The sequence below is a fragment of the Salvelinus fontinalis genome, chromosome 30, assembly GCF_029448725.1.
Source record: "Salvelinus fontinalis isolate EN_2023a chromosome 30, ASM2944872v1, whole genome shotgun sequence".
NCBI classification, from domain to species: domain Eukaryota; kingdom Metazoa; phylum Chordata; class Actinopteri; order Salmoniformes; family Salmonidae; genus Salvelinus; species Salvelinus fontinalis.
Window position 1 is genome coordinate 28,119,982 of NC_074694.1, and position 135,137 is coordinate 28,255,118.

Here is a 135,137-nt window from a genome sequence, read left to right on the forward strand (position 1 = left end):
TCTTAGTCACTTTAATTGTGTGTAAATATTGCATTACCCATCTCATGTATATACTGTACTCTATACTAAGCCACTGTATCTTAGTCCAATGCCGCTCTGACATATATGTATTCATTCTTAATCCATTCCTTACTTGGATTTACGTGTACTTTGGGTATATGTTGTGAAACTGTTCGATATTACTTGTTAGATATTACTGCACTGTCGGAGCTAGAAACACAAGCATTTCCCTACACCTGCAATAACATCTACTAAACACGTGTATGTGACGAATACATTTGATTTGAGATTTTTGGATTAGACAGGAATAGTAACCCAGATATAAAGGAAGACAGTTAGACAGAACAGAACACCAATGGACACCCAACCCGCAGGCTCTGTAGGAAGGAGAAAAGAGCCCACCTGGATAGGGTTTTGCCAGGAGGGGTTCTGTGGTGTTATTCTTGGCTTCACTGGTTAGGGTATCTAGTATCAGGAGGTATCCATGGCTCATCAGAAGTGAGGGGTTGCAATGAGTTTTAAAGGATAAGGAAAAATATAACATGCTCTCACAACTACATGAACCATATATGGCTGGCTCTCTATGGTAGAACGGTGTATCTATTTCATACTCACGCATAAAGAAGACGCACGCGCGCCTGCTATAGCGCGGGCACACCGGTTGGCGGTGACGTTTGACAACTCTCGGTTTCTCTCCAGCACAGCACAGTCAACCTCGCGTGTCCGTTCCCGGTACCCGGGAGCGAAACTGTAAAGTCGGACTGAAATTCCCCGCAGAATTAGCCGAGCCGACCCGGGGACAGCCAGCGGTGGGAGAGTGTCTCTGTTAAGGCAACGAAGAGGACATGGTTTGTGAGAGTGACAGAATCGCCCCCTTTCGGATGCAGTTTTAAAATAGGTTATATTGTATATGTCATCTGGCAGTTGCATGATTGAGTCATGAAGTGACTTGATTTACACGGTATATTGTTCATCGGAGTGCGACCAACAAGGTGGAGCAAGCTGTTGAGGACCGGAGCATTTTCAGTAAGGTAGGTGCTCTGGCAATTATGAGACTATAATGCTTTGGTAGGCTACTCTAAAAAAATTAAAATAAAAGTGCAAAGAATTACAAACTTAACATTTAGAGTTTTCTACTGGAGATGCCAAATCTATGTTATGATGCACATTGTGTAGGCTATTCGAGGGAAAATAGGATTTGAATAATGAGAGAGGATTGCATTTGGCCTCAATCCAACACACTTAAATTTTTCAAAACATGATTTCGACTGTACAGCCTACTGTGACAAGCCGATAGTATTGCATCCGTGATGCTGTAGCATACACGCTTAGAAGTAAAGGAGCCAGGGCTGGAAGACCCCTTTGGGGTTCCCAAAATGGCCATACAGGGGGATCCTTTATATTTCAAAAACCCTCTGAAACGGGTCTTTGAGGAACTCTTGTGTAAAGATTTATTTAATTTCACTTGTCAGTGCAGTTTTTCAAAATACATTATAAGTAAAAATGTCAAATCAATTTGGTTAAAATTCAAAACAATAAACAATTCAAACAATAAGTAATCAAACCAACTTAAGCTAAACAGATCAAAATAAAAAACAAGAAAAAATAATAATATATATATTCAGTGAATAATCAGGTATCAATAATCAGTCCATCAATTAGTTAGTCAGTCAGTCATGGTTGGTCTGGTGGAGTGGTTGCCGGTGTGTTAGTGTCTTTGTGTTGGGGGGGAGAAGCTGTGGGGTCTGGGCTGGCAGTTGTTGGATGGAGCTGGTAGTTGTGGTTGGTCGGTGCTGTGTCCAGGGTTGGTGCTGCTGTTGGGGCTGGGACCAGGAAAACCTGGGTTGGTGTTGGGGCCGGGTTAGAAATCGTGCTGGTACCAGGGCTGGAAACCAGGGGTTGGTGCTGGTTTTGGTACTGGTACTGGGGACCTGGGAGGAAACAGGAAAAACAGGAATTGTGAACCAAGAACCGGGAACGGGGGCTGAGTTGGCATCTATAGAGGGCAGGAAGGACAACCTGAGGAGCAAGCAGACACACAAAGGAGCCCTAGACCTGCAGGTCAATGGTGGAAATTCCCTGTGGGCTGCTCGCTTCGAGTGAAGGTCGGGTGTTTGGTCCCTTCTCCATGCTTCTTCTGGTGGTCTGGTGCTGTTAGTACTCCCCTGTCGCCTGCTTTCGGCGTAGGTTTAGAGTTTTGGTCCTTCCTCCGCGCCTCTTCTTGTGTGGTGATGAATGGTTCCTGGTTCTGGTCTGGTTCTGTGAGAGGGAACCAGACCAGGGGAGTAACAGCCAAAACCGTTCGGAAGAGTTTGTGCATATATTACAACAACATTTTGTTAGTTTTGGACTTCGGTAACGTTTGTTTTCGGTTGTTCGTGCATCCATTTTTTTCTTTAGGCCACACCCCTTCATCTGTGATAGGTCAACAGTAGGTATTTTTCAGTAAAGTCTTTGTTGTCTTTCAACAAGAGACGACTCGTTTTCATGCACATTTCTTCATTGCGAAACACTGCACCAAACATATTAGTTAGCTTTAAAATTGAGTGACTAAGATCTCCTCTGCAAAAACATCAAAGTTAATGACACATTTCTTGAGTTATCGTAGATTAATTTGGACTATTTTGAGGAAGTGTAAACTGGCTACGGCGTCTCAAAATGGACAAACAGTACAGGTCTTCTGGTCTGGTCTGTTGTTGGTCTGTTGTTTGTCTGGTCTTTTCCGTTTTGACATTTTTGACCAGTTTGGGTCATCGTCTAAGAACCGGAGTTGTGATTTGAGGGGGTAAAAAGAAGGAATGCTTCACAAATGTGCATGTCATACACCTCTATAAGCCTCATTGAAGCTACAAAACTGTTAGTGTTCAACCTTAACATGTGATGACAATACAACAAAACAGATGAACAGGAATGACATTTACTCCCACAGGTGGCCTAAAAAGATCTATCTGAAAGCCATGACCCTACTAAGCCACACCTCCAGTCCAGGGTTCCTCCAGAAACCCTTTGCTAAATTGAAACATTAAAGGTTCCTCCAAGAACCCCTCAACTAGTCAAAGGTGCAAATATGAACCATTGACTAGCAATGGTTCCTTGAGGAACTCCAGGTGTTCCTTGAGGTTCTCCAGGGTCCCTCGAGTCACCACTAATTCGAAGAGTGTACAATGTATAGGCCTATTTGCTTTCTGTTTTAAAGTACATGCATGCCATTTCCTCAGGCACACACACACACACACACACACACACACACACACACACACACACACACACACACACACACACACACACACACACACACACACACACACACACACACACACACACACACACACACACACACACACACACACACACACACACACACACACACACAGGTCATTGGGGTGGGATCCCCAGACTTGCCTGAGGGAAGTCAACTATGATCTCATGTTTTTATTTTGAGTCTTGTGAGGCAGGAAAGGGCAACATGATTTCCATATCCTCTATCTTTACTTTTACTGTCATTCTCTATTCCTTCTCACTGAATGTCTGATAGGGAGTTTTGGATGTAGGGACCATTGGATTATGATTTGGGAAAGAGCACCAATACTATTACCGATAATCCTCTTTTCTGCAATCTACCATTTCGTAATCTCAATTTTATTACATCATCAATTGAGATTAGATCACACTGTGGCTGATTGAGTTATGAGATAAACAACACAAGACCAAACTAAGTCTGCTCATTACACTTCAGACTGTATCATGCCAACTCTACATTCTTAGAAAAAAGGGTTCCAAAAGTGTTCTTCGGCTGGCCCCATAGGATATCTCTTTTTGGTTCCAGGTAGAACCCCTTTGGGTTCCAGGTAGAACCCTTTTTTGTTCCTTGTAGAACCCTTTACACAGAGGGTTTAACATGGAACCCAAAATGGTTCTACCTGGTACCAAAAAAAGTTATCCGATGGGGACAGCCGAATAACCCTTTTAGGTTCTAGATAGCAGCCACTGTGGGAGCCAGTCGCCAGAGAAGTTCTGTTCATACTGTAGCCAGGGGCCAGAGCTGAGTGTTGAAATGAAAGAAACAGGTGAAATACATTCTCTCTCTCTCTCTCTCTCTCTCTCTCTCTCTCTCTCTCTCTCTCTCTCTCTCTCTCTCTCTCTCTCTCTCTCTCTCTCTCTCTCTCTCTCTCTCTCTCTCTCTCTCTCGGTCTTTGTTACAAACACAAACCCACACACACACACACACACACACACACACACACACACACACACACACACACACACACACACACACACACACACACACACACACACACACACACACACACACACACACAGGTCATTGGGGTGGGATCCCCAGACTTGCCTGAGGGAAGTCAACTATGATCTCATGTATTTATTTTGGTTCCAGGTAGAACCCTTTTGAGTTCCATGTAGAACCCTTTACACAGAGGGAAATCAAAAGAGTTCTACCTGGTACCAAAAAGGGTTCTTCAAAGGGTTCTCCGATGGGGACAGCCGAAGAACCCTTTTAGGTTCTAGATAGCAGCCACTATGGGAGCCAGTCGCCAGAGAAGTTCTGTTCATACTGTAGCCAGGGGCCAGAGCCAAGTGTTGAAATGAAAGAAACAGGTGGAATGCCATCTCTCTCTCTCTCTCTCTCTCTCTCTCTCTCTCTCTCTCTCTCTCTCTCTCTCTCTCTCTCTCTCTCTCTCTCTCTCTCTCTCTCTCTCTCTCGCTCTCGCTCTCTCTCTCTTTCTCTCTCTCTATCCTCCCCCTCCAATCCATTTTTGTGCTATCGATGTTTCCCTGGCTACAGCCGAGACATGTGACCAGCACAGGAGCATTACAGTTTTTTCCAACTGCTTACACACGTTTTCAAAACTGTCTCCTTTTTTCAAAACTCTACACACAATTACCAAAACTGCACACACAAAATGCAAAATGCCTCACATCTCCTTCAAAATGTAACACTGCATTCAAAATGCCATAAACACATGTCCGAATGAAGCATTTGCATCAAATGGCAAACACTGCTTTCATAATAGTACATTTTTGGATATACCATGTAAACACTGTTGTTCTAAATCTAAAGCTCTTTGGTCTTTCATAGGCTTATATCTACATTTCAATACAATGTTCTACAGTGAAAGTAATCTGCCGAGAGGGGTAACAAGTACACTGTAAACACCAATGCAATGTAGAAACAGAAAATATTTATTAGGCCAAACAGTACTGTTGTATACAGTAGCATACAACAAAACCATAAACATATGTAAACCAAAAGTATATTCTTTAGAATACAGTAAAGAACACAATTGTGTGTGTGGGGTCCCGGGGGGGGGGGGGGGGGGGGGGGGCAGTCCAGGAATTGGTAGGGGGGGCAGTCACCAGTGCTAAGCTACGCTTCATCTCTTCTCCGGCCTGGGTCTGGCCACAATACTTCGTCCACATCACAAGATACGTTTTCTCTTGCCAAACATCAAGGGAAGTATCCCTAGCATGGCGTATCCAACCTTGGACAGAGGCAACCTCTATGTCCCCACATGCGTCCTCCATTGCCTGGAGAAGCGGCATGCGGGCATAGGGTTGGCGATCATACACTTTCCAGCGCCAGGCTGAGAAGAATTCCTCTATGGGATTTAGAAAAGGTGAATATGGGGGTAGGTACAAAACTACAAATTGTTGATGGGTGGCAAACCAGTTGTGGACCAGAACAGCCCGGTGAAAACTAACATTGTCCCATAAAACCACAAATCTAGCAGGCTCCTGATCTGGATCAGGGACAAGCATTGTGGAAATTGCATCCAGAAAAGTGAGCATATGGCCGGTGTTGTACGGACCCAGTGTGGCATTGTGATGGAGGACCCCGTTTTGAGTGATGGCAGCACACATAGTTATATTACCCCGACGCTGTCCAGGGACATTGGTAATTGCCCTCTGTCCTATTACATTTCTTCCGCGGCGCCTGGTTTTGGTGAGGTTGAAGCCAACCTCATCCACATAAATAAATTCATGGCGAATTACATGGGCATCCAGCTCCAATACTCTCTGTAACAGACAAAAGGATATACAGATGAGTAAATATGGTATGTCTGAAGTACTGGAAGTAGTGTTGCATACATACCTCTACAAAGTAATGTCGCATATTCTTGACTCTGTCAGAGTTTCTCTCAAATGGCACCTTGTAAAGTTGTTTCATCGTCACTCGGTGCCATTGGAGGATGCGTTGTATGGTCGACAGGCTTACAGCATTGATGTTGTTACATATGGTGTCATTATTCAAGATATGCTCTCTTATCTCTCGAATCCTAATTGCATTGTTGGCCAAAACCCTATTTATAGTTGCAGTCTCTTGTACATCTGTAAACAAGCGTCCTCGTCCTCCATGATGTCTTTGCCTTTCCACTCTGTACAGAATTCAAACACAGTATGTGTTCAGCATAGGAACTGTAAACAATGTACAAAAAATGTAGTACAGCATGATAACCAACTTCATTCATTCAATGCAGTGCAGTAAATCGATGGCTTAGAGTTACAAATGTTTTGCAATACTATGCAGTCATACGTATAGTTGCATACCTGTTCTCATTTCTGAAGGTTCGAATTATGGACGCCACTGTAAATCGACTCAAGTTGGGCTGGACTCTCAGTCCAGCCTCTCTCATGGTCAAACCGTGGTTGATCACATGATCAACAAGTGTTGCCCTAATCTCATCAGAGATGGCTCTCCTTCCTTCTCTTCTTTGCCCTCGTCCTCTTCTTCCTCTTCCTCTCCCTCCTACTCCTCTTGCTCTCTGTCCATTGTTCAAAACAGGTAATCTGACCTTTGACCTATTTATAGGCATATACTACAGTCAAGCAGTGATTGGTTAGTGATCAGTTAAGCTATTAGTGTTTGCACATGTGAGGAGTGTGTGTGTGACCTGGCGAATAAGTGTAGCATTTTGATTGGTTGTGTTTGGAAAAGGAAAGCAAGTCACTTCCTGTTAGATTTTTGTGTTTTAGGTAGAGAATTGTGTGTAGTGTTTTGAAAAAAGTGTTTTATGCAATTGACAACTGAGTCAAAGGCTGAGAAATAGCTTATGGTTTTGGATATTTGGTGTGTAGTTTTGCACTTTGAGTGAGAGGTTTCAAAAATCGTGTGACATGAAAAGATTTTGTGTGTAAGCAGTTGGAAAAAACTGTAATAACTTGGAACATTCTCATTTTCCCACCTGTATATGTGAGTATATGGCTGGTGATATATTTGAGGCAGGCATTAGGCAATCCCTTAGAATATTTGCAGATTTTTTATTTATTTAACCTTTATTTATGCAGAGAATCCCAAATGAGACCAGGGTCTCTTTTTCAGCTGTGCCCTGTGTTATAACAAACAACAATCCCCAAATTCTATACAGAATTTACCCCATTCTCCCAACATGTGTGAGAGAGTAAGCGTTTAAAGACAGGGTCAATTTCCTCTTATTCATCTTGCAGAAGGATGATAGGATCCCATGGAGAGAAAAACTGACCCATAACCTCAAGTGTTTGTTTTGGTTTCCTGTCTGATAGGAAGTGACTTCTGATGACTCAAGGCTTCTATGTAAAAGTAGTTATTAGTGGACGTCGTTATGGTCCTTCCATAGACTGACTCATCGAACCATCTGAATAATTTGGTCACACTCATTAAGCGTGCATACATGGTGTATTACATATGGTGTTACATGGTGTATTACATATGGTGTTACATGTTGTATTACATATGGTGTTACATGGTGTATTACATATGGTGTTACATGTTGTATTACATATGGTGTTACATGGTGCGTTACATATGGTGTTACATGGTGTATTACATATGGTGTTACATGGTGTATTACATATGGTGTTACATGGTGCGTTACATATGGTGTTACATGGTGTATTACATATGGTGTTACATGGTGCGTTACATATGGTGTTACATGGTGTATTACATATGGTGTTACATGGTGTATTACATATGGTGTTACATGGTGCGTTACATATGGTGTTACATGGTGTATTACATATAGTGTTACATGGTGCGTTACATATGGTGTTACATGGTGTATTACATATGGTGTTACATGGTGTATTACATATAGTGTTACATGGTGCGTTACATATGGTGTTACATGGTGTATTACATATGGTGTTACATGGTGTATTACATATAGTGTTACATGGTGCGTTACATATGGTGTTACATGTTGTATTACATATGGTGTTACATGGTGCGTTACATATGGTGTTACATGGTGTGTTACATATGGTATTACATGGTGCATTACATATGGTGTTACATGGTGTATTACATATGGTGTTACATGGTGTATTACATATGGTGTTACATGTTGTATTACATATGGTGTTACATGGTGTATTACGTATGGTGTTACATGGTGCATTACGTATGGTGTTACATTGCTTATTACATATGGTGTTACATGGTGTATTATGTATGGTGTTACATGGTGTATTACATATTGTGTTACATGGTGTATTACGTATGGTTACATTGCTTATTACATATGGTGTTACATGGTGTATTACGTATGGTTACATTGCTTATTACATATGGTGTTACATTGTGTATTATGTATGGTGTTACATGGTGTATTACATATTGTGTTACATGGTGTATTACGTTTGGTTACATTGCTTATTACATATGGTGTTACATGGTGTATTATGTATGGTGTTACATGGTGTATTACATATTGTGTTACATGGTGTATTACGTTTGGTTACATTGCTTATTACATATGGTGTTACATGGTGTATTATGTATGGTGTTACATGGTGTATTACATATTGTGTTACATGGTGTATTACGTTTGGTTACATTGCTTATTACATATGGTGTTCCATGGTGTATTATGTATGGTGTTACATGGTGTATTACATATTGTGTTACATGGTGTATTACGTATGGTTACATTGCTTATTACAACGATGTTCCTCTATAAAAGCTGGTCGATAGAATGCTGAGGGTTTGAGACATCCCACACCCATGCTGTTTCTGTTGTCAACATGATTAGTTGACAACAGATGGGATATGCCTTTTTTCCCAACACGATACTTAGCTAGAAACATAACACACTGGTCTTACTCTGGACTAGGGCCTATCCTGCATGCACCAACAGATTGAAGGGCATGAAATCCAATGGTTCCCTCGAGGGAAATTCCAGTGAATGACACAACAGCTTCCGAATTCCTCTTTACAGCAGCAAGGTGCTGGTCCGGTGTTTAGCAACAGTCCGTGGATGATGTGGTGTTACTCTGAGGTAAGTACTGTATGTGGGAGTACTTTGGAATCAGTTATGCAAAGTGGTAACGCATTATGAAGGGTGTGGCTTGGTAGTGAAACATGCTCACATGTTGTTTATTATCCTACAGAGAGAGAGAGAGAGACAGCATGATGGAGAAAGAAAGAGATGGGGGGGAGAGAGAGAGTAGATATCCATCTAACCTTTTCCTCGTTCTGCTTGTTTCCTGTTTGTTACATATTGGTGTGTCCCCTTTTCTAATTCCAGCGTCAACTTCAATCCCCCTACACACACACAGCAGCCATGGGAAGCGTGTCTGGGCATGTTTTCTGCTAGGCACAGTAGGCAGTAAATCAAATCAGTGATGGTATTTATCATGTTTATATCAAGGCTGATGCTGTTGTGCTATCCTGACCTGTCACCAGCGAAGCTGCTGCTGTAGTAGCACCATTAGTAGGAGCCAGTAGTAATTTGGGCGGTGCTTATATTTGTCCATAGAAATTAGTTTTTTTGCATATTCCAACTTCCCCTAAGACACGGACAGGGAGCAATAAGGGTTAAGTGCTTTGCTCAAGGGCACAGCAATAGATTTTTCACCTTGTCTGCCCTGGGATTCGAACCAGTGACCTTTCAGTAGTAGTAGTAGTAAGTCAATATCAGTCTACTGTTTCCTCACCTGTATTATCATCTCACCTGGCTCCATGTGACAATACTGGTTAGGGTCAGTCCCATTTTAATCCTGTCAATTCAGGAGATTGAAAAGGTACACGTTTTAAAAATCATTTTTCCTATTCAGATTTTGGGGGGGGGATTGATTTGAAATGGAGTCGACCCCATCCCTGCTGGTAAGACTTTATGTTGACATTATCATAACTCCATTATGTAGTAGACTTTATATTAGAAGGTTCAAGGAAAGTGTTGCTAGGATATTTCAGTGAATTGGTAACCCGGCCGGAACTTTGCAACTCTCCGCAACTGTCAGTCCAACACCTTAGTCATTACACCCAGAGGTACGAACTTCTTACACTCTTCCCTCTGTGAAGGGAGATTGTCTTTTCCATCAGATGATAGGGATATGACAGCACTGGCATTTACTGGGCTTGTTGCTGTAAAACCATTTGTGGTGGTTGCTGTTTGTTTGGGCTTCCCACAGAATGACATGAACAAGATGTGATCTGCCATGTGATCTGAGATGATCCTCCGTGATGATGATCTGGGATGTGATCTGAGATGATCTGGGATCTACTGCTATGCAGGCTGGGGGCAACAGCCTACATAGCGGGATGGGCAGAGTAGATAGATAGATAGATAGATAGATAGATAGATAGATAGATAGATAGATAGATAGATGAGTTTCATTTAGGGAGATTGCTGTAGGTTGGGGATAGGGTTATATTTTGGCTAAGATTTAGATTTTGCAGAGAGAAAATACATGTAAATGTAGGTGTGTAATGGAGGCTAGAATCCCCCATAAAAGTCTCACCAAACTTGAGCGGTTGAATGGAAAATGCTTCACCAAAGTCTAGTCACATCTTTCATTGATGTCAATTAACATGGATGATGTCAGTGCTGTCACAAAGGCCAAAGTTATTCATGGTGACTCCAGACTGAGTGCTTCGTTTCAAAGCAGCCACAATTATGACATTCTTCATTCTCCTCTCTAAATATTCTTTTCAGTGTCATTTTTCTCCCTCTCCACCCTTTTCTCCAATGCAGCATCTGTGCGCAATTACCATTAGATGTTTTTATCCAGTGCGAGCCAACAGAGGAAGCTGTTATGTCTAAGTCACAGCATGTGGATGGTCCATAAGGAGCTCTATTCATCAGAGCAGACTAAAGGCCACACATTGACTGTGACAATGGTCTTCACTTCCACCAGCTAGCTGAGACAAAGGAGTCTTCCATAAAGAGATTGACACTCTCTCTCTCTCTCTCTCTCTCTCTCTCTCTTCTCTCTCTCTCCTCTCTCTCATCTCCTCTCTCTCTCTCTCTCTCTCTCTCTCTCTCTCTCTCTCTCTCTCTCTCTCTCTCTCTCTCTCTCTCTCTCTCTCTCTCTCTCTCTCTCTCTCTCTCTCTCTCTCTCTCTCTCTCTCTCTCGGTCTTTGTTATTAATTATGGGACTGTGTCATCTAAAGATCTGTCATCTATCACATTCCCAGCAGACATCAGAAAGCCGTTGGTGCCTTTGACACAATGACAGTGTACAGGCTAAATATCCATAGCACATGGGGCACATTTTTCAGCGAAAAATAAAGTGACATTGGAATGGCCTGGTGAATGTCTGTGTTGGGCTTTTATGAGTTTATTAATAGATGTATTAGTTAGTGATAGATTCATTGAACTCATAAAACTGCAACTGCATGTAATCTGAAATGTGTGTTGGGCCGCCAAGCCTCCTCCAGTCTCACTGCATATTAGTCAAGCACTAGCCGCTGGGTATCAGTATCAAAAACAACATTGTGAACTGGAGGATGGGAGCAGATTTACCGCCGTTATAACTGTCATTTACAGTGTAACGTGAGTGTAGAAGGTAGACCAGGCAGCAGCCGGAGTCCATTTGAACCATGTCATATTACAAATATTACACCATGTCATAAAGTGGTAAAAGGTCTGTGGAGTTGTGTCTCCTTCAGGTGAGTTACAGGTGGATCCTTCCTACTGCATTATAGCGAACCAACGTAATGTAGGATTAGAATTGATTCACACCGTCATTAGTCAGTGGGCTCCATGAAGCTTATAGCAGCTCAGAGACAGTGCTCTCAGTGGATGTGTACCCCTATGAAACTGTAGCTAATGCTTCATAATTCCTTTTTGCTAATGGACACTATGGGCCGTTACCTCTGGTGTGTTTCTGATACGCAAACGGCTCTCAGAGTTCCATTCCGGAATGGAATGAAACAGAATTGGAATACCGACTCCCATTCCATTCTGAGCTTGTTCCACACAGTCTTTATGGAATTGGATGACATTTTGTTGTCAGGTGATAGGACTGTTGGCTTGAGACCGTGATATGTGAAGCCACATCACAGTAGTGCACTATATGGAAAAGTGTGCCATGCATTTGAGCCCTTAGTCTGCCGACTGACTGGAGTGGGTAGTGGGTAGTGGGTAGTGGGTAGTGTGGGTAGTGGGTAGTGGGTAGTGTGGGTAGTGGGTAGTGTGGGTAGTGTGGGTAGTGGGTAGTGGGTAGTGGTGACAGCGTAATAGTGTTTCTTTTCCCAGGCAGTTTGTTCAGTGCCAGTTGGAGAAGAGACCAACCCTCAGACTCCTAACTGTGTCTGTATTCTCTCCTCTCCCCTGAGGGACCGCTTTGTGGTAGGTCTGGCCATTTCCGCCCTGCCTCTCACTCTTTCCCTCTCATTCTGGGTCTCTGTCGTCAACTCACTGTTTAAAAATGACAAACTGACAGATGGGAACCAGGCTATGCCTTCTGCTGTGCCTTCTGCCCAGGCTTTTGAAGTAACTTGGTATGATATTGGGAAGAATTGTAACTTTTTATTTCAAGGTTTCCTGGCAGTCAAATATGCTGTGATAATATATTGGAAATGTTGGAACTGCAGTGAGTTTTCACTATAGGATTTTTCCATTCCATTTGGAATGTAATATTTTGTTTACATAATTTCCGAGATATCTTCATTAACTTAGAACAGTCATTTATATTTCAAAGGTATGCAAATTGAGTGAATGTTATGTCAATAAGTTTTATTTAGAAGCAGACCTGACATAATTATGTTAGTGCAGGAATAAAGCAGTGCCTGTGTGGGCTTTTCTTTCTTTAGTGTCATTAGCATCATTATTAACACCAGACCTTTAACTCACTGAGTTAAGGGGATACTGCGATATTCTGGCAATGACTGGAAGTCTACAGCTACGATAGCGTATGCAATGGAAATGATGTATACAGATAGATAGACCCACTCAGGTCTGTGAGTTATCCAGGGGAAGAGACCCATGGCCAGGGAGTCCGAGGGGTCTGGAGGGAGGGATGATGGGTCCCAGTAGAATTACCACAGCACTTCTCTCTTTCCTCTCTCTTTTCTTCTTCTTCAATGTGTCATGTGTTTTTCTCCAACCCACCCCCTTTGTATGTCTTCTCCTCCTGTTCATGTTCTCTCCTCTCCTCCTTCCTCTCCTTCTTTTTCACGGCTTGGTAATCTCCTGAGGGACTGAGAGCTTGGCTGATAACCAGCCTCTTACACATGCTTTCAGAGTGACATTCAGAGCTCCAGCTGGGCTGGAATCCTCCTGCAATCCTGAATACAAATAGAGTGTTTAATACTGTATATAAATGCCTGGTGTGCACTTTTTTAGGATCGAAGGAAAACCCGCATTCACTGTAAATGGTCTTGAAAGATCTAGTGAACTAGTGAGACCGTTTCGGTTTGTAGAATTCGGGGGTTCAGCATAGCAAGCTTTTACACTTCTGTGATTTTTACATACAGTATTAAACCAGCCCAGGACAATGAATGACTGAAACTGTTGATGTTTGAGGGCTTAATTTATGTGTGTGAATATTCTCTATTGGACTACTGAGAACTCTTACTGTGAAAACAGCTGGTCTTTTGCTACGTCTGCATTTTCATGGCTATGGCTCAATAACAGAGGCCTAGGGGGTGAGTTTCCCGAAAGCCTCGTAGCTGAATCAGGCTGGCAGAGTGGTTTTGGTTCTGTAGCTGTACAGCCATTCCACACCATCACGGTTCACGCCACCAGAAAGAGAACTGAGTGGGGTGAAATGGGGTGGAACGGCCTGGTCTCTCAGGAGGAATGTGAGGTATTTCCGAGCATGTGCACCACAGAGTGTCGAGCCAACCAGGCGGTGCGCCATGACTATCAAGGGCACCACTACCACAGGACTTCTGGTATGGTTAACTTACCCTGGTCAAATAAAGGTTGAGAATGGTCTGTGCTAGCTTGGTGGTGGTTTGTGCAATAGAGAACTTTGATGCTACCTCTACTTCCCTAGCGATACATAATGCATTATAGACCGGATCTTATCTTGAGGAACGCACACAACAGCCGTTCTCATAAATCTTGTGTTGATGTGCATGGGATTTGTTTTAAATTCAAGTTATGCATATACATTTACGTCAGGATTGGGCTTTATGAAAAAAGAGAGGAAGTCTTTAGTAAAAAGCTTATACTTCCCACTGTTTCCTGGTTGACCACTGGGTCTGAGGATTGAGGTAAATAGAATGGACCCGTAATACCAGATTAAACTTGGTGACATATGTCAATAGTAGAATGAGTTGGAAAACAAAAAAGATGACTGTATTTTCTCTTTATCAGATCATATTCTGGCTTGGTTTTGCTGCTGGGGATGATGACGGTGTGGGTGGATTATGGAACAGTTAGTCCAAAATGTGGGTAAACCTTAGTGGAGTCAAACTAAAATGTGACCTCTTGTTTGAACTTCTTAAAAAATCCATACATTCTCTTTCCAATATGATAAGGAGATGAACTACAAATACAATCGACTTTCTGTGCCAATGAGTGCACCGTCTTCTTTACTGCAGGTCAGCAATGGGCAACTGGCCGCATGCGGCCCGCGGCAACCCTTTTGTAGGCCCGCGGACCAATTAAGTCAGGCTCTCAACTTACTGTTGAGAGTTAGAATACACAAGGTGCAATTTCGAAATGTGATTGTGTATCAGCAGCCACTCAATTAGCGCATGTCAGCTATTTTATTTATTTATTGGTAAGTTAGTCTAGCGGCCAGCTATCTAAACTTGTAGTTAGAATGGTCGAATGACCAAACTGTGCGGTGTCCATTGATCATCAGTTATCATATTAAAAACAACGAACATTTGCCTCCACCCTATGACAAAATGTATAGAATTGCAGGAAATTTGTTAGAAAATTGCAAACTCTTCTCTTCGCACCATGGCAAAATGTGTAGAATTGCAGCAAACTTGCTTTAAAATGGCAACATTTTCTCTACGCCGCATGGCAAAATGTGCAGAATTGCAGGAGATGAACTTTAAAATGATTTTCGCTGTCACGTGGGGGGCCGCTAAAATGTTTTACTCGCAAGGTAGTGGTGTTTTTTTTGGAGGGGGGGGGTATGGTTGTGGGTACGCAGACCCGTTTCTTTGTGGCCCCCACCCCCATCAAAGCAGCCCATCCCTGCTGTAGGTCATACTTTTATTGTGCATTCTGTGGCTGTTTTCTCTGTTATACTCACTGTTGTTAGGTAGATGTGTTTTTTGCAGCTGGTCTGAGCGTGTGTTGTAGTCAAACAAAGCGAGGGTAAGGCACCGGAAGAGGGACACAACACAACAAACACAACACACACACACAACACAGCACCACTCGCAGAAAGGAAGCAACAAAATGAGGTCATCCATCGCTGGAGAACACACACACAAAGAGATATGACTGTAACATCTGGCACAGATCAAAACCCACTACACAGACCTCTGATGATGTCACGGGGGGAGGGGGGACACATAACTAGGACTTATCTAAGAGCAGATGGCGGGTTCGCTGGGGTTCGATTTTTCCAACACATCAAATATTGATTTCAGCCAAAGATTCATAACACACGAGTCCATTTACATGACACAAGAGAATAAATATCATCACTGTTTGAACTGAGATGATATCAGGCCCATTGCTTTGTCCATGGTGCATAAAGCATAAAATGCAGAGCTCCTCTACAATACTCTGTCAAGCTGAAATGAGAAGAGGTGGTATTGGGCTCTGTAAGGTTACACTGACCTTATCCTGAGTTCTAAATCGAGTGATTGTTTCGCTTTTAAAAATAAAAAAAGCTATTTTGAGACACAGGGAAACACAGTCGGTGAAGGAAGTGTCAATTATAATGTCAAAAAATACAGCCTGGCATTTCTGTACTCGAGCAAGGAAGGTTGAAATGAGAGAGGTAGAAAAAGAGAAGAAGAGAAAAGGAAGGAAAGATGAGGAGAGAGAGAGAGAGAGAGAGAGAGAGAGAGAGAGAGAGAGAGAGAGAGAGAGAGAGAGAGAGAGAGAGAGGAGAGAGAGAGAGAGAGAGAGGAGAGAGAGAGAGAGAGAGAGAGAGAGAGAGAGAGAGAGAGAGAGAGAGAGAGAGAGAGAGAGAGAGAGAGAGAGAGAGAGAGTAGGAGAGAGTAGGAGAAAGATTGGTTTGGAAAGTGCAAGGCTATTGAAACAGACACAATGAAGAGTAACTTGAGCTCAGTTCAACCCCAGTACTGTCCGGCGCAAAGCTCTTTCCATGAGCACAGCAAACAGGGTAGGAGAGGACAATGTTTGGACAACTCTTTTATGCAATGTGACATTCTGTTTAATTTCAGCAAGATGTGTCTGGAAGAAATGTCCCTGAATGCAAAACAGGCCTAAGTACTTGAAGCGTAACTGTAAGAGAAGATCCAGCTGTTTCTCCCAATCCATCCATATACTGTAGTTTACAGTATTTTGTAGGCCGTCATTGTAAATGAGAATTTGTTCTTAACTGACTTGCCTAGTTAAATAAAGGTTAAATATGATTATTTTTTAAGTAGTGAAATCAACACCAATTGCATAACACAAGAGCAAGTCCATTCAAACACATTCATTCAGTTTCATTCAGTGAAAACGCATTTCCATTCCGTTCCTTTTGACTCCTGGTGCAGGTTGACTTCCTGGAGATTCTTTATGTTTATGACATCACCCGTCCAATCCATGTCCTGATCTCCTTCTAGGCTGACAGACAGGAGGAGGCGTATTATCATGTGGTCTACTGCAGGATTAAAGCCTGTCCGTTGGACCTTAATCTGCTTGTCAAACACACACACACACACACACACACACACACACACACACACACACACACACACACACACACACACACACACACACACACACACACACACACACACACACACAGATGGAAAGAACTGACCGGGTGAAAGAGGGATAGAGGGATCATGGAATAGTAAACTACGTGTGTTGAATGCTGTTTTGTGTCAAAAGGGGATGAGAGAAAAGGGGAGTGCTCTTCTTATTATTTTACCTCTCATACTACTAACTTCTGACTTAGGCCTTAACCACAGTTTGTGTAAGTACGTGCAACTGTGTGTGCGTGCGTGTGCATGTGTGTGTGCGTGTGCGTGTGTATGTGTGGCCATAGGATATGGTCATATTGTTCTGGTGAGATGCTATTTGTAGGAGTGTGTTTACTCTCTCTGGCTCTGAAAGACTCTGAAGGAGTACACAGGGTTCTAGAACCAACCACAGAATGACCTTCAGAACACAGCCAGCCAGAACCAGCCACAGAATGACCTTCAGAACACAGCCAGCTGAGGGATAACTGCTGCTTTTTTTCTGAATTCTTACCGTAAACTCCATTCCCTTGGGTTTGGAAACACACCCACTCTGACTGCCTGGCTGGCTAGTGTGTCGCTGCTGGTATTGAATAGCACACAGCTTGTTGGACTTGGCTTCAGTGAGTCTCAAGCCTCAAGAATCAATGATGATATAATAGACGATTGTTCTGTTAATGATTTCATGGCAAGACCAACGACTGTAATTTCCCTTCTGAGAAATATTTCAAAAGGAACCTCAAAACCATCCACATCTGATATCTCCTTAAATGGTGGTTGTCTGTTCAGTCTTACAGATGCTGCATTCAGATGTCCTTTTCATGATCATCTCATGTTTAACTCTTATTTAACATTGGCTGGCTCTAGGACTTCTTTTCCAGATCATAGTTAGATCCCACATTGTCACCACACAGACATAGGACAGCCTCAATGCCTTACGGCCTCCTGTTGATCAGCCAAGACCACCCTGCTGAATGGATGAAGGATTATGTGGATACAAGTTTGCTTACATCAAAGATCATATCTTCGCTCTTGACACATGGCAAACAATCTATTAGTCAACTGCTTCAGTGAGGAAGCCCTGCTTGTCTGGAGACAGTGTGGGTTTAGGTTTGACTCAGTGGGTGTGCTACTGTATGTGTACAGTATACCAATCACGACTCTCTGTGGTTCTTCTATCCACAGGATTACTTAGTAGTGTATGTTTGTATGTGTGGAGTGGAGCCCCTAAGTATACTTGGATTGAGTCAGGCTATTCCGTTGATGCAGTGGTTCCGGTGCTGACGGTGGTGTGTGTGTGTGTGTGTGTGTGTGTGTGTGTGTGTGTGTGTGTGTGTGTGTGTGTGTGTGTGTGTGTGTGTGTGTGTGTGTGTGTGTGTGTGTGTGTGTGTGTGTGTGCGTGCGTGTGTATGTGAACATCCTCAGGGGTGGCTGAGTTCAAAGACATAGTGTAAATCCTCGGGGCTCCTGAGTGGCACAGCGGTCTAAGTCACTGCATCTCGGTGCTAGAGGTGTCACTACAGACCCTGGTTTGATTCCAGGCTGTATCACAACCGGCCATGATTGGGAGTCCTATAGGGTGGCGTACAGCGTTGTCCGGGTTAGGGTTGGGTCGGGGTAGGCCGTCATGGTAAATAATAATTTGTTCTTAACTGACTTGCCTTATTTTAAAAATAAAAATAAATACAGTACAACATTGAGTGGGGTTGGATGAGGAGAAGTTTTTGAGGCAATCATCGCCCCCTTGTGGGAGAATATACTAGTACAAAGTCTTAAAAGACACACAGTCCATGGAAATTATAGGTCTGCTTTGATATAAGCATTTCGCTACACCCGCAATAACATCAGCTAAATATGTGTATGCGACCAATAAAATTTGATTTGATTTTGATGCAGTGGTACAGCGACAGCATACCCGACACAAAGATATATGACTACGAAGAATGGAAGAGAGACAGTGAATATACATAGAGAGAGCCCCGATAGAGCAGACTAAATCTGAGGCTGTGTCCAGATGGGCAGACAGACAGTGGACACAGGGCAGGCTGTGTCCAGATGGGCAGACAGACAGTGGACACAGGGCAGGCTGTGTCCAGATGGGCAGACAGACAGTGGACACAGGGCAGGCTGTGTCCAGATGGGCAGACAGACAGTGGACACAGGGCAGGCTGTGTCCAGATGGGCAGACAGACAGTGGACACAGGGCAGGCTGTGTCCAGTTTGGAGGGCACGTTGTCTGTTTGTGTTAGACTGGCTGGCAGCATCACCAGCATTAGGATCAGCCAACTTCCCAATAATGAAAGGTACTCAATAAAGCTGCTTCATGCGCTCTGCTCTGAGTCAGATCATTGGGTTTATCTGTAATACGGCTGCAATGTGTGTGTGTGTTCTGAACTCCTGTCTCACATCTCTCCTCTCCCTGTGTCTCCAGCTGGCAGGTGTAGCGCGGTAGGGGGCAGTAGAGAGCATGGCTGAGCCAGGCCAGCCCCAGGAGAGCAGCAGTCTGCAGAGGAAGAAACCTCCATGGCTCAGAGTGGACATCCCCCCACAGACGTCCCTGGATGAGCCCTCAACATTCATACAGGTATGATGACACATATCTCTCTCTCTCTCTCTCTCTCTCTCTCTCTCGCTCTCTCGCTCTCTCACTCACACACACACACACGTTTGTTTTACTATACTTGTGGGGACCAAACAATTGATTCCCATTCAAAATCCTATTTTTCCTAACCCCTATTTTACCCTAAACCTAACCCTTAACCAAACCCTAACCGTAACCCCAAAACCCTAAAACTAAACCTAACCCTAACTCCTAACCCTAACCCCTAACTCCTAACCCTAACCCCTAACCCTAACTCCTAACCCTAACCCCTAACTCCTAACCCTAACCCCTAACCCTAACTCCTAACCCTAACCCCTAACTTTAACCCCAAACTCTAACCCCTAACCCTAACCCTAACCCTTGACCCTAATTGTAAGCCTAAACCTAAGCCTAAAAAAAACTTTTTCCTTGTGGGGACCAGCAAAATGCTTTCCTTGTTTCACTATCCTCAGGTCCACACAAGGAAAGTATAACCAAACCACGCACGCACACGCACACACACACACACACACACACACACACACACACACACACACACACACACACACACACACACACACACACACACACACACACACACACACACACACACACACACACACACACACACACACCCCTTACATTCCAGATACAATGCAACTGGATAGACACAACACACACACTTATACAGGTAGAGCACACACCCCACACACATTCATACATACATGTACAGTTGCTGTAATCTGGTCTACACACAGGTTCAATACAGATTCAATACAAGCGTACAATAGAGACCAGCTACAGTTAATCCACTCAGCTATTGAGGTGCAATGTCTTCTTGTTGTCTGGTGTGTGTCGCAGCCGGTGAAGAGGCAGGGGTTCCTGCGCAGTGTGAGCATGCCTGGCGAGAACATACAATCAGGCATCGCAAACTTTGACACCAGCAACCATCTCCAACCCCCCTTGCAGCGCCAGCCCTCCATCACACAGACCATCAAGAGGTGAGACCACACACACGTACACGTGTATCACACACCACACCTTCCACTCTCCTTGCTTCTGCATTACCTGAATATCTTTTCTAAATAACACTAACTTTTACGAACTGACTCTTACTCTTTTCCAGCTGATCTAAACTAAACTCTTTTCATTTCCCTTTTTACTCCTCTCCTTTATTTCCCACTCTCTCTCCTTTCTCTTGGTGTCTCTTCCTTCTCCTTCCCCATCTGCCTACCTGCCTCCCCGGCTTTCCTCGGTCTGGTGTGTGTGTGTAGTGAGAAGAGGGTGCATTTCAAGCGGGTCAACACGGTCCCTCCTAAGGGCCAGAGGGGCCCCCGACGGGTGTCTGTGCTCCGCAGGCGCTCCTGTGTCCCCAAACTGGTCACCCGCCGCCGCTCGTCCATCCCCAAACAAATCATCAAGTAAGAGTGAGAGAGGGGGGGAGGGGATGAGGAGGAATATGAAGAGAGAGAAGGATGAAAGAAGGAACAAGGGAAGAGAGAGAAGGAAAATAGTAAGATAATGTGTCAATACAACAATGTAAGAATCCTCAATACGACAATGTAAGAATCCTCAATACGACAATGTAAGAATCCTCAATATGACAATGTAAGAATCCTCAATACGACAATGTAAGAATCCTCAATACGACAATGTAAGAATCCTCAATACGACAATGTAAGAATCCTCAATACGACAATGTAAGAATCCTCAATACGACAATGTAAGAATCCTCAATACGACAATGTAAGAATCCTCAATACGACAATGTAAGAATCCTCAATACGACAATGTAAGAATCCTCAATACGACAATGTAAGAATCCTCAATACGACAATGTAAGAATCCTCAATACGACAATGTAAGAATCCTCAATACGACAATGTAAGAATCCTCAATACGATAATGTAAGAATCCCCTGAAGAAATAATGCAAACTTCCAGCAATTCGCTCACCAAATCATGTGTCAGAACAACACACAGGGACCACATCTGCTGTGCGTTATGTTTTCATGTTTTTGACTATGTTCCATGACGCATAGAGGATACATTCACACGTTCCACCCACCACCCCTTATACACACACACTCACACACACACACACACACAATGACTCATAAAGAGTAGCTACCTGGCCTCCCACATCAAGGCCGCTGTGAATCCATCGGAGCTCCATGTAGCTGGTTTGTGTTTTCAGCTCATTGTGTGACAGTGGACCAACACCAAAGACAGCTACCTCTTCAAAGGCCTGCCTGAACCTTCGCATGCGAAAGGTGGAACCACGGTGTGTGTGTGTGGTCCAGTTGGCTCCAGTAGGACTCTATCAATAGCATGACAGTAGCACAGTGAGGGGGCACTTGTACTGGCAGGCTAAGGCCTGTGAGAGGGACAGGAATGTCAGCAATGCTAACTTTCTATTGACAGCTATTGTCACACCTATGGAGTTATTGTCACACCTATGGAGTTATATTCATAGACATGATGATACAGTATGTGACTGACTGAGTTTGAACCCCCCCGTGTTAGCAGTGTGTTATAAGACTGTGTTAGCCTGCTGAGCGAAAGGCATTAGTTAACCTTTTTCACGCCTCACCCTAAGGTAGTTTCCTCATGATCATGCAAGGGGTTCATGACTTTGCAGTGTCAATTTTGTGTTCTCTCTCTCTCTCTCTCTCTCTCTCTCTCTCTCTCTCTCTCTCTCTCTCTGTCTCTGTCTCTGTCTCTGTCTCTCTCTCTCTCTCTCTCTCTCTCTCTCTCTCTCTCTCTCTCTCTCTCTCTCTCTCTCTCTCTCTCTCTCTCTCTCTCTCTCTCTCTCTCTCTCTCTCTCTCTCTCTCTCTCTCTCTCTTGTTGAGACAGGTCCCACACACTCCCTCCACCGCCTGATATGTACAACCTACCTTGTTTTTTCTCTTCTTGTAATCTCTCTCTTCCTGGGAAGTGCTGGTATGTTAGTGGGAGCGTTGCCCAATTTACACAAACTCCCCAAACAGGGGGGGGGGGGGCAGAGAAAAAGGGAGAGAGGAGGGGTTAATAGAAAGAGAGGGCTGAGAGAGAGAGAGAGAGAGGCATGTAGAACTAAGTGTGTTAGGGAGGTGGGAACAGAGATTCACAGAGAGCAGATATGTAGATCCGTTGTCCATTCCCACTGAGGATCAGGCAGCTAGAGAGAGAGGATTCATGGAGATACAGGCGGAAAGATTTCACAGCCTCAAGTTCAGAGAGACAATCTTCTGTTGAATTAAAAGGAATCCTGGAGAGAGAAGACAGATACTGGAGAGAGAAGACAGATACTGGAGAGAGAAGACAGATACTGGAGAGAGAAGACAGATACTGGAGAGAGAAGACCGTTTTGAGGAAAACTGGATACTCAACACTTCCAAGCACAGTAGACGGATCACAGATCATAGCCTGGAGGTTATGGAGCTGAAGACAGCAAATCCCTGTAATAGATACAGACTAGAATATCACACTGCGTCAAGTTTGTCTCAAGTTCAGAGAGCAAATCTTCTGTTGAATTAAAAGTCTGTTGGATTCTATTTCCAAGCACGATAGACGGATCACAGTGCTGCAGGAGAAAGACAATTATTTCGGAGTCACACTGGAGGTCAGCCAGCTTCTAGACGACACGTTCTCCTAGTGTGATCATCTGGTCTGAGGATCATCAACTTTGCCATGCCGTTTGATTGACCCCCTCTCTGGGAAGAACATACTACTGAATGGAAGTACATTTCACATCAGCACCCAGTGGATGTATAGCAGCTCTCAGCCTCAACTGACCTTCAATTATTCTCACCAGCTGTGAACCAGAGGGTGACGTGGGGTCAGATGTTGGACAGGGGTTAGGGGGGAGACCAGGACATTATGTGGTTGTGGCTCCAGGCTGCTGTAGCTCTGTGTGAGCCAGAGGCATGACCCTACCTGCTTCCTGGGACTGGGATGGACTGGACAGGTAAGAGGACTTTGGGGGGGGGGGGGGCAACATGGAAATGCCTGGACAGGAGGACTAGAGGGAAGAATGGGGAGGGGTGCGTTAGTGTGTTGGAAAGGAATACAGAGGGGAGACAGGAGGGGGGCAGGGGGAGACAGGGATGTGCTGGACAGGTAAGACAGTGTGGGACTGGGTAGAGGAACATGTGGAAAACAGGAGGGAGGGAAGGAGTCGGGGAACAGGAAAGAAGAGAGGGAGCGAGAGGGGAGATTAGAGGAGAGAATTTCCAGCTGTGCAGGGATCCCTGACAGTATTTTACAAAGGAACCGTTGATCTTTAAATTTTTCATAGTTGATGGATGCTTGTTTCTACAATGTTAGTTGCTCCAATGTGACCCAAATGTAATAGAACAAGGGAAATAGAACATGCACGGATCAGTGTGACATAAATAAGGATGTTCAACCCTCACTAAATGTCTCCCCAAGCTACACATGACCTTTGTCTGTATGTCCCTGGTAGTGGAATAATACCAGGAGCTTCTGGCTCTACTGGCAATAGCTGTTGATTGTTATGATCTCTGCCGGTCTCAGAATGATTGGAGAAAGTGGTAGCATTGGCTATCCTTATAGGGCACTACTTTCTCTTTGCATCTTTGTCTTTCTTTGAGTGGCAGATTTATTGCTTTGTGTGTGACTAGTCAGCTAAGCTTCCCAATCAGAGGTAGATAATGATTGTGAATGAAATAGTACACTGTGTGCACCAACCAACCCTACCTTTAGGATATCAAAAAGCCTATTGATGTAGGGTGATGTAGTTTCAATCATTGTCGCTTGGCAGACTGGTGTACTCATGAACCAGTTGTTGTTGTGTTATTTAGTTTGGGTGTGACTGTGACACGCACACACATCCACACACAATCACGCACATTCAAATGCAGACACGCAAGCGTGCACACCGGGGTTTCCGTTAGCCGGTAATAGCCAGCTTTTGGCCTATAAAAAATAGAAAAGCCGTTAAGTAAAATTGCCGCCGGCCAATTGTCAGGAGGAAGAAGAAAAAATCCCATTGCGAAATAATTCCTTTTAGCCTATTCATTTATGGAATTACCAGTTGATGTAAATACATTTGACTGGTCTATTGGTAGATTTGCATAATTTAGTGGAATTAAATTTGCGCATGTGTAGGCTACAGTATATTCGTTATGTATCTTATTTTCACTACATGACAAAAAGTATGTGGACACCTGAACATCTCATTCCAAAACCACGGGCATTAATATGGAGTTGGTCCCCACTATACTGCTATAACAGCCTCCTCTCTTCTAGGAAGGCTTTCTACTAGATGTTGGTACATTGCTGCGGGACTTGCTTCCATTGAGCCATAAGCATTAGTGAGGTTGGGTACTGGTGTTTGGTGATAAGGCCTGGCTCACAGTTGGCGTTCCGATTCATCCCAAAGGTGTTTGATGGGGTTGAGGTCAGGGCTCTGTACAGGCCAGTCAAGTTTTTCCATGCCGATCTCGACAAACCATTTCCTTATGGACCTCGCTTTGTGCACGGGGGCATTGTCATGCTGAAACAAAAGGGCCTTCCCCAAGCTGTTGCCACAAAGTTGGAAGCACAGAATTGTTTAGAATGTATGCTGTATCATTAAGATTTCCCTTCACTGGAACTAAGGGGTCTAGCCCGAACCATGAAAAACAGTCCCAGACCATTATTCGTCGTACACCAAACTTTACAGTTGACTATGCATTCGGGCAGGTAGCGTTCTCCTGGCATCCGCCAAACCCAGATTCCTCCGTCGGATTGCCAGATGGTGAAGCGTGATTCATCACTCCAGAAAATGCGTTTCCACTGCTCCAGAGACCATTGGCAGCAAGCTTTACACCACTCCAGACGACGCTTGGCATTGCCGCATCAGTGGAGACTGCTGAGGGGAGGACGGCTCATAATAATGTCCGTAACGGAGCAAATGGAGTGGCATCACACATGGAAACATGGAAACCATGTGTTTGATGTATTTGACACCATTCCACCTATTCCGCTCCAGCCATTACCACGAGCCTGTCCTCCCCAATTAAGGTGCCACCAACCTCCTGTGTTGTGCATGGTGATCTCAGGCTTGTGTGCGGCTGCTCGGCCATGGATGCCCATTTTATGAAGCTCCCGACGAACAGTTCTTGTGCTGACGTTGCTTCCAGAGGCCGTTTGGAACTTGGTAGTGAGTGCTCGAGGACAGGCGATTTTTACGTTCTACGTGCTTCAGAACTCGGCGGTCCCGTTCTGTGAGCTTGTGTGGCCTACCACTTCGTGGTTGAGGCGTTGTTGCTCCTAGATGTATCCACTACACAATAACAGCACTTACAGTTGACCATGGAAGCTCTAGCTTTGACGGTGCCATGCTGGCGAACCGGGGACACCATTTGTAAGGCTGGTGCCATGTACGTCGGTCCCGAGGAGACGCACTGGAGGCCAGATGCGTTGGGCGGCTTCATGACACCCGGCTCGATGCCCAACCTAGTCCGGCCAGTGCGGCAAGGTGGAATAGCCCGCACTGGACTAAGCACGCGTACTGGGGACACCGTGCGCTTTACCGCATAACACGGTGTCTGACCAGTACGACGCCCTCTCACTCCACGGTAAGCACAGGCAGTTGGCTCAGGTATCCTACCCGGCTTTGCCACATTCCGCGTGTCCCCCCCCCCCCCCCCCAAGAAATTTTTGGGTCTGACTCTCGTGCTTCCGTGCTAGCCGCGTACCTTCATACCGCCGGTTCCTCTCTCCGGTTGCCTCTGCTCTCCGAGCTGCCTCCAGCTGTTCCCATGGGAGGCGATCCTTTCCAGCCAGGATCTCCTCCCATGTGTAGCAACCCTTGCAGTCCAAAACGTCCCCCCATGGCCAATTCTCCTTTTTGCGCTGCTGCTGCTGCTGCTGCTGTCGCTGCCCTTTTACACTCCGCTTGGTCCTTTGGTGGTGGGTGATTCTGTTACGTCTGATTTCCTCCTCTTCGTCTAAAGAGGAGGTGTAGGGATCGGACCAAATAAACTGAACACTACAAGAAACAAAAAAACAAAACGAGAATCTAACCGACAAACAGTCCCGTGTGGCACAACTACATACACGGAAGACAATCACCCACAAAACCCAACACCAAACAGGTTACCTTAACTTCTTATGGCTGCAGCCCGACGCCGGTACACTTATGACAACAGCCAGCTCAAAGTGCAGGGCGCGAAATTCAAAAGATATTTTTTTTAAATATTTAACTTTCACACATTAACAAGTCCAATACAGCAAATGAAAGGTACACATCTTGTGAATCAAGCCAACATGTCCGATTTTTAAAATGTTTTACAGGGAAGACACAATATGTAAATTTATTAGCTAACCACGTTAGCAAAAGACACCACTTTTTTTACTCCATCAGTTTTTTACTCCATCCGTAGCTATCACAAATTCAACCAAATAAAGATATAAATAGCCACTAACCAAGAAACAACTTCATCAGATGACAGTCTGATAACATATTTATTGTATAGCATATGTTTTGTTAGAAAAATTTGCATATTTCAGGTATAAATCATAGTTTACATTGCAGCTACAGTCAGAAATTGCACCGAAAGCAGACAGAAAAATTACAGACACCAACGCCAAATAACTAAATACTCATCATAAAACATTTCTGAAAAATACATAGTGTACAGCAATTGAAAGACAGGCATCTTGTGATTCCAGACAATATTTCCGATTTATCAAGTGTTTTACAGCGAAAACACAATATAGCGTTATATTAGCTTAGCACAATAGCAAACATAACAACAGCATTGATTCAAGGCAAAAATAGCGATAACGTATAAACCACCAAAATATATTAATTGTTTCACTAACCTTCTCAGAATTCTTCAGATGACAGTCCTGTAACATCATATTACACAATGCATATAGAGTTTGTTCGAAAATTTGCATATTTAGCTCCACAAATCGTGCTTATACAATGAGAATAGTGTCCATAACGTCAAGCAATCTGTCTGGCGCCATCTTGTAAAGGCACCTAATCTTATCGAAAACTATTCATAAACTTGACAAAAGAAAATACAGGTTGGACAGCAATCGAAACTATTCATAAACTTGACTAAAAAAATACAGGTTGGACAGCAAATTAGTTCTTAATGCAATCACTGAATTACATTTTTAAAATTAACGTTACTGCGCAATACAGGCTGCGATAAAGCAAGGCTACACTGCAAGTAATGGCGGCTTATGCATTTTACTTTTTCCAACACAACAATGATTTATCAGCATAAATAGTTCTTACTTTTTGATGAACTCCCATCAGAATCTTGGGAAAGGTGTCCTTTGTCCAAAAGAATCGTTGCTAGGTTGGAGAATGTCGTCTTCAACGTTGCAATTAGCAGTAAACAATAGCCATGTGGGCCAGAGATACCCAACTTCCTACAACGTCACGAAAATAAATACCCGAAAATCGCAATATACTGACATAAACTGATATAATTTGGTTTAAAATAACAACATTACGATGTCTTCAACACCTATATCAAATAAAAACAGAGCCGGATATATCTAGGAGCTAAAACGGGAGCTTCTAAAATGATATGCCAAGACCCTCCCTGCGTCAGAGCGAAGAGTGGAAAGATGGGACACTTCGGTTCCAAGCAATTTATAACCTTTGGGAACTACGTAGAAACTCCATTTCAAGTCTCCCTATTTGCTGACACCCAGGGGAAGGCGTATGCAGTGCATCTCAACCAATAGAGGACAGGCAAATTAATACACAGGTCTCAGAACAGCCAGCAAAATTCTGCATTCTGACATACACATAGGAAAATTGCTCTAAGTCCAGTTCTGTTTCACCCACAGATATAATTCAAACGGTTTTAGAAACTAGAGAGTGTTTTATATCCAATAGTAATAATAATATGCATATTGTACGAGCAAGAATTGAGTACGAGGCCTTTTTGAAATGGGCACCTTTTATCTGGCTACTCAATACTGCCCCTTGAGCCCAAACAGGTTAATATGGTTCTCAATCAGGGACAACGATTGACAGCTGCCTCTGATTGAGAACCATATCAGGTCAAACACAGAAATAGACAAACCAGACACAAAACTATGAATGCCCACCCAACTCACGTCCTGACCCACTAAAACAAACAATTAACACAATAACTAGGGTCAGAACGTGACAGTAGCCTACTGCCTTGAGCACATTGCTATGAAGTAATAATAGGTTATCAACATTTTAAGCTAAACATTCTGATCTGTTGCATCAGACTCATTGCCTCATTTTTTTTTATGTAGCCTAGGCCTACTGGTTGTATGAATTTGGGATCTTTCGTCCCACAACTCCCAGAGTGTTTGGAACAGGCTATTCCTTGACAAGTTGACCAATAGAATAGGTTAAAAAATATATATATTGAGGATAGTAGATTGACATAGGCTTGTGATGTTGCTGTTCGTAACACATCTTGTTGACTGAGGAAAAGTAAATGTGGCGAGTTATTCTTACATCTTCAAAGTGCACATCAGAATTCGGTAAGAAGCACCTCACATTGTTGCATCCTGGACTTGCATGTTCTGTTAATATGAATGACCATCATCTAAATGTGATTTCTGTCATTCTGAGCATCTTCGGTGGACGCCCTAATCAGGTTACACACCCAATGCATTTGGGTCTGGCAGATTTCTCAAATGTCCGGTAAATTCAAATTAAATTCAAATTAAATTCAAATGACCGGCGCCCCATTTTCCTAACGGAAACCCTGGTGCATACACACGTGTACACACTAGGTTTGTAGCCTAGTGAATCAAGGTGTTTATTTTCCTAGAAACAACCTTCTACAGAGTAAATGAGTCTTCCCAGAACCTCATCTCACAGAGTGTGTTTAACTGTAAAGATGGACTGCATGTGTCACTCTATGTTTTCTTCTTCTGTGGTGTTTACGTATCCTGATACCCTGAGAGCCTCTCTCTGTCAATCACCACCACTCAGTCTACCCCCCCCCCCCACCCCCCCCCCCCCCCAACCCTGCTAAGCCCTCTCAACCACCATTCCCTGTAAACTGCGCGTGTGCACGGGACTGCCGTGCAGCTTAGAGGGACTGCCACGCAGAAGAAATATCAGCATGTGCAGAGAAGTAACAGATTGAACTTCACTCAACTTTGTAGAGTTTTCCCCGTTAGTTAACACGATCAACGTTTCCCTTTACTGTGGGAATTGTGATCGAATCAACGCAATATTGGCCACTTTCAATGCAACATACTGAAACAAAACTAACTATGCAAGACTTAGTATACAATACTAACTATGCAAGAGATTTTTTTTAGGCAGAACGCATCGGAGTAGGATTCTATTGCACTGACAGGCACGTCTCAGGCCTGTACTCTACGCAGACTGGTGCGTCATAACCAATCAAAGCTGCAGTAGGCCTATATGCAAATTGACCATTACCATATTTGGATCTGTGCCTTTCACTTTGAACTGGACTGTTTTTACAGCATGAGCAGTCATGAGTAGATTGTTTGAGATCAAAGCGAGAGCTGCATGTAGCCACGTGTGCGTGCACATTTGTTAATATTCTTAGCTAGTTACTGAGTTATTAGCCCAGTTATAGATCATTTGAAGTCAGCAATGAGGGTGGTTGCTTCCTACAAGAGCACAAAATGTGTGCATTTCTAGCCATCTTTGAATAGTAAAGAGCTTTTTTTGTCTTAAAGGGGCAGTGTTGTATTTTGAGGCACTAATGAATAAGCTAAGTAGCCAATAGCTAGCCAATAATGATGCATTTTATTTTGTAAAGGGGTTTCTTGCATCAAACAACACAACAACATTTTCAGTCACCTCCTTGTCTGAAGACCAAGTGGGATAAACAGGTTAATGTCATGCTCTGCATGCAGGCCCACATTGAACACCACACATTGGCTGCTACTGTAGGCTGAATGATAGAACAGCTATTTCCATGTTAAAATGTTATGGGATGTGTTTTCTCCATTGTGTTTTTGATGGTAGGCCACTCTGGCAGGCCTACATTATGATCAAACAGCCACAGTAACCTACTTGAACACGGTTCAATTGTAATTTAAAGCGGGGAAAGCCTCAGCGTTCACAGTAAACGCGTGCCGAAAGTTGCACAGAATTTTCACAATGTTCAAGTTTGCGCTCAGCAGACGTGAAATTTTCTCAGTGCCTATAAGAATTTGAGGGAACATTGTTCCCAACCTAAACCTGTGACCCCTCTTAAACATTACTCCCTCCTGGGAGAATTCTCCCTCCCTCTCTCCCCTGACGGTGCGCAGCCTTAAAAGGCTTCCCCAGCTGGCTGGTTTCTCTCTAATGATTGAGACTGTGTTATTACTGAATGTTCTCTACTGTAAACACTCCTCTACCCTCTGACCCACATCCTTCACAGAACACTTCTCCTCCTGATTTACACACTCTGAGACACTCCTACATATACAGAGGGTCACTAGGGGAAGACATACATATGCAGTGTAATGCACACACGCACTAATACTAATGCATACACTCACACACACACACTAATACTAATGCATATAATCACACACACACACACACACACACTAATACTAATGCATACACACACACACACACACACACACACACACACACACACACACACACACACACACACACACACACACACTAATACTAATGCATACATTCACACACACACACACACACACACACACACACACACACACACACACACACACACACACACACACACACACACACACACACACACACACACACACACACACACACACACTAATACTAATACTAATGCATATACTCACACACACACACACACACACACACACTAATACTAATGCATACACTCACACACACACACTAATACTAATGCATACACTCACACACGCACACAAACACTCACACACACACACACACACGCACTAATACTAATACACAAACACACACACACACACACTAATACTAATACACACGCTCACACACGCACACACACACACACACACACACACACACACACACACACACACACACACACACACACACACACACACACACACACACACACACTAATACTAATGCATACACGCACGCACACACTCACACACACACTAATACTAATACAGACACTCACACACGCACACACACACGCACACACACACTCACACTAATACACTACTAATACAGACACTCAGACTAATACAGACACTCACGCTAATACAGACACTCACTCTAATACAGACACTCACACTAATACAGGCACTACTAATACAGACACTACTTAGCTTTATGTGTATTGTATCCAAGCAATTGGAAAAAGTGTTAAGAGTTTTGAAAAATTAGCATTTTGATCATTGGTTGTGAGTTTTGTGTCTAGAGTTTTGAAAAATGACATCAAGGTTCTGAAATTAGTGCCAAAGTGATGGTAAAAAAACGGTAATACAGACACTCCTAATACAGACACAACTAATACAAACACTACTACAGTTTTTAACAATCACTTTGGCACTAATTTCAGAACCTTGTGGTCATTTTTCAAAACTCTGGACACAAAACTCAAAAGGGTCATCACTTGTAACACAGTCTGTACAATGTTCAAAACATTGCATTGTGCATTCATATCTTTAAAGAAACCTTGCACTTGCAGAATCATTGGTTTAAATAACTAATTTATCATGAAATACCATAGGAACATTCATTTAGATCACCCACACGCAAGATACCGATAGTTTCACTGTGTAGTTGTTCGTACAATCATTAAATATTGTAGTACAAAATATGTGATACATGTTTCATTATGCTACTACACGTAAATACATCACTGTAAAATGACTAGTAGAGAGAATACTACAGACACAGTGGAGTCATTGAACAAAATATGAAATTTATTGATGAAATACAATAAAATCACAACATAGGTTTCTTTGAATCAAAGCAAAAATAATTAGCCACAAAAAAATAAAAAACAGTTAAAGGTCAACTGCAGTGTTCCTCACCTGGCTTACTGTAAAACATCAACTGCAGTGTTCCTCACCTGGCTTACTGTAAAACATCAACTGCAGTGTTCCTCACCTGGCTTACTGTAAAACATCAACTGCAGTGTTCCTCACCTGGCTTACTGTAAAACATCAACTGCAGTGTTCCTCACCTGGCTTACTGTAAAACATCAACTGCAGTGTTCCTCACCTGGCTTACTGTAAAACATCAACTGCAGTGTTCCTCACCTGGCTTACTGTAGAACATCAACTGCAGTGTTCCTCACCTGGCTTACTGTAGAACATCAACTGCAGTGTTCCTCACCTGGCTTACTGTAAAACATCAACTGCAGTGTTCCTCACCTGGCTTACTGTAAAACATAAACTGCAGTGTTCCTCACCTGGCTTACTGTAAAACATCAACTGCAGTGTTCCTCACCTGGCTTACTGTAAAACATCAACTGCAGTGTTCCTCACCTGGCTTACTGTAAAAAGCAACACAAAGATTGATTACTGTACGTCGATATTTCCATCAACCCTTTCTTGTGGATTTGGCCACAGGTTCTCATCCACATCACAATGGATGTTTTCATTAGCCAAACATCTTGGGAAGAATCTTTGGGCATGGCGAATCCAGGCCTGACACTGGTCTGCCGTGATTTCATTGCATGCGTCATTCATGGCCTGGAGAAGGGTGGCTTGTTCGTGAGGGCGCCTATCATATACCTTCCACCTCCATGTGGAGAAAAATTCCTCAATCGGGTTAGGGAAAGGAGAGTATGGGGGGTAAGTACAGGGTGGCAAATTGTGGTTGGGCCTGAAACCATGCTTGCACCATTTGAGCATGGTGGAACCTGACATTATCCCACACAATGACGTAGGTCATGCCATCCCCTCTACAGACCTGACTTAGCTCAAGCAAGGATGAGCTAATCTAAGCAACTTTGACCGTGGTATGATTGTTGATGCCACACATGGTGATTCCAGCATCTCAGAAACAGCTGCCCTCCTGGGATTTTCACGCACTACAGTCTCTAGAGTTTACAGAGAATGTTGCGACAAACAAAACACATTCAGTGAGCGGCAGTTCTGTGGGCAAAAACACCTTGTTAATGAGAGAGGTCAGAGGAGAATGTCCAGACTCATTCAAGCTAACAGAAATGCCACAAATGCTCAAATAACAGCTGTTTAAAACAGTGGTGTGCAGAATGGCATCTCTTAACGTACAACACCATGAATAATTCAGGCTGTTGTGGAAGCAAAAGGGGGTCCTACCCAGTACTAGATAGGTGTACCTAATACAGTGGCCGGTGAGTGTACAGTAATGTCAAATCTGAAAACATGGTCTGGAAAAGTGGTACATGGGAACATAGAAACAGTGTCTGATAAAGAATGATGATGAAATATTACAGCCATAGATAATGTAGTACAATTGGTTCATGTTCCACGGTAATTGGTGTCAATGGATCTCGTTATCCTGAAACTTTCATGACCTAAACATGGAATTTTGTTTGTCAGTTTCCATGAAACTATGCATTAAGAGTAATGCAACAGTTACTTATCATTTTGAGCAGTTGTATCAATTGATAGTTAGATCATTGTAATGAAATTAATAGACAGTCATTTCAGATGTAATGTGTGAATTGCATTTTGAAATGGTAATACTTTGATGTTAAGTTGTGTCATTTTGAACAGGTAATTTTAGTTCAATGAACAAATGATCTTAGCTTTATGTGTATTGTATCCAAGCAATTGGAAAAGGTGTTAAAAATTTGCATTTTGATCATTGGTTGTGAGTTTTGTGTCTAGAGTTTTGAAAAATGACATCAAGGTTCTGAAATTAGTGTCAAAGTGATGGTAAAAAAACGGTAATACAGACACTCCTAATACAGACACAAATACAGACACTACTAATACAGACACAAATACAGACACTCCTAATACAGCCACTACTAATACAGCCACTACTAATACAGATACTAATACAGACACTCCTAATACAGCCACTACTAATACAGACACTACTAATACAGACACTAATACAGACACTCCTAATACAGCCACTACTAATACAAACACTACTAATACAGATACTACTAATACAGACACTACTAATACAGCCACTACTAATACAGACACTAATACAAACACTACTAATACAGACACTCCTATATACAGACACTCCTAATACAGACACTACTAATACAGACACAAATACAGACACTCCTAATACAGCCACTACTAATACAGACACTCCTAATACAGCCACTACTAATACAGACACTACTAATACAGACACTACTAATACAGACACTCCTAATACAGACACTCCTAATACAGACACTCCTAATACAGACACTACGAATACGGACACTCCTAATACAGACACCACTAATACAGACACCACTAATACAGACACTCCTAATACAGACACTACTAATACAGACACTCCTAATACAGATACTACTAATACAGACACTACTAATACAGCCACTCCTAATACAGACACTAATACAGACACTCCTAATACAGCCACTACTAATACAGACACTCCTAATACAGCCACTACTAATACAGACACTACTAATACAGACACTACTAATACAGACACTCCTAATACAGACACTCCTAATACAGACACTCCTAATACAGACACTACGAATACGGACACTCCTAATACAGACACCACTAATACAGACACTCCTAATACAGACACTACTAATACAGACACCCCTAATACAGACACTCCTAATACAGACACTCCTAATACAGACACTCCTAATACAGACACTACTAATACAGACACTCCTAATACAGACACTACTAATACAGACACTCCTAATACAGACACTACTAATACAGACACCCCTAATACAGACACTCCTAATACAGACACTCCTAATACAGACACTCCTAATACAGACACTACTAATACAGACACTCCTAATACAGACACTCCTAATACAGACACCCCTAATACAGACACTACTAATACAGACACTCCTAATACAGACACTACTAATACAGACACTCCTAATACAGACACTACTAATACAGACACCCCTAATACAGACACTACTAATACAGACACTCCTAATACAGACACTCCTAATACAGACACTACTAATACAGACACTCCTAATACAGACACTCCTAATACAGACACCCCTAATACAGACACTACTAATACAGACACTACTAATACAGACACCACTAATACAGACACCACTAATACAGACACTACTAATACAGACACTACTAATACAGACACCCCTAATACAGACACTACTAATACAGACACTACTAATACAGACACCACTAATACAGACACTCCTAATACAGACACTACTAATACAGACACTACTAATACAGACACTCCTAATACAGACACTCCTAATACAGACACTCCTAATACAGACACTACGAATACGGACACTCCTAATACAGACACCACTAATACAGACACCACTAATACAGACACTCCTAATACAGACACTACTAATACAGACACTCCTAATACAGATACTACTAATACAGACACTACTAATACAGCCACTCCTAATACAGACACTAATACAGACACTCCTAATACAGCCACTACTAATACAGACACTCCTAATACAGCCACTACTAATACAGACACTACTAATACAGACACTACTAATACAGACACTCCTAATACAGACACTCCTAATACAGACACTCCTAATACAGACACTACGAATACGGACACTCCTAATACAGACACCACTAATACAGACACTCCTAATACAGACACTACTAATACAGACACCCCTAATACAGACACTCCTAATACAGACACTCCTAATACAGACACTCCTAATACAGACACTACTAATACAGACACTCCTAATACAGACACTACTAATACAGACACTCCTAATACAGACACTACTAATACAGACACCCCTAATACAGACACTCCTAATACAGACACTCCTAATACAGACACTCCTAATACAGACACTACTAATACAGACACTCCTAATACAGACACTCCTAATACAGACACCCCTAATACAGACACTACTAATACAGACACTCCTAATACAGACACTACTAATACAGACACTCCTAATACAGACACTACTAATACAGACACCCCTAATACAGACACTCCTAATACAGACACTCCTAATACAGACACTCCTAATACAGACACTACTAATACAGACACTCCTAATACAGACACTCCTAATACAGACACCCCTAATACAGACACTACTAATACAGACACTACTAATACAGACACCACTAATACAGACACCACTAATACAGACACTACTAATACAGACACTACTAATACAGACACCCCTAATACAGACACTACTAATACAGACACTACTAATACAGACACCACTAATACAGACACTCCTAATACAGACACTACTAATACAGACACTCCTAATACAGACACTCCTAATACAGACACTACTAATACAGACACTCCTAATACAGACACTACTAATACAGACACTCCTAATACAGACACTCCTAATACAGACACCCCTAATACAGACACTACTAATACAGACACTACTAATACAGACACCACTAATACAGACACCACTAATACAGACACTACTAATACAGACACTACTAATACAGACACCCCTAATACAGACACTACTAATACAGACACTACTAATACAGACACCACTAATACAGACACTCCTAATACAGACACTACTAATACAGACACTCCTAATACAGACACTCCTAATACAGACACCCCTAATACAGACACTCCTAATACAGACACTCCTAATACAGACACTACTAATACAGACACTCCTAATACAGACACTACTAATACAGACACTCCTAATACAGACACTCCTAATACAGACACCCCTAATACAGACACTACTAATACAGACACTACTAATACAGACACTACTAATACAGACACCCCTAATACAGACACTACTAATACAGACACTACTAATACAGACACCACTAATACAGACACTCCTAATACAGACACTACTAATACAGGCACTCCTAATACAGACACTACTAATACAGACACTCCTAATACAGACACTACTAATACAGACACTACTAATACAGACACCCCTAATACAGACACTACTAATACAGACACTACTAATACAGACACCACTAATACAGACACTCCTAATACAGACACTACTAATACAGACACTCCTAATACAGACACTACTAATACAGACACTCCTAATACAGACACTACTAATACAGACACCCCTAATACAGACACTACTAATACAGACACTCCTAATACAGACACTACTAATACAGACACTCCTAATACAGACACTACTAATACAGACACTCCTAATACAGACACTACTAATACATATATCCACTAAAAGAGGAAAGAGGGCTTATCTGTAGACTTTATTCTCCCAGGTCTTTTTCGTCACTGGGTTTGATGTGTACATGCATGTGCGTTCATGCATTGGGGCTGTATTTAGTGTGTCTGAGCATGTTTTTGTGTGAGTGGCATGTCATTGGCACTGTAAGGCACATATTTTGCAGCTGGAGTTGACTTCCACTCTGTGTGAGTGGAAGTGATGTAATCCTGCTGTGCTCTGTCATTGTTTGACTGAGTGGTGACGCACAACACTAATGCCCTAGCCCGGTCAGTCGCTCCAAATATCTCAGGCTTTACACTGGGGTAGGGTTTGAAATGGTGGAGCTGAGGAGAGGGGAGTAGGGGAACACACTCACATGGTGACATCAAATGGCCACAGTCCATATACAAATAAACTACAAACCCACTGCATTGCCTGGGCTGTTTAATCTATGTTATTGTGATCTGTTTCTGTCTTTTCCGTGCACTCTCTGCAAAGAAAAGAGCCCACACTCAACCTGAATAATGCCTCGTAGACGGAGTGTTTGTTTCGTGCCATTTCTCTTTGAATTAAATTGGAACTTTTTCTACCAACTATTACTACCAAGTACATTAGTGAACTGAGATTCACCCTGACCTAATCTCCGTCTCTGTCCCCTCAGGGGCACGGCAGACTGGTTCGGGGTCAGTAAGGAAAACGACAGCACCCAGCGATGGAGGAGGAAGAGCCTGCAGCACTGCAACCAGCGTTACGGCCGCCTCAAGGCCCAGGTGATGAGGGAGATGGAGCTGTCCAGCCAAGACAACCTGTCTCTGACCAGCACTGAGACCCCACCACCCCTCTACCTCCCCCCACACCACCATCACCACCACCCCCACCACCCCTATGCCATGCAGCGGGTAGGGCAGAGCCGCCCACAGACATACTATACATTCATAGACTCTCTTAATATCTCTCTCTTTTCTCTTTCTGTCTCTTGCCATACATATGTGCATATGTCATGTGTTGTGTTTCTTTACCCAATATCAATCCTATGTCTCTCCCTTGGGAACAATGACGTTATTCAATACAATTCAAAATAGATATGAGAATTGATATTTGGCTTGTTTGGGGTGTTTGTTTCTGTGATGTAAGCTGATGAGTGTATTAATACATGGAGTAATGCAACTATTAAAGGTCCATCACTATGGTAACCTGTGTATTGATATGACCGTGACCTTGACCTGTCATGTAGCCTCTTAGCAGAGCCCCATTGTTGTAACTATTCAAGTGAGTTCACCACCAAATAACCTGAAAGGATATGCTTGGCTCTGTGGTGTTTACAATCCAATGGGACATTACAGTGTCTGCCTCTGTGTGTGTAGATTGTGGACCCCCTGGCGCGGGGCCGTGCGTTCCGCATGGTGGAGGAGGTAGATGGTTACAGCGTACCCCAGACCCCCATCACCCCTGGTGCCGCCTCTCTCTGCTCATTTTCCAGCTCGCGCTCCGCCCTCAACAGGTTACCGCGGCGACGCAAGCGAGAGTCGGTTGCCGTCATGAGCTTCAAGGCCGCCGCAGCGCTGGTTAAGGTGTGTGTCGCACAGACATTGTCAGATGTGAGGATCAGTGTGTGTGTGTGTGTGTGTGTGTGTGTGTGTGTGTGTGTGTGTGTGTGTGTGTGTGTGTGTGTGTGTGTGTGTGTGTGTGTGTGTGTGTGTGTGTGTGTGTGTGTGTGTGTGTGCGTGTGTGCGTGTGTGCGTGTGTGCGCGTGCGCGCGTGCGCGTGTGCGCGTGTGCGCGCGTGCGCGCGTGTGCGCGTGTGCGCGTGTGCGCGTGTGCGTGTGTGCGTGTGTGCGTGTGTGCGTGTGTGCGCGTGTGTGCGTGTGTGCGTGTGTGTGTGTGTGTGTGCAGGGAGCAGATGTGTTTCCCGCATGTTTACCACTGTACTGTTGATGAATCATCCCTGATACTCCAGCAGCTGAGATAAAACAGTTCTAGTAACAGACACTGCTTTGATCTAACTAAATGCATCATTGGGAGTCACCTTGACTCATATTTACTATCTCAAGCCAAGTAGGCAAACACCTTAGTCTCTGTAGTCTCAGTATCGCTTAGATGCTGTCTGTCTGATATAACTCTGGTCACTGAACAGTTTCTGCTCTGTGGTCTTTGTTAATGGTGGCACAATAAAACACAGCTAAACACAGCAGAACCCTACTGGATTGCATTGTTTGGTCTAAGCATTGATCTCTTTCCCCAAAATGGTTATTGAGATGGAAAAATGGCATGGATCGAGACTTAATCACACAACCCCAGTTTACTGTAGCCTGCTAATGGACACACGTGCGCACACATACACGGGTACACACACAAACGCACGCACGCGCACACACACACAAGCACAAACACACAGAGTATGTGTATGTTTATATCCTATAGGACGATTACCAATGTCAGTGTTATGTAAAAGTTGAGCTCCAGCTTGTCTTGTAGGATTAGGCTTTGGTGTAACAGTACAGTACAGAGGCTGTTCCTCTCTCCTGTCCTGTGGTGTCAGGCAGGGTGGTGGGGGGCACATAGGTAGATGACTAGGCTGGGGAGGGAGACAATGTTTGCATCCCAAATGGCACCCTATTCCCTATTTAGTGCACTACTTTTGACAAATAGGGAATAGGGTGCCATTTGGGACACGTAATTAACAGATGGCATTAGGATAACTCTGCTGTCAGTCCCGTCCTCCAGTCAGAATGCTCAGCTGTGTGTCTGTTCTGTTAGCCAGTAGAATACTGTGTATCTGGAACTGAAACATTGAACGCTGCAGGGCTAATCCCGCCTCAAGAGGTCAAAGCATCATAATCATCATGGCCACTGGCCACAGATGGTTGTCAGGAGTCAGAGAGGACACTGGTCTGGGGCTTTGGGGATGCTGTTTACCGGATGTGTTTTTGATCCCGGGTTGGGGTTTAATTCCATTTCTATTTGAAATTTAATTCACTTCCTGAACTGACGGAATTTAAATGGAATTGACCCGTCATGGTCTCATTGTCACACAGTAATGTAATATCATGCAATAAATGTGTATCAGAGAGTATTTATTAGCGGTTACAACGACGGTGGTGATAATGACGACAATGTGATGATGATGACAGTGATGATGATGACAGTGATGATTATGATGATGATGGTGTGTGTCAGGGCCGTACGGTGAGGGAGAGGGAGGGCGCAGCCCGGCGGTGTCGCAGGCGGAGCTTCATGCCAGTGAGTTTCCTTGAGGATGACACAGTGGACTTCCCTGACGAGCTGGACACCTCCTTCTTTGCTAGAGTGAGTAACACACACACACAGACACACACACATTCCATCACACATTCACGCACAGATAGCACACTCGCACAGTTCCTCCTGTCCCTCTTCATCTCTTTTCCTTCTCCTTCTCCTTCTCCTCCTCCTCTTCCTCCTCCTCTTCCTCCTCCTCCTTCTCCTGCTCCTCCTCCTCCTCTTTCTCCTCCTCCATGCAGGATGGTCTGAGGAGAGGAGATGAGGAGTTGTCTACCTATGCAGACGATGTGTTTGATTCTCCGTCTGAGGCCGCCATTAAAGAGGAGGAGTCTAACACAGCAGCGGATGAGAGTGACCTCACAGGTGGCGCCTTGGACAAGAACGAACTGGAGAGGAGTCACCTGATGCTGTGAGTGGAACACAGACATCACACACGCAAGTTGTTGCTGCTACTGTAGTCAGTTTCACTTAACACACACCCTCTTCTGACCCTCTCTCCCACTATCTCCCCTTCCTCCGCTACTCTCTCTCTCTCTCTCTCTCTCTCTCTCTCTCTCTCTCTCTCTCTCTCTCTCTCTCTCTCTCTCTCTCTCTCTCTCTCTCTTTCTCTCTCTCTCTCTCTCTCTTTCTCTCTCTACTCCACAGGCCCCTGGAGCGGGGCTGGCGTAAGGGTAAAGAACCTGGACTGTCTCAGGTCCAGCCCAAGATGCGTCTGCGCCAGGAGGTGGTGAGTGTGAGCGGGCAGCGGCGAGGCCAGCGGATCACAGTGCCCGTCAAGAAGCTCTTCGCCAGGGAGAAGAGGCCCTACGGCCTAGGGATGGTGGGCAGGCTCACTAACAGAACCTATCGCAAACGCATCGACAGCTTCGTCCAGCAACAGATAGAGGACATGGACGACCACAGGTACACTTTATTGTCAATGAGGATTTTCCGATTCTTTAATTTCAATGTGGAATTCGGAATTTGCTACATTGCTATGCATTTGACTTCAACTCTGGCATGGTCACATAGTCGCACTGTAACATAAAACATGTCTAAGATTTTATCACACTACAGGAGCAAAGCCCAGTCACATCTGTAGTGGAGGTCGGAGCTGTGTCTGAGTTTGCCCCAGATAAGATACAGTATGAGTCATCACGGATAATAGAAAGCACCTAATTTCTGTGACTGACCTGGCCTCTAGATTAATAAACAAACCAGGACTGTGTGACTCAGTAACAGATGGTCGAGTCCCAGCCCACCATGTGGGAAACAATGGTTTACACAGTTGTTGTCATACATTACTAACTCCTATCCTAGTGGATGCAGCTGTTGTCAGTGTGAAGTCCACACAGACATACTGAGATAGTTTTTCTAACAGAAGAGGCAAGCTGCTGTACTATGTGATATACCGTATTGATATTGTGTGTGTGTCTGTGTCTCTCTCTGTGTGTGTTTGTGTGTGTGTGTGTGTGTGTGTGTGTGTGTGTGTGTGTGTGTGTGTGTGTGTGTGTGTGTGTGTGTGTGTGTGTGTGTGTGTGTGTGTGTGTGTGTGTGTGTGTGTGTGTGTGTGTGTGTGTGTGTGTGTGTGTGTGTGTGTGTGCGTGCGTGCGTGCGTGTGTGTGTGTGTGTGTGTGCAGGCCTTTCTTTACCTACTGGATCACATTTGTCCACCTGTTAATCACCATCCTGACTGTTTGTCTCTACGGCATCGCCCCTGTGGGCTTCTCCCAGCACGAGACCGTCGACTCGGTCAGTACAGTGACTGTTATATAATGTAGTTTGCGTTATGAATGTTACAGTGATGTTTGTATAGTGCTTTGCTATAATGTGATGAGTGATCCATTGCGTCAATGTGTTATGTCTTTGCATTTGACTTTGTAAACCCTTTGGCTTTTCCCCTGTCCCTCTTTAGGTATTGAGAAATAAAGGTGTTTATGAAAACGTCAAGTTTGTGCAACAAGAAAACTTCTGGGTGGGACCAAATTCTGTAAGTGTAACTTTTTTTAGGCTAACGTACTTCATTTGATCATTTAAACCTACGTATATGTCAGCTATGAGACGCTGTGTTGTATTTGAACAAACCTTACACGATGGTAAGTCATAGCGCCGGTAGCATAACTCTCTGTTATGCTGCTCCCAAACTTTATATTATAATGAAACTTTGGTGATTAAGATGTTTATTAATACGAGGGTTACCGGCACAAAAAGCACATCTCCGTTCTTGTTCCGTGAGCATAAGGGAACTGTGTGTCACAGCTGGATAGGTTGCGCTTTCGCTCACAAAATCCATGCCATTACGCGTTACCACTAATACCTGCTTTTCGTTGGTCTTAAATCTCTCGATATGCGCTGCAGGGGTTGGAACCAAAATGCTTTTCAGAGGGTTTGTTCCACTGTTCCGACCAGATTTACTTCACCAATCAGTGCGGATAGGGCAGCTTGCTATGGAGCAGGCAGTCTATAGTTACATGTGTGATGGAAAGAACAGTGTAGGGCACGAGATGCGACTAAAATTTTACAGGTGGGGAGAGAGCAAGAGAGGGTGGAGAAGGACGCTTGGCTTGAAGCGCTGGGGATCTTGTTTTGACATGCATTATCTGAATTAGGCCCACAGAATTATACCTACGGAGGTGCAGCTTCTATGGAGGAACTTTGAATGTCTTTGATCTTCAGAGAAATGGCTTAATGTTGGACCTAACAAGCTTGTGTGTGCAGACCGGCACCAGAATTCTGAATCATGCTTGTAATGTCAGTAGGCTACACTAGCCTATGCTTCAGAGGGGAGGGGCAGGTAGCCTAAACACGCCCGCACTCTGACAAAGATTTTCTGCTGGCAGGCAGACACTGGAAGAAGTTTCTGAGAGACAGAGGGAGGGCTTTGCATAGCTGCTTTGCTGTGCTTTTTGTGGGACAAAAAAAAAATGCCTGCAATGTTAAATAATGTTATTAACCGGTTCCCATGCTTTTAAAATAATGGTTCTGTTTCCCGGAAAAGTATAGATCACTTTTGTTCCCAGTTCTGATTCTGTTCCTTGAAAAATGTTGTTATTTTCCGGTTTCCAGTTTTGTTCCCTGAACTGATTCCAACCCCTGCTTTTGCACTTGTTTTCAAGGACACACCACAAATATTCCTACCTCAGCGCATCTAGCTGATATTAGACAGGTAAATTGATATTAGAATGGTAAATTGATATTAGATAGGTAAATTGATATTAGACAGGTAAATTGATATTAGACAGGTAAATTGATATTAGACAGGTAAATTGATATTAGACAGATAAATTGATATTAGACAGATAAATTGATATTAGAGAGATAAATTGATATTAGACAGATAAATTGATATTAGACAGGTAAATTGATATTAGACAGATAAATTGATATTAGACAGATAAATTGATATTAGACAGGTAAATTGATATTAGACAGATAAATTGATATTAGACAGATAAATTGATATTAGACAGATAAATTGATATTAGACAGGTAAAACTGAACCTGGCGCATGTGGTGCAAAACGCCAGAGTACCTGTTTTTACATGCTGTAATGTCAAAACGAACGTGCGTTTGGCACTTGCGCTGCCGTAGCGCCAGCCGAAAATAGAGCCCCTTGTCTGTGTTCTGATTGCACACCCTCCCCCTGACCTGCAGGAGGCGCTAATCCACCTGGGGGCTAAGTTCTCCCCCTGCATGCGTCAGGACCAGCAGGTTCATGACCTGATCCAGGAGAAGAGAGGAAGAGAGCGGGAGTCAGCCTGCTGTGTGAGGAACGACCGCTCCGGCTGTCTTCAGACCTCACAGGAGGAGTGCTCTGTGAGTTACCCTGGTGTTCCACTACTGTTACAGTCATACTATGTTTAATATCCTAAAATCTGTAGCAATTAACCCCTGTCTCTCTCTTCCCCCTGTTCTCCCTCTGCAGTCTACTCTAGCAGTATGGGTGAAGTGGCCTCATCACCCCAGTGCTCCTCTCCTGGAGGGGAAGGTCCGTCAGCACGGCTCAGTCTGCCACCAGGACCCCAGGTAATAAACTGCTTCTCTCTCTCCTCTTCATCCATCTCCCTCTCTTCTTCTTTATCTCCTCTTCCCTTAATACGTTATATGTTCTTTCCTCTGTTCCTCTCGTTTCAGAATATGCCTGGAGCCAGCCTCTGTGTCGCCTCATGAGTGGCCTGATGACATCACCAAGTGGCCAGTGTGTACCAGGTACAACCCAGGCAACCACACTAACCTCCCCCACGTAGACTGTGCCATCACTGGACGGCCATGCTGCATTGGGACCAAAGGGAGGTGAGGACAGACAGTACCCTCCACAAACTGCACGGTAGTGGTGAATACTATATGAGGTTCCTCAACTGGCCCCTCAATTTTTCTGATTAAAAAAATACATTTTTTTTATAGTTATTGTTGGACATAAAATACTGGAAAAAGATTGGAAAATCAGCTCCAAGTGACAAAAACTTTGGAAATATATTCCAAAGTATTTTCACGCATAATATAAAGATAGAGCTCTGGAAAAAATTAAGAGACCACTGCAAAATTATCAGTTTCTCTGGTTTTACTATTTATACGTATGTTTTTGGGTAAAATTAAAAAAAAATGTTTTATTCTATAAACTACTGACAATATTTATCCAAAATTCCAAATAAAAACATTGTCCTTTAGAGCATTTATTTGCAGAAAATGACAACTGGTCAAAATAACAAAAAAAGATGCAGTGTTGTCAGACCTCGAACAATGCAAAGAAAATAAGTTCATATTCATTTTTAAACAACACAATTCTAATGTTTTAACTTGGGAAGAGTTCAGAAATCAATATTTGGTGGAATAACCCTGATTTTCAATCACATCTTTCATGCGTCTTGGCATGCACTACACCAGTCTTTCACATTGATGTTGGGTGACTTTATGTCACTCCTGGCCCAAAAACTCAAGCAGATCGGCTTTGTTTGATGGCTTGTGACGATCCATCTTCCTCTTGATCACATTCCAGAGGTTTTCAATGGGGATCAGGTCTGGAGATTGGGCTGGCCATGACAGGGTCTTGATCTGGTGGTCCTCCATCCACACCTTGATTGACCTGGCTGTGTGGCATGAAGCATTGTCCTGCTGGAAAAAACAATCCTCAGAGTGGGGGAACATTGTCAGAGCAGAAGGAAGCAGGTTTTCTTCCAGGACAGCCTTGTACGTGGCTTGATTCATGTGTCCTTCACAAAGACAAATCTGTCCGATTCCAGCCTTGCTGAAGCACCCCCAGATCATCACCGATCCTCCACCAAATTTCACAGTGGGTGTGAGACACTCTCCAGGTCCCGCACCTACTGTGATGATAATTTTTCCCAGAGCTGTATATGTGATTGTATAGTGATTATGTTTTAGTCGTCTATAAATGATTTGTAATTGTGTTCTGGCCTCCTGAGCATCCGCTCAAGAAGAAATCTAGTTCATGATCCCTGCTATAAGACTTATCGAAACAATTAACCATGTTTTGAAAGTGTGTTGCTGAGGAACCTGTACTTTATGCTTTTCAGTTCCCTCAGTCTTCACAGATATAGGTAGTTGATGTTGTAATGGCTTGTCTTGGCTTGTCACTATTCAGGTGCGAGATCACGTCCAGAGAGTACTGTGACTTTATGAAGGGCTACTTCCACGAGGACGCTACTCTCTGCTCCCAGGTGGCCTGTATGGATGATGTGTGTGGCTTGCTTCCTTTCCTCAACCCTGAGATCCCAGACCAGTTCTACAGACTCTGGCTCTCTCTATTCCTCCATGCTGGGTGAGTAGTGTTTCTCTGTAAAGAATATTCATTAGAATCTTTTTAGGTGTCTATTTTGAAAGGATTAAGCTAAGAACATGAACAACTTCATAGTTAAGAACACTAGAACAATATGGAAGAAAAATAAACGTATTCTACAAGAACAAATATCACTCCCTAAAAACACAACCCTAAATGACTTGGTAACAGGAAATACATTTATTTCCATGACAGAATTAAAAAGTCATTTTGGACTGACCAGTGTAGATAGTTTCAAATACATCCAACTTAAAAGTTACATTTCAGTTTTAAATCTTTAAGATATCAGAGCAACCTTGTGGGAATCTTATTTGAGTCAGAAAGGTATGTTCATTTGATAGGGAAGATATACAAAACCTTGCGTAGAGCATATCCAAATGACAATCTCTTTGAAAAAAAACTTCAAAAGAACTGATGTTGGCACAAGATGGAGGGAAAGTTGGAGCATAATTAAAGAAATGACAGAAAACGTACGTTTAATCCAGTATAAACTAATGTATAGCATTTATTATACAAGAGATACAATTCACAAATGTCAGAGTCGATGTCTCAAGTGTAAAACTAATAATGACTCAATAATCAATGCTTTCTGGGAATGCTATCAGGTCTGGAAGTTGTGGGCGGAGCTAGAAAGTTGGCTGTATTACAGGAAGTACTACAATGTAAACTTACTTTTGATCCGTCTGTCTGCATATTTCAAGACATGGAATATGGGAGTGTAGTGAGATACCTGATGAGCTGGACGATTCTCTTCTCATCACTCCTCTTGATAAAACGTATACTAAATACTTGGAAGTCAATCAATCCGCCATCATTGACACAGTGGAAAAATCGAATTATTTATTATTGAAATAGCATGAGCGACAATGAAAAAATCATTGGTAAAATTTAAGGCCAAGTGGCAAACAATAATGCAGGCACTAGGGATTGGGGTGTGAGCACGCGGGTCTGGGCAGATGAGATGTAGTCATTGTTTGTGTGTGTCTGTAAATTGTTGTTCAAATGTATGAGTTTGTTTTTAAAGTTTAAAAAAGTGGGGGAAAACTAAGATATATATAATACCAGTAAAAAGTTTGGACACAACTACTCATTCCAGGATTTTTCTTTTCTACATTGTAAAATAAAAGTGAAGACATCAAAACTATGAAATGACACATATGGAATCATGTAGTGACCAAAAAATGATTAAACATATAAAAATAGATGTTATATTTGAGATTCTTCAAAGAAGCCATCCTTTGCCTTAATGACAGATTTGCACACTCTTGGCATTCTCTCAACCAGCTTCATGAGGTAGTCACCTGGAATGCATTTCAATTAACAGGTGTGCTTGTTAAAAGTTAATTTGTGGAATTTCTTTCATTCTTAATGCGTCTGAGCCAATCAGTTGTGTTGTGACAAGGTAGGGGTTGTATACAGAAGATAGCCCTATTTGGTAAAAGAACAAGTCCATATTATGGCAAGAACAGCTCAAATAAACAAAGAAAAATGACAGTCCATCATTACTTTAAGACATGAAGGTCAGTCAATACGGAACATTTCAAGAACTTTGAAAGTTTCTTCAAGTGCATCATCAAGTGCTATGATGAAACTGGCTCTCATGAGGACCACCACAGGAAAGGAAGACCCAGAGTTACCTCTGCTGCAGAGGATAAGTTCAATAGTTACCAGCCTCAGAAATTGCAGCCCAAATAAATGATTCACAGACACATCTCAACATCAACTGTTCAGAGGAGACTGTGTGAATCAGGCCTTCATGGTCGAATTGCTGCAGAGAAACCACTACTAAAGGACACCAACAATAAGAAGAGACTTGCTTGGGGCAAGAAAAATTAGCAATGGACATTAGACCGGTGGAACTCTGTCCTTTGGTCTGATGAATCCAAATTGGAGATTTTTGGTTCCAACCGCTGTGTCTTTGTGAGACGCAGAGTAGGTGAACGGATGATCTCCGTATGTGTGGTTCCCACCGGGAAGCATGGAGGAGGGGGTGTGATGGTGTGGGGGTGCTTTGCTGGTGACAATGTTAGTGATTTATTTAAAATTCAAGGCACACTTAACTAGCATGGCTACCACAGCATTCTGCAGCGATATGCCATCCCATCTGGGTTGTGCTTAGTGGGACTTGTTTTTCAACAGAACAATAACCCAACACACATCCAGGCTGTGTAAGGGCTATTTGACCAAGAAGGATAGTGATGGAGTGCTGCATCAGATGGCCTGGCCTCAACAATACCCTGACCTCAACCCAATTGAGATGGTTTGGGATGAGTTGGACCGCTGAGTGAAGGAAAAGCAGCCAACAAGTGCTCAGCATATGTGGGAACTCCTTCAAGACTGTTGGAAAAGCATGTGAAACTGGTTGAGAGAATTGCAAGTGTGTGCAAAGCTGTCATCAAGGCAAAGGGTGGCTACTTTGAAGAATATAAAATATAAAACATATTTTGATTTGTTTAACACTTGTTTGGTTACTTCATGATTCCGTATGTGTTATTTCATAGTTTTGATATCTTCAATATTATTCTACAATGTAGAAAATAGTACAAATAAAGAAAAACCCTTGAATGAGTAGGTGTGTCCAAACTTTTGAGTGGCACTGTATATATGTAAAATATTAATTGGTATTAGACAAGTTGTGTTCAATATGTTTAAACTTTGTCCTGCACAATGTCCTGCATGATGTGTCAAACATCATGAATGAATTAGGAAGCTACTGTATTTGGGCATCGTATTTTTGCGTCTCAAATGTTATGTGAATGTGCAACCTGTAGACGTTTGTTTGTCTTGTGTATCGCAAGTCAGCTTTGTTCCAGGGCGTTAGTGTGCTTTACACATACCAGTCGACGCACTAGCTCTGTTAATCACTCTTGCTTGTGCAGCTAGTTAGTACAGACTAGCTAGGCTAGGTAGCTAGTACACGCTAGCTAGGTTAGGTAGCTTCTAATTATACATGTAATTTCACCACCCGTGCTGTTGGTGGCGGTAACGCACCATCCTCTCTGGCACCAACATCCTGTCTCATGTTGTATGTCTCATAGTGTCTGTGGCGGGAAAATGTATCTGCTGGAGCCAGACCCTATTGGACAATAATGTAGTTTGTAACCTGCTGAGACTCTCCATATCTTTCTTTATTTGCTAATATGTATCCCTGTAGGATCCTGCACTGCCTGGTGTCGGTGCTCTTCCAGATGACCATCCTGAGGGACTTAGAGAAGCTGGCCGGCTGGCTGAGGATCTCTATCATCTACATCGTCTCTGGCATCACTGGCAACCTGGCCAGCGCCATCTTCCTGCCCTACAGAGCAGAGGTACAGTACTGTAGATACACTGATCATATAGGTCTAGTGATATCACTGGTATAATCTCAAATATAATAAGAATCTCAAATGTAATTGATTTTGTGTTGTTGTCATCACACTGGCTGTCCCTTAGGTGGCAGGAGGACAAGTATTTAACTGCCAATATGACACAATGTGTGTGTCTCTCTTTCTGTCCTCCTGCTCCCTCTCCCCCTTCCTCCCCAGGTTGGTCCAGCTGGCTCTCAGTTTGGTATCCTGGCCTGTCTGTTTGTTGAGCTGTTCCAGAGCTGGCAGATCCTGGAGCGTCCGTGGAGGGCTTTCACCAAGCTGTTGTGTGTCGTCATCTTTCTCTTCTCCTTTGGCCTGCTGCCCTGGATAGACAACTTCGCCCACATCTCCGGATTCATCTCTGGACTCTTCCTCTCCTTCGCCTTTCTGCCATACATCAGGTGAGAGCTGGTTTGATTTAGTAATATTTTGGGGATTCTTTGTGTATGTAATGTAAAGCGCTTTGAACTACTTAAAAAATAATGTGGCTCAGATCTAAATGGCTCAGTTGGTTCTGGGTTTGAGGCCTCATATACCTGAATATATTATGTTTAACTGTAACTTTAAGTTACTTTGTGTAATATTTTTATATATTTTATTATTACATAGAAATTAAATATGGCCTCAAGGTTATGCTATACCCTTTAATACGTCAAACACTCATTTTGATTTTATGATCTTATTCTCCTTATTATTTCCAGTTTTGGCCGTTCGGACATGTACCGTAAGCGTGTCCAGATCTGTGTGTTCCTGTTGGTGTTCCTGGGTCTCTTCTCAGGGCTGGCTGTACTCTTCTACATCCACCCGGTCAAGTGTGAGTGGTGTGAGTACCTCACCTGTATTCCCCTCACTGACAAGTTCTGTGACAAGTACGACCTCAACGCCCACCTCCACTGACCCGGCCTTTGACTGTACAATTGCAATGACTAGAATGGACAATCTCAAAGAACTATAGCCTCACGCGCCAGGATAGCAGGACAAAAGGGTCGGCTGGTGAACAAGACTCTAAGCAACGTCATGGCATGGACCAGACCGGCGGCCATATTTGGTGTAGCATTCAGGACATTGGACGTGAAGATTGCCAATCTTGGAAAAATAACTGTTGATCTTAAAAACTGTTGATCTGTCTCCATTCGATTTTGTTTATATGGACATTGCTAGCGAGTGACCTGTCACTTTCAAAGCATAAAGACTTAAAGAGAGAAAGGGGGGGGAGAAGGGGGTAAAATGTGACTATTGCCTTGCCGCTGCTCTTATTAAAAACAGACACAACAGCACCACTTTGTGGCCGTCAGACCACATACAGCTGTGTAGGGATTTTGTTTTGTATTTTTCTACCCACGTCATAAAGCTGACTAAAAGTTTTATTGGTTTATTGGATGACCTCAGACAGGGAACTATCTCACAGGAAAGAAAAGGGATTACTGTAGTACTGTAGGATGACTGCCTCTGGTGCCTTGGTTATTACTGCCATATCTAGGTCCAAGTCTCAAATGGCACACTATTCTCTATACCAGAGGTTCCCAAACTTTTTCACTCAGGCCCCCTTCCAGCGTTGGAGAACATCTCACAATGGCACAAGCATTGTTCATGACACAAACTGTTCACACCCCTCTTGATGACAGAGAGAAAATGTTGCAGGTTTAAACCTTATTTCCTGCAATTCTAGACATTTTGCCAAGCCTAATGTGTTTTCATGTGATATTTGAGTGACTCAAAAATTACAACAAAATCTATGGGCTAAAAAACATTAGCTGACATGGGTTAGTTGATCTGGACATTTCTGACAAGTTATAAATAGCTCTCTAAGGTCTACAATGACTGACATGACAAGAGGAACTGATGATGCACTATCCAATATCGAAAATGCACCTTTTGCATTCTACTATTACAACTATACAAGTGTTTTTTTGTGTGGGGGGTGCTGCCGACCCCTCACCCCCCCTTGGGGAACCACTGCTCTATACAGTGAACTATATAGGGAATAGTGTGTCATGTCTGCCCTATATTACACTAGACAAAACACTTGTAGGTTAACATGTATACTGCTGTCTAAGTGGTGGTGAGTGTTTGGAGGGTAGCGTTTTAGCTACCTGCTTATCTGTACCTGCCAATACAGCAACACAAACTGACGCTTTCTGTCTGTGTGTCCAATTTATTTCTGTTGTGTGAATGTGTGTGTGTGTTGCTTGGGGGTGTGTGTGTGTGTGTGTGTGTGTGTGTGTGTGTGTGTTGCTTGGGTGTGTGTGTGTGTGTGTGTGTGTGTTGCTTGGGGGTGTGTGTGTGTGTTGCTTGGGGGTGTGTGTGTGTGTGTGTGTGTTGCTTGGGTGTGTGTGTGTGTGTGTGAGGGATCTGAAACTGTTGTGCCTTGTTGCACATGCATGTTTCGCCCAGTAGATGGTAGAGTTGCTTTGAGTAAATGGCTGTCATCAGGAACATGTAACTTACACAAGATGCATGTCTGATGTCATCATATACCCTTAAACAAACTTAGTCTGAATGGCTCTTAAAGTAAGATATATAATGCACACATTGTGTGCATAGAAACATTTCTAGTACTCTGTGTTATCCACATTGTCTCTGCTAGGGGATTTGTAGGCTAATGTCGACTACAGACCTATGTTGTTCCATGGCTCTGGCCTCATGATTTAAATGTGATATGTTTATACCACACACCTCTTAATGGTGCACTTCAAGACATTTCTTTTGTCGTTGACTAATTCTCTCTGCCTCTCCTTGAGTCGCCAGCCTCTTCCCACGCATAAACACACACACACACACACACACACACACACACACACACACACACACACACACACACACACACACACACACACACACACACACACACACAGTCTGTAATTTATGGTGCACTTCAAGTCCTCTCTCTTTTGTCGTTTACTAATTCTCTCTTCCACCCCCCTCTCCTTGAGTCACCAGCCCTTACACACACACACACACACACACACACGCTGAGTCTGTAATTCAAAGTTAATCAGTGCGTCGACTCCACTCAAGCCTACTGTCGATGAAAAGCTGAATATGACAAACCCTTATTTGCAGCCAAGGTATAATAGCTATGTAGTATGTTTAGGAACTATTCCATGAATCTCACCTTACAGATCCTTCTCTGCCTGTAGATTGAATGCCATATTACTTTCACCCATCCAGCCCTTTTAGATGGGACTAGTTTTTGCTCACTTTCTCCTCTCAACTGTATGTAATTTCTATCGTATACATCTCCCCCTCAAAACGTCTCTCTCGCTCTCTTTGTTTTTCTCCCATTCTCTCTCTAAGACAGCTGAACAGCTGAGGTGGGCACACAGTGCTGTTAAACTCACCCAGCCTCTCTCTTCCCATCCTATCCTCCCCTCCCTCTCCTCCATCCATGGCCCTATGGAGATGCTAATTTGATTTTAAGTGGGCAATACCACTTCCTTTCCCTCTCCACATCAGCCGACTAGATGACCTCTGACTGATTAGCAAACTGCACTGGGTCATATGGATCAAAGAGAAGGACATGCTGGCCTTTTTACCTCTTTCTCTCACTCTATCCAAGTAAATGTTTTATACATTTTCTCTGTCTGTGTCTTATTTGGACATTAGTCATTGGTCACCCTTTACAATACATACCCACTTTAATTTTTTATTTAACTAGGCGAGTCATTTAAGAACAAATTATTATTTTCAATGATGGCCTAGGAACAGTGCGTTAACTGCCTTGTTCAGAATGACAGATGTGTACCTTGTCAGCTCGGGGATTTGATCTTGCAACTTTTCGGTTACTAGTCTTTAGTTTCGGTTACAGAAATGTTTTTCCCTTGTTTGTCACACCGGCTAGTCTCTCCACCCACTGGTGCCCACTGCCCAGTAAACTCTTGTTATACTAGAAAGCACAACTTTGGCTATATCGATTAATTAAGGTTATTGGGGAATTGACGCGATCAGGACTACTTCACAATAATTCAACAATCAAGTCTGCATGATAATTTAGTCAAATTGCTCCAATTTAGGAGATAAAACTGAATTTCAACAGTATCCCCCTTTTAACCATGTCAACATTCCAAACACAACTTTGCCTGATTTGATCTTGTGGCATACTGTAAGAATGCAGGTGATTAACTGAGAATTAAACATGCAGTGACATTATTCTGGAAAGAACATTAGATTGATTCATGATGATATTTGCCCACCATTTAGTGGTGGAAGAAACAAATTGACCTGAACTGTTCAGCTTTTACTCAAGAAAAACATATATTTTCATTTTTGTTGCTTCATGGTATAAGAACCCTGTCGGTTTAGTTTAAGGTTAGGGTTTAACTAACCTACCGTAGCAGGCGTGAAAAGACATGGATGGATGAAGGGATGGATTGATAAATGAATAGATAGATGGAAATATGGGCAGGCAGGCAGGTAGGTGGGTGTGCTACTGCCTCCCTGGCTGGAAAGCCGACCCTGAAACTGGACCCTGACAGCTGCTCAGCAGGTGGTCACTGACAGGCTCTCTTTCTTCATTGTGCCTGGAGCAACACACACACACACACACACACACACACACACACACACACACACACACACACACACACACACACACACACACACACACACACACACACACACCAGGCCCCCAGGCTCTTAGCCCAGGTGAGGGGGATGGGAGAGGGTCCACAGTGCACCTGTCTGAGCCCAACTCCACCCCCTCCAATGACACAGTATTATTGTGAATAATAATAGCCTGAATCACACTTGGCCTATCTGCCACCTGGGCTGTGACTGACTGGCCCACTTCCCCCTGGAAGAGAGAAAGGAGGGAGTTTAAGCACTAAGACAACACTGAGCTAAGCGTATCCACACTTTTTCTCTTTTCTCAGTTTGTTGTTCTTGTGTAACTGACTGTCCCCCTTCCCTCTGGCAGAGAGGAGACACACAGAGAGGAGACACACAGAGAGGAGACACACGGAGAGGAGACACACAGAGAGGAGACACACAGAGAGGAGACACACAGAGAGGAGACACACAGAGAGGAGACACACGGAGAGGAGACACACAGAGAGGAGACACACAGAGAGGAGACACACGGAGAGGAGACACACGGAGAGGAGACACACAGAGAGGAGACACACAGAGAGGAGCCACACAGAGAGGAGACACACAGAGAGGAGACACACAGAGAGGAGACACACGGAGAGGAGACACACGGAGAGGAGACACACAGAGAGGAGACACACGGAGAGGAGACACACGGAGAGGAGACACACGGAGAGGAGACACACAGAGAGGAGACACACAGAGAGGAGACACACAGAGAGGAGACACACAGAGAGGAGACACACAGAGAGGAGACACACAGAGAGGAAACACACAGAGAGGAGACACACAGAGAGGAGACACACAGAGAGGAGACACACAGAGAGGAGACACACAGAGAGGAGACACACAGAGAGGAGAGTGTGTGTACTAAGAATCTGCATCTGCTCTTAAAAGGTGCACATTCAAAAAAAAAACTCTTGTCCTGCTGTCCCCCTCCTTTCCTTCACCCCTCACCTGTCAGCTCCAGAACCCGCCCTGCCAAGTCCCTGTGTCCCCCAGCAGCCCTACAGACGTCTCTCCCGGCCCTGGCCCTGATCCCCTAAGCCCCTTCTCTCTGGTCCTCTGTTTCTAATCACACACACAGAGAGCCATTTGGGTGCCCTTTATAGGACAGATGCATTATGGGTAAGGTCAGAGAGTACAGCGGACCTTATGTCTCTAATAGTTTATTTTCAAAAGATGAGCGCAGAGGCGAGGAGAAGAGAGGGAATCAGTGTACTAATATATTCGCATCCTTTCAAACACACAGGTGATTCAGCACATCTATGTTTAACCGTGTAGAGGAAGTAGAAATATTTCCATCCATCATGGTGTATGACGTCACTCCAGAATGGAATGTCCACTTGAGCTCCTGTTCTAAAGAACTATAACGTCTTGTCCATCTGGGCTGTGTTCCACTGACTGTACTGTGTGATGGGTCAATAGTTGTGAAGAAGCAGGCAGCCAATTGTTATATTATGTGTCCTGTGTAAAACCATCAGTGAACAGGGCAAGTAGAGACCTGCCTGGACTGAGGAGCGGTCCGTATCCCTGGTCAGGCTTAATATATTGTCCCTTTCTGACTCAGCACTGGGAACAGAACAAACACACAAACGCATGCATTCACATTTATGAAGGCACGCAGACACACGCACGAATGGGTGCACACACGCACGAATGGGTGCACACACGCACACACACACACACACACACGCAGATACACGCACGAATGGGTGCACACACGCAGACACACACACACACGCAGACACACGCACGAATGGATGCACACACGCAGACACACGCGCGAATGGGTGCACACACGCAGACACACGCACGAATGGGTGCACACACGCAGACACACGCACGAATGGGTGCACACACACACGAATGGGTGCACACACGCACACACACACACACACACACGCAGATACACGCACGAATGGGTGCACACACGCAGACACACACACACACGCAGACACACGCACGAATGGATGCACACACGCAGACACACGCGCGAATGGGTGCACACACGCAGACACACGCACGAATGGGTGCACACACACACACACGGGCAGACACACGCATGCATGGGTGCACACACGCACGAATGGGTGCACACACGCACACACACACACACACACACACACACACACGCAGACACACGCACAAATGGGTGCACACACGCAGACACACGCACGAATGGGTGCACACATGCATACACACACGCAGACACACGCAGACACACGCAGACACACGCAGGAAAGCTGCTGTAGATTTGGATGAATGCTCATATTATTATTATTTCTCTCAAAATCTTTTGACCTGTAGAAAATCACCCTACATCACCATATTGAATGGGTGAGAGCCAGGATCAGCCAGTCCCCATCACTGAAAGTGAAAAAAAAAATGAAATCTCTCTCTCTATTTCTCTCTCGCTTCTGCTTCATTTAGGAAGAAATTCATTTGTTAGAAACTGTTCAACTATTTTCTTTTTCTCTCTTTGAGGCAACTAACTATTCACCACATTTTATACACTGCAGTGCTAGCTAGCTGTAGCTTATGCTTTCAGTACTAGATTCATTCTCTGATCCTTTGATTGGGTGGACAGCATGTCAGTTCATGCTGCAAGAGCTCTGATAGGTTGGAGGACGTCCTCCGGAAGTTGTCATAATTACTGTGTAAATCTATGGAAGTGGGTGAGAACGATGGTGAGAACCAAGTGAGAACTAAGTTTTGTATTGAAGTCAATGTACTCAGAGGATGAAAGCTAACTGTCCTCCGGCTACCACATGGTGCTACCCTACAGAGTGCTGTTGAGGCTACTGTAGACCTTTGCAAAATAGTGTGTTATAATCAATTATTTGGTGACATGTGACTATATTTATTATAGTTTTATCTAAAAAATGATCACTTTTTAAATGTTTTAATTTGTATGAAATTCACTGAGGAGGATAGTCCTCCCCTTCCTCCTCAGAGAAGCCTCCACTGTCATAAAGATATATATTTTTAACCACTAACCTGTCGATAAAAGCTTATGTCAGAAGCTGATCCATCAAGTCAATTGATTAAGGCATAATTCTAATGATGTCATGTATAATTTTCAAACATCCAGTCACTTGTTGACTAGAGGAGACAATGACCCTAGCTTAAACAATTTTACAATTTTACATTTTATTCAGATCATCAGTTTACGTTGTATTACTTTCGTCCCACCCGTCTCTCCAGTAACTTCTCTCAGGCTAACATCCAAGACTAGCTAGCATGATACTTGAAACCTATGCTGTTATTTAGTCACTAAATGGGTTAAGAAAATGACATGTGTTTGGAACCTTAATGGTTGAGGATTATAGAGCAGGTTTTAACCCTTTACTTCCTGATGCCTTGACAAGCTCTGTGTTTATTGTCTTTGTCTCGGTGTCTTTGTCCTTTCAGTACAGCTAAAAGAGCAGGTACACTCTTTCTGTCTCTTTTTTTACACAAACCGTCCAAAACATTGTAATAGGGACCACAATGGAAATAAGTCTTACTTTTTTTGTGATATACCTGTCATGTTTTTTTAACTGGCAAATAAAATAAATCAATTAACCTGTATTTACCTCAAGATGGTTTTTTTAATGTCACATACACCCAGATGGGGTGCAGTGAAATGTGTTGTTTTGCAGGGTCTTGCTCAAGGCCACATGGACAGATTGTTCACCTTGTTAGCTCTGGTATTTGAACCAGCAACCAACCGTTCAATGACTGGCCCAACTCTCTAACTGCTAGGCTACCTGCCACCCCACCAAGATCACTTCCCTAACCCCAAAAACCACGAGAACAGAACCCTTGTTATTAGGTCAGGGGAACTCTGTGTTCTATCCGTCCTATCCGATCTATCTCTGCGGTGGTTGTTTGTTGTCTCACCTCCCTCTCGCCCGCTCTTCTCTTACCCTTTATCTTTCCTCTGTTTTATATGTGTCCTGCTCGTCCCATTCCATTCAGGCCTCACTTATCATCTCAATGGCCGCCTGGGGAGACCGTCTACCCAGCTATAGCCCAGGCCGCTGTGGGCTCCTGGCAGCTTCATTCACTGGGCCAACCCATTGTGAGCTGTAAAGGGGTGGTGGATGTCTGGGTTGGATGTATAGGTCATAGTAAAGATTCAGACCACGCTTGTTGTGTCTGGTGGATGTAAAATGGAGGACCGGGACGGTTTGGGACAGGATGGTGCGGCTGTTGGTTTTATGTGCTGACTGTGCACTCTTCAAAGGACAGGAAAGCTGTTGGACTGCAATTGTGCAGTGTTAAATTTGAAATAGACAATGGATGAATAAATTGCTACGTAGGGTGCAATGTTCTTCCAATTCTTGTGCTTAGTTTCGGTATTATAGCCATTGGGAAAACAACTGGTTTTGGTACTGAGTAAATTAACTAGGACTGTTGTAGGAACAAATGCAGTTCCGCCATCCATCAGGCTTCAGACAACCTTTCCCATCTTTACAAATCTGCCAACAGATTTCTTTGTCTGAAGTGAATGCACATTCTAACGTAACCAAGGAAATGCATACTACTCTCTCTCTCTCTCTCTCTGTCTCACCACTAGTGTACTGACTCAGTGTGCTAATGGCATGAATGGGAAATGTGAATACAGTATAATGTTGAGTTGTGTGGGGGAGTTGAGACAAAGAGGTTAGAAGTGACTCCTTGGTGGGGTTTTGGAGGTCAGTCGGGCTGGTTGGAGAGTTTAGGCCTCTTTAGTAGCTGGTGGAGGCAATAAATGATTGCTTAGTCTGAAGAGCCACACTCCATCCAAATCAAGCAAGTTGTAATTTTGTCGCCGGGCACCGACAGGGTCTGTCTGTGATTAGAGGAGTCTGTGTGTGTGTGTGTGTGTGTGTGTCCTCATGCCTCAGACCTTGGGAGGGCTGGCTGAGCAAGCCTGAGCTTGCCTTGGTGATGTCACAAACCCTGTCAGAGTTGAAGGATGGTGGCAGCGCTAGCTAGGATAATGTTTCACTAGTCATGCATTATCAGACCAAATACACAAACACCACCTAATAGTCGTTATATATCTACCAAACCTGGGTCAAATGCATAATGTAAAAATACTTTCAGATATTCGAGCTGTGCTTGGTTAGTTCTGCCCAGTGCAATGGAACCAATGGAATAGTTCAAAAATAACAAACTCCAATAGCACCTCAATTACCTTCATCATGCATATTTGAAAGTATCTGACATACACTACCGTTCAAATGTTTGGGGTCACTTAGAAATGTCCTTGTTGTTGAAAGAAAAGCACATTTTTTGTCCATTAAAATAATATCAGATTGATCAGAAATACAGTGTAGACATTGTTAATGTTGTAAATGACTATTGTAGCTGGAAACGGCAGATTTTTTAAATGGAATATCTACATAGGTGTCACGTTCCTGACCTATTTATGTTAGTTTTTGTGTGTTAGTTGGTCAGGACGTGAGGGTGGGTGATTCTGTAACGGGTGACGCTCTCCTCATCCTCGGACGAGGTGAGGAGAGAAGGATCTTCTGACCAAAACGCAGCTTGTGGGAAATAAGCCATCTTTATTATAACAACGATGATGGCAAACACGAAACGAAACAAACACTTTCCAAACTACAAAATAACAAAACGACGTTGACGAAACCTGAACATAAACTTATATAACTAAATAAACTTACGTACAGGAAACAGACGACATCGAAACGAAAACGAAACAAACAAACGCTACAGTCCAGTGTGGTACGAACAAACATACTGACACAGGAGACAATCACCCACAAACAAACAGTGAGAATGCCCTACCTAAATATGACTCTTAATTAGAGGCAAACGCAAACCACCTGCCTCTAATCAAGAGCCATACCAGGCAAACCAAAACCAACATAGAAACAGATAACATAGAATGCCCACCCAACCTCACGTCCTGACCAACTAACACACAAAAACTAACATAAATAGGTCAGGAACGTGACAGTACCCCCCCCCACAAGGTGCGAACTCCGGACGCACCAGCACAAAGTCTAGGGGAGGGTCTGGGTGGGCATCTAACCACGGTGGTGGCTCAGGCTCCGGGCGCGGTTCCCACCCCACCATAATCCATCCTAACTTCCTCCCTCCAAGAATGTCCACCCTCTTTTGACCCCCACAAAATTCCCCTTAACAACATATCCAATAGGGACAACACCGGGACAGAGAGATAAATCAAGAAAGAGGGATAGATAAGAATATAGAGATAGATGAAGATAGAGAGGGAGATTAGGATAGAGGGGCAACTCCGGACTGAAAGGCAGCTCCGGACAGAGAGACAGCTCTGGACTGATGGGCAGTTCTGGGTATCCAGCCTTTTCAGGCTGAAGGACAGCTCATGGCTGACTGACGAATCTCGATGCTCATGGCTGGCTGACGGCTCTCGACGCTCATGGCAGGCTGACGGCTCTCGACGCTCATGGCAGGCTGACGGCTCTCGACGCTCATGGCAGGCTGACGGCTCTCGACGCTCATGGCAGGCTGACGGCTCTCGACGCTCATGGCAGGCTGACGGCTCTCGACGCTCATGGCAGGCTGACGGCTCTCGACGCTCATGGCAGGCTGACGGCTCTGGCTGCTCATGGCTCTCTGACGGCTCTGGCTGCTCATGGCTCGCTGGCGGCTCTGGCTGCTCATGGCTCGCTGGCGGCTCTGGCAGATCCTGTCTGGTTGGCGGCTCTGGCAGATCCTGTCTGGTTGGCGGCTCTGGCAGATCCTGTCTGGTTGGCGGCTCTGGCAGATCCTGTCTGGTTGGCGGCTCTGGCAGATCCTGTCTGGTTGGCGGCTCTGGCAGATCCTGTCTGGCTGACGGCTCTAGCGGCTCCTGTCTGGCTGATGGCTCTGTAGGCTCATGGCAGACGGGCGGCTTTGCAGGCTCATGGCAGACGGGCGGCTTTGCAGGCTCCTGGCAGACGGATGGCTCAGACGGCGCTGGGGAGACGGATGGCTCAGATGGCGCTGGGGAGACGGATGGCTCAGATGGCGCTGGGGAGACGGATGGCTCAGATGGCGCTGGGGAGACGGATGGCTCTGGCCGGATATGGCGCACTGTAGACCTGGTGCGTGGTGCCAGAACTGGAGGCACCGTGCTAATGACAAGCACCTTCCTACTAGTGCGGGGAGCAGGGACAGGGCACACTGTATTCTCAAAGCCTACTCTATCCCTGATGCGTGGTACCGGCACTGGTGACACCGGGCTGAGGACAAGCACATCAGGATTAGTAGGGGGAGAAGATACAGTGGGTTCAGGGCTCTGGAGACGCACAGGTAGCTTAGTGCGTGGGGCCGGAACTGGAGGCACCGGGCTAGATACACGCACTACAGGGAGAGTGCGTGGAGGAGGAACAGGGCTCAGGATACGCACTGGTAGCCTAGTGCGTAGTGTAGACACTGTAGGTACTAGGCTGGGGCGGGGAGGTGGTGCCGGAAATACCGGACCGTGGAGGCGTACTGGCACTCTTGAGCATTGAGCTTGCCCAACCTTACCTGGTTGAATACTCCCGGTTGCCCGACCAGTGCGGGGAGGTGGAATAACCCGCACCGGGCTATGTAGGCGAACCGGGGAAACCATGCGTAAGGCCGGTGCCATGTATGCCGGCCCGAGGAGACGCACTGGAGACCAGACGCGTTGAGCCGGCCTCATGACACCTGGCTCAATACCCAATCTAGCCCTACCAGTGCGGGGAGGTGGAATAACCCGCACTGGGCTATGCACTCGTACAGGAGACACCGTGCGCTCTACTGCGTAACACGGCGCCTGCCCGTACTCCCGCTCTCCACGGTAAGCCTGGGAAGTGGGCGCAGGTCTCCTACCTGCCCTTGGCCCACTATCTCCTAGCCCCCCCCCAAGAAATTTTTGGGAATTACTCACGGGCTTTTTTGGCTTCCGTGCCAGACGCGTTCCCTCATAGCTCCGGTTCCTCTCCCCGGTAGCCTCTGCTCTCCTCCGTGCCTCCAGCTCAGCTTTGGGACGGCGATTTTCTCCTGCCTTAGCCCAGGGACCTTCTCCATTCATTATTTGCTCCCATGTCCAGAAATCCTTTCTCTCCTGTCCCTTACTCCGTTTCGTTTTCCCTTGCCGCTTGGTCTTAGCTTGGTGGGTGATTCTGTCACGATCGTGTACTGGAGAGAATGAGGACCAAGGCGCAGCTGGATATGAATACATCTTCTCTTTTTTTATTTAAAAGACGAAGATGAACACGACACGAAACACTTTAACAAAACTATACAAAACAACAAAACGACCGTGAAGCTACAAACGTTGTGCACATACAAACAGGCTACAAACGTTCTTACATAGACAATTACCCACAACCAATGAGAGCCTATGGCTACCCTAAATAAGGCTCCCAATCAGAGACAACCGAAATCAGCTGTCTCTAATTGGGAACCCATTCAGGTAACCATAGACTCTCCTAGATAACTAACCACCATAGACAATGCTAAACATCTACACTCAACACAAAACCATATACTACACCCATTAACCCCTTTACCAAATAAACACCCAAAACAACAAAACATAAACATTCCCCATGTCACACCCTGACCTAACTAAAATAATAAAGAAAACAAAGAATAATAAGGCCAGGGCGTGACAATAGGCGTACAGAGGCCCATTATCAGCAACCATCACTCCTGTGGTCCAATGGCACGTTGTGTTAGCTAATCCACGTTTATCATTTTAAAAGGCTAATTTATCATTAGAAAACCCTTTTGCAATTATGTTAGCACAGCTGAAAACTGTTGTCCTGATTAAAGAAGCAATAAAACTGGCCTTCTTTGGACTAGTTGAGTATCTGGAGCATCAACATTTGTGGGTTCGATTACAGGCTCAAAATGGCTAAAAACAAAGACCTATCTTCTGAAACTCGTCAGTCTATTCTTGTTCTGAGAAATGAAGGCTATTTCATGTGAGAAATTGCCAAGAAACTGAAGATCTCGTACAACGCTGTGTACTACTCCCTTTACAGAACAGCAAAAACTGTCTCTAACCAGAATAGAAAGAGGAGTGGGAGTCCCCGGTGCACAACTGAGCAAGAGGACAAGTTCATTAGAGTGTCTAGTTTGAGAAACAGACGCCTCACAAGTCCTCAACAAGCAGCTTCAATAAATAGTACCCGCAAAACACCAGTCTCAACGTCAACAGTGAAGAAGCGACTCTGGGATGCTGTCCTTCTAGACAGAGTTGCAAAGAAAAATACATATCTCAGACTGGCCAATAAAAAGAAAAGATAAAGATGGGCAAAAGAACATAGACACTGAACTCTGCCAGAAGTCGTCTCTTCACTGTTGACGTTGAGACCGGGCGCCTGCAGACTGACCTCGGTCGTCAGGTGAATGGTGTTTTCTCAGCGATTCACATTTCCTGCTAGGTAACCAAATGACACCTTCATCTCTAGCTGTAGCCCCCGAAGCCAGGCGCTCCCGAGTGGCGCAGCGGTCTACTGGATCCCAGTGCTAGAGGCACCACTACAGACCCTGGTTTGTTCCCCGGCTGTATCACAACTGGCCGTGATCTGGAGTCCTATAGGGCGGCGCACAATTAGCCCAGCGTCGTCCGGGTTAGTGGAGGGTTTGGCCAGAGGGGCTTTTCTTGGCTCATCTCGCTCTAGTACTCCTTGTGGAGGGCCGGGCGCCTACAGGCTGACCTCGGTCGTCAGGTGAATGGTGTTTCCTCAGACACATTGGTGCAGCTGGCTTCCAGGTTAAGCCGGCGGGAGATAAGAAGCGCGGTTTGGCGGATCATGTTTCGGAGGACTTTTTTTTTTTAAAGTCAAGACTTAACGTTTTATGAATCTACATCTCTGAATCTCTGAATCTGAATCTGAAACCTCTTATGAAGTTGGTTTTAAAGCATAAACTTGACATTTGAAATGTTTTATTGATATTAGGAATGTCTTTTTGTCTGCAAAGTAGTTAAAATGCTGTCAGTTCCACTTTAAACCACTCAGAGAAGCTTGACTTTTGTGAGGTAATCAGTAAAGGTTTGTGTATGTGGAGTTGAGGGTGGGGGAGGGGGCCTGTGTGTAGCAATGATTGTCTGTATGAATGGACAAAGCCATCGATCACATGACACCATTCATTCCTATGCGAAGACTCAATATTGCATTGAAACCAAATGAAGTCAGTTAAGATGGCATCTCATGGAGACGTAACATGCGCAGTTTGAGCTAATCCAGAAAGTGACGTTGCAGGCTAGCTGAGTGCTGCCCCCTCTCATTGAGCTGCTCAAGTTGAATACCAACTGGGTACTGCAAGCTGCCATTAGCAACTAAAATATCCTTATAACTTCTTCTGTGTGCAATTTAAAAAAATATATATATATATTGGTTGAAGGACATACATCTGGTGTATTAGAATAAATTATTGGTACCATGATTGTCTTCTAAAAAATGTTTTACTTACACGAAGACCGCCATTTTTCCATTCACTATAATGAGTGATCCTTTAACTGCTAACAATGCCTGCAGTACCGTGGTCGGCCTTGAACTTCCGTGGCCTAAATGAGAGGGGGCAGTCGTTCCCCCCTGGTGTTTACTCACAGCACTGAGAGGGTGAGAGGGAGGGAAAAGGACAGTAAACAGAGGGAAGGGAGGAAACTAACTCTTCCTTTCCTCCTTTTCTCAATGCTTCTCCGTTTCTCTCTGTACTACTTCAACACAAAAAGAAATACATTATCACCAGTGTCCTGCTCTCCTCTGGCACACACTGTGGGGTCATCTGGTAACCCAAACCCTCAACACACACATACATGTGGACTCTGACATTGCTTGTTCTGATATTTCTTAATTTCTTAATTTAAATTTGTGGGATTTATGTGTATTGTTTGGTATTACTGTACTGTTGGAGCTAGAAATAAAAAGCATTTCGCTGCACCTGCGACAACATCTGAAAAATATGTGAATGCGACCAATAAAATTTGATTTGATTTGACATGTTTACTAGAAATCAGATTCAAGGCTCACTGACATGACCTTTCTCTCTTTTCATCCCTGTAGCCTTTCTTTTCTCTCCTCTCTTGTATCCCTTTGTTTGTCTGTTCTTTGTCTCTCAGGGCTGTAAGGGTCTTTGGAAGACCACCTTGTGTGTTTGGCATCTCTTCTTGTTTTACTGGTAGTCACACACACACACACACACACACACACACACACACACACACACACACACACACACACACACACACACACACACACACACACACACACACACAGTGATCACTCACACGCATGAAGGCACAGAAGCACACACACACTTTTATGTCCAACAATGTCAAGTATTGGCATGAATTCAATGTTCTGTACACTCAGTGTATATCATGGATGGATTTAAAAGGAGGTTGTGTCTTATCCGCTCGGTTTGCAAGACAAAGCAGTAGCTACTGGGAGATGTCCTTCAGTCTATGTCCTCTGGACATATACTCCATATTCTGAAAATGAATTCCTTTCTCTGTAGCCTTTTGAATATTCATCATTTGATGTTGGATTTTCAGTCACTGACATGATCCTATGTTAATTCACCCAAAGTGAAATAAAGAGCACAGTGTCAAAAATTGAAATATGGATATAAACGCAAATCACAAGTGTGAACTTTTATGATCCACTAACATTTCCAGATGACACCAGTAGTCTTTTTGTATCCACTACCTTCTCGTAAATCATTTAAATGCTATGGGTCACATACTGTATGCATCTCATGGATCACAATGTGACCATTTTTGTCAAGTCTAATGTCTATTTCATTTCAGCTTTTCATCAAATAAAAGCTTGACATTTGTCATTGTGACATAACCCCGAATGAGAGATCAAATGTCTATTCAAACACAGCCCTGACTTTGGTGTATTTTAGTTGGGACACACACACACACACCAGTGATGGTCGGTACCGTTTAAGATGAGGGATGAAGATGATTATTATTTCTTATTATTATTACAGCATATTGGATGATATTCCATTCACCCAACTCAAAGTATCATCGATAGGTTTAGGCTTCTCTAATTTTCCCTATACCCATCATGAGGTTGAAACAACCTAGCCTATGAATGAAAGTTTACAACGTAGGTGCACAGGTCCAGAGACATTTGAGTAATCAAGGTGACAGACATTGACACATTCAATACCGCCTTGCACAATCTTGCCTGCATCTAGCTGATCTAGAGTGTAATCATTAGTCCACTCTTTCCTGCATCTAGCTGATCTAGAGTGTAATAATTAGTCCACTCTTTCCTGCATCTAGCTGATCTAGAGTGTAATAATTAGTCCACTCTTGCCTGCATCTAGCTGATCTAGAGTGTAATCATTAGTCCACTCTTTCCTGCATCTAGCTGATCTAGGGTGTAATAATTAGTCCAACAGTTGCAAATTAACATTTCTATTGCACAAATTCAGGTATGTTTATCCCCGTTTCGTTCCGTTTGCTTCCGTTTAAGAAAAGTTTTTCAACAGAATGAATACACCCCTGATCACACACAAACACAGTTCACTTTCATAGCAGCCACATACGAAAAGCATGATCCCTTTGATTGTTATATTCCTTCTCGCATCTTTGCGCTCTCCTCTCACCTTTTCCTTTGCATGTGGACTTCAGTGCAAAACACATCAGCTTTCTGTGACCAGGTGAACAAAAACTTTCCAAGCCAAACCTTCAAATCATAACCGCTAGCCACTACACACAGCCTACATTGTTGTCACCATATTAACGTCATAATCATCATAGCTACTAGAACTAATGTGTTAGTAAACCCGCTACAATCATGCAGTACAGTATACAGTCAGCAGCAAGCACTTTAGCAGTTACTCCGGTGGGACACGGAGGAAATAAATTAATTAAACCAAAAGCTTACCTTGACTTGGAAGAGTTCCAGTGTTGGATAGCCATAGTCAGCTAGCTAACATAGCACCCTCTCTGTTTGAGCCCGGTGTTTGACTAGGCTAAACTAGCTAGCTGCATTCACTAGTTAAATAAAAATGCAACAAAATATATCTCTCTCTCTCTTGCTTCTCCTTCATTTCGGAAGAAATTAATTTGTTAAAAACTGTTCAACTATTGTCTTTCTCTCTCTTTGAGTCAACTACTCACCATATGTTATGCACTGCAGTGCTGGCTAGTTGTAGAATATGCTTTCAGTACTGGATTCATTCTCTGATTGGGTGGACAACATGTCAGTTCATGCTGCAAGAGCTCTGATAGGTTGGAGGACGTCCTCTGGATGTTGTGTAAGTCTAGGACATCAACCACCCAAGCCACTGCCTGTTCACACCGCTACCATCCAGAAGGCGAGGTCAGTACAGGTGCATCAAAGCTGGGACCGAGAGACTGAAAAACAGCTTCTATCTCAAGGCCATCAGACTGCTGAACAGCAATCACTAACTCAGAGAGGCTGCTGCCTACATTGAGACCCAATCACTGGCCACTTTAATAAATGGATCACTAGTCACTTTATACAATGCACTCTAAATAATGCCACTTTAATAATGTTTACACATCTTACATTACTCATATCACATGTATATACTGTATTTTATACCATCTATTGCACCTTGCCTATATCGCTCGACCATCTCTCATCCATATACTTACATGTGTATATTCTCATTCACCCCTTTAGATTTGTGTGTATTAGGTAGTTGTTGGGGAATTGTTAGATTACATGTTAGATATTACTGCATTGTCGGGAACTAGAAGCACAAGCATTTCGCTACACTCGCATTAATATCCGCTAACCATGTGTATGTGACAAATAACATTTGATTGGATTTAATTTGATTTCTATGGAAGGTGGTGAGAACCACGATCCTCCTAGGTTTTGTGTTGAAGTCAATGTACTCAGAAACTAGCTGTCCTCCAGCTACACCATGGTGCTACCCTACAGAGTAAGGTTGAGGTTACTGTAGACCATCGCAAAACAGTTTGTTTTAATCAGTTATTTGGTGACATGTGAATATACTTAGTATAGTTTTATGATAACTTTTTTAATGTTTCACTATTTAAATAAAAAATGAAATTCCCTGAGGAGGATTGTCCTCCCCTTCCTCCTCTGAGGAGTCTTCAATGACACACGCACACACACACACACACACACACACACACACACACACACACACACACACACACACACACACACACACACACACACACACACACACACACACACACACACACACACACACACACACACACACACACACACACACACACACCACACGCACGCACATGCTGGCACACGCACACACCACACACACCACACACATGCACGAATACACACACACAGTTTGTAGGTTGTGGGTTGGTATTTAACCTCTCCCCCTCTGATCTTAATTGGCAATGTGGGAGGCTGAGGGAGTTTAATGACACATTACTACTGTAGAGAGGGATCCTGTAATTACCACCGCTAATGAATTCACACTCCTCACCCCGATGTGCACTGGAACAAATCACTGATACCCAGAAAGGGACCAAATCAATGGTAAATGTCTGCACTGAAACCCTATGTATCTCGTTGTCTCTACTGGGCAAACTGGACACACACACAAACGCAGTTACGCTCGCTCAGCAGGATCCTCTCACACACTCCAGTAAGGTAGCATTGATTCCCCACACAGCCACAGGCTACATGCACTTAACAAACACATGCCCTCCCTCCTCCACTCTCATCTCTCGTCCCTCCCACTCTCCTCTCCTCTGTTTGCCTGGGTTGATTGGCAGTGTCAGGGTGTCTGTGGTCTAGCATAATAAGCTCACTATGACAGCAGAGTTGGCCAGGGTCTGGACCAGGTCTGGCATTAGGGAGAAAACACTTGTCTCTCCTCTCTTTTGATCTCATTTTCTCTTTCTTCTCTTCTCTTCGCCTGAATGGGAGAATGTGTGGATCCAAATGGCAGAGAGATACAAGAGTGGGACTAGGAAGAAAGAGCGAGAGACACACACACACACACACACACACACACACACACACACACACACACACACACACACACACACACACACACACACACACACACACACACACACACACACACACACACACACACACACACACACCACACACACCACACACACACGCTGCTTTTTCATTTTGTCAGGGTAAACTCAGGGACATTCACTGTGAGATTGACAAAAAGACTGGACTAGCACAGGAGTCTTATAAAAATAATAAAGTCCTTTTGGAGTCCTATAGATCAAGGGTTATTTTTCACTCTGGCCCCCCTTCCAGTATTGGGAAAACGCGCCCAAAAAGTCTTGGGAAAACACGCCACATCTGTTCATACCCTTCTTGTTGGTGGAGAACATTTTGCAGGTTTATAGCTTATGTCCTGCAATTCTACACATTTTGTCATGGGGTGCAAAGAACATTTTGCTGTTTTAAAGCACATTTTCTTGCAGTAGACATTTTGCCATGTCTAATGTGTATTCATGTAATATTTCAGTGACTAAAAAATTACAACAATATCTTTGGGCTGAAAAAACAAAATAAATAAACAAATTAGCTGACATGGGTTAGTTGATCTGGACATTTCTGACAAGTTATAAATAGCTCTCTAAGGTCTACAATGACTGACATGACAAGACGAACTGATGATGCACTACCCAATATGGAAAATGCACCTTGTGCATTCTACTATTACAACTTTCAGAAGTAAATCAAGCCGGACTGGGTTCCTTTAAGAAAAATACAATTAAATGTTATTTTATTTTTCTGGGGGGGGGGTAGTCTCCTAATTTGCTACAGTGGGGTGCCGTACAATTAGTTGACCCTGCAAAACAACACATTTCAATGCACCTGTGTATGTGCATCCGGTGTATGTGACAACAAAACATATATTCATTCTCTTTTCCAATTCTCTCTTCTCTCCCTCTATCTCTTCTCTCCCTCTATCTCTTCTCCCGTATCTCATTATCTCTCTCCTCTCCGCTCTCTCTCTCCTTCTATCCCTCTCCCCCTGCTCCTCGAACAAGCTCTCATGACTCCTCACCCCCTCTTTCTCCTCCCCCCTGTTTCTCTCGCTCTCCTCTCTCTTGCGTTCCCATCCAGCCTCAGTGGAGCTCTCTACCATGGCTCTGTCTGTTCTTTAGGGGCCAATTTGACTGTTCTAGCCTGCTGGCAGAGCACAGGGAGGTGTGTACTGTTAGTGGCTGTCCCCTGGCCCTGCCATGCTGCTGCTATAGAACATTGCTTTGCTTAGCTGACATGAGCAAACAGCACGTTGCTCTAACCAGCCTGTGACAGACCAGAACATAACATGCTAATATGAACACACCATTATCTTGGCACAGACAGTAAAAGACAATGCTCTTAATTTGGTTGTCTGTATGGATTTCGCTCGTTGTGTATGTGTGGGTACGCGTGTGTGTGCATCACATGTCTGTGTCTGTGTCTGTGTGTCTGTGTGTGTGTGTGTGTGTGTGTGTGTGTGTGTGTGTGTGTGTGTGTGTGTGTGTGTGTGTGTGTGTGTGTGTGTGTGTGTGTGTGTGTGTGTGTGTGTGTGTGTGTGTGTGTGTGTGTGTGTGTGTGTTTCTGTACGTCTTTCTGTCTGCGTTTATGCAGAGTGATAGGCCTAATGTAGTGCTCGTGGGCTCTAGACTCTGTGTCTTTACCCCCAGCAGTCCCAGAAGGATCCAGAGAGGTGCACCATGCTCTTCAGAGTCACTTCAGAATGCTAATGCACGACTGCTGATTAGGCCTACACTCTGGAACACTGGAACACTCTGGAACCAATTCCTGCCTGCCTGCAGCTTCATGCCTGTCTCACTGAGAAGCACTGCACTTGGGGAGGTGGAGGCACTGCTTAGCTTACACATATGTGCACACACACACAGACACACACACACACACACACACACACACAATAGTACATGTGAGACTGATACCTTACCTGTCAGGGGTAGGTTTGGTCCCACAAGACCCAATCAGTTTTAATTAACCCCTTGTGTGTGTGCGTGTGTGTGTGTGTGTGTGTCTGTGTGTGTGTGTGTGTGTGTGTGTGTGTGTGTGTGTGTGTGTGTGTGTGTGTGTGTGTGTGTGTGTGTGTGTGTGTGTGTGTGTGTGTGTGTGTGTGTGTGTGTGTGTGTGTGTGTGTGTGTGTGTGTGTGTGTGTGTGTGTGTGTGTGTGTGTGTGTACATAAAGTGTGTGTGTGCATGAGTGTCTGTGTGTGCTCTCTCAGGCAGGCTCTACCTGTCATAGCTTACTCATCTAATTCAGCTCAGCCAGGTTTGTCATCATGCAACCATAGTCCTGCAAACAAGCTCTTTAAAAACATCTTCTACCATGACCATGTTGATCTGGTCACTATAAGGCAAGTTGAGGGAAGACACCTGATGTTTGGCATAATGGCCTATTCACACCCCACACAGGTGACCAGTCAGTTCATGCATATTTAACCAGCAGGGGATTAGTTTAACTAAGGCCTGACAGATAGAGTTACACACTACACAGTAACCCTTATGTAATCAGAGGTGCTTTCCCAACAATGGAGTGAGATCATAGAGGTCATGATCAGGGTCAGAGAGATGTAAATGATTTAGACTGGCCTGTTTTTTGTTAGGAGCGCTGCTTATGCTACTGATGATGATGGTGGTGGTGGGGATGGATTGTGTATGTATGTGTGTTACGTGCCTGCGATGTGTGCGTGTGTGCGTAGGCAGAGCCCAGTATAAGGTGTACCGTAGCTCTCCTGGTGTGCCAGATGCCAGGCTTGACAAAGCAAAGCCCAGCCAATCAAATAAGAGCCCTGAGCAGTGTATGTGTAATCTGAGAGAGAGAATGGAGTGTGTGTGGATGGCGGGGAGAGAGAGGCTCAGTGTAGGGCCTTCAAGAGGATAACACAGTTGCTATATAGAAATACAGGCACACACATTGAACCTTTATTGAACTAGGCAAGTCATTTAAGAACAAATTCTTATTTACAATGACGGCCGACCCCAGACAACGCTGGGCCAATTGTACACCGCCCTATGAGACTCCCAATCACAGCCAGATGTGATGCAGCCTGGATACAAACCAGGGACTGCAGTGACGCCTCTTACACTGAGATGCAGGGCCTTAGACCGCTGCGCCACTAGGGAGCCCCACACATACACACATTCTACTGAATTTCTATTTTGCAAGAGACTTAAGAAGTATTATACAAGCATTAATTTCAATGTCTTGATAATATCCACCATGACAGTCTCCACTATGACAATCTCCAACATGACGATCTCCATCATGACAATCTAACCATGATTGACAATGTATCTCTGTGAAAAGCCAAAAGAAGTGTCTCAAGAAGGGCGATTTGACCAGTCTGCTACTGCTACACTCTCCAGTCAAAGCCCATCTACATCAGTTCTCATGGTGTACCTGTTTAGTTTTACATGATTCCTTCTTTTAGAATGTTGGTTGCTTTGGTAGTTTTGTAGTGCAGAGTTCATTCCGTGAATAGATTGAGAATCTGAATTCCAGAGGGACAGAGAGTGAGAGAAAACCTCCCAGGAGATGTATGTCTGAGGAGTGGAGAACGAAGAAACTATACAGCAGACACAATGCGGGATTTGGACAGTCTGGGCACAGACTTGTTCTCTGCTCTGCTGCTTGGCATGGGGCAGTGTGTGTGTTTGGCATGGGGCAGTGTGTGTGGCAGAGGTCCAGGAGGACTGTGTCCCTCTGGTCCCTCTTGTCCCCCACGCCTGTGCCCAGTTTACCCACCCCAGACATGCTGGCCTCTAGCTGGCCTCCTCTCTAAAGCCAGCAGCCTGTAGTCTCATAGGCCCCCCGCCCTTCTCTCCCCTGAGCAGCCAGTTTAGTCCCATAGTACCCAAAGATCATAGTGACCACAGGGAACAGAAAGGAATGCCTTTCACTGACATAGGCAGTAGCAACACACACCAATACCCTCTGGAAAACAGTCCGGGGGACTCCCTGGAAAATAGTGGCAATTTTTCCTGAGTGAACAGTAGTTCACACACTCAAAAAACACCAACCACCAATACACACATCACTAAGGCACATACCAACTCCATCATACACCACAGTCCATTGCACTGCCTCATCAGACTATAGGCCAGTTATGAGACCTGACTGGACTGATACTTTTCACAATTTGATAGACAGAGAGGATCTTCTACAATGAGCGAGCACTATAAGCTATTCATGAGATTCATGAAAATAAATGTCATGTCTCTGTTTCCCATTTCAAGCTCTCGGTTCTGCAGCATATAGATAACCCCATAACTACTACTATACAGTGGTTCAATGGTGGTACCCAATTCCAAATCGACCCCCAGTCCCTAACTGCTAGGCACTTGAGTAGACCTGAAAGTATTTCATAGGTATATTCATAATATGTTAATAGTTTCACCTTGACCCCTATTATACTAGTTGGTGTTTTTTTCACCATTTTGCTTCCATCGTCTATATCCTATAGTTCAGGTGCCTAGAGTAGCTAGGGGTCGATTTAGAATGGGTGGTTGTCGTCTTTGATCGAAGAAGAAGTTATAAGACACAGCCCCTGTTAATCATGGTCTCATAGACAGAATGGTTAATTGCTTCAGGAAAGCTTTTGGGTTTGGCTTAACAATAACATCCCTAAACCCAATTCAACACAGGCTGCTGAGAGTTTTACATGTAATGTGTTCTGGACAGACAGACACATGGACACAAGTAGACATGTAGGCACACACACACACACACACACACACACACACACACACACACACACACACACACACACACACACACACACACACACACACACACACACAAACATACACTCTGACTACAATTTTGGACACAACGACCTTGTAAGTGCACAGTCTTTCATAATGTAAATCATTGTATCACAGGAACACAGCAAAGCACATGGATGAAAAGAGCAAATATTGTCAAATGGAACCTAATTTACATGTCATACATAAACATCAACCTATTAGAAAGATCATTGAGGTGTATTTCCTATCTTAGCCACTCCCCTCCACTTCTCAAATTCCCTCCTCCTGTCCTGTATGTGTTAGGGGGGGCCTGTATGCAGCCCGCTAATCAGGGTTTGTCCATGGAGTGCCAGGGGGGCTATAAAAACACACACACACAGTGCCAGAGAAGCTATAAAGTAGCGTAGCATTAGCCCACTGTGACAGGCGAGTCTTGTTCCTGGTCTTGCAGTCACAGCGTCCGCGTGCTGGGCAGCGCTGGTCTCAGAGCCAGGGTGAATAGAGCTGCAGAATCCTGCCTCCATAGAGATAAGGTTATTTATTCAAACATGGGAGCCAATATTTAAACCTCACACACACACACATTTACAAACCCCCCCCCCCACACACACACACACATATACATACACATAGACACACACACACATCAAGGCACACACACAGCCTCACCACCATCATCATTATCATTAGAATAAGCAGGACTCCTGGGAGACTGGAACATAATAACTGGTACAGGCTGGTATGTAACTGATATAGCATAGTTATCATCAGCTCTCAGGAAATTGTGAAATCACGTAACCTCACGATTCTGTCTCTTTGCACAGTCCCTGCTGTTTCTAGGAATCTGAGATATTTGGCTGATCCCAAAAGATCTTTACTCCTGACCTCCAACTGCAGGGAGGGAGAACCAATGGGATTGGATAATCCACATTTTTCTCCCCTTTTTTGGCTTTTTCAATTAAAAAGAGATTTGAAGGGAGAAACCATGTGTGTATGGCACAGACGTAATATCCTTGAAAACTGTTGCTCTTAGTTCAAACCAACCTGGTTTGAGAGAATGTTCTCTGGATATAGACTTGATCGACATAACTGCTGAGAGACATTAATCTTTCAAATGAAAGAATACAGCAAAATTAGACAGCTGGAAATAGAAAATAACCTATATGCCGTTCTTCATGCTCCAACTGCAAGAGATTTTTGTTTAGCATCTGAACTGAGAGAGCAAGGTTTCCTTTCACATTATATTCTATAAACTTTCCACCTGTACATAATGCTCCTGTACAACCTCTATTCACCAGCTCATAACCTAACCTAGCACTGATCCTGGCCAGATCACATCGACCTACCATACTGGCAGAGACTCAACAGAGTTATAGGTATTTGTTCAATGTGATGTTGCAATTCTGAGAGACCAGGCTAGTCTGGGCCTGAGCAAGAATTAGATATTATGTATCGTCTCATCTATGAACAAGCTGTTCTTGACCCTTATTGACCAATGGATTGCATCTTTGACTTTCACATGCAATATGGCAAACGAATGAGATAAAACATCTAAATTGACAACATTTATTGCATTGAGGCATGATTGCATTTTTAACAACTTCTAAGAGTACAAATAAAAACAACAGAATGACGTTGTATAAAGGTTGATTTGATCTTCACAATTGACTCAAGAAAAGCAACCCTTTCTAGAGCACAAGCCTTTTCATTGGTTCATCTGTGTTCCCAAACAACATACCATTTTAAATGAATCATCTTTCAAAAAACTAAAACAGTCCATTGTTGTTCATTTGTATATTTATCGTAGTTTGACGTAATAAATCAAAAATCTGTAATCATTATCACAAAATGGAAGCCAATCACCCAGTGAGAGAATTCAGATTTCCTCAGTATATCCTGAACAGACTCATTAACAGAGTTCAATCAAATGTAAGATTGGCAGAAAACTTGAAAACTTGAACAAAACCGTCAGTGCCTACGAAGGCTGTGGTGTTGCTGTCAAATGATGGTGTGTGCACGCTGAATCTGTGACATTGCATGTTTTATGGAACAAGGGCAAATAGCATTCGGATGCACAGCAGAAATATTTTCTATCCTCAAACATACCTGTTGTCACTCAAAGTGCATATGCTTGGGTATTCTGATTGAGGCATTTCAGTTCATTTCTGTCCCTCTTTCTGCTTTGCCATAGCCTATGACTCAAGACACATGGCCATCTAGGCTCTTATCGTAGACTCTAATCGATATATATATATATATATTAAATTGATTAGTTGAAAAACACATTGAAATTGAATCAATCGGTTTGACTATGACCCAACACTAAGTACTGCATTTGACTTCATTGCCTTCTCTAGTCAGCGATCAAACCAGAAACATAGATATTCATAAAGTCATAAACATACAGCATAGATCTCTCAAAAACATAATGCAAAAACAAACAAGAAAAAAATACATTTTATGTATATAATATTTCATGATGCTAATGTAGAAAAATAGTAGTCTGTATGTAGGTCTGCCCCACAAGCCAATAGAGTGCATATCTGTTTGGAGTGTGGAGCACATAGCAGAAGGTAAGACCAATAGTATTTCATTGTCTTGTGAAACGAATACAACATGCTCCTTCAAACCACAACAACCCAGTCTTTAGCCATAGTCTGAAGGAACTGCATGGACAGGACATGAATGACCAGCAGTCTCCTGAATCACCTGTCCCAGCATTTACGATAAGGAAGTCGTGGCTAGGGCCTGAATCGCTTGGTTAAGGGCTGGCGTAAGCATTGGTTCAACAGTGGTTGGTCTGTCACAGGTAGGCCTCAGCCCTCTCCCAGGGTTGTATCTCTGAGAAGAATCCTTCACACAGACCAAAGCCCTGATCCAGAGTCTGAGGGATGGCCTGCACTTCCTCCTTCATCTCCTCCCAGGGGTGCACCTCCTGCTGCTCTGGGAACAGAGTCACCTCCTCAAACTGGTGCAGGTGGGTCTGTAACAACTGATCCTGGTTCAGCTGCTGCTGTTGAATGTAAATGTTCCCTATGTTACTACTATTACATCCCACTGAGCCACTCAGCTCCATGTAGCCACAAGAGTCATGGGTCTGGGTCTGGTTGTCCCCCTCTCCACACCACCTCCCCAGCCCGACAGAGTGCCTCTCCTGCAGGGTCAGATCCAGCTCGCAGCCCAGGGAGCTCAGAGCAGTGTTGATGTCCAGGTCTTCGAATGTACTGCAGTTTCCACTGAGGACATCGTCAAACACAGATACAAGGTCAAAGTCTCCCCTCAGAACTACATCTGCGCTGTGGGCCTCCGTGGATAACAGTGGGGATTTGGGTGCCCGCGCCATCTTGCTGTTTTGCTTTGGAGAAGGTTGTTTACGCTTGTTGCCGGCTCCAGCTCCTTGGTAGTGGTAGCCATCTTGGCCCCGCTGAGTGGCTCTGTGGTAGCCAGTTTCCTGGTTGTGTAGGAGCTTGCTCTGCCTGTCGGTGTTGTAGTGGCTGGAGGACATTCTCCTTCTCTTGAAGACTCCGTTGACGAACATGTCAGCGTACTGAGGGTCGATCTGCCAGAAGCCTCCTTTCCCTGGTTCATCCTTCTGCCGCGGAACTTTCATGAAGCACTTGTTGAGCGAGAGGTTATGGCGGATAGAGTTCTGAGAGGGCGAGGGGAGAAGAAACAAATGTGTTAAATCCATGTTAAATGTGTATCTAATTTAATATAATGTATGAATGGTGTGTCTGTCAAATAGAGAGAGGGAGAAAGAGATAGAGAAAGGCATTTAAGGGAGAGGCGGAGGAGGTATTGTTGTTGTTTGTGTAGGAAAGCAAATGCACCTAATGAGGCTTTCTAGTGTAGAGTTCTGTGCATTTCAAACATGATCAGCCGTGCTTGGCTGCCAAGGGCGCTCTCACAGGGATCCTCATTAACACACACACACACACACACACACACACACACACACACACACACACACACACACACACACACACACACACACACACACACACACACACACACACACACACACACACACACCTCCCTGGAGCAGTATCGCACTTGTGCTTGACCCCCTGAGAAAGAAGCCTGACAGAGATTTCTTGGAGGGTAGAAATTGCAGAGATGTTCTGTGATTTGAAATGTAAATCAAAATGAATATGACTAGGCTAGTCAAGCTGTGTCATACATAATAGAATACAGTGCAAGTTACTGTTAGACTGGATGATTATGAGAAATATTAGGATAAATGTGTTTTAAATGTATGTTGTATAAGTGCATTAATACTCTTACAACAAAACAACAGGTTTAATATGCATGTGGCAAACCTTCTTCTCCCCCTTCTCCCTCTCTCTTCTCTCCCTGTCACCATTTAGCTAATCAATAATAGAGAGACAGAGGAGAGCCGGGTCATTTACCTGCCAGCTGGGCTCAGCATGTCTGTAGTAGCAGAAGTTGTCTGTGATCCAGTTATAGATGGTGGAAAGAGTCACCTTGGGCTTCTTGCTGGCCTGCATGGCCATACAGATGAGAGAGGCATAGGAATAAGGCGGTTTGACTTTGGGGTTCGTTTTAAAGTCAATCTCCTCTGGTGGGATGATCTGCGTGATGTGGTGGTTGAGGTGAGGGTAGGTTGTGGTTTGGTGGTGTGGATAATTCACCAAACGCGCATCGGTGGAGTTACTGCCAGAGGTAACGGGGCTCCCGAGGCAGAGAGGCATCCCGGTAGCGGCAGTGTCTCCGGCTGGAGGGCTAGACGGGGAGTCGGTGCCCGGGGGGTACAGGCGCTGGTGGTAGGAGACCAGGTGCTGTGAGGGGCAACCGGAGCCGGTGGATCTTTCTGAGTTAGTGCTGAGGATGGAGAAGTTCTGAAGCCAGTGGAGGCTGGTCAGGCTGTCGTCCAGGTGCACTGACCCGGCTGCGGTGTCCTGGTTCTCTGGCTGTAATTTCAGCCATTTCTCCTTAAACTTGGAGGCGATCTCCGGACTCATCAGGACAGGCATTCTGAGCGTGACGCACGAGACGGTCACCCGCAAAAATGTGAAAATTTTGTAGGACTGTTCAATGAGATGTCCTGCACAAAACAAATACAAATTCGAATTTGATCCACTACCCCCATTACAGTATTAAAAACACATCATAAAAAATGGACTATTTGGCTCAACATGCCAACGTGTCAAAACGTGATTCGAAAATGTAATAAAAATGATCATAGTACAGCAGATAGCCTATATCCTTACCTCAATGACAGGTCAGCGATGATGCTCGGGAACAGTTTGCACCTGTTGCAACCGTCTGTCGATCGGTCCCTGTGCTCTATTCTCAAATGACTCCAGCAAAGCACTATCCTCTGAGCAACAAGAGTAGAGGGGGAAGGCTCACCAAAGTAGGATCCAGCTGTTCATTTAAAAATCCATTAGATTATTTCATCCATTTCAGTCGTTTTTGCATAATCCTAATGATTTAATTCCCGGCCAGTTGCTTTACGGAATGATACATGAAAAAGTCTGGGTGCTGGAAGGTTTTTGGACGCTCATAATAAAGGTGGAGAGACTGCCCACAAGCCCTTTAAACGTCTTGGAAGTCTCTGATTGGCTGTTTCCTTTCTCTCCAGGTTTCACTTGGCTTGTCAGACACGGCTGACGTTCATGGGGATATGAGGAGCGCGCTGAACTGCATATTCAACCTCGGAATTAATGTAGCATACGCATAATTATATCCACAGTAGGCTAGCCTATGTTAAAGGGGGAATCTGAAGTTGCTATATCAATTTGTGGACGTATAAATGATATGTAGGCCTACCCATGGATTCTAAAAGTATATACATACATGCCTCATGAGCTTAGTTCAACTGTAGTAGCCCCTCAGAACCAAAAATATAAGCTTGTTTTACTCCAATGTTGGTAAACAAAGTAAATGTTAACAAACGCTATTTAGCCTCAAAACATGGTTAAAACTATAATTGTGATACCATGGATGGTCAGTCCTTGCATCCATAGCTCTGTCTATGAATTTGAGAGTGGTTTCATTTTTCTGCCCAAGCTTTTTACCGAAACAGCGGCGGGGGAAAGCTTTCTTGTAGTTCTTGTAGTTAAAATTGATTATTGCCCCTTTAAGGTTAAATCTCGGAATACAAAAATAACCACAAAATCCACAACACTTGGCCATCTCGTTCCTCTTTCCTAAAGGCTATTGTCTCGACCCCAAACGCAATCCATAACCTGTTGAGAGCGATTTGGCGCGACAGTCCTCCCATGGAGCGCTGAAACGTCGCGCCACAAGTCCCGCGCTTGTGCTGCACTTTACCCTCAGCATTCCATACATTGTGTCCACATTTAACTAACCTCTTATTTACTGTAAGCTATCAAATAGCTCCATTCACCTGCAGAGGGAAATATGAGAAGAAATTCCTACACAAGTGCATCAAACTATAATAAAGTATAGGAATCTGTTTGTTTTTGTTTAGTTTAATTTACATACCATGTATAATAGTCTTCAAACAACATAGTGGTTTTGAAATCAAATCCAAAATGACTCAAGTTGTACAATTCAAATTGTATTTGTTACCTGCTTTGTAAACAACAGGTAAACTAAAGGGAAGTGCTTAGCCTACTTAGGCCTTTCCCAACAATGCAGAGAGAGATTAAGATAAATAATAGAAGAACAAGGCAACAGTAAACCTGTCATCCCCAACGAATGGGCAAATTGAGATACATGAAATGTGTCAGTGTGTGACTACAGATTATCCTTGACATTGGCCAGATACTCAAGTGGCCTCTCTAACAATGAAAACAAATGTCTTCAAAAATGGAAGGCAGTTACCCTGGGTACCAGTCTCTTTAGCTAACCCCCCCCCCCCCCCTCCCCTGTACTCCATGTCATGTGCCAAAGAGACTGGCCTTTTTGCCATCTTCAAATATGAACATTTTCATTAATGAGCTCGATGAGAACAGAGGATTTGATTAAGCAATAATGCCTGAGGGGGTGTGGTATATGGCCAGTATACCACGGCTAAGGGCTGTTCTTATGCACAGCGTAACACAGAGTGCCTGAATACAGCCCTTAGATGTGATATGTCGGCTATATACCACAAACCATAAGGTGCCTTATTGCTATTGTAGACTGGTTACCAACATAATTAGAGCAGTAAAAATAAATGTTTTGTCACACCCACGGTATATGGTCCGATATATCACAGCTGTCAGCCAATCAGCATTCAGGGTTCGAAACTACCCAGTTTATAATCAATTGAGTGAAATCTGTGGTATATCAGACCGTATATGGGTATACATCAAGGACCATTTCCATTTGATTTGGTCTTGTAAAGGTTCGGGGTTGAAGATAAATATACACATAATATCTGTCTTGGAACAATTGGCTTTGTAATAAGATAGTTTACCAAACTCTTCAAGCAATGACAGGAGGACTGGAATTTAGTATGAGGGGTCTTGGAGATAGAGCAAGACATCATTTGCATATAATGATGCAATATGGTATTCTTTTCCAATTGTAATTAATTTAATTTGGCCATGTGCTCTAAACATGGCGGCAAGGGGTTCTATGACCATAGCAAAAAGTCCTGCACTGGCCAGACAGCCTTGCCTTGTCCCTCGAGACAACAGGAAGGGGGGTGAATATTGGGTGTTGTTTTTTACTACAGTACTGCCATTGGTGAATTATAAAGATTTTGAATCCATGAGATAAATATTGGATCAAAATTAAACCTTGACAATACAGACATAAGGTAATTCCATTCCACTCTCAAATGCTTTTTCAGCCTCAAGGGACACTACAACATTTGGGGTCTTAAGATCATTAGCATGAAAAAGAAAGACTTAAATTAAAATAGACTTAAATTTTCAGAGGAGAGGCCTCCCGGGTGGCGCAGTGGTCTAGGGCACTGCATTGCAGTGCTAACTGCGCCACCAGAGTCTCTGGGTTCGCGCCCAGGCTCTGTCGCAGCCGGCCGCGACCGGGAGGTCCGTGGGGCGACGCACAATTGGGCTAGCGTCGTCCGGGTTAGGGAGGGTTTGGCCGGTAGGGATTTCCTTGTCTCATCGCTCTCCAGCGACTCCTGTGGCGGGCCGGGCGCAGTGCGCGCTAGCCAAGGGGGACAGGTACACGGTGTTTCCTCCGACACATTGGTGCGGCTGGCTTCCGGGTTGGAGGCGCGCTGTGTTAAAGAAGCAGTGCGGCTAGGTTGGGTTGTGCTTCGGAGGACGCATGGCTTTCGACCTTCGTCTCTCCCGAGCCCGTACGGGAGTTGTAGCGATGAGACAAGATAGTAATTACTAGCGATTGGATACCACGAAAATTGGGGAGAAAAGGGGCAAAAAAGAAAAAAAAAAAAAAAAACATTATCAGACGAGAGACGACCCTGCAGAAAACCAGTTTGGTCTGTGTGGATGTGACGGTAGGCGCAGAGTTAATATTTTAGCAATCAATTTATAATCAACATAAAGGTGACTGGTCTATGGGAGAAGCACAATGTATGATCTTAATCTTTATTTTTTCAGTAAAGTAATAGCTGCAAAATGTAAAGTATGAGGAAGCTGTTTTTTACTCTAGACAGACCTTGATCATAGGGAGAAAAAGAGGCATCAACCACTCAGAGAATTGCCTATAGAATTCTATAGGTAACCAATCTAATCCCAATGCCTTTCCATTTTGGAGGGAACCCATAACATCTGATAGCTTCTCAGTAGTAATGTCTTGATCTAAATTTAGCCTTGCTTCTTTAGGGCTAGGCCCCTTTTTTCTCCACTTCCTGTCTGAATGACATGCCCAAAGTAAACTGCCTGTAGCTCAGGCCCTGAAGCCAGGATATGCATGTAATTGGTACCATTGGAAAGAAATCACTTTGAAGTTTGTAGAAATGTTAAAATAATGTAGGAGAATATAACACAATAGATATGGTAGGAGAAAATCAACTAGAATTATTTTTTATTTTTTTGAGACCAACCTCTTATAAATTCAAGAGAATTTTATTTTATTTTTATTTTACCAGGTAAGTTGACTGAGAACACGTTCTCATTTGCAGCAACGACCTGGGGAATAGTTACAGGGGAGAGGAGGGGGATGAATGAGCCAATTGTAAACTGGGGATTATTAGGTGACCATGATGGTTTGAGGGCCAGATTGGGAATTTAGCCAGGACACCGGGGTTAACACCCCTACTCTTACAATAAGTGCCATGGGATCTTTAATGACCTCAGAGAGTCAGGACACCCGTTTAACGTCCCATCCGAAAGACGGCACCCTACACAGGGCAGTGTCCCCAATCACTGCCCTGGGGCATTGGGATATTTTTTAGACCAGAGGAAAGAGTGCCTCCTACTGGCCCTCCAACACCACTTCCAGCAGCATCTGGTCTCCCATCCAGGGACTGACCAGGACCAACCCTGCTTAGCTTCAGAAGCAAGCCAACAGTGGTATGCAGGGTGGTATGCTGCTGGTCACATAGAAAGGTCATATTGAAAATTAGCTCCCTGTATGCAATTCCTATGGCTTCCACAGGGTGTCAGCAGTCTATGTTCAAGGTTTCGGGCTTGTAACTTCAAAAATGAACAAGAAATATCAGTTTTAGCAGAAGGACACAGTCTTGGAAATTCGTGTTTGCGTGCGCTATGAAGACATTACGCACCTGCTAAAATCGGTTTCCTATTGAACATACTTCTTTCCGTAAGAAATATTATAGTTTGATTACATTTTAGGGTGTCTGAGGAGTAACTGGAAATGTATTCTGACTTGTTGAAACAAAGTTTAGGGGTAGAGTTTCAGATTCCTTTCTCTGCATGTTGAACGAGTGGATTACTCAAATCGATGGCGCCAACTAAACTGACTTTTTGGGATATAAAGAAGGATTTTATCTAACAAAACGACACTACATGTTATAGCTGGGACCCTTTGGATGAAAAATCAGAAGATTTTCAAAAAGTAAGTGAATATTTAATCGTTATTTGTGAATGTATGAAACCTGTGCCAGTGGAAAAATATTTTGTTTTGGGGAGCCATCCTCAATCGCATGGCATGTTTTTGCTGTAATAGCTACTGTTAAATCGGTCTGTGCAGTTAGATTAACAAAAATGTAAGCTTTCAGCCAATATAAAACACATATGTACATAAATGTTTAAAAACCATATTATTTATGATTATTTATATGAATTGCGCGCCCTCCAGTTTCACCGGAAGTTGTCCTGGGACCCCTAGCCCTAAGTTATAAAGTTGGTATATTGATATCTTTCAGGAAGGTATTAAAGAGTCTGAGTTACATTGCAAACTAGATGAGTACAAGTCTTCATAGAATAGTCTAAACGTTTCATTAATTTGAAGTGGATCTACTGTTGAATCTAACACTGCCATTTTTTTTAACACTGCCATTGTAATGAACACGATGGGAGACAGAGAGTTGGTTTCAAGCGCAGGGCACAGCAGGTGTTTATTTTTTAAAGGACCACAGGAGGAGGCAGGTTGCTGGGTCCAGGGGCAGGCACAGTGGATCCAAAAAGGCAACAGTACAGGCAAGGAAAAGGCTAGTAACGTCATCCGGGAGGTCACACTATAGGTTGAAAACAGGAAATCCGATAGACTAAAGTACAGGCAGGGAATAGGCAAAAGGCATCATTAGTGAGGCAGGCCTAAACTATCATACACAGGAGGATATATATATATATATATATATATATATATATATATATATATATATATATATATATATATAAAATATATTTTAAAAAACATATATCCGAATAGAAGTGTGTCACAAAACAAACAATACCTCACAATGATGGGATGCAAAGAACTGAACTAAATAGTGTGTGATAATGACGTACAGGTGTGTGAACAGGTGATCAGAATTCAGGTGATTGGGATCTGGAGAGTGAGCTGCGTTCAGGGGATCTACATGATTGAGAGTGTGAGTTGGAAGCAGACGTTACAGCCACCCTTTCTTCTGTTTCTTTCTTTCTTTCTTTGCCAAGCCAGTAACTTGCCAGCCATTTCACCTTGTTCTACATATCTTTGTTTTGTTTTAAAATAGATAGTTCTATAGAGTGAGTATTTCAAGGTGTTGTATCTCATATTTTAATTCTCTAGTTGGTGAAGTGTGATAGATTCTTTAGTAACCGAATGCAGATTCTCCAAGTGTTTTATCTCCTTTTCAATATATTTGAATTCATCTTTTGTTTTCCTTTTTTGAGAAGAAGCAAATGCTATGTTGTTCCCTCTAAAGTACGCTTTCAGGGTATCCCAGACCTTTCAAGGCATACTGCTGTGTTCCCGTGCACTTCAAATGAACATAATCAATTAATTAATGATCTGCTAGTAGTGATATGTTGAATCTCCAAGACTTTGGTGTCACAGGAGGTTCGACAAATTCAATTGCAAAAAACAGGACAGAGTGGCCAGATAGGATTCTAGGATAATAAACACAATTTGAAATCTTGGAGAAAAATGTTTTATGGAACAAAGAACAAATGTATTGTTGAATAGGATTTGTGTACACTAGAATAAAAAATACCCTTTCATTAGGATGTTGTGCTCCATACTTCTCCATACGTCCCAAATCTTGAGTGTTATGGACAAGTACTATAGACATATTGGACAATGATTGGACATTAGTTGATGATTTATCAAAATGTGGTATCCAAAAATACAAATAAAATCCCCCCCACACACTTGGGGTCATCCTGATTAGGGAAGTAGCAGTTTAGTAAGATGATCTCAGACTTAATTTATTCTGGGGAAAAATACATATTTTGTCTGATCAGGATGGCACCACCTCTAGTGTCGGATGTAAAAGAGGAATAGAAAACGTTCAACCCATCCAGGTCAAAGTTGCTCATGAGCAGGTGGTAAGAGATGAGTCTCTTGTAGAAAAGCTGTCTACTCTCTTTTTATTCAAATAACACCACATTTTTGTATTTTTCAAAGTGCTATCCAAACCATTGACATTATGGCTCACAAAGTTGCATTTGAGCATTTCATTTTCAAATTCATAATCATCTTAGGAGTGACATAATAAACACAGGAAAGACAAACAAAATAACAACACAATACAACATAACACAATAAGCACATATGAGGGGGGAAAGTGCCCCCCCCCACTCACAATTGCAGCACCCTAAGAATGTCCCCCCGGTACAGATGCAGGGTTGTGGCATAACAAGGTGCTTAGCATCCGTCTCCTAATGTAAAACATTAATTAGTAGAGAAATTAGCAGTCTAAATAAAAACATTTGTATTTTATTTAAGTGCTATATTATTAGTGAATACAAAAACATTATGCACAAATGCTGATCTTAGGCTGGCTGCTTGAGATGTTCATTCATGTCAGTGTTCTTACGAAGCATCCCAATGAGCAGCGCCTGCATGGCTTAATTCAATATTTTTAAAAACTCGGCAAGGGAAAATTGTCAATTTACTTTCCCAGTTCACTCCCACCCCATTTGTATAACGGCCAATTAGCAAAAGGGGAACTCTACTAGATATTGTATAGGCCTCGATTATTTCGATTGTTATAACCATATACTTAACAGGGCTCCAAACAAAACAAAATGATTTCATTCTTGGCAGATCATCCGTTCAAACACAACAAGTCTCAATTATCAGACCAAATCTCAGTCCATTAGAACAAGTCGGAGTGGTCTGCTCTGCTTGATTCCACAGAGCGGCGCAATGTCCATAACCAGAGAATTGATTGTCCATTATGGCCCCCCAAAATTATAATAATAGCAACCAAAAATAGAAATAGCTTGTTGATCATTTGGCCCTATCAGCAGACAGTCGGCTCAGATTGAATCTACAGAATAATTTGATCTATTGTCTGATAGGTCATTAGCCTAATTAGCTAATACAACAAAAGAAAAAGCATCTGTGAAGCATTTCGGCCGAACACAGCCAGTGGCGATTTTAGCATGTAAATCTTGGTTGGGCAAACTCCATTTTTTTTTTTGCTGTATGACAGCAAAGTCACTACACAACACAATGCAACACAACACTAAACAATACATGAATTGCACTATAATGTGATAAATGGTGCCCACAAACTGTTAGGGCCTACATGAAGCTGTCCCAACAGCAGATATTTCTTTTCAGCACCATGGAGTGAATCCTTATCACCGCTACACTCAATCAAGTTTATTTTATATAGCCCTTCGTACATCAGCTAATATCTCGAAGTGCTGTACAGAGACCCAGCTAATATCTCGAAGTGCTGTACAGAGACCCAGCCTAAAACCCCAAACAGCTAGAATGCAGGTGTAGAAGCATGGTGGCTAGGAAAAACTCCCTAGAAAGGCCAAAACCTAGGAAGAAACCTAGAGAGGAACCAGGCTATGAGGGGTGGCCAGTCCTCTTCTGGCTGTGCCGGGTGGAGATTATAACAGAACTATGCCAAGATGTTCAAAAATGTTCATAAGTGACAAGCATGGTCAAATAATAATCATGAATAATTTTCAGTTGGCTTTTCATAGCCGATCATTAAGAGTTGAAAAACAACAGGTCTGGGACAGGTGGTGGTTCCATAACCGCAGGCAGAACAGCTGAAACCGGAACAGCAGCAAGGCCAGGCGGACTGGGGACAGCAAGGAGCCACCACGCCCGGCAGTCCCGACGTATGGTCCCAGGGCTCAGGTCCTCCGAGAGAAAGAAAGAGAGAAGGAGAAAATTAGAGAGAGCCAAGATTTTCAAAATGTTCATAAATGACAAGCATGGTCAAATAATAATCAGGAATAAATCTGTTGGCTTTTCATAGCCGATCATTAAGAGTTGAAAACAGCAGGTCTGGGACAGGTAGGGGTTCCGTAACCGCAGGCAGAACAGTTGAAACTGGAATAGCAGCAAGGCCAGGCGGACTGGGGGCAGCAGGGAGTCGTCATGCCCGGTAGTCCTGACGTATGGTCCTAGGGCTCAGGTTCTCAGAGAGAGAGAAAGAAAGAGAGAACGAGAGAATTAGAGAAAGCATACTTAAATTCACACAGGACACTGGATAAGACAGGAGAAGTACTCCAGGTATAACCAACTGACCCTAGCCCTCCGACACAAACTACTGCAGCATAAATACTGGAGGCTGAGACAGGAGCGGTCAGGAGACACTGTGGCCCCATCCGAAGATACCCCCGGACAGGGCCAAATAGGAAGGATATAACCCCACCCACTTTGCCAAAGCACAGCCCCCGCACCACTGGAGGGATATCTTCAACCACCAACTTATAATCCTGAGACAAGGCCGAGTATAGCCAACAAGGATCTCCACCACAGCACAAACCAAGGGGGGGCACTAACACAGACAGGAAGATCACGTCAGTAACTCAACCCACTCAAGTGACGCACCCCTCCCAGGGACGGCATGAAAGAGCACCAGTAAGCCACTGACTCAGCCCCTGTAATAGGGTTAGAGGCAGAGAATCCCAGTGGAGAGAGGGGACCTACACCTGCCTAACAGCGCAGCTAAGTCTAACATAGTCAGCATAACTATTTGTTCAGCACTTTTGAAATGTACAGCGACAGAATTCAGAACATGGACTGTTCTTACAGTATTCTCCCTGTACACCAAGTCAGAACTGTAGGATATATAAAGGAGGCATATAAGCAGACAATGAAAGCTCTTACAATATTCGATGATTACATTTCTCTAAACAGGCTATATGCTCCATGTGCACCACCAAATTAGAACAGTAGGCTAAGTTATGAGGGGGAAAGGGACCAAATTATTAGGGTGAGCCACATGGGCAACTAACAGATTACTACACAACATACACTTAGTATTACTTTGTTAGCTACAGTATTCATATCTTCCTGGCATATTACATAATTTATGCAGCAGCATACAATACATTTTTGGACTCACCATTGTGCTGTACTCACTTGTACAGTACTCACTTGTACAGGAAGGTGGTGCGGCGGTCCTTCTTGTGGCCAGATTTTGTCATGCTACTTGATCATCAAAGTCTGGCATTCTCTGGATTTATGGGGCTTTCAAGACAACTGGGAACTCTGAAAAAAACAAGGTCGAATCACGACATCAGTGATCTTCAGGTCGGAGCTCTAGAAAGACGCCCGAGTTCCCGACTTGGAATTCCGAGTTGGATGATCGTTCAAAATGTATATTCCCAGTCGGAGCTCATCTCTTCCCGAGTTCCCAGCTGTCTTGAACTCCCTGAAGTTTGAGATTTCCCTGTTCCGAGTTTCCAGTTGTTGTGAACGCGCAAAAAGGCATGCTGGATTGACAGCATGGCCAATGTATTCAACCTTTTCTGGCCCATGGAGTTGTGTGTGAATGTTTATCCTTTTAACATGGAAAATACACCAATTAAACCCAGACTTGGACCACACACCCTCTCCACTGAATAGCAGGGGAAGCAAAACAGTGATTGCTTTGCAATGCTTGCAGTTAGCCACTGATTCCTTCCAAACCACTCATTGTTGAATTTGCGATTTCGTACTTGTTGTGTAATGTTTATGTCCAATGGCCGATGAGCACCGATACGTTAGTTTTATCTGTGGCCAATGACCTTGAGCCTTCTTGGATGGACACTTCTAAATGTAAATATATGGCAGCACCCAAGGGGGCTTAAACTTTCTAGCTCTCCCTGTAGATTTTGTGGTGAGGTAATGTCCCCATGAGTGACAGAACACTGAGCCAATCATGGCACAACTAGAGATGTACCAACCCCTATGCTCTGTATTTTCCGCTGACTGCCCCTCCACCACAGAAAGCACAGAGCTAGGCTGTTTGTATGCAGCTTTATTAACTCAATATATATTTTTTAACATTATTTGCAAACTGATATGTGACACGTATTAATTCCAAAATAACATGCAATAACAGGCTCAGCCCATTCTGCCCTGAATGACAGGTCGCCACTGACTGTAGCCTAGGCCTACTTGAATCTTAAGAGGCTGCATAACCCACAAATGAGAGCACCCAAAAATAAAACACATATTTTCATCAGACTGGAAGTGGAGCTAGGCTAATGTCCAAATTATCAGACGGGAGTTGGACGGAGCTGTTGCTCATTGGGCCAAGAATTGGTTTGAATACCATAGTGATTCTTGGTGTCTTTGGAGTCTCTGAAAGATATTGTGATGTCCCGGAAAGTGACAATCAGCCTGCAGGGAAATAGCATCTGATTATTGTATCCCGCAGGTTGGTACGCACTTTGTTGAACGATGCCTGGTTTTTCATTAGTTCAGCAGTAGATGTGCACTCTCTGGCCCTGGTACTTCAGATTGCCAGCAGCCTCACCAGCCAGCCGCACAATGGTCCGCATCGTCTGACGATTTCCTCTGAGAATTTAGCATGTTTAGCGTAAATGGAATGTCATCACGTGATCAAAAAGTGGTCCACACACACCAACACAGTCGTGAAGAAGACACGACAAGGCCTCTTTGCCCTCAGGAGGCAAAAAAGATTTGGCATTGGCCCACAGATCCTCAAAAAGCTCTACAGCTGCATCAGTGACAGCATCTTGACTGGCTGCATCACCGCTTGGTATGGCAACTGCTTGGCATTCGAGCACAAGGTGCTACAGAGGGTAGTGCGTACGGCGCAGTACATCACTGGGGCCGAGCTCCGTGCCATCCAGGACCTCTCTACCGGGTGGTGTCAAAGGAAGACCCTAAAAATTGTCAAAGACTCCAGCCACCCAACTCATAGAATGTTCTTTCTGCTGCCGCACGGCAAAAGATACCATGCACCAAGTCTGGAAGCAACAGGACCTTGAACAGCTTCTACCCCTAAGCCATAAGACTGCTAAATAGAGAACCAAATAGCTACCCTGACTATCTGCATTGACCCTTTTTTAACTAACTCTATTGACTCACCACATACGCTGCTGCTACTGTTTATGATCTATTATGTTGCCTAGTCACACATACAGTTGAAGTCGGAAGTTTACATACTCTTTGGCTGGAGTCATTAACACTTATTTTTCAACCACTCCACAAATTTCTTGTTAATAAACTATAGTTTTGGCAAGTCGGTTAGGACATCTACTTCGTGCATGACACAAGTCATTTTTCCAACAATTTTTTACAGACAGATTATTTCACTTATTATTCACTGTATCACAATTCCAGTGGATCAGAAGTTTACATACACTAAATTGACTGTGCCTTTAAATAGCTTGGAAAATTCCAGAAAATTATGTCATGGCTTTAGAAGCTTCTGATAGGCTAATTGACATAATTTGAGTCAATTGGATGTGTACCTGTGGATGTATTTCAAGGCCTACCTTCAAACTCAGTGCCTCTTTGCTTGACATCATGGGGAAAACAAAAGAAATCAGCCAAGACCTCAGAAAAAAAATTGTAGACCTCCACAAATCTGGTTCATCCTTTGGAAGCAATTTCCAAACACCTGAAGGTACCACGATCATCTGTACAAGTATAAACACCATGGGACCACGCAGCCGTCATACCTCTCAGGAAGGAGACGTGTTCTGTCTCCTAGAGATGAATGTACTTTGGTGCAAAGAGTGCAAATCAATCCCAGAACAACAGCAAAGGACCCTGTGAAGATGCTGGAGGAAACAGGTACAAAAGTATCTATATCCAAAGTAAAATGAATCCTATATCGACATAACCTGAAAGGCCGCTCAGCAAGAAAGAAGCCACTGCTCCAAAACCGCCATAAAAAAGCCAGACTACCGTTTGCAACTGCACATGGGGACAAATTTCGTACTTTTTTGAGAAATGTCCTCTGGTCTGATGAAATAAAAATAGAACTGTTTAGCCATAATGACCATTGTTATGTTTGGAGGAAAAAGGGGGAGGCTTGCAAGCCGAAGAACACCATCCCAACCGCGAAGCACGAGGGTGGCAGCATCATGTTGTGGAGGCGCTTTGCTGCAGGACGGACTGGTGCACTTCACAAAATAGATGGCATCATGAGGGAGGAAAATTATATGGATATATTGAAGCAACATCACAAGACATCAGTCAGGAAGTTAAAGCTTGGTCGCAAATGGGTCTTCCAAATGGACATTGACACCAAGCATACTTCCAAAGTTGTGGCAAAATGGCTTAAGGACAACAAAGTCAAAGTATTGGAGTGGCCATCACAAAGCCCTGACCTCAATGCTATAGAACATTTGTGGGCAGAACTCAAAAAGCGAGTGCGAGCAAGGAGGCCTACAAACCTGACTCAGTTACACCAGCTCTGTCAGGAGGAATGGGCCAAAATTCAACCAACTTATTGTGGGAAGCTTGTGGAAGGCTACCCGAAACGTTTGACCTAAGTTAAACAATTTAAAGACAATGCTACCAAATACTAACTGAGTGTGTGTAAACTTCTGACCCACTGGGAATATGATGAAAGAAATAAAAGCTGAAATAAATAATTCTCTCTACTATTATTCTGACACTTCACATTCCTAGAATAAAGTGGCGATACTAACTGACCTAAGACAGGGAATTTTTATTGGGATTAAATGTCAGGAATTGTGAAAACTGAATGTAAATGTATTTGGCTAAGGTGTATGTAAACGTCCGACTTCAACTGTATCTACCTCAATTACCTAGTACCCCTGCACATGGACTCGGTACTGGTACCTAATGTATATAGCCAAGTTATCGTGACTCATTGTGTATTTATTCCTCTTGTTATTATTGTCCCCCACGATGAAATTGGTGAGGGAACTGTGGATCAGTCTCTGTCTGTCAGTTCGTACATTAGTCACACACGATATCTCAGACAGCACTGGCCCGATTTTGAACAAACTTGGGTAAATGATGCGTCTTGCCATAGAGATCCGGCATTTACAAAATTACACAGATTTGCCCAAGGTGAGAGCTATAGTAAATAATTTATTTGTCACACCAGACAGGAAGACACGAAGCAAGAGGGATAACTGGGCCCAACATCTGTCTTCCACAGCATGTGGCGTTGTTTCGTTTTTTCGCTTACCAAGCAAGGGCAATGAGAGTGCCCGAATATGGTAAACAAACATTTGTGGCTTATTTGATGGAATATAAGTTTTGTAGTGCTTAGGTTGTTATGAATGTAGTGATACTGATAAGTTTACAATTTACAAAAAAACAGAGGAAAAAACCCTGTTTCCATCTATTGCCTATTGAAAACTACCTCAGCTCCTCTCATAGAGATGCACTGCCACTCTGTGGAAATAAAGTGTACTGCAGCTGAGACTCACTTATTGATTATTTTAATTTGAGACAGCAGGAAAATAATCCTGTAGAGACAGGAAATGTGAATTATTATGTGGATTATAATTAATGTACATTTTTGTAGGGCTTGATACAGTTTTCGTAAGGGAAGATTAAGTCTAACATTTCAAAGTGGAAATTACAAACTTCAGAAGCCTTTTAAAACCTCAAATAAACTTCAAGTATTATATTTCCTGTTGCAGGACAGTTCTCCTGCAACAGGGTGATCAAATTAAGATCCTGCACCTCTACCCAGAGAGCTGAATCAATCTGTATTGATATGAAAGAACTGGACAGGTGAAAGAAAATTCCTGGCTTGTACAGTGCATTCGGAAAGTATTCAGACCCCTTGACTTTTTCCAAATGTTGTTATGTTCAGTGGTGGAAAAAGTATCCACATGTAATTCTTGAGTAAAAGTAAAGATACCTTAATAGAAAATTACTAAAGTAAAAGTGAAAGTCACCCAGTAAAATACTACTTGAGTAAAAGTCTAAAAGTATTTGGTTTTAAATATACTTAACTATCAAAAGTAAATGTAATTGCTAAAATATACTTAAGTATAAATAATTTCAAATTCTTATATTAAGCAAACCAGACGGCATCATTTTCTTGTTGTTTTTAAATTTACTGATAGCCAGGTGCATACTCCAACACTCAGGCATAATTTACAAACAAAGCCTTGTGTTTAGTGAGTCCATCAGATCAGAGGAAGCAGAGATGGCCAGGGATGTGCGTGACCATTTTCTTGTTCTGCTAATCATTCAAAATGTTACTAGTACTTCTGGGTGTCAGGGAAAATGTATGGAGTAAAAAGTACATGATTTTCTTTAGGAATGTAGTGAAGAAGTAAAAGTAGTCAAAAATATAAATAGCAAAGTAAAGTACAGATACCCCAAAAAAACTACTTATGTAGTACTTTAAAGTATTTATACTGAAATACTTTACACCACTGGTTACGTTATAGCCTTATTTTAAAATTGATTTAAATTGTTTGTTTCCCCCTCATCAATCTACACACAATACCCCAAACTGGTTTTAGAACATTTTTCAAATGTATAAAAAATATATATATCTGAAATATCACATTTACATAAGTATTCAGACCCTTTACTCAGTACTTTGTTGAAGCACCTTTGGCAGCGATTACAGCCTCGAGTCTAATTGGGTATGACGCTACAAGCTTGGCACACCTGTATTTGTGGAGTTTCCCCCATTCTTCTCTGCAAATCCTCTAAAGCTCTGCAAATCCTCTAAAGCTCTGTCATCAGGTTGGATGGGGAGTGTCGCTGCACAGCGATTTTCAGGTCTCTCCAGAGATGTTAGAATGGGTTCAAGTCTGGGGTCTGGCTGGGCCACTCAGGGACATTCAGAGACTTGTCTCAAAGCTACTCCTGCATTGTATTGGCTGTGTGCTTAGGGTCGTTGTCCTGTTGGAAGGTAAACCTTCGCCCCAGTCTGGGGTCCTGAGCGCTCTGGAGCAGGTTTTCATCAAGGATCTCTCTGCACTTTGCTCCGTTCATCTTTCCCTTTCCCGATCCTGACTAGTCTCCCAGTCCCTGGTGCTGAAAAACATCCCCACAGCATGATGCTGGCACCACCATGATTCAGTGTAGGGATGGTACCAGGTTTCCTCTAGACGTGACGCTTGGCATTCAGGCCAAAGAGTTCCATCTTTTGGCAATCTCCAAGTGGGCTGTCATGTGCCTTTTACTGAGGAGTGGCTTCTGTTTGTCCACTCTACCATAAAGGCCTGATTGGTGGAGTGCTGCAGAGATGGTTGTCCTTCTGGAAGGTTCTCCCATTTCCACATAGGAACTCTGGAACTCTGTCAGAGTGACCATCGGGTTCTTGGTGACCTCCCTGACCAAGGCCCTTCTCCCCCAATTGCTCAGGTTGGCCGGGCGGCCAGCTCTAGGAAGACTTTGTGTTTCTAAAGGTATGTCTATTTTTATTTTTAATAAATTGGCAAACATTTAAAAAAATCTGTTTTTGCTTTGTCATTATGGGTTATTGTGTGTATATTGATGAGGATTTTAAAAAAAAATCCATTTTAGAATAAGGCTGTAACGTAACAAAATGTGCATAAAGGGAATAGGTTTGAATATTTTCCAAATGCACTGTACGTGCATGTAGATCAATGCAAATGAAGTATAGGGCATGGGCAGAGGAAACCACGTTAGACTATTGAGATGCTCCCTATGGTGGTTTCAGCACCTTCAAACAGATGGCCCCAGACCACAGCCAGCGATAGATCAGGCATTTTCTAGAGGTTCACACAGATTACGGATCATAACCTGACCTGACCCAACTCTCCCTCATGCACTTGACGGCTTTACAGTGACCTGTCCTGTAACCCTGTGACCCTGTTGCTCAACCCTGGACCATGTGTACACTCTATGGCAGTTTCCCTTTCTTAATCCCTGGACTGGTTACACAACATACACAATCTTTGCACTTTCACAGACCTAATTTATCCTCTGATGTAGTTTCTCTGAATCTCTGTATGTTGGCCTTAGAATCCTATACTAATGCCTCTCCCAAGAGTCTGGACCTTATGACACAGAACAGGGTGGTTGGAACCCCGAGCTGGCTGTTCCCCCTCATTTGTTACATTGGTGGCAGTGGTGGGAGTCTCTTAAGTCTCTTAATCATTACAGTCTCTTAATCATTACACTATTAATAGTGGACATTCATGTACTAAGGAGTCTTTGGTCCATGCACCATCCAGGACTGTATAAGACTGGATAGCAGAGGGGGTTCACAATCAGTAGGCCTAGCTGCCTGTACAGATCTGGGGCAAAGTAGAGCTCTGAATGCTGGGTCAAAGGAGAAGTGGGTCACATCACTGCATGTAAAAAGTGAGATAAGCCAATCCAGCTGTCACATGCTGCTGTCTGTCACTGAAGGAAGGAGGCATTACATGGTTTCAAAATGCTTCCAGGTTCGTTTCAGTTCATTCACAAAGGGCACTGGTGAAACAGGGTAAATGTTTGACCAGCTGCTCTTATTGTTGTGAGAAGCAGCCGCAGTGTTTCTCAAGAGAGGCCTATGGCATACAGTACGTGTACAGTGTACAGACAGGGGTCTATTGTAATAGATGTCTTATAATCTATCATTATGCACCTAGTCCTGTATGACGTCTAGCCCACTTTCTTTCAGGAAACTGAAATCATGCCAGGGTGTTTAATTATGATGTCGTCAAAGTGGCGGCAGGGTAGCCTAGTGGTTAGAGCGTTGGACTAGTAACCGGAAGGTTGCAAGTTCAAATCCCCGAGCTGACAAGGTACAAATCTGTCGTTCTGCCCCTGAACAGGCAGTTAACCCACTGTTCCTAGGCCGTCATTGAAAATAAGAATTTGTTCTTAACTGACTTGCCTAGTTAAATAAAGGTAAAAAAAAAAAAAAAAAAAAAAAAAAAAAAGGGTCTTCATAAAGGTAAGCAGATCAAACAAAAAGGGAATTACAGTACTAAAAGAGGCAACATTTTCCATATTCATAGAGAGTCCAAAACTATAATTTTGGTGTTTGGCTGTGCTCTAAGGATGGCTACACAGTAATAGGAAATCTATTTTATTTTGAGCTCTGACCTAATGCACTGCTCAAAAGGACCATTTCACCAGCAGGTGTCTCCATTTCCAAAGCCTAAATCGGGCGCACAAACACACACACACACACACACACACACACACACACACACACACACACACGCACACACGCACGCACACACACACACACACTTCTGTTTTAAAGTCCCCACAGAGAGACTGCCCATAAGCACACGGCCAATAACAGGATGTTTACAGTGTCCAGTTTCCCACAATCCTTGGCAGTTTATTGATGGTATTGAGGATTCTATTTACACACAGTCTACTCCCTGTGGCTACAGTGCTATTTTCCTTTCACTCTGCATCCCCATCAATGCAATTTTAAGTACAGGCAACAGGGACTGTTGTTATTGAGTATTCTTACGAGAGCTAAAGGGGTCAGCCAACTAGAGGCTTAATGCATAGAGTTGCATGGTGAATGGACAGAGAGAAAAAGCAGTAGGCCAGTGGAAACACATATTATAAACACAAATTATTCATAGCACACAACAATGAGAGATTCATTTCAAATGACAGCAGGATATTAAACGCATTGTTTATAAACATGCCAAAAATTATTTAGTGAATGTATATTGGTAATATAGCTTGTGCTGTGTGGTTTTGGCTGCAATATTGACCTCACTGCGCAGACATGACGCGTCTGAATATACTTTAAATACACCCGCCGGGAGACTGTCGATAATGTAACTCCGTGAAATGTAATTGGTGGTGGAAGTTTTGTTTACCATATTTGGCCAGATAGCGACACAGCGCGTATGGGAATTGGACAGGAGTGGCCGTCATTCACAAAATGCAGTCCCCTAGGACCACTGTATGTGCTAGAAATTTACAAACAAAGCGTTGGCTCACGGGACTTGTAGTCCAAAACAAATAAAAAGAAGACATCCTTATTTTGGGGGACATGGTAATCCTCTCCTATTTGATATTACTTAATATAATTATTCTATATTATATTTTCATGAACATGTGAAATGTCTAAATTCCAAGCTTTTCCATATTGTTTTTGCACTGTACTGACCATCTTGTCTTGTGATTCGAGAGAATGGAATCATTTCATCAGCGGCGCGCGTGTTGTGGCAGGACTTTTGTGCATACATATCCCATTTGCACGGCTCTGTCTTCATTGGCTACCGACTGGTGTCACTCAAGGGGGCGCTACTTACACTACTGATCAGTGCTCTTACAGTAAATATTTGTGTTTGCTCAACCGGCTGTAATGGTGGATGACTGAGACAGAAAGGAGAGGAATAAAACCACGAACACGAAGTCCAGACGCAACACTACGAGCCGCGAGTAGGAATAAAGCTTCGTCGCAAAATGGAGGAACTCAAACACCAAGTAATGATAAACCAGTTCGTCTTGACAGCAGGTTGTGCGGCAGATCAGGCGAAGCAGCTTTTGCAAGCGGCACATTGGCAATTTGAGGTAAGGGGTTTACGATCAGTAGCGAGATGGCTAGCTAATGTTTATGTCTGACTGCCACCGTGACAGACAGTACTTTTAGTTTTGACTGTGCTGCGATGTTCGTTAGTATCATGGCTGACATTTGATGTTGCATAAGAACATTAGAAAATAGAGATCAGTATCAACACTTTTAAACTCAACTTCTAGCGTCTATTTATTTGTGTTATATATAATTGTTCTGTTGTAGGTATGTATGTTATAAATATCCATAGTATCCATGAAGTAAGGCTGGACTGGGAAAAGTTTACCCGTTAGAATTTACTCTATAGAGATTAAATATACTAGCTATAGCTAATCCTGTTCCCATGCAGCGGCTAGGTGAGGCTAGAAAATGCTATTATGCAATGAAGATAAATGCTCGTTTGTATTGACTGCACGTGATTGTTTAGTCTGAACATAACAGTGGAATATATTTTTTACATCAAATTTGATTCAGCTCCATTGTTTATGTGCTGAATGTTTTGTAAACACAAACTGTTGTATTACTTATATTACACAATTCTCTACACAATGTGTATTTGTATATATTTATTTTTTAAATACATTTTCTATGTAGTAAAGGCTAAATATAATTGATCAAATTATATTGTATTTTTGTATGTTTTAGACTGCCCTCAGTGCCTTTTTTCAAGAAACGAATATTCCATACGGTCACCATCATCAGATGGTGAGTATGGGCTCTCTATTAGAATGCAGTCGACTCTTCACCCTAATGTTTTTTAATATGATGGCGTCATTACAATATTATTACTAACTGTGTCAATAGTATCGATACGCCTTCTCTTAGTTCAATAATTACTTAGAAAACGATGCGTAAAGACCCATAATTATGATGATGTGGAAACAATAACAAAGCACATGTCGGCCATGTTGTGGAGTCGGGGTTTCCATAAATAAACACATGAGGCAAGCGTTTAGCAGCAGCAGCCACGTTTGGTTCAGCCAGCACAGCCTGCGTTCGATTAGAATGTTGATGATTTTGGAATGGAAAGAGGGATGTTGAAGATGGATTCGAAGAAGATGTCAGTGATATGTGTACTGCATAGTGGTGGATACACGTGAACGGATTCCACATTCGGTGTGCCCCAAACACCATGTCCTTGTGTTTCTGGGGAAATGTTATATTTCCCGTTAAACGAAGGCTGATGTTGTATTCCATTTGTCTGCCTATTTGATTACATCATTACGAGTTGTTATAACGGTATTACATACATAATGTAGTGCAGCTGTGATGTTTTAGGAATAGTGTAAACAAAATATCAAGCATAAAATTGTCAGTCAGTCTGTCAACAGTGCCTGAATATTATAGAACACTTGTTCTGGTTTTGCACGCCCTGCACTGCCTACTCAGTGGCACATAGCCTTTGTGTTGAGCTGCATGGCATGGCAGCATCTAGCAACAGCTGCATTCTGGAACACACATATAGGCTAAATAAAGGATTTGGGGAAATGTTGATCAGTTTGGAGCTGAGCGGAAACTCATTCATGTGTCTGTCCAGATTCTCTCTTGTCAGGTGGCCTCACCATGCTAGTGGACATTTTAGTGTTCATGCTGGCCTGTGAATGCAATGATTGGTTTCAGATACGTTTTATGTGGGTGCATGTTGCTCACAGTACAGTGTATTCATACAACATTGTTCAAGCTGGAGAATATAGTGTTTTACCTGCAGCTTTTGTGATTGAAAATAAAACACTGTAAGAGTGATAAAATCAAGACTTGATAACATCTATTAGCTGTGCAGAAACAATATGTCTACCCTCCAACCTTTATTTAGCCTATATGTGTGTCACCTGAAATGACTTTAATTTAGTAAGTCAACATAGGCTCAGATATGGGTAAACCTGGGTTGTACACACGTCTTTGTGTACAGTAGCCTGTATCATATCCGTGGAGGGTATTTCATATCGCTCTATCCATAGAGACAGAATAAACAACTTTTCAATTTCAATACAAAACAGCTTGCCCTCTGTCTCTGTGTTTCCCTATGTAGGCCTGTGTAAGACTGCTAAACAAGACTGCTATATAGCCAATCAAATGGCTACCCAGACTACCTGCATTGACCCTTTTTTGCACTAACTCTCTTGCACTGACTCTATGCACACACACTGGACTCTACCCACACACTCACACATACTTACACTGACACCCCAACACACACACACTACATACACTAGTGCTGAGTGATTAGTGCTTTTTGAGGTTGGGTTGGTTTTTCTTCGATTATTTAAAAAAAAATAAGAATGGTTTTCAATTTTGGTTTCAAATAACTTTTTTGAACATTAAATGCATTATGAAATAATGACTTTAAAGGATTTTAGAGATTTTTTATTAGGGATGCACAATATATCGGTAAGCATATCGGAATCGGACGATATTAGCTAAAAATGCCAACATCGGCATCGGCCCGATGTCTAGTTTAATGCTGATGTGCAAAACCGAAGTCAAAGCTGACGTGCATACCTGTATAACGTAGGTAGATGATGCAATGACGCCACAAAAAATACAGAGCTACACGTGCAACACAGCATTCCTAACCTAGCCCACAATGTCTTCTGTGGGGATCTATTTTGACGTTTCAAAGGAAGATAACAAAAAGGCCATATGCAACTTTTGTGCTGCTATTATTTCCAGAGGGGAGAAAGTGAAATCTTTCAATACCACAAACCTAATTAGTTATTTGAAACTTCATCACCCCAGACGTTCAGCGACTAAAACTAAGCTCACACTTCCAACAACTAAACAAGTTCAAGTTGAACTTAAGAAAATTTCAGCAAGACAACTCAAAGGCGAAATCCATTAACGCCAAGATAATGGAATTCATTGTCCTTGACAATCAACCGTTCTCTATCGTGGATGATGTTGGCTTTCGCCAACTGGTCGAGCACCTCGAGCCCCGGTACACACTACCAAGTAGGCGCTATTTTTCAGATGTTGCCCTACCGGAGTTACACAGTATTGTTGAAACCACATCCATGAGCTACTTGCTATGGGCGTCACTGCTATTAGCTTCACGACTGACATTTATACCAGCGATTTCAGCCCCATGAGCATTCTGAGTCTGACAGCATAGTGGTTCAACGAGGATTTAGTACTGAGGAAAGCCGTATTGCATGCTTAAGAATGTGCTGGTTCTCATACAGCTGCTGCCATTTCAATGGCATTTAAGAACATGTTTGAAACTTGGAAACATGAACATACTCCTAGCTCCATTCGATCAACTGACTCCAGAAATAAGCTCAATCAACTGTGTCTGTAGCAGACGTGATACCCTCTGTCATGGCATTGAAACGCCTGCTCAAAAAAACTGCAGACACAGACCGTGGGGTTAAAACTTGCAAAAGTACTCTACTAGAGGCTGTGAACAAGCGATTCGGTGGCCTTCCCTCTGAGACTCTTTACGGTGTCGCCATCATGCTCGATGCTAGGTACAAGGACCGCTACTTTGATGCAGACAAGAAACAGGGTTACGTGAAATCTTACAGACACAGCTGGACAATATGGAAACAGACACTGTGACCGTGCGCGCTGAGGAAGAGGACCCACGACAGAAGAGGTCACGGACAGACAGAGCTGAAACTTCACTGCTTGACATCTATGATGAAATCCTGGTTGAGAATGAAACAACTGATCAAAAACCACTGAACAACAAAACAGCACAGCAAGTAAGTGAAAGAAATAGGTTTTGATTATGTTTTACTGGTAATGGGGACATACATACTGTAAATGCCAACAAAATAATTTTTGGGTCAGTGTGTGTGTATGTGTGTGTGTGTGTTTCAACTATTTAACTGTACTAGAATGCTTGAAAGGACTCAAGAATTTTAAATATCGGTTATCGGTATCAGGTTTTTTGGCATGGAAAATATTGGATATCGGTATTGGCCTAAAATATCGACATCCCTTTTTTCACGAACTGTCTCTATTCCCTCTCTCCTTGTTGTGTTGTGTACATTCCCCTCTCATGCGGCCTATGCAATCTGTGTTTATCTAACCTAATGCAGCTGGCATAAAAGTGTATCCATTTTTGTTCGAGCCGGAAAGAACAGACGCAATGGATTATGGTCATTGTGGTACCACGTTTCTGCTCTAAAATAGGTTGAATATTTGCTCAGTAAAAATGACAACTCCCTTCATCCCAACGTACAACATTGTTCTTGACTTTCTATTGTGAATGATTTGATTTCTCTCTAGAAAAACTCACAAAAAAATGACATTTTGGTTCATCGCACAGCCCTAGCCCACACACATATAATGCACACACATGCATACACTCACACACACTCACACTCACAGGCTGCTGCTTCTTTTCGATTATCTATCGTGTTGCCTACTTTACCCCTACGTATATGTACATAGCTACCTCAGTTACATCATACCCCTGCACATCAACTTGGTACTGATACTCCCTTTATATAGCCATGTTATTTTTACTCGTTGTTGTTATTCGTTATTCACTGTGTATTAGATCCTCGTGTCACTATTTCTGTATACATATATCTTTATTTTTAACTCTGCATCGTTGGAAAAGGACCATTATGTAAGCATTTCACTGTTAGTCTACACCTGCTGTTTACGACACATGGATCAAAAAGGGGCTTAGGTGTTGGGCATGGCAAGGTGAGCGACCGGCCCACCTGCACGGCTGAATGTTAGAGATCATTTTAGAGGCCCCCATCTTGGCAGTGTAGAGACATTTTTCAATTTTTAAGCCAATTTCCTTCAATTGTACATATTTCTCCATGGAGCTGAGAGAAATGTTTGCAGTTTTAATGCAAATTTCCTGCAATTCCACACATTATGCCATGCAGTTGAGAGAAAATGTTGTCGTTTTAAAGCAATTTTTTTTTCAATTCTATGTATTTTCCATGGCTAATTGCTGTGTTCTAGATATACTGCTAAATTCATTGTTTTTGGAATTTACAATTGTACATTCTCAATAATTATATTATAAAAAATAAATAGGTCCATTATCTTTTCTACATACTTTTTATCTGGTTTTAGTAATTTAAGTTTACACTGAAAGCTTTTTTCCATCCCAAAAATGAATTTCACTGTTTGGACTTAGGTGACTTGGAAAAAAACGCCCGCCCAAGGATTTCAATGGCAGAAAAATCCCAGTGTGTGTGTGTGTTAGTCTACTTCATTGCAGGCTGCAGCCATTGCCAATGCCAACTCCCTGGAGCTTATCAGCGTAGCTTGGCTATAGAGACTTAATCCACTTTGCTCCAGTATTTCCTCTGACTGGCACATTTTATTGTGATTGACAGACCTGATGGATGCAGGAAAAGCTCAGCGCCATACATTTCTTTAGTCTATGCTCATGAATTCCCATAAAATGTTCATCCTCAGTATAATGAGATGATAACTGTTCCAGATTATACTATAAAATATTCTCCTTATTAAGTCTAAATTGTATTATGATTTACCCTAGAATCAACACATTCTACCCATGAGTTTTTTCAGCCAGAGATGACCAATTTAATATCGACCATCTCCAGTAGCGGAATGCAGCTCCCCCCTCTTTCTTCTTGCATTATGTTGTGAAACATGGTAGATTTAGCCTAGCGAAGAATAAAGAAAGCCAGAGGAGTGCTGCAAAGCCCTGCCTGTTCCCTGGCACAACATAAACAAACGTTAATCTTTGCACAGACACGTATTTGAGGTGTGTGTGTGAGAGAGGGAAAGGGATGGTATGTGGGAGTATGTGTGCTTGTGTTTGTACACAATATTATTTTAGAGAGCATGACAGGCTTCAAATGAGTCATGTGGCTATGGGTAGAATACTAATGAAGCGTCCTCTAATTGACAACACAAAGACTAAAGGCCGTCAAGCAGAGCCTTTAATGTGGACTTTCTCTTCTCTGAGCCTGTTCATATTAATATAAAGGGCCTAGGGACAAGCATTGTGTCTGTCATTAAAGTGAGAGTTAGCCTAGCCATGGTGGAGTTAGGAGCCAACTACTCAGTGAGGAGCTTGCATGAGTAATGGGCCTAAGTAGGATCAGCTTTCCCTCCCTAAATCCTAACCTTAACCATTAGGAGAACTACAGACCTTCCAGATCAGTGGCGAGGGGAAACGTACTCCTAAACTTGCCATACTCTTGTCTGGGTAGTCCCCCTGGCCTCCATGCTGCCCTTCCTACCCTCCTTCCTGCTCCCCCCTGCCTCACCATGGCTGTCTCTTCCCCCCGGCCCAGTGTTCATTTCATCAACAATAACTATGACAAAAAATACTTGTCAATAACCTATTTTTTTCGGACTAAAACTATGACGATAACGAGACACGATGCCCTGGGGAAAAAAACAGTAACTATTACAAATGACTTTTTATTTTAGTTGATGAAAATGTGATGAGACGAGAATTCCACGTGAGTCTAATGGACATTTCATTTGACGTGAAGCTTATTTTCATCTGTTTTGTCCAGTCCTAAGCAGGCATGCAGAATATTTCATGCAGTCTCCTCATTGGCAGGATTTACATCTTTCAGTTGCGCGGTCTGATTGAGCTGATCTGCCCGGCTCCCCCGCACAGCTCCCAGACAATCTTTTGAACTGATGCGAAGCCTGGACACTTGTAACTAACCTCAACTAGAAACAATGTTTACTCTCTTTTACTTTCATGTAGTCTATTTTTGCTTTGATCACATTAGAAGCTATATATAACTAAAACTAAAGAAGGATGAAATTATAAAAATGTGACTAAAACTAAAAAGGTATTTTTAGATTTAAACAAAATCTAAAATAGCTGCCAAAATTAACACTGCCCCTGCCCCTCCTGACTCCTAAGCAGCCGGCCTGTGCTCGGCCATGTTTAGATTTGCCTCTTTGTTGTGTCTCGTCGGCTCTCCCCTCAGCGGTTTTCCTCTCCACACACTCTCTGCCCATACAAACAGTGCCACCGCAACACATTCCAACAGGAATCCAGGCTCCGGCTTCCCCAAAATGGACTCTTTCAGAGCAGCAAGGGCCAGTTAGGCTGCGGACACAGAGCTAACTATCTGGCTGTGTTTTGGTAGAGCCTCGACAGAGGCCATAGTGAAGGTCTCTGGGAGTATGAGCTGGGAGACTTTCTGAATGGGAGGTGGTCAAACCACTGACTCAGTGAAGTGTGTGTATGTATGTGCACGTGCGCATTAATGTGTGTGTGTCTGCTATTCAGAGCGAATGCTATTCGTATTCACACGAGAAACAAAATCACATGCATATAGTTACCAGAAACTACTCCTCATTCCTCCATCCATCCCTCTCTCCCTCCCCCATCCCTCCATCCCCTCCCTCACAACCTCAGAGTATGCATAGTGCCAGGAAATAATCTTTCAACTACTCTTAACATGCTCTGCTGTCCAATCCTTTCTTGACTACGTCACTGTATCCAGACGATAGTTAGCCAGCAACTGTGAATGCCAGCATTGTAAAGAGTGGTTCATTTGACCTCAAAATGACATATGGAGCCTATCGGTTTGTTCATTGATCATCTAGACCTGCCCTAGACCAACAATATCACACCAGACATGAATGAACAATGACATCCTTGTCTGCACACTGTATATTTGTGTTTGAGTGAGTCATTTCCACTGGTAGTCAAATCCACAGGCTTATGTTGTTTTAGTATTAGCCTTTATAAACTGTATTTCCTGGTTGTAAGTGTATCTAGTTGTCTAGGTTAGTTATCGGTCACATGGGTTACATGTGCTGTAGTGGAAGTCAATCCACTTCCTCTTCCCAGGTCATATGATGCTTCATTCACTTTACTACAGTTGTAAGGCCCAGATAGAGGTATAGATCAGAGACGTTGCTTTCAGTACCCCTCTCCAGCAAAGCAGACAGTCAATAACTAACACACACTTACGCACTTGTTTTACTATCTTTGTGGGGACCTACAATTGATTTCCATTCAAAATCCTATTTCCCCTAACCTTAACCCGTAACCCCAAACAAAGATAAATGATATAAAGAATGATAGTTAAAAACTCTGGAGCACCTTAATTAAATGAAATTCTAGGCAAAAATAAAATAAGATTTATTTTTATTTTTATAAAGAACACCTTACGGCACAACAGGGACTGTGAAGAGACAGGCATTTTGATATATTTTATATGTATTTTTCATTTATGTAGTGTTATGTGTATTATATTTTATTTGTTGTGTTTAGTTTCCTGTTTGGACCCCAGGAAGAGTAGTAGCTGCCTTGGCCCCGGCTAATTGGGGACCCTAATAAAATACAAAAATACCCTAATTGTAATTTTAACCCTAACTTCAAATGTAGCCCTAAACCTAAACCCTAATCATAAAATAGCCTTTGTCCTCGTGGGGACGAGGTAGAATTTTCTTGTTTTACTATCCTTGTGGGGCAGGGTTTCCGTTAGCCGGGAATAGCAGGCTTTTTGTCTATATTTTATTTTTGAGAAGGCCGATAAATAAAACTGGCGCAGCCAATTCTCTGTAAATAATAGTCAATGTAAATACATTTGACTGGTTATGCTTATCGGACTATAGGTTCATTTGCATTCATTCGCATTTAGTGGTACAGAACTTTTCTGGAGGAACCAGAACTCATTATTTGTTATATTATTATGTGTGTGTGATCATTTATTTTGGTAATACAACCCACGCAAAAGAATACAGTTGTTTTGAAGTTATTTCCAATGTTTTAAGGGTTTATGAAAAGTATATGTGTTACAGGTGTGTACTGGAGGCGAAGTCAGATGCAGGAGAGCAGAGTGTAGTTATTAACAGGCACACTTTTTATTCCGGTCCAAACGAAAGCACATAAGTACATATAAGGTGCCCAAAACACGGAACATAAACAAAAGTCTGGCGCGTAACAATACCCACATAACATCAAAACAATTTCACACAAAGACATGGAGGGGAACAGAGTTCCCATGTTCATGTTTATGTTCCGTGTTTTGGGCACTTTATATGTACTTATGTGCTTTCGTACATTCAGTGTGATAGGGAATGAAAACCAGGTGTATGTGGAACAAGACAAAACAAATGGGAATATGAAAAATGGAGCGGCGATGGCTAGAAAGCCGGTGACGTCGATCGCCGAAAGCCGCCCGAACAAGGAGAGGAGCCAACTTCGGCGGAAGTTGTGACAGTACCCCCCCTTGACACGCGGCTCCAGCGGCGCGGCAACACCGGCCTCGGGGACGACCCGGAGGGCGAGGCGCAGGGCGATCCGGCCGGCGACGATGAAACTCCCGCAGCAGTTCGGGGTCCACACCTTGTTCACCCTCCTCAGGACTTTGAATGGCCCCACAAACCGCGGGCCCAGCTTCCGGCAGGGCAGGCGGAGGGGCAGGTTTTGGGTCGAGAGCCACGTGAGCCTCACTGCGGGAGCCTTGGTCTGACCCTGATGCCACGGCGCCAGAACCGGCTGGTACCCCAATACGCACTGAAAGGGGGAGAGGTTAGTGGAGGAGTGGCGAAGCGAGTTCTGCGCCATCTCGGCCCAGGGCACGAACGCCGCCCACTCCCCGGCCGGTCCTGGCAATAGGACCGCAGACACATGCCCACATCCTGGTTGACTCTCTCTACCTGCCCGTTACTCTCGGGGTAAAAACCCGAGGTGAGGCTGATCGAGACCCCCAGACGTTCTATGAACACCTTCCAGACTCTCGGCATGAACTGGGGACCCCGATCAGACACTATATCCTCAGGCACCCCGTAGTGCCGCTTCCGGCACGTGAGTAAACAGGGCTTCCGCAGTCTGTAGGGCCGTAGGAAGACCGGGCAGAGGGAGGAGATGACAGGACTTAGAGAAACGATCCACAACGACCAGGATTGTAGTGTTTCCCTGTGAAAGAGGAAGATCGGTTAGGAAATCCACTGATAGGTGTGACCAAGGTCGTTGTGGAACGGGTAAGGGATGTAACTTACCTCTGGGCAGGTGTCTCGGAGCCTTACACTGGGCACACAGCGAGCAGGAGGAAACATAAACCTTCACGTCCTTTGCCAAGGTGGGCCACCTGTACTTCCCAGTCAGACAGCGCACCGTCTGACCGATCCCTGGATGACCAGAGGAGGGTGACGTGTGGGCCAAATAGATCAACTGGTCACGGACAGCAGACAGAATGTACATACGCCCGACGGGACACTGGAGGGGAGCGGGCTCTGTATGCAACGCCTGCTCAATGTCCGCATCCAGCTCCCACATGACCGGCACTACCAGGCAGGAGGCCAGGAGTATGGCAGTTTGATCCATGGGCCGCTCCTCTGTGTCATACAGCCGGGACAGTACGTCTGCCTTCATATTCTGGGAACCTGGTCTGTAGGACAGGGTAAACACAAAACGGGTAGAGAACATGGCTCACCTTGCCTGATGAGGATTCAGTCTCCTCGCTGCCCGGATGTACTCCAGGTTGCGGTGGTCAGTCCAGATGAGGGAAGGGTGTTTAGCCCCCTCAAGCCAATGTCTCCACGCCTTCAACGCTTTAACCACAGCCAACAACTCCCGGTCCCCCACATCATAGTTACACTCCACTGGGCTGAGCTTCTTCGAGAAGAAAGCACAGAGCACGGCAACTATCCCAGCCTCGGACGCGTCCACCTCCACTATGAACGCCAAAGAGGGATCTGGATGGGCCAGCACGGGAGCCGAAGTAAGCAGAGTTCTTAGCTGCCCAAAAGCCCTGTCCGCCTCAGCCGACCACTGCAACCGTACAGGACCCCCCTTCAGCAGTGAGGTTATGGGAGCAGCCACCTGGCCAAAACCCCTGATAAATCTCCGGTAGTAATTGGCAAACCCTAAAAATTGCTACGCCTCCTTTACTGTGGTGGGAGTCGGCCAATTACGCACTCTCCATCTCCACCCCTGATGTGGAAATGCGATTCCCTAGGAAGAAGACGGCCAGCTGAAAGAACAGGCATTTCTCTGCATTTACATACAGGTCATGCTCCAACAGTCGTCCATGTACCCTGCGCACCAAGGACACATGCTCGGCGCGTGTAGCGGAGTATATCAGAATGTCATCGATATATACCACTACACCCTGCCCGTGCATGTCCCTGAAAATCTCATCTACAAAGGATTGGAAAACTGATGGAGCATTCATAAACCCGTACGGCATGACGAGGTACTCATAATGCCCTGTGGTGGTACTAAACGCTGTCTTCCACTCGTCTCCCTCCCGGATACGCACCAGGATATACGCACTCCTGAGATCCAGTTTAGTGAAGAAGCGCGCCCCATGCATTGACTCAATCGCCGTGGCGATAAGAGGTAGCGGGTAACTGTACCTCACCGTGATTTGATTGAGACCTCTATAGTCAATGCACGGGCGCAGACCTCCATCCTTCTTCTTCACAAAAAAGAAACTTGAGGAGGCGGGTGAAGTGGAGGACCGAATGTACCCCTGACGCAGGGATTCAGAGACATATGTCTCCATAGCCACCGTCTCCGCTTGCGACAGGGGATACACGTGACTCCTGGGAAGCGCAGCGTCTTCCAGGAGATTTATTGTACAATCCCCCCGTCGATGAGGTGGTAATTGAGTCGCCTTCTTTTTACAGAAGGCGAGAGCCAAATCGGCATATTCTGGGGGGATGCGCACGGTGGAGACCTGGTCTGGACTTTCCACCATGGTAGCACCAACGGAAACCCCTATACACCTCCCCGAGCACTCTCGCGACCACCCCGTGAGAGCCCTCTGTTGCCAGGAAATGGTGGGGAGATGATGAGCCAACCAGGGAAGGCCTAGTACCACGGGAAACGCAGGACAGTCAATGGGGAAGAGACTGAATTTCTCCTCGTGACCCCCTTGCGTCTCCATGGCCAGGGAGATGGTGGCCTCACTGATTAGCCCAGACCCTAATGGTCGACTATCCAGAGCATGTACCGAGAAAGGTCTAACTACAGGAATAATGGGGATCCCTAAACTAAGGGCTAACGCTCTGTCGATAAAATTCCCAGCTGCGCCTGAATCGACGAGCGCCTTATGCTGGGAATGCGGGGAAAACTCAGGGAAACAAGCAGGTACAAACAGGTGGTCAACAGAGGACTCTGGATGAGTGTGTTGCAGACTCACCTGGGGTGACGCCAGAGTGCCCTGCCTGCTGCCTCGACTCCCAGAGGAACCAACCCGGCACCGACCGGCAGTGTACCCTCTGCGGCCACAGATGGTGCACGTGATGGCCCCTCCTCCAGCCTCCCTATGCACAGCCCCTCCCAACTCCATTGTCACCGAAGCGGAGGTGCTCGAAGATGGAACCGACAGAGCCCCCTCTGGACGTCCGCGGGTGACCAGCAGGTTATCGATAGTGGTCGATGAGGGCCCTGTCGTTCCAGCCTGCTCCGGCGGCCAAGGTCCGGAATTCCAGGGCAAACTCCTGGGCGCTCTTCGTCCCCTGCCTCAAATGGAAGAGTCGTTCCCTGGGGTGAACTCCTTGAAGTGGTCCAACGCCGCGTCTCCTTCTCCCCACACGGCGTTTGCCCACCCCAGAGCTCTCCCCGAGAGGCATGGGACAAAGGCGGACACTCTCTCCCTTCCCGAGGGAGCTGGGTGCACAGTGGCCAGGTATAGGTCCAGTTGTAACAGGAACCCCTGGCACTGTGCTGCCGTCCCATCATACTCCCTGGGAAGGGAGAGACGCATCCCACTGGGACTGGATCCGTCCGGGACGGGTCGAGGTAACCCCGGTTGCGCTGGTTGAGGCACTAGAGAGACTTCCTGTGTCTCCCAGCGGTCCATGGTCTGGACAATGCAATCCATCATGGCCCCAAGATGATGTAACACGGCCGAATGTTCCTGGACGCGCTCCTCGACTCCTCTAACTGGGGTACCTGCTCCTGCTAACTCCATGGTAGGTGTGAAATTCTGTTATGGGTGTGTACTGGAGGCGAAGTCAGGTGCAGGATAGCAGAGTGTAGTTAACAGGCACAATTTTTATTCCGATCCAAACAAAAGCACATAAGTACATACAACGTGCCCAAAACACAGAACATAAATAAAAGTCTGGCGCGTAACAATACCCACATAACATCAAAACAATTTCACACAAAGACATGGAGGGGAACAGAGGACTAAATACATTCAGTGTGATAGGGAATGAATACCAGGTGTCTATGGAACAAGACAAAACAAATGGGAATATGAAAAATGGAGCGGCAATGGCTAAAAAGCCGGTGACGTCGATCGCCAAACACCGCCCGAACAAGGAGAGGAGCCGACTTCGGCGGAAGTCGTGACAGTATGTCCATCCTGAATTTTACACGAGTCCTTTGTATTGGTGTAGCCTTGACGGACCAGATGGGACTCATTCCCTCCCAACCCAAAACGAGAAACCAATATTTTCTCTGGTAGGCACAACCTACCTGGCACCCCTATAAACAATAACCTCAAGTCAAAACCGTTACAGCGTGTGCACAGTATATTCGTTATGTATCTTATTTATCACACACGTACAGCATACAGATACAGAGCCTTTGAGTGCAGAATCTGTCAGACAGCGCGAGAGCTGCTTCTGCAGCTGCTTCTGGAGGCAGTATGCATTTTGAAAACATATACTTCATTATTTGAAACTGGAACGTTTTACTACATATTATGAGGCATGTCTTACCTTGCTTCAAAGTAGCTTAGCCTATCTTTGGAGGCAATTATTTTATATCAACTTTCATTGTCCAGTAGCCAAAGGCACAATCCTAGTCATATAAGCAGCCCGTGCTAGCGTTTTCTACATTTCCAATGGATATTTTCATGTCTGTCACATGAAACCGCTCGCATGTGCTTTTGACAACAGTGTTTTCCCGCTAATTGCATTATGGAACAAACAGTCGCGAGTTGCCTACTGCCTTGTGTGTATTGCTGCGCTTTATAATGTGAAGAAATAATAGTTGATCAACATTTTAAGCTAAACATTCTGATCCGTTGCATCAGACTCATTGCTTATAAATGTTTTTCTTATATGGAACCTAGGCCTACTGGTTGTGTGAATTTGGGATCTATCGTTCCCCAACTGTCCCAGAGTCTGGTTTGGAATAGGCCATTTCTTTCTTGGTAAGCTGACCAACAGATTAGGTAAACATTTCTACTATGTTGGATAGTAGATTGTCATAGGCTAGTGATTTTGCTGTTAGTTACGCATCTTGTTGGCTGAAGAAAAGTAAATGTGGGCAGTTATTTTAACGTCAGTTTGCATCAGAATTAGGTAAGAAGGACCGCACGTTGCATGTTCTGTTCATTTGAATGACCATCATCTAAATGTGATTTCTGTCATTCTGAGCACCGTGGGTGGACACCCTAATCAGGTTATGCACCCAATGCCTATGGGTCCGGTAAATTTCAAAAATGTCCGGTAAATTAAAATGCTGCCGGTCAAATGTCCTGCGCCACATTTTCCCAACGGAAACCCAGTAGTGGGAACTTTGGGGGATTTTAGGTCCCCACGAGGATAGACGAACAAGAGCACACACACATAACTGTATTTTGAAGTCTCCATTACGCTATAACTGGTTGTGTGTCAGATGGTAAGAGATGCACAAGCACAGTCATAAATCATCACAACATGGCTGACTGTACTGTTGCAATGGCTGCAGGGAGAGAAATTGTCCTATCCCTTTCTGTCTGCCTGGCCCTGGACCATGGTCAGTTTATCACCAGGGCAGGAGGGAACAAGGGAGAGAAAATAGAGGAGAGAAGTGAGGTAGCAAGTCAAGAGATGAAATCGAGGAAAGAAGTGCGGTAGCAACAGTGGGAACAAATAAGGAAAGGAGAAAAGGGGGAAGAGAATGTGGGAGCACTTAGTTTTCCAGCAGGGTAGAATAAGGTAATAACAGGGTAATGATGATGAATTATTTGGAGAAGAGAGATCATTCTTTTCAGTTGATAACACAGATCAGCTTTGTGTCTATGGCAGTCTGTCTGGCTGGTGAAACAAGTTACACTTTTTCATTGGAATTAAAGTGAATTGAATTGAACTGAAATCCAATGTATTTTTCCCGTATTGAGAATGTGCAGTGTGCCCCAGGTTTGTGTGAGTGTATGACTGTGTGTATCTGTGTGTGTGTTCTTGCTCATAGTTCCGAATCCTAGGCCTACATCTGTTTAAATTAAATTAAATGTTGTTGGTTGTCTACACATATTTTTCAGATGTTATTGCGGGTGTTCCTAGCTCCAACAGTACAGTAATACCTTACTATACATGCAACCCCCCCCCCCCCCCACCCCCCCATGCTAAACAGTTTCCCGTGCGTATCAAGAATGGTCCGCCACCCAACGGACAGCCAGCCAACTTGACACAACCACTGGGAAGTATTGGAGTCAACATGGGCCAGCATCCCTGTGGAACACTTTTGACACTTTGTAGTCTCGTGCCCCAACAAATTGAGGCTGTTCTGAGGGCAAAAGGGGGTGCAACTCAATATTGGGAAGGTGTTCCTAATGATTTGTACACTCAGTGTATATGTATATTATGGTGTGTATAGACATTATGGACAGTATATGAATAGAAAAGGTGTACAGCACTAGTTATATAGGATGAGCCTTGACTAGAATACAGTATATACATATGTAGTGGGTAAAACGGTATGCAAATATTATTAAAGTGACCAGTGTTCAATAACAATGTACATAGGGCAGCAGTCTCTAAGGTGTAGGGTAGAGTACCGGCTGGTAGCCAGCTAGTAACAGTGACTAAAGCTCAGGGCAAGGTACTGGGCGGAGGCCGGCCAGTGGTGACTATTTAACAGTCTGATGGTCTGGAGATAGAAGCTGTTTTCTCTGTCCAGGTTTTGATGCACCTCTAATGTCTCCACCTTCTAGATGGAGAACAGCTCATGGCTCGGGTGGCTGAGGTCTTTGATCTTCTTGGCCTTCCTGTGACACAGGGCTGTAGATGTCCTAGAGGGCTAGTGGGCTGACTGCACCACCCTCTGGAGACCCCTGCGCTTGCGGACGGTGCACGTGCCGTACCAGGCAGGGATTCAGCCCGGCAGGATGCTCTCAATGGTGCATCTGTTGAAGTTTAAGGTCTTAGGGGCCAAGACAAATTTCTTCAACCTCCTTAGGTTAAAGAGGCGCTGTTGCTCCTTCTTCAACACACTGTCTGTGTGGATGGACCATTTCAGGTTGTTAGTGATGTGCACGCCCAGGAACTTGGAAGCTTTTCACCCTCTCCACAGCTGCCCTATCAATGTGGATGGGTGCGTGCTCCCTCTGCTGTCTCCTAAAGTCGACAATCAGCTTCTTCATTTTGTTGACATTGACGGAGAGGTTGTTTTCCTGGCACCACTCCGCCAGGGCCCTCACCTCCTCCCTCTAGGCTGTCTCGTCGTTATTGGTAATCAGGCCTACCACTGTTGTGTTGTCTGCAAACATGATGATGGAGATGTGCGTGGCCACGCAGTCATGGGTGAACAGGGATTACACGAGGGGGCTGAGCATACACCCTTGTTGAGGACCAGCGTAGTGGAGGTGTTGTTGCCTACCTTCACCACCTCGAGCTTAGTGATGAGCTTGGATAGCGCTATGGTGTTTAAGGCTGAGCTGTAGTCGATGAACAGCATTCTTACATAGGTATTCCTCTTGTCCAGATGAGATAGAGCAGTTTGCAGTGCGGTAGCGATTGCATCATCTGTGAATCTGTTGTTGTGGTATGTAAATTGTAGTGGGTCTAAGGTGTAGGTGATATGATCCTTAACTAGTCTCAAAGCTGACAGAAGTGAGTGCTACAGGACCATAGTCATTTATTTCAGTTACCTTCGCTTTCTTGGATACAGGAACAGTAGTGGACATCTTGAAGCAAGTGGGGACAACAGACTGGGATATGGGGAGATTGAAAATGTCTGTGAACACTCCAGCCAGCTGGTCTGCACATGTTCTGAAGATGCGGCTCGGGATACCGTCTGGGCCTGCAGCCTTGCGAGGGTTAACACGCTTAAATGTCTTACTCACATTGGAGAACGAAAGGACTTGAGTTCCTGTACGTGTGTGTGTGTGTAGACGAGCTCAGGGCGAGGATCTCCTTCCAGAGAGACGTCAGGAACTGTAACATACTCTGTTTCACAGAATCATTGCTCTCTCTGCATATATTGTCCGCGTTCATACAGCCAGCGAGGTTCTCTGTACATCGCACAGACAGGAAGAAAGAACTCTCCGGGAAAAAGAAAGGTGGAGGTGTATGTTTTATGATTAACTACTCACACCATGAGTAGTTAATCATAAAACATACACCTCCACCTTTTTCCCGGAGAGTTCTTTCTTCCTGTCTGTGTGATGTACAGAGAACCTCGCTGGCTGTATGAACGCGGACAATATATGCAGAGAGAGCAATGATTCTGTGAAACCGAGTATGTTACAGTTCCTGACGTCTCTCTGGAAGGAGATCCTCGCCCTGAGCTCGTCTACTTTATTGTCCAGGGACTGAGCATTCACAAGTAATAATTTCGGAAGCAGTGGATGGTATGCACGCCTCCTGAGTTGGACTAAAAGCCCATTCCGTAGCCCCAGGGATGAGTGGAAATGCCTTGGGGGGGGGGGGGGGGGGGGGGGGGGGACTGTAGGTAATAATGCGAGAAACGTTATTACCTACACACACGGCGCCATCTTGTGATTCAGGCCACGCAGTGTGTATAGTATTTCCTTGTGCCTTTCTGTGTGTGTGTCACAGTGCCAGGCAGTCAGCCACATCAGAAGAGCCTTGGCCTGAGCTCAGCATGTTCCAGCGTGCTGCCCTGCGTGTTTCCAAGAGCACCGCTTCCGAGAACACTGGGCCTGGCTAACCACACCTACACACACACACACAGGCACACACACGCTGGCTGGCTGGCTCAGGCGACACAGCAAGTGAGGACACGTGGGGGGAGTACGAGAAGCAGATGTGTTCATGAGAAGTGGTGTTCACTTTGGTTACACACACACACACACACACACACACACACACACACACACACACACACACACACACACACACACACACACACACACACACACACACACACACACACACACACACACACACACTACTTTTCCCAACCTGTAACTGTGAGTGTTCATTGGTGACAGTGTCTGTGAAGGATGATGGAAATTCGGAGACTGTGTCGCTGAATATCAGTTCTACATGCCTGACTGACTGACAGACTTACCAGGGGATTTAGGCTAACTAGCAATGAATCTATAAGCCATTTCTCACATTGAATCAGGTTCCCATTAGGGGTGTGAACGTTTAAACCAGCGTTTCCCAAACTCGGTCCTCGGGACCCCAAGTTGTGCACGTTTAGTTTTTTGCCCTAATACTACACAGCTGATTCATATGATCAATGCTTGATGATTAGTTGATTATTTGAATCAGCTGTGTAGGCTAGGGCAGAAACATTGAACCTTGAAGTCCACCTGTGGTAAATTCAATTGATTGGACATGATTTGGAAAAGCACACACCTGCCTGTATAAGGTCCTACAGTTGACGGTGCATGTCAGAGCAAAAACCAAGCCATGAGGTCGAAAGAATTGTCCGTAGAACTCCGAGACAGGATTGTGTCGAGGATCTGGGGAGGGGTACTAAAAAAGGTCCCCAAGAACACAGTGGCCTCCATCATTCTTAAGTGGAATAAGTTTGGAACCACCAAGACTCTTCCTAGAGCTGGCCGCCCGGCCTAACTGAGCAATCGGGGGAGAAGGGCCTTGGTCAGGAAGGGGACCAAGAACCCGGTGGTCACTCTGACAGAGCTCCAGAGTTCCTCTGTGGAGATGGGAGAACCTTCCAGAAGGACAACCATCTCTGCAGCACTCCACCAATCAAGCCTTTATGGTAGAGTGGACAGACGGAAGCCACTCCTCAGTAAAAGGCACATAACAGCCTACTTGGAGTTTGCCAAAATGCACCTAAAGGACTCTCAAACCATGAGAAACAAGATTCTCTGGTCTGATGAAACCAAGATGGAACTCTTTGGCCTGAATGCCAAGCTTCACGTCTGGAGGAAACCTGGCACCATCCCTACGGTGAAGCATGGTGGTGCCAGCATCATGCTGTGGGGATGTTTTTCAGTGGCAGGGACTGGGAGGCTAGTCAGGATCGAGGGAAAGATGAACGGAGCAAAGTACAGAGAGATCCTTGATGAAAACCTGCTCCAGAGCGCTCAGATCCCCAGACTGGGGGCGAAGGTTCACCTTCCATCAGGACAACGACCCTAAGCACACAGCCAAGACAACGCAGGAGCAGCTTTGGGACAAGTCTCTGAATGTCTTTGAGTGGCCCAGCCAGAGCCCAGCTAGAACCCGATCGAACATCTCTGGAGAGACTTGAAAATAGCTGTGCAGTGATGCTCCCCATCCAACCTGACAGAGCTTGAGAGGATCTGCAGAGAAGAATGGGAGAAACTCCCCAAATACAGGTGTGCCAAGCTTGTAGCGTCTTACCCAAGAAGACTCGAGACTGTAATTGCTGCCAAATGTGCATCAACAAAGTTCTGAGTAAAAGGTATGAATACTTATGTAAATGTGATATCAGTTTTTTAAATTTAATACATTTGCTCCAATTTCCAAAAAACAGTATTTGCTTTGTCATTATGGGGTATAGTGTGTAGATTGATGAGGGAAAAAAAACATTTTAGAATAAGGCTGTAACGTAACAAAATGTCTGAATACTTTCCAAATGCACTGTATGCGCCCAGTCTGCCCCCTCTCTCCATCTTGCACTGGCTTGCCGTTCTCTTTAACTTCACTAATAATGCGAGTGTGTGTTCGGTCGTTGGTTTGTTTCATGTGGAATATCCCAGCTTTTTCATTGATGATAGGCCCAGCTTTACTGAAGTTGCGAGACATTTCAAGCCAAGAAATTGTGAGATGCAGCATTCCATTGAGAGATACAGCTTTTGATTACCAATAGATAGGCGAAGGTGCTGACTCTGTCTGCCTGGTGGCTGACCTGCCTATGTTTTTTGAAAAATTAGCTCAAATTTGTAGTTTTAGTAAGTGGCTCCCATTTTGGCTGTAGTGTTTGTTGCACGTTCCGGTGAGGGACTTCGTTATTTATCTCCGGTAATGGTCTCCGGTATTCTCCGTCTTAAATTGTATCGTTTATTTACATATTAGGGTACCTGAGGATTGATTAGGAACGTTGGTTGATATGTTTGGAAGACGTTTATTGGTAACTTACGGGATTCATTTGTATGCATTTTGAACTAGGGAAACCGGTGGATTCCTGAGTCAAGCGCGCCAATGAAACATACTTTTTAGGGATATAAAGAAGGACCATTTGTTATGTAGCTGGGACCCTTGTGATTGCATCCAGATGAAGATCTTCAAAGGTAAGTGATTTATTTTATCGCTATTTGTGACTTTCGTGACGCCTCTGCTTGGTTGGAAGATGTATGTAATGCTTTTGTGTGCGGGGCGCTGTACTCAGATAATCGCATGGTGTGCTTTCTCCGTAAAACCTTTTTGAAATCTGACAAAGCGGCTGGATTAACAAAAAGTTAAGCTTTTAAATGATGTATGACACTTGTATTTTCATGAATGTTTAATATTACGATTTTTGTCATTTGAATTTCGCGCTCTGCAATTTCACCGGATGTTGTCGAGGTGAGACGCTAGCGTCCCAATGATCCGTAAGAAGTTTTAAACATTAAGAAAAATCTGCCATTTGTCACATCCCTAGTTTTCATAGTGTCTGGTATTGTCGTTTTCACAAGTAATGTGCTCTCCTGTTTCTAGATATGACTACTGTATATTCATCACCCATTGTTGATCTGCTGTCTCTTGTTTTGCCCAGAGTATGGTGCCCATTGTCATGCACACTTGAAATAAGAAATACACCCCGCTTGGGGTGTTACTAGGAAGGTTAATCAACAGCCATGTTGAGTCCAGCGATCATTCAGCCATCACATAGAGAGGAGAGGTGGGGGCAGCAGAAGACCGATCCACTCCTGCATATGATCATAAGCAGTATGATTGTCAGAGCACAGTGAAAGCTGCAGTGTGTGAACAAAGAACACGGCAAATGTGCTGCATAGTAGAACTGAACACTCCTACTATAAACATTGAAAAGATACAGTACTCTCCTCCCTCCTCTCCCCCTCTCTTTATCTCTATACCGTTCTCTATCTCATGTCTCTCTCTCTCGTTCCGACCATTCAGACACCGTTGCCAGTCTGTGCATCATCATGTCTTATCAGGTTGTCTGACATTTTACGGTGGTACACAGAGACTCATCAATTATTCCATTACCTACCATATAATTCCATTAACTACCATAATATTATATGAACTACAGGACGTCCTAGTCACCTAGTCCTAAGGGTTCCTGATAGTCAGAGGAAGCATCCCAATAGTCTAAAGTTAATTATATTGCTTATCTCATTTCCTGTAATTGCACTGACCTGAAAGGACTGGACAGGTGAAAGCAGTGCTGATGAAGGAGAGGAGACAAGGAGCAGAAGCTACTCTGTTCAGAAGATGCATCACCCACTCAAACAGACCATCCTGCTTCAGTCAATGTCTCTGAAACAACTAGAGGTCGACCGATTAATCGGAATGGCCAATTAATTAGGGCCGATTTCAAGTTTTCATAACAATCGGTAATCGGCATTTTTGGACACCGATCATGGCCGATTACATTGCACTCCACGAGGAGACTGCGTAGCAGGCTGACTACCTGTTATGCAAGTGCAGCAAGGAGCCAAGGTAAGGTGCTAGCTAGCATTAAACGTATCTTATAAAAAACACACGGTTGATGATATTACTAGTTTATCTAGCTTGTCCTGCGTTGCATATAATCAATGCGGTGCCTGTTAATTTATCATTGAATCACAGCCTACTTTGCCAAACGGGGGATTTAACAAGCACATTCGTGAAAAAAGCACTGTCGTTGCACCAATGTGTACCTAACCATAAACATCAACGCCTTTCTTAAAATCAATACACAAGTATATATTTTTAAACCTGCATATTTATTTAATATTGCCTGCTAATATGAATTTCTTTTAACTAGGGAAATTGTGTCACTTCTCTTGCGTTCTGTGCAACAGAGTCAGGGTATATGCAGCAGTTTGGGCCGCCTGACTCGTTGCGAACTGTGTGAAGACCATTTCTTCCTAACAAAGACAGCCAACTTCACCAAACGGGGGATGATTTAACAAAAGCGCATTTGCGAAAAAAGCACAATCGTTGCATGAATGTACCTAACCATAAACATCAATGCCTTTCTTAAAATCAATACACAGTAGTATATATTTTTAAACCTGCAAATAAATTCATGTTAGTAGGCAATATTAAACTAGGGAAATTGTGTCACTTCTCTTGCAGGGTATATGCAACAGTTTGGGCCGCCTGGCTCATTGCGAACTAATTTTCCAGAGTTTTACGTAATTATGACATAACATTGAAGGCTGTGCAATGTAACAGCAATATTTAGACTTATGGATGCCACCCGTTAGATAAAATACAGAACGGTTCCGTATTTCACTGAAAGAATAAACGTTTTGTTTTCGAAATGATAGTTTCCGGATTTGACCATATTAATGACCTAAGGCTCGTATTTCTGTGTTATTATATTATAATTAAGTCTATGATTTGATAGAGCAGTCTGATAGACCAGTCTGACTGAGCGGTGGTAGGCAGCAGCAGGCTCGAAAGCATTCATTCAAACAGCACTTTCGTGCGTTTGCCAGCAGCTCTTCGCTGTGCTTCAAGCATTGAGCTGTTTATGACTTCAAGCCTATCAACTCCCGAGATTAGGCTGGCAATACTAAAGTACCTATTAGAAGTTCCAATAGTCAAAGGTATATGAAATACAAATCGTATAGAAAGAAATAGTCCTTTAATAACTACAACCTAAAACTTCTTACCTGGGAATATTGAAGACTCATGTTAAAAGGAACCACCAGCTTTCATATGTTCTCATGTTCTGAGTAAGGAACTTAAACGTTAGTTACAATGCACATACACTGCTCAAAAAAATAAAGGGAACACTTAAACAACACAATGTAACTCCAAGTCAATCACACTTCTGTGAAATCAAACTGTCCACTTAGGAAGCAACACTGATTGACAATACATTTCACATGCTGTTGTGCAAATGGAATAGACAAAAGGTGGAAATTATAGGCAATTAGCAAGACACCCCCAATAAAGGAATGGTTCTGCAGGTGGTGACCACAGACCACTTCTCAGTTCCTATGCTTCCTGGCTGATGTTTTGGTCACCTTTGAATGCTGGCGGTGCTTTCACTCTAGTGGTAGCATTGTATTGTTTAAGTGTTGTTTAAGTGTTCCCTTTATTTTTTTGAGCAGTGTATTTCACTTTTACTTTCTGCTCCAACACTTTGTTTTTGCATTATTTAAACCAAATTGAACATGTTTCATTATTTATTTGAGACTAAATATATTTTATTGATGTATTATATTAAGTTTAAAATAAAAGTGTTCATTGTTCATTCAGTATTGTTGTAATTGTCATTATTACAAATATATATATAAAAATTGTCCGATTAACGGCTTTTTTGGTCCTCCAATAATCAGTATCGGTATCGGCGTTGAAAAATCATAATCGGTCGACCTCTAGTCACATCACAGTGCAATGACTTTGGAACAGAACTCTTTATTGGACAGAATGGAATTTGAAAACAATCCTGCACCATTCTCCATTATGCTGTTGCACATTCCACCACTTATTGCAAGGCTCTCGCAAAATGTTTTAATATTTGTTTAATTGTTTATTGAGCGAGGGACGTCATTGGACAGGGATTCATGCCGTGTTACAGTACTAATCAGAACTACGAAACTCTGAAATTTCCTAATTGATAACTGATTGAAGGTTACAAGTGTAAAACTTCAACCAATTGAAAGTGGCACGTGTAAAAGTACAACCAGTTAGCAAGTTGGAAATGTCAGAGTTTCCTAGTTCCAACTAGCATGTGAACACGGCATTGCTCCAGAGTGGCGCAGCGGTCTAAGGCACTGCATCTCAGTGCTAGAGGTGTCACTACGGACCCTGGTTCGACAAAGCTCTCCCTCACCCTCCATTTGCTAAATCTGACCATAATTCTATCCTCCTAATTCCGGCTTAAAAGCAAAAACTAAAGCAGGAAGCACCAGTGACTCGGTCAATAAAAAAGTGGTCAGATGAAGCAGATGCTAAGCTACAGGACTGTTTTGCTAGCACAGATTGGAATATGTTCCGGGATTCTTCCGTTGGCATTGAGGAGTACACCACATCAGTCGCTGGCTTCGTCGATAAGTGTATCGTTGACGTCGTCCCCACTGTGACCGTACGTAAATACAGTTGAAGTCGGAAGTTTACATACACTTAGGTTGGAGTCATTAAAACTCGTTTTTCAACCACTCCACAAATATCTTGTTAACAAACTATAGTTTTGGCAAGTCGGATAGGACATCTACTTTATGCATGACTCAAGTAATTTTTCCAACAATTGTTTACAGACAGATTATTTCACTTATAATTCACTGTATCACAATTCCAGTGGGTCAGAAGTTTACATACACTAAGTTGACTGTGCCTTTAAATAGCTCGGAAAACTCCAGAAAATTATGTCATGGCTTTAGAAGCTTCTGATAGGCTAATTGACATAATGTGAGTCAATTGGAGGTGTACCTGTGGATGTATTTCAAGGCCTACCTTCAAACTCAGTGCCTCTTTGCTTAACATCATGGGAAAATCAAAAGAAATCAGCCAAGACCTCAGAAAAATAATTGTAGACCTCCACAAGTCTGGTTCATCCTTGGGAGCAATTTCCAAATGCCTGAAGGTACCACGTTCATCTGTACAAACAATAGTACGCAAGTATAAACACCATGGGACCACGCAGCCGTCATACCGCTTTAAGGAGACGCGTTCTGTCTCCTAGAGATGAACGTACTTTGGTGTGAAAAGTGCAAATCAATCCCAGAACAACAGCAAAGGACCTTGTGAAGATGCTGGAGGAAACAGGTACAAAAGTTTCTATATCCACAGTAAAATGAGTCCTATATCGACATAACCTGAAAGACCGCTCAGCAAGGATGAAGCCACTGCTCCGAAACAGCCATAAAAAAGCCAGACTATGGTTTGCAACTGCACATGGGGACAAAGATCGTACTTTTTTCCTCTGGTCTGATGAAACAAAAATAGAACTGTTTGGCCATAATGACCATCGTTTGGAGAAAAAAGGGGAGGCTTGCAAGCTGAAGAACACCATCCCAACTGTGAAGCATGGGGGTGGCAGCATCATGTTATGGGGGTGCTTTACTGCAGGAGGGGCTGGTGCACTTTACAACATAGATGGCATCATCAGGAGGAAGGAAAATTATGTGGATATATTGAAGCAACATCTCAAGACATCAGTCAGGAAGTTAAAGCTTGGTTGCAAATGGGTCTTCCAAATGGACAATGACCCTAAGCATACTTCCAAAGTTGGCAAAATGGCTTTAGGACAACAAAGTCACTTTAACTCTACCTACATGGATGTACATATTACTTCAATAACCTTGACTAACCGGTGCCACCGCACATTGACTTTGTACCGGTACCCCCTGTATATAGCCTCACTATTGTTATTTAACTGCTGCTCTTTAATTATTTGTTACTTTTATTTTTTACTTAATGTAACGGTGGTCCTCCTCCTCTTCAACCGAAAAGGAGGAGTAGTGATGGAACCAAGGCGCAGCGGGTTGTGAACACATTATTTATTAAAAGAAAACACGAAAACACGAACTTGACTATAAACTAACAAAACAACAAACGGTGTAGACAGACCTGGACGACGAACTTACATAAACACGAAGAACGCGCGAACAGGGAAAAAATAGACTACACAAAATGACGATGTACAAAACAAACCGAACAGTCCCGTATGGTGCGACAAACACTGACACAGGAGACAACCACCCACAACGAACACTGTGAAACAACCTACCTAAATATGACTCTCAATTAGAGGAACGCCAAACACCTGCCTCTAATTAAGAGCCATACCAGGCAACCCATAAACCAACATAGAAACAGAAAACATAGAATGCCCACCCAAACTCACGTCCTGACCAACTAACACATACAACAAACTAACAGAAATAGGTCAGGAACGTGACACTTAAAAACTTCTTTGGGGTAGGGGGCAGTATTTTCACGTCCGGATAAAAAGCATGCCCAGAGTAAATGGCCTGCTACAAAGCCATAAAAGCTAGAATATGCATATTATTAGTAGATTTAGATAGAAAACACTCTGAAGTTTCTAAAACTGTTTGAATGATGTCTGTGAGTATAACAGAACTCATCAGGCAGGCAAAACCCTGAGAAAAAATCCAACCAGGACGTGACAAATCTGAGGTTGGTCGATTTTCAACTCAGCTCCTATTGAAGATACAGTGGGATATTGCTAATGTTACACTTCCTAGGGCTTCCACTAGATGTCAACAGTCGTTAGAACCTTGTCTGATGCCTCTACTGTTTAGTGGGGCCGAAGGAGAGAGGATTGAGTCAGGTCTGCCATGACCTGAACATGCTCTGAGCATGTTTGTTCATGTGAGAGCGAGCTCTGTTCCATCGCAATTCTGAAGACACAGGATTACTCCGGTTGGAACATTATTGAAGAATTATGTTAAAAACATCCTAAATATTGATTCAATACTTTGTTTGTCATGTTTTTATGGACTGTAATATAACTTTTTTAACTTTTCGTTCGTACTTTCCGCTGGACCTGCCCGCGCTGGAGCTACTGAACGCTAGAACAACAAGGAGGATGATGGACATTATCGAACAAAACAAACATTTATTGTGGAACTGGGATTCCTGGGAGTGCATTCTGATGAAGATCATCAAAGGTAAGTGAATGTTTATATTGTTACTTCTGACTTCTGTTGACTGCATAATATGGCGGCTATATTTGTGTCTTGATTGGGCTCTGAGCGCCGACTCAGATTATTGCATGGTTTGCTTTTTCCGTAAAGCTTTTTTGAAATCTGACAAGGCGGTTGCATTAAGGAGAAGTGCGTCTAAAATTCCATGCATAACTGTTGTATCTTTTAGCAACGTTTATTATGAGTATTCCTGTAAATTCATGTGGCTCTCTGCAAAATCAAAGGACGTTTTGTGACTTCTGAACGTAAGGCGCCAATGTAAACTCAGATCTTTGGATATAAATATTAACTTTACCGAACAAAACATACATGTATTGTGTAACATGAAGTCCTATGAGTGTCATCTGATGAAGATCATCAAAGGTTAGTGATTCATTTTATCTATATTTCTGCTTTTTCTGAATCCTCTCTTTGGCTGGAAAAATGGCTGTGTTATTTTGTGAATAGGCACTCACCTAACATAATCGTTTGGTTTGCTTTCGTCGTAAAGCTTTTTTGAAATTGGACACTGTGGTGGGATTTACAACAAGTGTATTTTTAAAATGGTGTAAAATACATGTATGTTGAGGAGTTTTAATTATGGGATTTCTGTTGTTTTGAATTTGGCGCCCTGCACTTTCACTGGCTGTTGAAGAGGTGGGACGCTAACGTCTCACGTACCGTAGAGAGGTTTTAACATGTTATTTTTCTTAAAACTACATTGTTGGTTAAGGGCTTGTAAGTAAGCAGTTCACTGTAAGGCATTCGGTGCATGTGACAAATACATTTTGATTTGATTTGATTCCAGGCTGGGTCACAACTGGCCGTGATTGGAGTCCTATAGGGTGGCGCACAATTGGCCCAGCGTCGTCCGGGTTAGGGTTTATTTTTTAAAATGTTTTATTTAACCTTTATTTACCTGACTTGCCTAGTTAAATAAAGGTTAAATAAAAAAATAGCGGGAATGTGGGTGGAGGGAAAGATAATGATGGTGAAAGGTGAAGTTACTCCTAGACACTGATCTATGGTCAGTTTGATGTTTTCCCCCTAATGATTGGTATTAGGATTCGGGGAGGGTAAGCTGATCCTAGGTCTGTGCCTAAGGGCAACTTCTACCCAGAGCTTTGTGGTTATTTAGTTAAACTCTAATGGATCTGTCTGCAGGTGGTGACGTGAAACAGCTACCGGAAGGAGAGACAGAGACCTTTGTAACATGTGGTTGAATCATATGTAGGGCTACAGCATTCATGTGATGTTTCAAGGCAGAGGGGTAACGTTTGAACCCCTCCAGTCTGTGAATGCAGGCTGGATAGTTATAGGGAGGAATATCTGCTTCTCCTTACAAATTCAATACAAATTGCTCCCTGTAAACATGGTTTTACTCAGGAATGTCGTCGGTCAGACTGGAAATGACTGCTCATCAGTCTTGCAAGGAGAAGCACAGAGAGAGCAGTGAGGAGTGAGCGACTGAGGCTTAAGCTTCACCAAAGTGGAGGGCTGGGTGGACAGACAGACAGACAGGCAGACAGACAGACAGACAGGCATGTCTAGAGCGGTGCAGAGTGAAACTTCAGATTGGAGTCCACAGTAAACTGCACTCAGTAAACAGATCTGTAGAAAGTTAATGACAGATGTGTCTAAGCTTGCTCTAGTCCTATCCATCACCACCAGGTCTGTCTTCCTCATAGCAACGGACCGTCCCCAAGGCAACGCCTCAGTGTTTGCCGTGTTTAGAACACACTCCTAGAACAAATATTCAGCAGTTCTCTAAATAATGAATGCTGGTAACATGCATTTCTCTTAGTTTAGGTAACATCCATGTCCCCCTGATTCCCCTTACCGAAGAAACTGCCTTCTGAGGGGTTGGGTTAAATGTGGAAGACACATTTCTATTGAATGCATAGCTGTAGCTGATTAGGTATGCCTTTCCCTTCCCCAAATACGCATGTATGAATGTATGTGCTTTTCTCATTTTAAATGCACATGCCACCAGTCGCCTCAGCCAATCGGATTTGATTCTTTGCCCGCACGCACTGTCCCAGCAGCCTTTGAAGTATTACCTGACTGTGTCCTTCACAGACAAACACCTCCTAGTTTTAATCTGCTGCCAGCCTAATCAAGCTACTATGGTTTTACAGCAGGCGCTAATGCTGCAGTCTGCACAGCCCTAGCCTGTGTGTGCTGCCTGGCTACCGCTGATATGTGGGAATAAACTGTACATATAGTTTCTCTGAGCATGTGCTTCATCTTAGGCTATATTGACATTGTTTGGGACTGCACCGAAAACATCTAGGCTAGGCCTGCTTCGTTTTTCTTTGGATAAACAAGAGCAGCACCTAGACAATGACTGCTAGGTTGAGGGCACAGAGACTAGACCTCTACAGTGTGCTGTCTACACTGAGAACAGATCATTTCCCCAATGGAGCAATACATAATCACTGTCTGTCCTGTTGTGTGCGTGCGTTAGAGCTGGGCAATATGGACAAAAATCCATATTGCGATAAATTGTCTGAATTGATGCGATAACGATAAATAGAATGCTAAGTTTATAACATTAATGTGCATCACAGTTTTTTCTAGTAATTTGATGGTTGTAGCAATCAATTGTCCTATTAACAATCATCCATGTTAGCAAACTTGTTTAATTTCAAACTTTACATTTCTTTATTATCGGCTACTTATTGTAATAAAAAATATCAGCAAAAGTAATCGGTATGGCCGGTGTCGTACATTTTTCGTTTCATCGTCCCAGCTCTAGAATGTGTGTGTGTGTGTGTGTGTGTGTGTGTGTAGGACGTTGGTGAGTGTATGTGAGTGAGTGAGAAGGGCATATGTGAGCTCAGCAGTAAAACAATCTGGGGTGGTCCGTTTAACGGTGGCTGTGTTAGATATCTGAGTAGAGTAAATAGGGAGGAAGTAGAGGGGGTAACCATGAAGGACAGGAAGTTACCACTCGCTGCAGGGTGTCTCTTTACACATAGGACAGGAAATAGACCGTAGACATGACACAGCACTTCCTGTTAGAGGGCAACAGAGACATGCTCACCCTTCATATCATGCCGCTCATCGGGGCTAAATCTGGATGCATACATGACACATTCTCAAAATGAGCATGCATCACGCGCTGGGCTTTTCTTACACTAGTTTTGTTCTTTGGACCTTGTTTACCTGCTGTTGGGAGTTAAAGGCTGTGTAATAATGGCTTGTTGTAGTTCCAGGTCTTTAGACTAACTTTTTCAGTTGATAGCACCAGCACATGATTTGGTCGCACCAATTTTTCACGTCTACTTGCCAATAATAACTGTCTCATAATGTACCTGCATTCCATACAGAAGCAGGCTAATAATGACTATCCATCTTTTAAATTAGCATGCCCTTGCAGGGCTTGACATTCAGGTACATTTGGCAGTGGCACCCAGGGCCATCAGAAAGCTACTGGACCAAATGAAAATAATACTTGCCCAGGAAAGCGGATGATGCGTGCATAATTTAAATATTATCTGAGCAAGTGCTGAGCAAGTAGCCTATAATGACTTACCCTCCATACACAAATAATTACATTTTAACTTGACAATATCATAATTACATTGATTGCACAATCTCAAAAAGGGTGTTATTGTTAGCGTTTTTAAATAGACACTCTACAGTTGTAGAGCCCTTAAAATGTGTTTGATCTTTTCATAAATTCAGTTTTTGTAGTAACATTTTTCTAGGTTTACGAGGTATTCGGTCTCAAAATCACACTTTTTTTTATAGAAAAACTACAAAATCTGGATGTTTTAAATCCAAACAATGCTTAAGGAGACCACTTTTAAGGTCGGGAAACATTACAAAAAAAATGTGGAGTGTGTTGTTGCCCTTTAATTCAATTATGCGCTTAGCTAGAGACCTTCTGTTTAGCTAGCGGTGTTTCGTACTGTACAATGTGTGATGGCAGAGTGAGCAAAACAAATGCCCCGCGATTGATACAAATCATCATGATATCATTCTGCCAGGTAAGCAGGCCTACCTTGCCATCAAAATGTACTGTAATTGGGAAGTTTTTTTGAGAAAGCATTTCGAAATGTTCATTCAAACAGCGCACGATGACTGATTTGAGCGTCGCAAAGATTTAACCAAGACTTCGGACTAAACTTTTTAAAAACCTGGTCTGCATGCCCATTGTTGCGTACCCATTGCTGTTTGAATAAATCTGCAACAAAAAAAACAAAAAAAGTGAACCAAAAACAAACTTTACCAACAAAAACTATTTCACTGGCACCCCTGTTTTGAGCCCTCCTTCAGAAGTAGACAGTAGGTCTATGGGGCTGCCTGTGTAACAGCTTGTTGTTGTGGTCAGCTATAAACAGTAGGTCTATAATAATAGGCCTATCTATGTAGAGTAAAGGAAACTGGCCCTGGACCAACCAGGCCTCTTGGAGTGAGATCATTTTTGTTTTTGCCTCAACACTTTGAGGAGTGTGTTCTGAAAAAGTGTTTAAGTCTACCTGACCTGGCTTCGAACCTGCAGGGAGGTGCTGGTTGGCTGTTCCATGTTGTTTTTGGCTGGATAGGGGGTTGTACTGTATATGGGGGAGTTCTTTCTGACATCGTGGTCACTGAAGGAGCTACTACCAGAGACGGGACCGTGACAATCAGGTGATCTGCTAACATGATGTGAGGTCATGGAGAGTCACCTTGTTAATAGGGACATATAACACTGAAGGAGTTTCCAATACCTTTCAGAGAGTATATTTATGTGATCAAAGCCATTCCCAGTGCTCTAACTGCACTAATGAAAAACAATATTAGCTTTGATGATGATCACAGAACTTATCCAGAACTCAGCCTGGAAGGCGTGGGCTTACTTGAGAAATCTTGTAACAAATACATAAGACACGTTTCCATTCAAAGAACCAATTTATGCCTAGAGGTAAAACAAATACCTTACAAATACTGTATACCAAACAAACTTAAGGAAGTGCTCTTTTAAGATTTTGCATAAGATATCACGTATCCATGTAATTCCATGTTGTCCAAATTTGTTGATGTTTATGTGTTTTCTGCAAAAAAGAAGGTGAAAATCTGACACACTAGGTTCTACTGTATGAGTGCAAGTCTGTGATAGATTTCTGGGAAAACCTTGCAGAATACATATTTATCTTTTATAAAACTACACATGTTTTTGACATGAAGGTTATACTATCTTATTATTGCGATGATGACAAGACCATTGAAATTATTGTGATTTTTTTATTTATTCTAGTTGCCAAATACATAATCAAAACACAAATACACAATCAAAAATTCCAGAATTCTATACCAAAATGACAAATATTTGATTTAATTGAATCATCTAGTTAAGACATTATCCCTACTTAATAACAAAAATAATGACATCTTCTTGAATCATTATGAGATCATGTATTTAAAGTCTGTTGTTTTTACCTGTGTGTTTTGTTTTGTGTTAGACATGTTTGATTTAGTGATGTAAGTTGTTGATTGCTGATAATATGTAGAATTCATATTTTTGCCTGATATTTGTAATGTGTACACAAAAACAACACAAAAAAAACGTTGTTAGGAACAGAACAAAGAGGAGGAACAGAGAGGAGGAATGTCATCAGGATCCTCAGGGAGAGAGAGGACGGGATCCCCCTACATTCCCCTCTCTGTTTTGGACTGACCTTATACAGGCTTATACAGGCATCCTTATGACCTTATACAGGCATCCTTATGACCTTATACAGGCATCCTCATCCTGGATCTAGTGATGGTGTGAAACAAACTGGATGCACGGCAGTGATGGTGTGAAACGTATAGTGATAAGTGTGATAATGATAGTTATATCACATTGTGTGATGTATATGGATGTGCTCCTCCATATGTCTTCTCTCCCCCTAACATCTCTCTCCATCTCTCTCCTCCAGATGTGCACCCCAGCCAACACACCGGCCACCCCGCCCAACTTCCCTGATGCCCTCACCATGTTCTCCCGACTCAAGGCCTCGGAGAGCTTCAACAGCAGCAGCCCCATGGCCTCCATGGCCACCTCTCCCCCTCCTCCACACGGTTGCTGGGGCGTGCCCCCACTCCCCATGCCCATGAGCGGCCCACAGGGTCAGGGACTCTGGACTCAGGGGCAGCCCCCTTCGCAGCCCCCCTCTAACCCCACTGTCTGGCCCACGGGGGTCACCGTTAACCCCCACCAACACCAACACCCAGCCACCGAACAGAAGGCGAGTGTGGCCATGGAGGCCGAGAGATGAGGGGCCAGAACTAGACGGCCCTGGAGGGAGGGGAGGGGAGGGGGATGAGTGGTGAGGAAAAGAAAGTGAAGGTGTGTCTCTTTCCAATTGAGGATGGTAGGGTGGAGATAGAGACAGCTACACAAACCAAGAAAAACCAAGCAAGTACTAAACGTGGACAATTCAAGAAGTGGAAACAATGCAAATAAGAAATCAAACGTATTTTTTTGTTTTTTAAGAAGCGCACACACTTAGTAATAAGAAAGAGAGCAACTGAAATCTTTGTTTAGAAAAAAATATTCTCTCAGTAAATGCATAGATAAGAGAAATGTATGGAACAAAAAATCTTCAAGTCCAAGGATTATACTTCTGATGTTTTCTGAGACAAGGACTTAAAAGGCAGCAACTGTTTCTGCTCTTTCTTTTCTTCTCTTCTTTTCATCTGTGTTTTTCTCTACTGGGAACATGTTATAAAGAGTGTGTGTACTGCATGGAGAGAGAGGATCTGGCAGTGCAGTGTTTATACTTTACTCATCACGAACGTGTTTGTGTGTAACCATCTTTCACACACACACACACACACGCACAGCAGAGCAGAAGAAACAACGACCTAGTTTTCATTACCCATCATAAGGTGGGACTCTTCTTACCTCACCTAGTCGTCACCTGACTTCTTTCAGCCTATCAGGGATTCTCAACTGTTTGACAACGCAGGACATTTTTTTTAAACCAATTGTGATTTTTCAGCTCTGGTATTTGCTCATGTTGACAGTGGTATTGTGCACTGCTATAGCTTTTCTTTCCAACGAGGGGTGATGCTTTGCTATTAACCTGGTCTGGAAGATAGAACTGTCCACTGCAAGGTTTCTGCAGATTTGGGTATTATATAAAAATCACGGTTTGATATATTATAGTTTAATATGTTTTTTTTCCTTGGTGGGAGGATTTGCGAGTGGGCGGGATTTGTTTAGGTTGTGTTTGGGAAGAGCTGATCGGTGAGGGGGGAAAAAATATCTACAGAAAAAACAGACTACTATACTATTTGTAAAGCAGAACTTGACACTTTGCATGATGTGCTCATAATGTATACTGTCTTTTGTAGCAAATGTACATGAAACCGAGATGTGTTTCTGGCTGTGGGGGCAGGGGATACTACATTTGAACCAGTATTTTACTAGGCACGTCGGTTAAGACCACATTCTTATTCACAATGACGGCCTATATGTTTTTTTCCATTCCCTCTGGTATATCATTTCTATTGCAGCATTATACAACTGGTCATCCCGTGTACTGTGATCCTGCCTATAGCAGGCTATGAAAGGCATTGATTCAAGGCAATATTCACATGCATTCAGTTCTGTTGTCATTGGGTTATTTAAATTGAATAAAGTATATAAAATAAAACCTAGCTAGAAATATCTTTTTCTTTTTTTAGGAAGAAAAATAAACTAGGAATAACTTCTTTGGACAATATAATAATGATTATGAGTAAACCATCTTTAAATTGACTAAAATAATGTTTCAGTTCATCCCTTATCCACCATTTTGTTTGAATCCGGGCGTCTCGGGATGGTTTCCCCCTGTATGACTGTATTGATATACCATTTCCACAATATTTGTGGACTACCTGATAATTAACTTATCATTTTTTGTGTTCCTAAATAAATATTGTATGTTGACCTTCAAGGTATGATGTATGTCTCTTTAGTTGTGACTGAATTTACTCTAGCCGTTAGCTGGTGGGTGAAAGAGAGATGGAGATTTAGAGACGAGAGGGGTAGAGAGAGATTGATATTTACTGAACAAAAATATAAATGCAACAATTTCAAGATTTTACTGAGTTACAGTTCATATAAGAAAATCAGTCAATTGAAATAAATTCATTAGGCCCTAATCTATGGATTTCACATGACTGGGCAATGGCGCAGCCATGGGTAGGCATGGGAGGGCATATGCCAGCCAATCAGAATGAGTTTTTCCCCACAAAGAGGGATTTATTACAGACAGAAATACTCCTGTTTCATCAGCTGTTCAGGTGGCTGGTCTCAGACGATCCCACAGGTGAAGAAGCCGGATGTGGAGGTCCTGGGCTGGCATGGTTACACATGGTCTGCGGTATTTAGTTCAGTTGGACGTACTGCCAAATTCTCTAAAACAACGTTAGAGGTGGGTTATGGTAGAGAAATTAACATTCAATTATCTGGCAACAACTCTGGTAAACATTCCTGCAGTCAGCATGCCAATTGCACGTTCTCTCAAAACTTGAGACATCTGTAGAATTTTGTTCTGTGACAAAACTGCACATTTTAGAGTGGCCTTTTATTGTCCCCAGTACAAGGTGCACCTGTGTAATGATCATGCTGTTTAATCAGATTCTTGACATGCCACAGCTGTCAGGTGGATGGATTATCTTGGCAAAGGAGAAATGCTCACCAAAGCATCACCGGGGGCAAACTACCCGCCCTCCATGACACCTACAGCACCCGATGTCACAGAAAGGCCAAAAAGATCATCAAGGACATCAACCACCCGAGCCACTGCCTGTTCACACCGCTATCATCCAGAAGGTGAGGTCAGTACAGGTGCATCAAAGCTGGGACCGAGAGACTGAAAAACAGCTTCTATCTCAAGGCCATCAGACTGTTAAACAGCAATCACTAACTCAGAGAGGCTGCTGCCTACATTGAGACCCAATCACTGGCCACTTTAATAAATGGATCACTAGTCACTTTATACAATGCACTCTAAATAATGCCACTTTAATCATGTTTACATATCTTACATTACTCATATCACATGTATATACTGTATTTTATACCATCTATTGCACCTTTGCCATCCATATACTTATCTGTACATATTCTAATTCACCTCTTTAGATTTGTGTGTATTAGGTAGTTGTTGGGAATTGTTAGATTACTTGTTAGATATTACTGCCCTGTTGGAACTAGAAGCACAAGCATTTCACTACACTCGCATTAACATTTGCTAACCATATGTATGTGACAAATAACATTTAATAACACAAATAACAGATGCAAATTTGTGCACAGAATTTGAGAGAAATAAGCTTTTTGTGCGTATGGAACATTTCTGTGATCTTTTATTTCAGCTCATGAAACATGGGACCAACACTTTACATGTTGCGTTTATATTTTTGTTCAGTGTAGATAGAGAAAAGAGTTGGAGGAGAAAGAAAGGGAGAGTCAGCTTGGGTGAACCGAAAAGTGTTAACAGTGACACAGAGAAGATGGATGAATCCTAATTATCACGCCTGGCTACTCAAGCGAGGAAAAGGAATTTAATCCACCAGACCAGTGTCAGACAGAAA

At 43.5% G+C, this 135,137-nt stretch overlaps 3 protein-coding genes across 6 annotated transcripts; 2 read left to right on the forward strand and 1 right to left on the reverse strand.

The window, feature by feature from the left end:
• The first annotated feature begins 584 nt into the window (after positions 1-584).
• Positions 585-52,439, forward strand: LOC129828949 (inactive rhomboid protein 1-like). Of its 4 annotated transcripts, none has more exons than XM_055890289.1 (18): positions 585-1,031; positions 19,485-19,637; positions 20,496-20,635; positions 20,909-21,055; positions 38,586-38,823; positions 39,289-39,495; positions 41,101-41,229; positions 41,424-41,593; positions 41,830-42,087; positions 42,804-42,915; positions 43,079-43,153; positions 44,818-44,979; positions 45,089-45,189; positions 45,298-45,456; positions 46,766-46,942; positions 50,115-50,268; positions 50,485-50,708; positions 51,009-52,439. In XM_055890289.1, exons 2-18 carry the CDS (start codon positions 19,521-19,523, stop codon positions 51,202-51,204), a joined length of 2,766 nt encoding a protein of 921 aa, XP_055746264.1. In that variant the 5' UTR covers positions 585-1,031; positions 19,485-19,520; the 3' UTR covers positions 51,205-52,439. The 4 variants fall into 4 exon arrangements, with proteins under 4 accessions (XP_055746264.1, XP_055746265.1, XP_055746266.1 ...); XM_055890290.1 differs by having other exon boundaries at positions 586-1,031; positions 38,586-38,694; XM_055890291.1 differs by lacking the exon at positions 20,909-21,055 and having other exon boundaries at positions 588-1,031.
• Positions 52,440-76,137: 23,698 nt separating this feature from the next.
• LOC129828950 (forkhead box protein J1-B-like) lies at positions 76,138-80,117 on the reverse strand. The gene is made up of 3 exons (XM_055890293.1): positions 79,817-80,117; positions 78,995-79,650; positions 76,138-78,234 (listed from the first exon to the last, which is right to left on the reverse strand). Exons 2-3 carry the CDS (start codon positions 79,577-79,579, stop codon positions 77,389-77,391), a joined length of 1,431 nt encoding a protein of 476 aa, XP_055746268.1. The 5' UTR covers positions 79,580-79,650; positions 79,817-80,117; the 3' UTR covers positions 76,138-77,388.
• Positions 80,118-98,468: 18,351 nt separating this feature from the next.
• LOC129828951 (UBA-like domain-containing protein 1) lies at positions 98,469-133,492 on the forward strand. Its single transcript, XM_055890294.1, has 3 exons — positions 98,469-98,771; positions 99,418-99,477; positions 131,489-133,492. The coding sequence occupies exons 1-3, from the start codon at positions 98,664-98,666 to the stop codon at positions 131,825-131,827; spliced, it is 507 nt and encodes a 168-aa protein (XP_055746269.1). The 5' UTR covers positions 98,469-98,663; the 3' UTR covers positions 131,828-133,492.
• Positions 133,493-135,137: the final 1,645 nt, after the last annotated feature.

Bases quoted from the DNA above. Each gene is read 5' to 3' on its own strand.
- LOC129828949 (XM_055890289.1), top strand. From the start codon at position 19,521: ATGGCTGAGCCAGGCCAGCCCCAGGAGAGCAGCAGTCTGCAGAGGAAG. The intron at 38,824-39,288 runs GTAGGGCAGAGC...CTGTGTGTGTAG, and splicing joins ACCCCTATGCCATGCAGCGG to ATTGTGGACCCCCTGGCGCG. The intron at 39,496-41,100 runs GTGTGTGTCGCA...GGTGTGTGTCAG, and splicing joins CCGCCGCAGCGCTGGTTAAG to GGCCGTACGGTGAGGGAGAG.
- LOC129828950 (XM_055890293.1), bottom strand. From the start codon at position 79,579: ATGCCTGTCCTGATGAGTCCGGAGATCGCCTCCAAGTTTAAGGAGAAA. The intron at 78,235-78,994 runs GTAAATGACCCG...TCGCCCTCTCAG, and splicing joins ATGCTGAGCCCAGCTGGCAG to AACTCTATCCGCCATAACCT.
- LOC129828951 (XM_055890294.1), top strand. From the start codon at position 98,664: ATGGAGGAACTCAAACACCAAGTAATGATAAACCAGTTCGTCTTGACA. The intron at 98,772-99,417 runs GTAAGGGGTTTA...TGTATGTTTTAG, and splicing joins CGGCACATTGGCAATTTGAG to ACTGCCCTCAGTGCCTTTTT. The intron at 99,478-131,488 runs GTGAGTATGGGC...TCTCTCCTCCAG, and splicing joins ACGGTCACCATCATCAGATG to ATGTGCACCCCAGCCAACAC.